Genomic DNA, 144,179 nt, shown 5'->3' on the forward strand with positions numbered 1-144,179 from the left:
AAACGCAGTCAAAAGGTCAACCTTTCCTTTCTTTGCTCTCGCCTTAAGGTTCCGCGTTTGTTTTCACCTTCTCAACTCCCCGAACACCCTGCAGGGAGCAAAGGAAAACTCCTGCATCCACCTGGACTTCATTTACTACTTCTGTGTGTGTGAACATGCGTCGGTGCTCTGTGTGCACGTGTGTGTGTGTGTGTGTGTGTGTGTCTCACTGCGAAGAAGCTGCAACTTGTGAACATCATGGAAATAGCTATGATGTATATTTTAAAGGAACATTTTAGCATTTGTCAACCTGGATCTTATTCTCAGATAAATGTGTGTGCCGATCTGTCGTGTTGTTCATCTTTATGAGTTCACATGAAGTGCTTGAGAGGATTTCTCCGAGCTGGTAAACTGCTATATCAAACATAAGGTCGGCTTCAGAAGAAACGGACTCACAAGTTGTGTCATGTGTTATTGTTTGCACGTGAAATGGTTTCTTCTACTGTCTGAGTGACTGAAGAGTTCATTAAGCAGCTCCCTGCTGGTTTGAAGTTCTCCGTAAAGCTTCTGTGGTTGCTGCTGTCTTTATGCTCCTCTCAGGTAATATAAGGTTTTCAAACCTGCGGGCTCTCAGCACAGCGTTACCCGTGAACTCTACAGGAGTTCAGCACACACACACACACACACACACACACACACACACACACACACACACGAGGAGGGCGCGTAAAGGGACCGAAGCAAAATGTTGAAATCTTGTGATTTTCAGCTTTTTCTCTCTCTCACTAACCATAAAGTAAATCCAGAGCTACAAATGCTAAGTTGTGGACACCGCCGCGCTCTTGGGTGCAGGAGATGAGATGCACATTGAAACCATGTGTTTCCACTCCACACTGTGACCCTGGGGGGGAAGTCTCCCCAAAACAAGCCCTGAGCGCCTGCCACAGAGTCGCCGCCCCGCTCGACGCTCTCGCTCCGAACCAGATTTACTCCGTCCCGCGCCGAGCCGCTGCCACATCCCATTCATCATCAGACCTCGATGGACCGAATGTGGGAATCTATTATCACACCCGAACTCTTTGCGGCTTCACTCTGTTCTTTCTTTGGCCTTCATAGCGTACCCACAGCGTATGCCTCCGGGGTCCCCCCCCCCCAAGCACCCCGGTCTAGAACCCCCCCCCCCCCCAGTAGGTCCAATGTAAGGGGTTGGGATCTAAATAGCAGAAGTTTTGTTGCCGAGCCGCACTTGATTTTTCAAGGCTTTGAATGGACGTGCTTGTGCTACGGTTACTCGACCTCTCCGTGCCCAAGACTGAACAATCGCTGCTGTGTTTGTGCAAACTCTGACGCTTCCTTTACTGTCGTTAAGAGTTCTGCCATTAGGCATAAATGCAGCACATGTATTATAAATCTAACATGCTGCTGTGTCTTTGCCTCCGCCGCGCGTACGCACACACACACACACACACACACACACACACACACACACACACACACACACACAGCGTTTGTGGCTCTCGGTGAACTCTTCACCCCAGCTGCCAGCAGAAGGCTGTCATGCTAAATTATACTTGCGTTGTTTTGCGTTCCCCCTCTCTTCCATTGACAGACAGGCGGTGAGATCAGCGAGATACAGATTAACTCGCTGTTTATGTCTTGAGAGTTTCCCCTCCACACTCGGGCAATTAGATTACAGCCGGTCTGAAACACCAGAGGAAGAGAGGAACACTTAAACTTCTTCCTTTTGGCTCAAATGGCGGTCGGAAACAAAAACAAAGTATGGCACAGCCGTCGTCACCACGAGGAGTTTGGTTTGATAGAAAGGGTTATATCTCTTCTCCACAGCCGTTGCCTGTGAATCTCTTTTTTTACAATTTAGTTTTGTTTTAGACTGCAGAAGTGTTAAAGTTGTGTAGTAGTAGCAGTATTATGCTACGGTAAAGCCTGAGCTGCAGCTTTAAACAGATATATCACTGAGAACACCTGTATTGAGTGATGGGCAGACGTGGAACGTAGCTAAATACATTTACCTACGTACACATTGGAAAGTATTTTCAATTAATCTGACTTTATACTATATTTCACTGAAGTAAATGTACTTTTTCTACTCTGAATGTAAGAGTGTACTTCCTCCCGCTGGTGTTCAGTTCGACACACAGCTGTCTGTGTAGTTAAAGCATGTTTTTGGAGGGTTACCACGCTGGCAACCGTCCAACACAGTTTTTAAAAATCCCCCAAATCACAAGACAGGATTTTTTTATTATTTTTTTTTTTTTTAACTTTCGTCTGTGTCGAAACAAATTTGCCTTTTCAAATGTATCCGTATCAGAGTGTTGAAAGACAAAGGTCTCACATCTGCTTGGTTTGCACTGAAGCAGCACCTGCTGGCTGACTGTGAGGTCTCTTGGATCTCGTCCCACCTTTGACCAAATCAAAGCTCCGTAGTAAACTGCCGTAACTGCTCCTTTTGTCAAAGCGTCCTGCGCACCAGTGAGTGATTTACGGCCAACGCACAGCTGTTATAAACTGTCATTCATTGCGATCTGCTCGAAGAGCGTCAGCTGATTAAAGCAGAGCTGCACAATAGATTCGGATCAATGCTCCCTTTGATTTTGATGCCAAGAAAGCCCGGTAATAAAGAGAGGCCAACTGAATGATGAAAACTTAATTATTCAGGAATTCTTTAATTTGACATTGTTCATTCCTTTGAACATGTGCTCACTTGCTGGTGTCAAAGAGTAAGTTATGAGTTTTGCTGCGAGGCTTTGATTTCCCACTTGACACCAAAATACCTTGGAAGGAAACTCGGGGCGGTTTCAAACCTGCGTGCTTTCGGTTCGCTTGAAATCTGGTTTGTTTTTCCATGACGGTACGTTTGAACCGCTGTGACCACATTGATTGTGCACGGGTCAGTCTTAAACAGTGGAACCGAGACCCTTTTCGAAGAAGCGGTCCCGGTGCGTTCGCAAACAAGTTCTGGAGCGGGTCGTTTGTGGAATGTGTTCAGACTTTGACCTGAACCAACGTCGAGGCTTAATACAATGTAATAACACAAATGTAATGATTTCAATTGAATCAAATTTGCCCTTAACCTGATCAAAAATGTAATAAAACCCAATAATGTAATAACTTGACCAATAATAAAGTATCAAAGGGAAATGAACCCCAAACACACGAAGGCAAAACAGTCCATGTTGTATTTATTGCTCAACAACCAATCAGCATGGGTATGAGGGGGGGGGCATTGGCCAGTGTTGAGGTTTTTACTTCAATGCATCTTTGTCTCATAATACTCGCCATCCGTTGTAAATTTCAAATTCTACATGAGGCCGAGCGTTTATGTTTCCAAACATAAAATCCGTGTCAAATGTCAACATGACACGAACAGTATTAAAAATATTACAGTTTCACAATTTACGTTTCTGAGAAAAAGAGCATACTTTTTTACATCCATCAAAATGAATACATCATCAGTTCTGAAAAGAAAATGAGCCACTTGAAAGTTATTACATCATCGGCAAAAATGTTATTTCAATATAAGTTAGCACATTTTATTTGTATAGTCATCACTTTCATTACGTTCTCAGGACGTTATTACATTATTGGGGGCTACAGGGCTCTGCAAGTATGAGCGAAATGACTCAATGAAGCAAAAGAGCAGCCAATGTGCACGCATGATTAGCTGTAAGGTAAGCTAACTAGAAACGCTTCTCCACAGTTTAAAATGCTTCCGGCAGCAGCTGACGGAGAGGGGAACTGAAAAAACATGGGCAACAATTCATAAAGATGTTGAAAAGCCGTGTTGTGTTTTCTGGTTGACTGTGTTGTGAAAACAACGGTGGAATAGCTTTTCAAACATTTCAAATGTGGCCTCCTTGGCAGCAGCAGTAGCCGGTCACATGAGACACGACCAGCTCCAGGATTGTCACGAACAATCGCCTCTCTCCTTTCAACTTGTCTGTCGTCACCGGTGCTGTCTGGCTCACACTCACCCCGGACGAGGGGGTCACTGGATACTGTGTCAGAGTCTGTAAGCTCCACCTGACAGGGTGTCGCTCCGAGCTACACGGCTAACGTTACGGCATCGCTGAGGAGCCAGACGAGGAGGCGGAGGAGGGAAGAAGATATGATGTTTGACATTAAAGATGACATCTCGCTTGTTTTCGTTCTCCTTTCATCATTCTTTCACATCTCTCGGCATCAAAAAGGCCGCTGGGGTATCTGTCGTTGAGGGCTGGTGCTGGTCCAGAGTCAGATGTTTTAAAGAAAAAGAGGTCAAGACAATCGCGATGGAAAGAGACAAGCGTGCGGCGTTGAACATAGCGAAAGTACGACACTCGGGAGAGCGACAGGAAGCCAGAAAGAACAGGAGTGGAAGAGCCTTTTGTGCTTTGAAAGCTTCTTTCATCGCAAGCCTCTCTCTCATCAAAGCTCTTCAAATCCATTTCTCCTCGTCTCTCCCTGCGATTCCCGTCTTGGAGTTTTCGGTTGACAACCTATTGAAGAGGGGGAAACAAGGAGGAGCATCTTTCTCCTCAGACGCCCGTGATGTGAAAGGCTTTAAGCTATCCGGCGTTTTCTTTATAAGAGATTCCGGCGGCGTTAATGAATTCAGAGTCGTCTTATCGGCTGGAATATAAAGACGGATGAGGCAGACGGGGGACACCGTCGGCGTCTGTCTCGGGGAACTGAACCGTGATTGTTTGGGCTGATTTGAGCCAGATGATCCTCATTGTCACACCCTAAACTGAAGCCTCACATGAACATGCCCCGAGGCTGACGGGAGCAGTTTAGAGACTGTGGCCTGTCTCAACTTAGAGGGGAGGCTTCACATGATGAGCCGAGGCCTCTCTCACACCAGAATATCTATTTCCTCCTTGTAGTGTTAAAAAAACACTGCAAGGTCTTTCTCTCTTGTTGGTTTAAACATCAACGCGTAGACTGGATGTCGATGTCGCAGCTGGTTCAAAGCAGACTGAAATATCAACTGTTGGATGACTGTGTGCAGACATTCAGGGTGTTTTCAAACCTCTAGTCCCAATCAGTGGACGGGTTATTAACGTTAAGCCTTTTCCTCTTTGGTTCAGTGTCTTGGGTCTTGGGTCTGTTTTGGTCGGTCGTTGCATTCAAAATTAGCTTAAAGAGGAAACTGCATCTCTGGAAGTCAAAATGCTTAAAGGAAAGAACTTCTTCCTCTCAGCCGTTTGAGGAATCGCTTTACTTCGATGGAGTTCCTCCATCGACGCCTCCAGGACTTCTGACTCTGATCTCTGAGCACCGACCCTCCTGATGCACTTTTCTTCCGAACAGAACAGTTTTCCCCTCCTGTGATATTAGCCGTCTGTCTTTCTCTCCCTCTCTCTCTTTGTTTTCTGCTGGCCGTGCACAAACATGTCTGCTGCCTGCCAGCAGGTTTGAGGCCTACCGGTATATTTAATCACCACAAGGCTTAACTCCCTCCGTCGGTGACGGCTCATTTGACGTGGCGGCCCTGGGCTTCTCTCTTCTCCCGATCCGGAGCCAAACACAATAACTCCTGTCTTTCGTTACCCTGCTGTATGTTGTAATTTCCCTATTTTTCAGTGTCAGGGCCGGGTCCTTTTTGAAGAGTTTTTATTGAATTTCCTGCTGGACCCTGCTGCCGGGGCCATTTCTCCTCTCTGTCACCAGGCTTTCTCCGTGAAACTCCTTCTTCCTGTTTTTCTTCTTTTCTAATCAAAGACAGTCAAATAGAAAATCATGATCATTTTATCACATACAGTGTTTCATCGTCCAGTGCTCAGCATTCAGAGAACCCTCTGCTAAGTTACCGTTAAAGGTTCTTTAAATCAAAATTCAAAGCAACAGAAATGCAGCATTGGAAGCAAACGCTCTTTACATTTCCTCTTGTTCTGTCATTGGTTTTCTCTTTTTTTTCGTCTATTTAAAGACATTAGAATAGAATGTTGGAGCATCATTTCATCATGCACTAAGTCACCCCCGTGAATGTAATGAACTAAAGCCCAGTGCGCTGGAAATCCCCCGCACATTTACTATTAAAGGTTGCCTTAAATTATATATTCATAACATTTAATCCTCTCCTTTTTTGATGGCCAATTCAAAGGCAACATCTCTGGAATTAAAATCTGTCTTGTTCTTTCATTGTTCTTCTCTTTTTCATCTATTTAAAGACATTAAAACAGATTATTAGAGCATCATTTCATCACACGCTGAAGACCAGCGCCCAGAAAATCCCCTGCATATATTTATTATATATTCGTATTAATATCTAACCCTCCTCAGCTACATGTGTTCACAATTCTTAAGCGTTATAAATCTTCCTGCCGAGCTGTCGTGAGTGTCTTGAAAGCATTAAAATGCCTGTTGTTTGACCGAATGGAAAGAGAGTTTCAAACAATGCTTCACTCTTCCTGTCTCCGAGTTCACAGGAGTTAATGCGTTTGGCAGTAGCAGATGCCGTCCTCCCTTCTGAGTTGTGTGAGAGAATGTCACCCAAGTCTAATCAAGTTGTGGCGGTTACAGCAAATGTCAAACCTTCACTTTAGATGTTCGCCGCTTTCCTCTGACGGTTCGTGCACTTTCTTGCTTTTTTTTATTGTGTTGGAGTCGAGATAAGATCTCGATGAGTATTGTATTGGAGCTCTTTGATAACGGTCAGTAGTGGAGGAAGTATTCAGATCCTTTACTGAAGTAAAAGTACTAATATCACAGTGTGAAAATACTCCACTTCCAGGAAAAGTACTGCATTTAAAACTTTAGGTAAGTAAAAGTAAAAGTTCACATTCGTCTGTAAAATGTTTCCTCCCATGTTTTACTATCGCATCTGATATTTCTGCATTAATGTGTATTTTGCACATTAATGCACTTGTTTTAACTCCTTTTATGTCCTGTTATTAGTTTAATCTGCATCAATGCATCGTATTCTATCAGATCATCATGTGTTTGTAGCGTCTCTGTCCTGTGAGAACCACGTATCTGATTTCAGCTTTGTGACGATGCATTTTCCAGCTGATCCAAGAGGCTTTTTAAAGAGTTCACTTAGCTGAAGGAGGAGGAGGATTTCATCAACACATAAAGGAACACGTCATCCTTCAGTTCATCACAAACATTCAACATCAACACGTCTGGAGATACGAGGTTTTCACTTGACAGGAAGGCGATGAGAAGTAACTAAAAAGTACAATATTTACCTCTCAGATGTAGCGGAGTAGAAGTATAAAGTATCATAAAATGGAAATACTCAAGTACAAGTATCTTAGATCTGTTCTTAACTACAGTACTTAAGTAAATGTACTTTGTTACATTCTGCCAATAATAATGTGACTATGGATCATATGGTTAAAATCTGTGTGTGTGTGTAGAGAAAGGCCTTTGGTTGGTCTGTTTCTGTGTGTGTGTGGGTGTGTGTGCACGTCAGCTCTTGTGACCTCTTAATATCGCATCACATGTCTGATCTTATTCTTGTCTGCGATCTGAACTCCTGTCATGTGCTCTTTTTGCCAATCTGTCACACTTAATCTGTGCGGAAAGACAAATTTAAAGAGGAGAGCCTCCAGTGCCCCGGGAACGCTTGGGGTTGGGAGGGAGAGAGAGAGAGAGAGAGAGAGAGAGAGAGAGAGAGAGCGCAGAAACAAAAGAAGAAGAAGGAGAAGAAAATCACAACGGCGTAGCATTTCAGGGGCATGAATGGCATCAATGATTCGCTGAGGGGGATAAATGGGGTGAGAGAAAGATGAGAGAACAGTGTGTCTGTTGTTCTTTAATCTGGAGTAAATCATCTGTCTCTCTCGCTGTCAGGTGTTGAGCTCTGCTCTCATCACACTATGCTTCAAGGGTTTGCCCGGTACAGTGCTGTCCTAATGATTTAGTCGGGTCTCTGCCTTCATCTCATCTTCCTTTTCAGCAGAGGAGGAAGAAGAAGTACTCAAAGTAGTAACCCCGCAGTGTGGAAAGTCTCTGGTGCAATTTAAAGTCCTGCATTTAAAAGTAAAAGTACAAAGTATTAGCATCCATGTTTAATCCCAAAAATTAAAAATGGCTCTTTAAAGTACATTACATTATTTTGACTTATATAAATAAAGTTGAAAGTAGCAGCAAATGAAAATACTTAAGTAGAGTACAAGTAGAGGATTCAGATATTTTACCTAAAGGTGCCAAACTCCAAATTCAGAGCATATCTTCAGTTGAGGGATTGCTTTTCACGCGTCTCTCAACATGGCGACAGCTTGCGGCTAACGGCGCTAACAGCTAGCAACAGCGCTGACAGAGCTAACGGTGTTTACCTGAGGGGAAACCAGAGGGTGGGCGCTACGACGGCGTAACGGCGCCGTAACCGCCATTTAAAAGCAGTGCAGAGCGGCGGCTGCAAGCTAGCCAGCGGGGCACTAACATGCACTAACATGCACTAAAAGCATGCGTCAACATAACATGCTCCGTTCAGGTCGACATTACTCCACTGTCTCTTCACATAGATGATAGTTTTCTGCTAATGTTCGGAATGTTAAATACAGCGCCTTTAAAAATAACTATATATAAATAGCTTCTCGCTGATGGTCTTGTTTACTTGTACGTTATGTAGAAGCATCAGTATTAAATTGAGACTGTTACGGGTAGCTTGTTAATTCCATCAAGGGATCAATAAAGTTACGGTAAAAACTGTATTGATCTTTTGATGGATTTAACAAGTAAACAAGTAAAGTTAAATGATCAAATAAAGGTAATGGAGTAAAGAAGTACAATCGATAGCGGAGTAAAGGTAGAAAGTAGCAGAAAATGGGAGATAAATATTGGGTAAAGTACTTCAGATTTGTATTTCAGTACAACTTTCCATCACCGGTATTCAGTGTTTGGCTGATTTCATGAGATCTGTAGCTAAAGATTTCTCAGTTACACGCTTGTTATAACTGAAGTTGATGATCGCGGTTGTTTTCAGCCCTGATATGTGAAGTCTAATCATCCTCAACATTTCCTGTGGAGAAACAAATTCATGATGACGCTCATTTCAATTTTAGTCCTAAAACCTCTTCGCTGGTTTTGATTTGTGTCCTTGGAAGATCATGAGTCAAACGTGTTCAGACTTAAGTCGTATCAGGCAACCGGTTCCCTTAATGCAAAACATGAGCTCTCTTTGTGTTCCCATCTGCTCGGGGTGCAGCCGAGCTCCTCTCTGGGTGAAAAGTTAACATCCAAAGTGCCAAAAATACACGTGATTACCTTGAGTCTACTACCACGCATTACTGGAACATATGCACATGCAGGCGTTTTCATTGTTAGCAGAATATTACGTGTGAGCTGGAATCTCAAGTTATGAGCTCAGAAACATTTTCTTTGCTCAGTCAAATTAAATCTGCATGTAAATCCAGATGAGTGTGATTAATGACTACAAACAGTTGTGAAAAAGAACACATGGCCGTATTCCCTGGGTGTGATATTGCTGCATTCAGTGTGTTGCCAAAATGAGCAGCTGACGGCTGTTAAAAGATTTGATTTTTAATTAAAGGAATCGATGATTTGACATTTTGGGAATTAAGTTTATTCGCTTTGTTGCAGAGGAGAAGATCGTTGCCACTCTGGTGTCTGTACGGTAAATGTGAAGCTACGGTCTGGAGCCGCTTAGCTTAGCTTAGCATAAAGACTGGACCAACGGGACACAACTAGCCTGGCTCTGAAAATAACAAAGTCAACCTACAAGCATCATCACATGGATTAATGTTCTGTGAGGTTGCGCTGCATTGCTGTGCTACAGGTTCGCTGTGGTTTTGTTCGATAAGTATATGCGTACAAAGCTGATCGGTCGCCTGTCCATTATTCCGGTGACAGGACGCTGAATGCAGAGCTTAGCTTCGGTTAACTCAAGTAGGAAAAAACACACCTTTTAACCTTTTTTTACACAAATTGAATGCGACAAATAAACAACAAGAAATGCAAAATACTCGCCCGTCATACCGGCAGCGATGCAAATGTTTTGCCGGCTGCAACAGGTTTGAATAGATTTGTGCAGGCAGAGGCGACGAGCGGGATCCCATTGAACCAAAGCAGCATCTGGCGTCTGTTTGAGGTGAAATGTTGTACAGCCTGAGCTTTTGTAAAATATTTCATTGAATTTTCTTTCAGCAGAATACTTTAAGTGAATTTCCCTCTGGTCAACCTTTACGCTGTGTATATGTCTTTTATTTTGAAAGGTGAGAACTGAAGGAGTGGATCTGGTCTGCGCTGCCTTTGTCGAGGTTAAAAGGAGGTTCGGACGACGTAACCTCAGTGCTGTTTTACACTATATTTTGAATATGTGTGTTACCCACAACGTCATTGGTTGGTGCCTTTATTCAAGGGTGTGAAAGCTCAGAAAAGTCAACAGTCTTTTTTTTTTTTGCAGCATCATTTTCACGCTCGGTGTGCTAATGACTTTAGAGCTTTGCCATTTAGGGGGAGTTTGGTGTCTTCCGTGTCAAAAGGAGTCAGTTGAGGCGGTTTCTGATCAGCATGCCTTCTGGGCGCCTTTGGAGCTTTTCTGGACACGCCCAACTTGTAGGAGGACACTGTGGTTGACCCGGGACTAGAAGAGATTGTACATGTCACCTGGCCTGATGACACCTCGAGATCCCCCCCACAATTGGATTCTAATCATTGATGCATTCGTGTTCATCACTTTACAGTTGCAGCTGGTGAACATGCGGTTTAAACTGCTTTAAATCTGTAGTCCATAATAATGCATGAGTTGATTCTATTTAGTTGTATTGTCTGCAGTGGAACTAGCGTCTGAAGAATCAAACAAATACAGTGGAGTAAAAGTATAAAGAAGCATAACATGGAAGTACTCAAGTAAAGTGCTTGAAAGTAGTACTAAAGTACCTTACATGAGTAAAAGTTACTTTCCACTGCTGCTAAGCAGGTGTGCAGTGAAATGTGTGGCTAGTTTTGGGCTGTGTGTGTTCGCCTCTCCTGTGTGGGCGTTGATACGTCGGCCTCCTGCCGCTGAAGAACACTTCACAGAACTCCATCAAAGAGAAAACGGGAGAACAGAAGAGCAGAGAGGAAGAACCGAGTGTGTCGGGGGGGGGGGGGGGGGGTGAGGCATCAAAGGCCGGTTCTTCCCACTGTTTTCACATGCTGCAACATCCCAGTGGTAACAGCTGACAAGCCCCTCCATAAACAGCCTGCTCAGGTCCTGCCAGCAGGATGCAGCCATTGAAAAGCAGTTTGCTGCCTGGACAGCAGGGCAGCATGACAGAGGGAACAGATATTTCCCTTAGGAGTTGGTGGATCTAAACTATCTAACAAACACAGAGACGTTTCTGTCATCGCCTCTTCTTTAATGTGCCCCATTGCAAGCAGCAGAAAGACCTGAGAGCTTTGGTGGGTAAATATTTGCCGCCAGGCCTGCCGGTGATCTCCAGCGAGACACACAATGTTTTCATGTCAAAAAAAATCAAAGTACAAAGAGTGCGGAGGGACGTCTTTTCCAGATGTCTCTTCGGATGAGTGTAAACAGCACGAAGGTCTGCGCTTCATTTCACCGCTGTGAGTGAACGGTGTGACTTGCACTCTTCTTCCTCTCGCCACATCAAAGGTGTTATTCAAAAATGTGCTTTCCAGTTTTAAGCAACACCTCCACTCGGTGTGCGTCAACAGGTTCCTGCTCTCAGGTTTATTTTCATTACTCTTCCCTTGTGTATCCTTCCTTTGTCGGGGCTTGCTCCGTGTCTTTGTTTTGCCTCGGGATGAGTGGTTGCGCAAGACGAAGAGGACAGTTGTGGAGGTACATTTACTCCAGCACTGGAGACAATTTCAGGTACTTGGGTATTTCCAGGGTCCCTAAAAAGGATCCAAAATGGAGTCTTTACCACCAGTCCGGCTCCGCTTACGCTACTCTCTCTCTCTCTGTGTGTGTGTGTGTGTGTGTGTAATGTATGTTTGTGTGTGTGTATTTGTGTCCCTGTCTCACTTCAAAGATCAAAACAGTGAACATGACAGACTGAGTTGCATTCCTCTCAGGTGATGACGCCGATAATCCACAGGCAGTCTGGATGCAGCCGAGCACAGGTGATAAGGTCGGAGTGACACACACACACACACACACACACACACACACACACACACACACACACACACACACACACACACACACACACACACACATTATTGTATGTGGGTCCAGCTACAGCTCTAATCCTCCCTGCCGGAACATGATGGACAGAGGGAGGAGGAGGGGGGGGGGGGGTGTTAAGTGGCAGGGTGACATCAAAATGACAGTTCTTAGGAAACACACACACAGCAGTGGCAAAACAATAATCACACAATCCCGTCAACGCTTCACACCCTTTACTCGCATTTCAGAGAACACTGACTCGCAGAAAAAAATGAAAATATCGCAACATACCAGCAACTCAAAGCCGTTTCGTCTACTAAATGAATACAATATTTGTTGTAAGTTATACCTGAGAGCCTATTTTTATGCCGGAAACAGAATTAAAAAGATGAAAGCTGATGAAGATGAATTTAATATAACACGGTAAATGGAAAATATTTGATGCAAAGTCAAGATTACGAGAGAAAAAGTCAAGCTTAAGTCAAAATGATGAGATAATAAATCAGAATCAAGAGATGGTAAGTCAACACAATGACTCACTGAACTACAAATTATGAGATTGTGAAAAAACATTCAGAAACATTTTTTTTGACTGTCTCATATATTTGATTGAGTCAATATCTTGACGAAGTGCGATTGTTTTGACACAGTGTGTCTTCCATTGTATGTAAATAAGAAGTGGACGTCGTCATCGTGTCGTCCATTCATTTGTGGACTACGGTTATGAAGTCTCGAGTTCGGCGATTTCGCAGTCGCCATCTTGGAATACGGCCGTTGCCATGTTGTTTTTTCTGCAACCAATGAGCAGAAGTTACCATATTTGGACTGCCAATCACAGTGAGCCCGCCCTAAAGCATCCCCTGCTTTATGGTCTGTGTGACTCTAAATGGACCATAATGTACTAAATGAACATCATGCTGTATTGAAGAAGACTTGAAACTAGAGATTGAGACATAAACTCATGTTTACAATGTTTACTGAGGGAATAAATCAAGAGAGAAGTAGAGTCATTTTCTATAGACTTCTATACAACCAGAGGAGTCGCCCCCTGGTGGACACTAGAGAGAATGTAAGTTTTAAGACATTTCCACGTTGACTTCACTCAGCAGAACTGGAGGTTGCCGCCTGTTTAATCTCTTTTACTTCATGTTAAAGTTTTCACCTTTTATGTTCCCTTCCTGGCAGTAGAAACAACTCCCATATACACTTTAAAATTCAAACTACGTATTTTGAGGATTGCTGTCGTCCTCACTCGACTGCGAGTCATTTCCTGGAAACCGGTAGCCAACTGGGAATGATAAAACCTTCCAATGATTCCAGTGAAGCACCAGTGCTGCGAGTCACAGCTCCCTAATACCTTGTGTACTCTCCACATGGGCTCTCGGTGCCGGAGGAAACGGCCCTCGTTTGTCACTCTGTTGGAAACATGGCTGCCGCTCTGATGCCGGTGTCGATGGGGATGCATATAAAAAAGAGGCTTGATCCCTGGATGGAGCTTTTACAAAAAACTCTCCTTTTTCCCCTCAATTATGCACAAGGAACAAAAGTGGAAGTGGCATCTTCATGTTGACTGCTTAATGTTTCAGTTTCAGCAATAAGATTATTGTCAGGACAGGAAAAAAAATGAGGGAATGAACAATTTGAATTGTCAAAAAGGAAACACACACACACACCCACACACACCGTCACTTGTTGTATCTCGCCTCCCCCCTCCTCCCATCATCGCCCCTCTTCCTGCCAAATCATTTCCACCAAATCCATTTTGATACGACATCACAGCGCCCCGCGAAGTGAAGATAATCCTTGACATGTTTATCATTCACCCCCCTTTTATTTAGTCTGCGCGCTCTCTGCTTGCCTGTCTTGTTTGCTGATAAAATCTGCCAGCTGATGCGAGCCTTGGCGGATCACACATCAAAAAGGGTCCGTTTTTTCAGCCCCGGAGGGTGACGAAGTGTCAAAATAATATCCCTCTGTGTGTGCTCTGGGGGGCAGCCTAATTTTAAAACTTCATTTGATGAATGCTGGCATTTACATGTTGTTCTAGGCTGACTGTGTCTGAATTCCCCTCCTCTTTTGCTTGGTTACATGACAACAAAATGTATAGAAATAAATAATTGACAGATAAAAGGATAGGATAGGTCAATTAAACAACATAAAAGTGTAAATTACTACATTAATTACGAATAGGTTAATTAACACCAAAAGACAACAGTGGAATCTGGCCAGCTTGAAGATTTGCTTTCTTAAAAGATAAATAAAACAGGTTTTGATTAATTAGAAGTTCTGTGTTTGATTTCTTTTTTTAATCATTTGTTCTTCGTTTGCCTATTTATGTGACATGTTGGTCCTCGCCACAGTAAAACATGATCAAACATTGCAAATAGTGGATGTTATTGGATCTTTGAGTGTCGATAAAAGTCAAAAGTTTGACTTACTATCTCATCATTTTGACTCGACCATGTGTATTTTATATTTTTAGCATGCATCAACTGTTTTCTTTTCCATCGGGCTTCAATAAGTACCACATGAGCGATATAACGTTTGTACTCATCGAGCGTTCCTGCTGTTCCTCCATGTTGTTCGTTTAATATTGTTGAGCACATGTCAGTGCGTGACAAACTGTTTGACTTGCCACTACTGTGATCCTTTGAAAGAGGCGAGATTTACACAACAATAATTCTCTTTGGCTCAAGCTTCAATGAAAATCTATGCGAGCGTCCAGAAAGACTGTAACAGGCTCTGACAAGGCTTACAGAGAGAGAGGCGACATAAAGAAGAAAAAAGCCAAAGATATGAGGCCAGAAATCCACTCAGAGCCTCAGTTATGACATTCTGACTTGATGATAAATCTCATCTGTCCATGTTGATACAGAAAAAGCCCTTTTATCTCAGAAAATGTTCTAGTTGTTGCCCGTTGGGCCACTGTTTTTCAGCATTCAGCACTTTCCTGTAACAAGGCTGAAATCTTTCCCAACTGGTTCATGTGGAATGAACAACCCCGGCCAGGCCGTGGTTTTGATTTTAACAGCAGCGAGCACAAACACTATAAATTTACAGTCACAAGAGAGTTTTTTAACAGGCATTCGACTCTGCAGAGGCAGTAACTCTCTCGGTCTTACTTTCTCTCTCTGAAATGCCTCCCACTGTTTGCTGAGGCAGCTGGCAGTGCTCAGTACTCGGCCTGACAAGGTGCTTTGAAATACCAATCACTGGGTTTATACAGCAGGGAGGGCTTGTAAACGTGTCGAGTGGGGAAATATACAATGCCATACTTCTGGTGAAGAAGGAGAGTTATGGTCTCAACAGTGTGTATACCTTACAGGTGATATAATATATGCTCAGTCGTGTTCTGAAACCCATTCATCACGGATGACGGCAGAGGAAAGTGCTTTTAGTTCCGTTATCCTCGCGACAATCTGCGGTAACCTCTCGCCAACATCACCCACATGTATTCACAAACGGGGGAAACTGAGGCTGGATGTGGCCGCGCTGTGAGTCATTTACAACGCGATTTTGGCAGGAAATGAGGAGAAAAACTTGCACTTTTGCCCACAAAATAACACTTTATGGTGTAAAGTGTTTACCACATGTGTCGGGCTTCTCCTTTCTACTCGACGACCTTCGTTTTTGTCCCTGCTCGGAGGGTTTTTTCAGCTGTAGCTAGTTAGCTAATTCACGTGGTTACATTCATGATATAACGCTGAAAGGGTGAGACTAAAGCTACATGTCCGAGGCAAGAGAAGAGAAAACGTCCCACAAAATAACACCTTATGGTGTAAAGTGTTTACCACATGTGTCGGGCTTCTCGTTTCTAGTCGACGACGTTCGTTTCTTTTCCTGCTGAAACGTTGCCAAGAGGTTTTTTCAGCTGTAGCTAGTTATTCACATGGCCACAAACAAAATATTTATTTCTCTCCGCGTGCTCCCAGATGACTGGTGTGAACGTCACAAAGTCCTGTTGTTGGTTTGTTCTCTTTCACGGCCACAAGCAAACTGCACCAGAGTACGCTTGGACGCGGTCTCCGTACGGTTGTTTGTTCTGCACCAGAGTACGCTTGGACGCGGTCTCCGTACGGTTGTTTGTTCTGCACCAGAGTACGCTTGGACGCGGTCTCCGTACGGTTGTTTGTTCTGCACCAGGGTTCGATTGACAGCTTTCACACCAGCTCAAACGAACCGAACTAAAACGAGCAGACGGACCTGCGTTTGCTGTCTGAACCCAACAGGATGAATCTGGACTTCATGGCTGCACCTAACTAAGAGGGAAGGAGTCTCTGTCTGCATGAATGCATGTATGCGTTTCCTGTGAGTTCCTCAACAACCGTTCATCCGATCAACTTCACACTTGGCGGGCGTATTGCTGAGGAGACATGGAAGTGCAGTGTCAAGTGTGAAGTTGTTTGGATGAGCGGTTCTCAAGAAAGCTGCAAGCAAGGCCAACCAATCGGTTGCTACTAGTAGCCTAAGCTAGTTAGCCGGGCATGCTAACATTTGCAGCATAACATTGCAGACGTGTGATGTCAAGAAGAATGGAAGGAACGGGAAAACCTTACGTTACTCAGATCCGGGAGCGTTCTTGTTTTTTCGAGATGTTTACTCATGTTTGTAGTCTTGTGGTTAAAATAGTCTAAATTAGCTTTTGGGTTACATGTTTGGAATCCAACAAAAAGTGGTGTATTGCTGCTTAAACTCTATTATATTACTGTTAATATGAGGTATATTTATGTGATTTACCCACAGAATAACACATTAAAGTGTAATCTTTTTACCAGATGTTCCTCTGAGCAGAAGTTATCGATGCCTCTGAGTCAACGGCCCATACGGGATTTGAGTTGCAGAGAACAAGTGGGAGTGAAACAGCAGGGGGTGAACAGTGGAAAAGGAGTAATCCATGCTTCAAAGATATCAGGAGTAAATCTGTATTTATGATTCTGTGGAAAGTCACGACATTATCTCACCCTCTAAAGTTCGCCGTACATTTGGAGCCGGAGGGGAAACTCTGTACTTCAGCAGAAAGTCTTGAGGTCAGCACAGAAGATATTTCACGGCGTGTCAGATCGCTCTGCACATGGTGAATAATGTTCAACATGACACCGTAATGCTTGTTCAGGTGAAAAACGGTTCCCTGCGCAACTTTCTGGGGCAGCGGTAATAATATTCTGTCCGAGGGTGGGGGCGGCGTGTGTGAAATATGGTGCTACTTCACATTCATGTATTCATCCCGGAGCGATAAATTAGACCCCAGACATTTCAATCTAACTTCCTAAATAGAGCACTTTGTCATCGCAAACCAAAGGAGAGGCCTGTTGGGTGATCAACAGAGTAATTCATGACTTTTTCAGCATTAGAAACAGGGTGCCACGCATGATCTTCAGAATTAGCCGTGAAACATACTGTAAATAAGACTAAGCGCTGCTTTCGTTTCAAACAATTCCTCATCCCCCTTCCAACTCCGTGAACGTTGCAGCTGAGCGGTTACTGCGTCCTTTATCTTGATCTCTGCAGTCAAATATCATGCATGAAATAAATGAGGCTGGTGCAGCTGGGCGAGGATCATTTGTTTGAAGTGACATGGCGGATGGGCGTTGAGTTACTAACACAATAATGGCCTTTTAATTGAGCTCTTCCACCCTTTGTTAAATCAAAGCCTGACAAGTGGTTTGACAACAGCCCTTTCTTCTTCCCCTTCTGTGACTGACAGGGCACAATATGGCCGCCCTCATACCTCTCACAGCTCAACTGTCACGACGGCACACACACGGCATTGAAACCGGACACCTTTTACCTACGGGACATATTGCATGTCTGACAGATATTAAAGGCGGTTGCACAGAGTTACTTCATGGCAGTTTCATTTCATTCGGCGCAACATGCGCGCGCTCGGTTTGATTTATTTGCAAAGACAGAAATACAAACAAAGAAAGCAATCTCATTTACCACCTTCCAGTGTTGCCATAGTCTGTTAAACCGCAAGTCAAGTGTTATGACAGACTTTGTCTGCTGTGCTGGCATGTCTTGAGGGAGAGCAGAGGAGGCGCGTGACGTGCGCTGAGCGATGACAGATGTGGGGCGAACGCTGAAATGCATCTTCTCCTTCTGTAAATGGTGTTTTATTTTTAGGGGTTTGGAAACGGTTGCCGCTGACCGGTGATTACGCAGCTGTAGGCACGCAGGAACACAGCCTATGTTTGGTGTAGCTCTCATTTGGGGTTTCTTAAATGGTGCGTGGATTCGTTCCTGACATTTATGGATGAGGGTTGTGCTGAGGGTTAAGTAAATAAAGCCATCAAAGTAGGGAGCATGCGAGGAGAGAGAGAGCTGCTTCCCCTCCGTGGCTCTGTTTAAATAACACACAGGGTTTTCTATCAGAGGAACTTATTGAACAGGGGGAATCAATGCGTGACACACTTCCTGCTCCAGCGCTCTGTTGCAGCTAACCGCTTCTCCTTTGATTTTATAGACAGGCTCAGGATTAATGGGGATCCAGAGAGCAATTGACTTCAGTGTCGCCCTCTTTCTCTTCATCAACACGGGGAAATGTGCAGGAAATACAAAATGGCTCTAAGAGTAAAACTAAAGCTAAACTGCACTATTGCATCAATAACCATTTCATCAAAATAAGTCAATGCCATGTGTCTCAATGAGCATAAACGATTCATAATATGGAAACCATATCGCCTTGCTTTTGACATTCACCCCAGCTCAATCCCTAATTGTACTCATTATTGAGCAACTTCCAGAATTTGGACAGGCCTCTTAGCTTATTCGGAATGCCTCTTTAATTTGTAATTTGATTGGTTTTATGTTCTCAATAAGGATGCGTTGCAGTGCGGTGTGATACTTTCACACCGTGTGAGTAAGATGGACGTTGGCTTTAGATAAATCCGTGGCACAGGCCCTGACAAATGTGATAAGCCTGGCCTCCGCTTTGCATCTGTCGAAGTGTTTCAAACAGAGGGGGGATCGATGGTAAATGATTGCCGAGCTACTGTGTGGAGTGAAGGCTGCAGGCAGCGATGGAAAGGTTTGTTTAGCGCCTCCAGGGCTGTGCAGTCACAATCAATTTCCCTGCAGCAGTCAAGCAAAGGTCCACCAGATCTCTCAAATGCCCTCAAAAGTAAAAGTGCTTTTTTTGCAAGACCAGATATCAAATATCTTTAAGGGAAGCGTTGTAGTAATGTACGTTGAAAACAGTGTTTGGGGAATTTTATTAAAATGTTTGGCAAACTTTCCATCTTAGCATGACACACATGCAATTTACAAAGATAAACAGCACTTTTAACCCACAAAAAAACACTGCACTGACATGTTTTATAGCTGTAGCTATAGCTGCCTCGATGACCTCCACAACGTCTCTGGCTGTCTTGTTTTGAAATGTGTACCCAGGTGAAGCCTAATTTAGTACGTTATGGTCCATTTAGAGTCTTTAGGGCGGGGCTACCTTGTGATTGACAGGTCGCTACCACAGCGTTGTCCGGTCTGAAAGTTCTCTGCGTTTTTTCGTCTTACAACTTGAAACCTTTCGCGGTGTGTTTTCAGTTCATTAAAGCTAATTCTAACATTTTGGTTGTAGAACCACTAAATTAACTAAAGAACTAAATGAACCCACTTGATGGCGACACCGATGATACATGACACAGTGGATGCACCAGTCCAGCAGGTTTTTCTTTTTTCCTAATGTAACCTGAAAACCCACAAAATAATGTTACGCAGTGCTAGTTATGCTCTTTAACATACACGTTTGCTCTTGGATTTTGGAAAGGTTTAATTAAAATAGAAGACATCCACAGTCATTCGTCTTTAAATATAAAATATAGCTCCCAGTATTAACATGTATTTAAATAGAAAACTGCTTTAAAAAAGAAGAAGATATTTCGCCTTTTAAGGCGGTTAAAACAAGAAGCCTTTTCTTTCACACGGTTGCCAGCAGGCAGCTCTGAGTTTTTGGAATAAGATCCAATACAAAAAGCCAAATCTAGAAGGGTGTGAAAAACTATCTTTGATGTCAGATGAAATTTCTTTGAACAGCACAGTACAATCTGATTGCAGGCTGGCATCCTCTGGCAGCCGGATCTCTCCGGATCGTTCCACCCACAGGACATGCAAAACGCATCTGTGCTGCTGAGAAAGTGTGTGTTTGTATGTGTGTGTGTGCTGAGAAGAAAAATTAACCTTTTAATGATTTAAAAAGTGTGAGGGAAAGTTGATTAGACAGGTGGACAGACTTAATCATTGGGCATATTCTAGGCAAGCTGATGAGTGCATTATGTTGCTTTTTGCATTACTGATCAACAGACTCAGCTTTCATATATTCAGTTTCATGCTGTACTGTATGTGAGCAAGTATGTGAAGTATATTTTCATCTTCTTATGCAGTTTGCTTGTATTTTGTGTGGAATGGATTAAACAGAGGGTTTAATCACTAGTTAGCTTCTGAGATAGCACGTCTGGCTAACTAGCTTACTTTCTACAATGCTAACCCAGCATTACTGCCAAATCTCAACGAGCATATCATCCTAATTATATAGTTCCATAACAGGTTGGATTAGAAACATTCAGGACCTGAACATCCACTGTGCTGGAGATAAGATTTCAGCCGCTGTAATCAAAAGGCGTCAGCCAGCAATGGGAAGTAGCTTCAGTTTACTTTTGTGTGAATTCAAAGACCGATTAATTCAGCAAATACTATAAACTTTGCCAAACAGCTGTTGTTGTGAACTGCATATAGCTCTGCAGGCTGAGCGGGAGAAGAAGGTTTAACTGTCAATAGACTTAAATTAGAAGAGAGTGTTTCAGAAGCAGCTTTCAGTCTCATTCTTGGATAACAGACCAAAAGCTACAGAAAGGACACATCTGGTGTTTGGAGCTCTATAAACGTCTGACTATCCATCTGCCTTTTATCACAGTACAAACACCATTGACGTTGTAGTTGGAGTCTTTAAGACTGGCTTCAGTCCATTTGGTTTCATTGTTTTTCGTTGCGTTGCCGCTTTGATTATGTTTTGAAGATAAGGGAACAAGAGGAAACCTGTCTCCGGTAATGACCGACTTCAAGGCAAGTCACGAGAAGTTAAAGAGAAGAGCCGCTTTGTTTGTTGTGGCCTCTCTCTCAGTGTTTGACCTTCTCTTTTCTCTCTCTCTTCCCCCACGGTCTCCTTTTCCCTTACTAATATTTCTCAATCTGAAGAGATCTGCACCTGCACATTGTGTTCCTTTGGATAAGGGGTTTGTGTTCCTTTGGATAAGGGGTTTCCATCCCCAAAAAACGTGTCTGCAGTCAGCTACTGCAGGTTGAAAGATATATGGGTGCTGCCACTAAACCTGCATTGATGATCGGAAATCAAGAATGATGCTGTTATTCTTCACACACAATACCAGTTTACCGGACCGTGCCGAGATCATTTCAGTCATATTGTTTATTATACTTCGTCTGCGACCTCTTTGTGACGTTAGAATACAGACGGATGCATACAGGCGCTACTTTCTCCTGAGTCAGCTCTTGATGCGTTTGAACATTTTAAATAAATACTAATTATTTCAGACCGGCAGTTTTTATGTAATGAAAGCAAACATGCTTGGATTTTGCAAATTCTACAGGGGAAGCGCTGCTAAATCCTGCGGTTCATGGATTTATTAAATGATGAAACACACTGATGTAGATCCCTGCCTGTATTCTAACACCTACTGCACTGTGCCAGCACTTAGTGAGGAGGAAGCCGCTGCTCCTGCTGTGTCTGTTCCCCCCTAAAGCCACACCGGTGCTCTCTCCTCTGCAGCGCTGCAGACTGTGGCCTTGTTTGCTGATGAGATGGTGCTCCCACTCTCTGCTTCTTATCACAAATTGGACATTGATGGATTGCTGAGAGTGGCTGTTTCTGCTGTTTAGGGCTCGAGGTCAAGGCGACAGTTGCTTTAGTTCTTTTTTGTTTTTTTTAAACGGTGACCTAATGCTGATGTCACATTGTTAACAAGTCTTGTAAGAGAATTTTTTCAAAATAATCGACATTCTAACCCTTTTACAGTATTCATTTATTTCCCTTTTCCCTATATTTACATGTGAACCATTCCTTTTGAAGATTAAGGAGGACCCTGCAGGATATGTACAAATATCCATCAACTAATTCACATTATGCAGCCTCTTGGCCACAGGTTATGAGGGATTACGAATGATTTCGCACTCAATTGAGGCGGCAAAAGGATTGAGAGATTCAAAGACTCTCATACCGAGACTATTTTGGGCTGCATGCTAATAGCTCTTGTCAGCCGTAATTTTTAAGTACTTTAACCAATTCGTTGTATAATTAGGTTAACAAAATTAGCTCATTGCAAAGTCAGTCAGCAGGCGGTAATGCAGTAAAGTTATTAACATTCCAGATTTATAGAACCATTAACATTGAGGAGATCCGTCTTTATCGCTTTTTTCTAAATGGCATTAATTCAGAAAAGAAAAGAAAATAGACTCTGGTGACATTTTATTTGTGCTTTATTGATTTTTAAAGGGAAATGTAATGCTCAGAGCAAAAGCGAGAAGAGAAAGAAGAAGAGCTTTTGAAGCGGATTTATGGACTTGTAGTTTAGATGTCACACTGAATCTATAAATGTATGTATCAGCACTTTGTGTTCTGATTTGACTGCGTTAAGCCCCAAGGAAACGCTCGAAAAACTACATTTATTTTAACCTGAATTGCTGTGAAAAACAAGCATCTCAACTGGTAAATCCCCTTTTGGTGTCTGCCCTGTACTCATCTGCTTGTCAACAGCTGAGTGAAGGATGACTCATGTGACCGTATACGACTTATTTCCACTGCTCGCTGACTTTGTTCTCAGCACCGTGACACTCACAAAAGTGCATTTTTAGCTTTAATAAGGGGGTCTACGCACCGCATGCGTCCCAGTACGCTCATGGTATCCCTCTCTGTTGAAGATGTCAGCGGTGAAGTTCCTGCTCGGGCCTTTAGATCTATGTTTCACGAGCTGGAAATTATACCGTTTGACATTTTGAGCAAAGTTAAGTTTTCCATTTGGACTAACCTTTGAGTTTAAACGGTCACGTGTCAAAGACGTTAAAACGGCACCCTGAGATTGAACCGTATGATCCAACGCTCATGATTGTGCACTGAAACCTCATGTGAGATCATATCGCTTCTCTTAGTCATGGTCGACAACATCTTATCGCCACAAATTTTATGCTTTTTTTTTATTTGTGCGTCTCCTGATCGGCCACAGTACAACTCTTACAAATAATTCTATCCAGAACACGGGGCCCCATAACTGTCCAGTTTATAAATGCACAAAAGATGGATGTGATTATTTTGTTCTTTGCGTAAAATTGAATTAAACGGGGAACATTTTGTTCGGCCGGTTGGTCGCTGTATAAAGATAAACACTCGTGGACTTGCTGGACCTCGGTTCATCTAGTTCAGAGAGCAGAATGACAGATGATTAATGAAGGAAATAAAAACCCAAATTCCACACAAATATAATTAAAGTATCACGTTGTTCTCCTAATAACCGGAGAGTTCATGACACTGTATCAGCACACAACCCATTTGTTGCATATTTAATGCTATAACTTGTTTAAATCTTTGACAAGGTTTTTTTTGTGAGTAAAGAACAGTTATGTGACAATAAACTTTTATATTTATCAGAATGCAAGCGTACATATTGTAAAGGCAGCGGTGGAATGTAACTAAGTACATTCATTCAAGTACTGCACTTAAGCACAATTTGGAGGTACTTGTACTTTACTTGAGTAATTTCCTTTTCTGCAATACGTTGTACTCCACAACATTTTGGAGGCAAATGTACTTTTTACTGCATTGATACATTGAGTTACTTTGCAGATGTAGACGAATAAAAAATATAAGTCAACTAATAAGTTATAAGATATTCTATTTTTCACAGTATTTAAAGTAATTTAAAAGAGCCCCACCTTCACCCGCTGCAACATTAAGGTGACAAGCATCACTAATGCATCACTAATGCAATAATATGTATGATTCTGAAATGGGACTTTCTGCATAATATTTACATTTTGATGCTTTTATTAAGCTATATATATATATACAGTAGTATTTCTACCTGTACTTAAGTACAAGCTCTGAGTACTTCCTCCACTAGAGTCAAACGTATTGTCACTTTGAGGACGCCGTCGCTCCGCCCTCACGCGCGTCCTCCCCGCCCACCTCGTGAGTGATGCGGCCGCCCAGCGGACACTTTGAAGTCCTGCCTGTTGTGATCAGTGAGCTGCTGAAGTCCGGACCGAAAGCACGCAGTGGGACGTTTCCTCTCCAACACTTGGACTACATAAAGTAAACTTTGGTCTTTTTTTAATGCACTAACAGGACGGACACTGTCTCCATTTTGCGCATTATTCACACAGAGGACTTCTTTTTGTCTTTAAAATTGGAGTACAGGAGCCGTGTCGGTGATGCTTGAGCTGAGAGGATTCTCCGTCCTTCGGGACATTTAAGGACGTCCAGCTGTGTGTGCGTTTTTTGTTTTTTTATTTGTCGGTGACTGCATGGATTACATTTATCACCCGTAGACACTATTCTGGACTAAAAGTATCCTGACGCACATCCACCTGAAGCGCAGCGCCCTCTCTCCAATGAAATATCTCCCTTCAGGACCAGTAAGTAAGCGGATCGAGCTCAGTGAGACCAGCGACAGTACAAAGCCTCGTCCCGGTGCTGTGGTGTCTCTGTTGACCCCTCTGGACCCACTTCGGCAGGCAAAGCGGCTCCCCATCCGAGTTCTCAAGATGTTGTCTGCGCACACCGGACACTTGCTGCACCCGGAATATTTACAGCCTTTGACGCCCGCGCCAGTGAGCATCGAGGTATTTCCTGTCTTTAGAAACAAACATGTTTATCATTTACAAAGGAATGTGTCGAGAGAGATATTTGCACTGCAGTGTTTTGTGGTTTCACAGCAGTGTGGTGAAAATGAATCGCAGTGTCATCCGCGACAGCGAAGACAAATCCTGATTTATATTCTAGAAGAGAATAAAATCCAACAAACAAACGCTTCTCAGTGCTGCCTTAGTGTTGTTGTTATCATACTGGTCTTTATTCATATCAACACTCTAAAGTAATGACAACTTGTGTTTTAATTAGAGCGATTAGTCGATTAATCAAACAGTCACTTCCTTCGTTGTGTCGGGGATGTACTGATGCATCTTTCTCACGTGACATTTAATTTATTATTTTTTAGGTTTTACTTCATTGGTCAGACAAAGTAAACAAGTAGGGCTGCGATTATCGATTATTTTCATGATTGATTAATTGTTAAGTCTATAAAACAACAACGTCACACAACTGACCAGAGCCCAAGGTGATGTCTTTTAATGTTTTCTTTTGTTGACCCAAAAATCCCCAAATGCCACAGATACTCAGTTTATGATATTTGACAAAGAAAAGCAGCAAACCGTCTAATTTAAGAAGATTAAAGCGGAGAACTTTTGGCTTTTTTCTTTCGAGATCTAAAAGCAGAAAGTTGATTACATTCTTTTGGTTTCTGGGAAATCATATTGGGCATTTTTCACTATTGCCTATTATCTTATGGTGATCAGGATTAATTGAGAAAATAATAGTCAGATTAATTGCTAATTACTTGTAAATACATAAAATGAATAAAACCAAACAGTTAAAAGGTCTACAAAGGACTAACGGACGTTTGATTAATTAGTTAACAGACCTTGCTTATTTTTAATTAATTTTTTGCCTTAAAACCTTTACAAAAAATGTTCCCGAGCTAATCAGAATCTTTATTTTATTGTAGCTGGATGCCAAGAAGAGTCCACTGGCCCTGCTGGCACAGACCTGCTCTCAGATCGGTAAACCAGACCCTCCGTCCTCCAAGCTGAGCTCCTCCTGCAGCCAGGGGGAGAAGGAGTCCAGCAGTCGGTCGAAGCACGGGGAACACCGCCCCTCCCCGGACGACAAGTGCAGCTTCAAGCCCTACAACAAAGGTGGTGGAGACTGTCGCAGAGACGGAGTTACCAGCAGCAGCAGCAGCAGCAGCAGCGATAAAGTCGGGTTCAGGGTACCCAGCAATAATGTCACCACTAATGGAAATTCAACCAATGGCCAGCAGTCCTATCCAGCCCACGCTGCCTCACCCAGCTCCAGAGCCAGCAGCAGCACCCCACCAGGACACACGCAGCAGCAGCAGCAGCAGCAGCAGCAGCACAAACTGAGCCAGTCTCCTGGTGGACAGCCACGCTCTCACACTCCTGGTGGAGAAGCTGCACACGAGCAGGGCAGTCCCACCAGCACCACCAGCAGCAGCAGCAATAACCCCAAAAAGGACGCAGACGTAAACAAGGCCGGCTCGGACAGTCCGCACGACGCGAACTCCAGCCACGCTCGAGCCGTCACGAACTGCAGCAACGGCAGCTCTGACGGGGGTTCCAACCACGAGGGGGGCAAAGCGGAGTCCACGCAGCCCAACCTCGGCCACGGACGCATCACGCCCATTTCTCCCTACAAAACGAGCCAGCTCTTCCCCCTGCCCTCTAACATGGGCTACCACGGATCTGTCGTGGGGGCGTACGCCGGCTACCCGTCTCAGTTCGTTCCCGGGATGGATCCGACAAAGTCGGGCCTCGGCATGGGAGGAAAGCACCCGAGCTCCAGCCCGCTCACAGGGGCCTCGCCTCCGTCCTTCATGCAGAGTCTGTGCAGGGACCCCTACTGTCTCAGCTTTCCCAGCATGTCCCATCTCGGCGGAAGCAACTGCAACTCCTGCATCCACGACCCTTCCCCCACCCTCAAATCAAACTTCCCGCTGGTGTACCCCTCCCACCCGCTGCACTCGCTCCACCAAAGCTCCATGTCGTCCAGCGTGTCCTCCTCCCTGTCGCACCCCCTCTACACGTACGGCTTCATGCTCCCCAACGACCCCCAGCCTCACGCCTGCAACTGGGTCTCGGCGGGGGGGCCGTGCGACAAGCGGTTCGCCACGTCCGACGAGCTCCTGGCTCACCTGCGCACGCACACAGCGATGCCCATGGGCATGGACAGTAAGATGCTTGCCGTTTCCTCCTCTGGACCCGCCTCCTGCCACCTCCACCTCCCCCACCAGAGCAGCCCAGGCTCCATGCACAGCTCCCTCTCTCTCAGGGCGCCGCCCGGCATGGGTTTAGCTCGCTATCACCCCTACAACAAGGTCCATATGCCCCCTGGACCCTCCTCCATCTCCCTGCACTCTCTGCCCACCACAGGCCCGTACTACCCTCATTACGCTCTCTACAGTCAAAGACTTGGATCTGCATCCGCTCTGGGCTACCAGTGATGCACACCACCCACTTAATATGTTCAAAGGAGACGTTCCACACTTTGTGAAATGCGCTTATTTGCTTTTCTGGCAAAGAGTCAGATGAGAAGATTGATAACACTCTCGTATCTTTCTCTTGAATATGAAACCACAGCCCAGTTAGCTTAGCTTAGCACAAAGACTGAATACGGGGGAAACTGCTAGCCTGGCTCTGTGCAGATGTGAAAAAATCCACCAACCAGCACCTTTAAATCTTGTTTGTTTGACACATGAAAGAAAACGAAGTGTAAAAACATAATTTTGCAGTTTTATGGGGGACCAGTCAACACGATGGGACTCCACCCAAGAAATAGTCCAGCACATAACCTTTTAGAAAACAGCAAATTTAACAGCGTACACTTCAGTATTTGTAAGTATTGAACAAACAAGATTCAACGTGTTGATAAGTGAGCTTCAGAGGCGCTGCTGCACAGAGCCAGGCTAGCTGTTTGCCTTTGTGCTAAGCTAAGCTAACCAGCTGCTGCCTGTAGCTTCACATTCAATTGACTGACAGAAGAGTGGTTTCATTGTTCTCCTTTAACTTTGCAACCAGAAAGCCGCGACGCGAATTTTCCCAAATGGCAAAACTATTACTTCAAGCTTTGAACGTAATTGCGGCAAGTTGCTTCTTCCTCTGACTGGATTCAAGTGGAACTCGGACGTGGAGGGTGCAAATCTTTCTTCACACGTTATATTTTGAGATTTGGGCGTTTCTAATCAGGCTCCACTCCTAAAGATCAGAGGACACGTGTCTGCACATTGCTGGGATACTTCTGCAGCAGCAGTGACCGCCCTCGGGCGACTTCTGCCGCCCCAGCCGGCTCCGCAAATTGATGGTTGGACGCCGCGTAATAGCTCTTTGGATGTTCAGGGTTCTCGCTGCAAATGATGATGATTTAGTGCGGATGAATGTGGTGTGGCAGGGGTGGCAATAAGCTGCAGCCGTGGGCTGATGCGAGTCTGGCCACAGTCGCTTTCTCCCCGCAAAGAGATGCATGTAAGCCCGACACAGCATACACGCTTTCACTGTTCAGTCAGCCCAAATGGTTTGCGATGATTTGTTTTGGTTCCTTATGTTTTGTTTATTCCTACTGAGAAGTTGTATTTATTTTTTACTGGGAGATCTGGCTTTGTTGTTTACCACATCAATCTATTCTCATTTTTACAATCCTCTGAGCAGACATGTTGGAAGCCCAGATGACAGATGTCGAAAAAACTTCTTAAGAACTTCTTCGTGAATGAATGTTGAACTCACATCTCTCTCTCTCTCCCCCCTCTCTCTATCTCTCTCTCTCTCTCCCCCCTCTCTCTATCTCTCTATCTCTCGCTCTCTCCCCCTCAGCTTTTCTTTTTTTTAATTATTTCCACAGCAAATCAATGAAAATGAGATGTGATATTTTTTATGTAAAACCTGGAACACCCTGTGGTGCTATCCAGTGAAAGTGGAGGTCATATTTTGTTAAATAAATCACACTGAAGATGTAAATTCTCTTGTCTTCATTTCCTTTGGTCCTGGTCTAACATCAGTCCTCTTATAAATTTCATACAGCAAACTATTAAATCACATATTTGAAGTGTAATAGCTTTTATTTACTCTGTATCTCTAATAACAATCAGGTTTTGGTGATTATCTCAGGTTCTTTGATGTCAGCGTGTTGACCCGCTTCACTTTAGTTTGCCTTTTGGAAATAATCCACACTTAAAACACAATCTGATGCATTTACAGAGACGTTTCTAGATTAAAATAACCCAAAACGAACTCTATGATACACACAAGAAATATGGCCCAAAGCTCCAGGGTTTGAACTTCTCTCTCTAGTAGTGGTGGAGGAAGTATTCAGATCCTTTACTGGAGTAAAAGTACTAATACCACACTGTGAAAATACTCCACTACTAGTAAAAGTCCTGCATTCAAAACCTTACTCAAGTAAAAGTATGCGCTGTATCAGCAGACTGTACTGTAGTTATTAAAGTAAGAGTACTCATTGTGAAACAACAGGTTCTTTGTGTTTTAGGATCATATCTGATGTTTCTGGATTAATATTCCTGCTGGTACAATATGTACCTCTAAGATGTAGTACAGTAAAAAGTACAATATGTACCTCTAAGATGTAGTACAGTAAAAAGTACAATATGTACCTCTAAGATGTAGTACAGTAAAAAGTACAATATGTACCTCTAAGATGTAGTACAGTAAAAAGTACAATATGTACCTCTAAGATGTAGTGGAGTAGTAGCATAGAATGGAATACTCAAGTAAAAGTACCTCATTTGTACTGCAGGTGCACTACTTGAGTTACATTCCACTTCTTCTCTCTCAGCTCACTTCTTTTGTTCTTGACACAACTATTTCCAAATATTTAAACTGTTTACCATAGATACATACATAGATACATAGATACATATCTATACATACATACATACATACATAGATACATAACTATACATAGATACATACATAGATACATATCTATACATACATACATACATAGATACATATCTATACATACATACATACATAGATACATATCTATACATAGATACATACATAGATACATATCTATACATACATACATACATACATAGATACATATCTATACATACATACATACATACATAGATACATATCTATACATACATACATACATACATAGATACATATCTATACATACATACATACATAGATACATATCTATACATACATACATACATACATAGATACATATCTATACATAGATACATATCTATACATACATACATACATACATAGATACATATCTATACATACATACATACATAGATACATATCTATACATACATACATACATAGATACATAACTATACATAGATACATACATAGATACATATCTATACATACATACATACATAGATACATATCTATACATACATACATACATAGATACATATCTATACATAGATACATACATAGATACATATCTATACATAGATACATACATAGATACATATCTATACATAGATAGATACATAGACAGATAGATACATACATAGATACATAACTATACATATATAGATAGATATATACATAGATAGTTCTTGTTCCTCCTTTTCATCCCGTCTTGTGTGTCTCCTCTGAACAACTAATGAAAGCAAGATGTCAACTTTATTTTTCAGCCCGGCTTTGAGTGGATTTGTACCCGTGGCTATTTTTACAGTGAGAGCATCACATGATTGATGACTGAGGTGTGCTTTACCTCCGTGTCGACAGAGCAGCACATGAGCGGACCACAGGGACGCAGCTCACATTCCTCTGTCCTGCAGTAAATGCAGTGTCACCTTAAAGCAACAGCATCCTTATTCAATACTCGGTCTTAACAATGTGTTTTACAAAAGAAAAGAAAAGGTGGACGTACAAGTCAAACCTATCAGACAGGATATAACGTATACACGCTGTAGGATCCTGATAAGCATCAGAGCCAAGATGACGTCCTGGCTGTCGCTCCAGTTGCTGCATGATTGGCAGCGGTAATATGCCATTTCCTAGCAACATGACACTGGGACTCCCTGGGCGAAGTATGGATGACCCACGCTGGTCGCTCACAGCTCTGACAAGGGACCCACGGGGGTCAGAACAGGCTGTAACAAGAGAAAGCGCTCCTGTTTCAGCCGTCTGAGACACTGTTGTGGGGTGTCCGAGGTCGGCAGGAGGGCATGAGAATCCTCCTGTAGGTCCTAACTGGAGGGTTTAGGTTCACCAGTATGAACCTGGAACAGACGCACTTAAGTTTATTAAATCTAAGATACAAGTTGGCTGCTCACACGAACAATGTAGGTCAGTCGATGCCGTTCTTGGACTTGATAAATGGGAGAAATGGTGTTATTAATTTGCTGGATTTAAGTTTTTTCTGCACTAAAGGTATAGTGGGAAGTATAGTGTTGGATTGGGATGCCACCTATTGGTGACCAACGAAACCTGGTTGCCATCAAGAGGAAACATCACAATGATGTGTCTCGTCGCTTAAGAGAGGAGCTGCACATGAAGGTGAGCCTTTTGGATGAATCTCACTCATTCATGTATATTAATGTGAATTAATGCGTTTTGTCCCCGATGAATAAACCAGTAAAGTAAATAAAAGGGACATTAAATGAAACGGTTGTATTTCTTCTTTTTGCTCTTTGAGTGTGTCTAGAAGAGCAGGGGAGGGTCGTTTAAGATTGTATCATCCCGTCATCATTTATATTTTATGTAATTATTTCCTTAAAGACAGCTTTCATTCGTATTGTTGGTCTCACAGGTGTGTTTTACCAACAAAATATTCATGCACTTTTTGTTAATGATGGTGCCACACATCTTTCTAACTCAATGCTGTTGTACTCTTTTGAGATATTGTGGCGATGGTGGTGCAATCTTTATCCATCGCCAGCTGCATTACTCGAGGAAAGACAATGTCCCGGAGCCTTCAGCTGGAACTCACAGTGCAGGAAAAGAAACAAGCAAATTAAATTGATTGATTCAAATCATCTCTATCTTAATAGATAATAAAATTAATTTAATTAATTAATAGTTGCTTGCTTTCCTCCAGAGCTTTCAACTGAATCTCACACTCCAGAAAAAGCTAGTACGTAGATTATTAAGGTCAAGACAACCTACTTCTCTTGTGCTCCACTTCCACATTCCAGTGATTGTATATCACGCTTTAACAAATAAATCAACGCAAAAACTCTGGAAAGCTAATGCACCATCTCATTTCTGGTTCCCATCCGCTGACATGACGTCACCCGGACTCGCAGCTGCCTTCATAATTATAAAAGCCTGTCAGGCTGTGAGACACTGAAGCCCTGTTTCATCATTCACAGCAGCTAAATCACGGAGTCCTGAGGCACAAGGCATCTGTTGAAAGCTGATTCCTTATCAGCCTTCCAGCATGATTTTTTTGGGGGAACATCTGGAGTTTCTGAAGGACTTTCTGGCACAAAACGAGCTGGAAAAAAAGCTCACAAAGAAGGCAAATTTTCTCTGGAAGGTGTTGACACGTTCACTGTGCACCAGGTGATCGCGTTGCAGCATAAACTGTATTTTTGAAAGAAATGCTGTAAAAGATGTCTTTGATTGCTTTTCATCAGAAAACGGCATATTTTAAAAACAATTTACAGGAAACATTTTTCATTATTAACGTAAATCGGGCATGTAAACGAAATGAACACGACCCGTGTTGCTACGCCTGTCAATCAAAGCACACATGCAGTTTACATTGATAAGGAGAAACAGCGTTATTGATCTGGTATTGCAGTGCAGAGCTTGTTTTTCCTGGTATTTTAAGTGAGGTAACCGTTTCTCCTTCATTTTGACATGTCCTTAATTGGCTACTTAATGTTAGCTTACCTATAGCAGTATGTTTCCATGTCCCAGGACTAACTAGTGGGTTTGGCAAATGAAGAGATCTCAGGTTATAAGTTTGGCTTTGGTTGCCCGTGCAAATCCGTGAAAGAGCACGAACGTAACGTATAACCCCACAAAATGTATTCAAGGAAATGTTTCGTGATGCGACTGTACGTAGTAAGCTAGTTAGCGGGATATGCTAACGGTTGCAGCTTCTGTTTTACGTTGTGTCCATTCTCAGTTAGTTAATTATTATTATTATTATTATCATTATTATTAAATGACACACAGTAAACAGTGCGATTCAGTGTCACACAAACACTATATTACTGTGTTGTAGCACTTTATCTCTCCAGCTTTCCTTTGTAAATTTTCTTTTCAAGCTTTTAACAATTTTTGAGTGATTCAAAACACACACACACACACACTCTCTCACACACACACACACACACACACATACACACGCACACAAACATCAGTCAGGTTTTCTTGACTTTCAGGGACATTACATTGACTTATGTTCATTTCCTGGAAGCTCACCCTAACAGCTACCAGCCGATCCCTTATTTTAAACCCTTATATGTAATGATTTACGTTATGGGCACGTGCAATTTATTTTCCCATTTTGTCTCCCCCCCAAAAAAAAGCGAGTCCCCACAATGTTGCTTTGTAATCAGATTTATGTCCCCATAGGACTCGTAAAACAAGCCCACACACACACACACACACACACACACACACACACACACACACACACACACACATCCTGTCTGTTCTACGTTAGTGGCAGAGATCAGGTCTGCTGGTTAGACTAAACAACAGCATTTGAGTGGATTTTCTGTCCCTCATTAATCATCCTGACAGCCTGAAAAACAACATTTCCTCCTTAATGACTGTATTTGAGTAATCATGTCTGCTTATTTCCATGCAGGCATCTCTTTCTCATTCTGGTTTTGAGAAGTTTTTTTTTTTTTACTTTTTCCTTTTCTTTCCGTTGCCGTCCATCTGTGTGTGTGTGTGTGTGTGTGTGTGCGTGTGTGTGGGTGTGTGTGTGTGTGTGTGTGTGTGTGTGTGTTTTGGAGTCTTTCTCTTCTGACCTCCCAAGTCTGTGGCGTTGGGTGGCGTCTGCTCCGGGTCACGCCGGCCAATTACATTCATGAAGAGGGTGAAAACCCAAAAGGAATGAGGGAATGTGACCGTGAGGATCCAGATGCAGCAGGAAGAGGATGGTGTCACCAACACCCCCCCCCCCCCCCCCCACCCCACCCCACCACCACACCACCACCCCCTCCTCTGCATGTGGCTAACCCAGCAGCACCCGCTGGGCTCCAGGCCTCCGCTGGTCGCTGCCAAAGCACGTTTTTCCGTTAAGCACCGGGTCTGTGATGCATGAGAGCTGACAACTGAGTTCGGAGCCCTTCAGAGCGCAGCCAGATCAAAACCAGCTGGGGCCATGCACATTAGCAAAGAAGCCATAATTGCGTTTGCCCTCTTGTACACCACTAAACTCCCTCTGTCGACATCTTTTTTTAAACGGCAGGCATGAGGAACGAGAGGCGGCGGAAGAAGTACTCTGATCTATTACTTAAGTAAAAGTAGCGATGTAACAGTGTAGAAATACTCTGTTTCAAGTAAAAGCCCTGCATTAGAAAAGGTACTTTAGTAAAAGTACAAAAGTATGAATACAAGAACACTTAAACAGTGGTGGAAGAAGTACTCTGATCTTTTACTTAAGTAAAAGTAGCGACATAACTGCAGAAATACATTGTTACAAGTAAAAGTCGGTCATTCAAAGAGTTACTTTAGTAAAAGTACAAAAGTATTAATCAAAGTATACTGAAACAGTGGTGGAAGAAGTACTTTTACTTTACTAAAAGTAGCAATGTAACAGTGTAGTAATACTCCTGTTAAGACAGAAATATAGTTATAAAGACCGGACGCACGTGACGAGTGTAAATTGACACGAAAACGTACGAAAACGCACGAAAAATGAAGAGTAACTTTTTGTATATCATACGAACCGCTGTATGAGGACACGTTGACCGGGTTGCTTAATCTGAAATAAAACAGAATCAATTATTATAATATTTAATATTGTCGATCTGAATCTAACTTACACAACTGTCAAATAAATGTAATGTTCGTAAAAAAAAAGAACAATATCTCTCAAAGTAGCATAAATTAAGTAAAGTACAAGTACATATTGTGAGCAGCTCCGTCTAAATGTGGCTTATTGTGGTTATGGCTTTATGGTGTTCTGTTTTTTTTTTTTTTTTTTTAGAAACATCAGTGTAGCGTTGACATCTGTGTCCTCTTTATTTTTGGACCACTTAAAAAAAAAAGAAGAAATCCTTCATAGTCGTGTGATGGATGAAGTGATAAAGCTGGAGAGAAGACAAAATGAAAGCAGAGGAGTTTATTTCTGGGCGGCAGACGTCTGCTCTCCGTAACTCACAGACAACTCAGACAAAGCATCAGCGCAGATGTTTGCAATTTGTGACTTAATGATTTTAATGTAAAGAAACAATTTCACTGTCTGAGATTCCTCCCTTTCTGTGCACGGGGTTTAGGCTGATTGAGAGGTTAAAGGCTGGTCATGTGATGAAGGAGCAGCTCCACAGTCTGTCATCATTAATCACTGGAGCTGTCACGCTGCACCCAGGACTCACTCAGCCCAACCGACCCGGCCCTCACCTCGAACTACAATACCCAGAGTCTTTTTCATATATAAAGTTAAAAAAGAGCTGTGGCAACCAAGAGATTAGGGAAGAGTTGTGAGGGATGAACTGTGGAAACGTGGGTGAGAACAGTGAATAATAACCTCCCCCCCCCCCCTTTGAGCAGGACTTTGGCTCCCAGTTCCTTTACTGGTTGTGCTCGGTCTCTCTGAGGTGTGTCGCTAATATAACTGAAGGAAAACAGCTGGATGATGAGTCAGGTTTAGATATTAGCCGCACGAATGAGTGACGACTAAAGATACTGTATGAAAAGTATCTACCAGCAGAGGTTAGCTGCTTTGAGCTAAATGCTAACAACATGCAGATGTTTAGCCAGAATAATATTGACCGTGTTAGGTTAGCGTGTTAGCATGCTAACATTTGCTAGTTAAACACAAAGTACAGCTTAGGTTGATGTGAATGTTGTTAGTTTTGCAGGTATTTGTTCGGAAACCAAAGTATTGGACGAATTTAAATGTTCTTTTTTAATCTTTAATCTCGTAAATCCTGAGTTCTTTCTCAGAACATCCCCCTCTTCCCCGGCTCCATAATTTATTTTCTTCCTTTATACCTACAGCGGCCTCAATACGCCATCGTACTGCTGAGGGTGGCACGAATGTCTGAAGCGAATTTCACGGCAATCCATCCAATAAATTGTTGAGACGTTTCACTTTGGAAAACAAATGTCAACCTCATGGTGGAGCTGGAGGAAATGTCAGGGGATCACCAAAAGTCGTGAGGATTAATCTTCTGGGGAACGTGAACGTCTGCACCAGATTCCACGGCAATCCATCCCATCGGCCTTTTGAGATATTATCTGGACCAAAGTGTTGGAGCCATCGTGTTGTAGCGAGGCTAAAAATAAAAAGTTGCGTTCACTGACTCAAGCGAAAAGTTTAAAAAAAACCTGCACGGCAAGCGCTGCGGTTGGTCAAGAGGAGGTGGTGTCTGACAGAAATGAGTGACAGAAACGGAGAGGGAGCTGGACAGATGAGAGCCACAGGCGCTGGGAGTGTGTGTGTGTGTGTGTGTGTGTGTGTGTGTGTGTGTGTGTGTGTGTGTGTGGGGAGAGGGGGGGGGGGTTCAGCGAGGGTCAACACATCGCCTGTGCATTGACTGTGGCCCAGCAGCTGTATGCATAGGGGAGCCTTGGCCTCCTGCTCTGCATGTCAGGGGCCGTGATTAATGACCTGCTGGCCTTGCTCTTTACCCCCCTCCTCTTCCTCCCCCTCCTCTTCCTCCTCCTCCTCCTCCTCCTCCCCCTCCTCCTCCTCCTCCTCCTCCCTACAGAAGCTACTGCTCATTTAGCTAATGGACACAGCCATGCAGGGGTTACATATGAGTGCACATACATGTGGAATAAAAGCAATTTCCTTCTGACAAAACACCACTTTTTTCCGTCTTTCCTTCTTTCTTTCCAGGCTCTATATGTAATTTCAGTTGCGGTGATTTTTGTGAGATTACAGTGTGCCTGTGCGGTGTCTTGACAGGCTGAGAGGGTGCCCGTGCCTGTGTACTGGTTCCCAGCTTGTCAGGCGGCTGTCGAGGAGTGATTTATGACCACTGGACTCCAACCTGTCTTCACTGCCAGTTCAGTATTGTTACAACTGACAGCTAATGAGGCCAGACATGCTTTCAAGCAGAGCACTTAACAGGACTTCAATCTTCCCCCGTCACGACTACCAATTTTTCTTCTTCTTTTCTGTGTGTGCACTCTCCCTCCGCACAGCAGCAGCAGCCTGCTTTCTCTGTGACGAGATGTTTTGTCGGAAGAAGGAAAAGGCAGCAGAAAGAGTCCCATCTTTCACATTTAATCTGACAATCACAACCCTTTTATATCTTTTTTTAAAACAGCCTTCAGAGGAATAGCTTTGGAAATATTTGCTTTTCTTGCAGAGTTGAGGAGAGCGATACAACAACTGAATGTGAAGCTATACAGTCACGAGAGGGTTAGCTTAGCTTAGCATGAAGCCTGCCACCAGTATTTCAAATGGATGCTACTTTTTGTTTTTTAATCCATTACATTTATTAGAATATATTCCACTTTTTACTCCACTACATTCATTTGACACCGATAGTGTTTTTACAGATTAAAATGTTTGGCAGCATCTTTATTATCACGGTATGTCATTCGCTAATAGTTTCCTCGAAATGTTCTAATAAAGAACTGTGTAATTTGGTACTAAATATCGGGAAATTAGTAATTTCTTTGAAATAAAAGCTGAATTCAAACCCAAGTAATTATATTTTTTTATTATGTTTACTGACAAAACAACACATTTTTTCGTAAACAATGAGCACCAAATTACATATATCTTTCCAGGAAATAGTTTAGAAATAACATGGAAAATGTGGGACCTGTAAAATAAATAAATAACAGCATTACCGTCTTACAAAATATGAACCATTGTTACAGATTATAATGCCTGATTGTACATTAAGAAGTTAATGCTTTAAAAATAATGATAATCCCATAATTTATTGTACAATATATAAATCTGTCTGTACTTTTGATATGTTGTACTTTTCTACTTTTACTCAAATAACATTTTGAATGCATAACTTTTAAATTGTGGTATTGCTACTTTGTTTGCTGCCGAGCCAATTTTAAGTTTCAAAGTTTATTGTTCTTTAACAGGGTAGAACAGGCTAGTTGTTTCCCCCTGTTTCCAGTCTTTATGCTAAGCTAAGCTTAGCATAACCTTTTTAAGGTTCTGGGAATGGCAGAACGTCTGTTTCCCTTTATGGTGCATTGAAACTTTTATTTTGACGTTCACTGCGATCAGCTGGACATTAATATTTTATTGAAACAGTGACGACTGTTTTGGCTGTAATTATAATCTGTGAATTGCAGTAATTATGATTTCTTTTAATTGTTTATGTCACTTTACATCAACTCCGGTCACATGTCTTTGTAGATGTGAGCCGGGAAACAAACTCTCCATGTCTCTCAGCACAAGCAGCCAGTTTATAACCGAGTCTTCTGACCCCGTGTGTTCCTTGTCAGCCATGATTAATGTGCAGACTGACTAGCTGCTAGGGAACTAGCTGCTAGGGAACTAGCTGCTAGGGAACTAGCTGCTAGGGAACTAGCTGCTAGGGAACTAGCTGCTAGGGAACTAGCTGCTAGGGAACTAGCTGCTAGGGAACTAGCTGCTAGGGAACTAGCTGCTAGGGAACTAGCTGCTAGGGAACTAGCTGCTAGGTAACTGGCTGCTAGCTTGCATTGCCGGCTGTGCCATTGTTTCCTGGATACTCAATGAAGTATTTTCCTCCCCAAAAAACTGATGTTTTCATTAAATGCTGCAACAGCGACACCTGGAGGTTTCACGACATCTGAATAACAATATGGGTTACATGTTTTAGACATTTGGTCTATTTTACAATCAAACATTATTTTGGCTGTATAATCATTTGGCTTTATGCTCAACATCTGCTGTAGATGTTGCACAAAAAACAATTTGTGCAATAAAGAAATGAACCCTTTTAACGAGCCCCGATGGGCCCAAACCAGATACCAGATAATATTCAACTATACATTTTATTTTATGTTCTTATTCTGGGGTTTTTAAAGAGAAAAACTTCATCGGAAAAGTCGCTATGGCTGTTAGATAAATATAGGAGTAAAAACAAACAATATTTCCCTCTCAGATGTAGAAAGAAGGATGGAAATGGAGTAAAGTACCTCAAGACTGTACTCAAGTACAGTGGTGAAAGAAGTACTCAAGATTCTTTCCTTCAGTAAAAATAGCAATACCACTGTGTAAAAATATTTCTCAGTAAAAGTCCTGCATTCAAATTTTTGTAAAAAACGATTAGCATCAAAATATACTAAAAGTACTCATTATGCAGAATATATAATTTTAGAATAATATATATCAGTTATAATTATTGATGCATTAATGTGTTCATCACTTCGATGTTGCTGAAGGTTTGTGTCATTTTAATTACTTTATAGACTGCTGGGTAGTTTCATCGATAATAATATATCATTATTTATATTTTGTAATCTGAAAATGTAATATTTCCCTCTTCGATGAAGTGGAGTAAAAGTATAAAGTAGAGTAAAATAATTAAAGTACAATACCTCTAAATAGTACCTCAGTGCAGTCCTTCAGTAGATGACCCACATTTACATTTTGATGCTTTCCACGGGGTCACGTGAGTGTAACACTGAAGCGTACCTGAAAGTACAGCTCACCTGGTGTCTGCTGCCCCCTGCTGGTAGCCTCCCTCACATACACTCTGATATAACTTCAACGTTTGAAAAGCAGTTGCAGGACAATAAGAGAGTTTGGAACCAGCGACTCCGAAGTTTGTGGGACTTTGTTTTTACGCAAAAGCACAAACTTGAGACGAGTTGTATTTATCTGTTTTATTACAAGGGAATAATGTGTCTCTGCCATGTTTATAACACGATCCAAACTTCTTCTTCCCTCTTGTTTCCCGACGTTGTTCCTCTCGGTTTCCTCCCCCCTCTCCCATTTCCCCGGCTCCTCCTCTGCCCGGGCTTCTCGCTCCGCCGAGTCGAGCCTCCCAAAAAATAACTTTCCGTGCCAAGGCTTCCTGAAGCTTCTGTGTTGGATCCGATGGAAGTGGGAGACGCGTCGGACATGAAATATAACACATCATGGTGCTGATGACCGAGCAGGCGGACAGACCTCTGACCCCGCTCTCCGCACCGGACCAACTTTTCCGCAGGGACTCCCGAGGGACTCGGTAAGTCTGGATAAGATGGAGAGGAAAGGGCCCGGGGTGGCTCCCAGGCCTCGTGCATTCTGGGTTTATGTGCACTCACATCCTGCTTTTCTTTTCCAATTATTAAAGGGCTCGCTTTTTTTAACAGATGCACGCGACGCGTACGTGGCACGGAATAAGAGCAGATATGGTTAATTTGCATGGAAGATAATAAAACCGTTTCATGTTATGACTGATAGCCGATGGGTCTGCTTTGGCTGTTTTAACGCAATGCTTGCAGACATCCCGCATACTTAGTTTGACAGTGTTGTGCAGAGGAGTGGTGCACATTATAAAGCGGGAACGGTGTGGTGCGTGGTGCGCGCAGGTCTGAGGTGGACCATGGAGGGGGGAGGAGACACATGAGGCGCGGAGGGTCACCTGCAGACCTCCAGCTGTGTCTGGACTCCGAGGCAGACCGCTCAGAGAGCAAGATGAAGCCAGCCGGCATGGGGTGAGGAAGACTATCTGTTTACTTTCTGAAAGCAACATTCTTCAGCTTCAGCTTCTATAATGCTGGATTTTTGCCGTTTTTATCACTTTAAATCGAATATTTTAGAGTTTTGGACTGTTTGATGGACAAAATAAGATATCTAAAGATGTCACTTTGGTCTTGAGCGTTAATTGAGAAAATAATTGGTCGTTTTTTTTTGTTTTTTTATGTATTTAATCTTTTATTTAAACGGGTTGTCGTATGCATGTGAACAAGAATAACAACGTTACACATTAGTTTCCCATTAAAAAAAAAGCAGATACAAGTGGAATTGCACATTTAGCTTACAGGCTTATAAATTCAATCGGGCATGAAAGAAATGAATAGTTGTGGCCTGCAAAACAACTAAATCTAAATATGTTGATGTAGTAAAACAACTGGACTTAATGTAGATTCCTTAATTTTCACTCAATAAAAACCGTCTCGTCTTTGGATTCTTATCAACTGTGTCGTTTCAGACATAAAAACGTGGCCGTTATGGTGATAAATGCTAATTAATAAGCATCTTCACAGATGGATTAAAGGCTAAAATGATAGTTGAGCAACACCCTGGGGAAATTTAAAGAATAAAAGATACATTTTCTTTCAAATGAAATGTTATCGGAGCTTAAACTGGACTGATTTCACTAACTGGTATATGAAGGATTATACTGTGTATACCTCCGGACCAAAGTGCTGTTTACACATTTGACTGTTGCTGTGTAAGCAGCGCTGATGCAACGCCGCTGACACCGTGCGAAGCCAAATGAAGGACGTTTATATTTTCTTTAACGCACCTTGTATTTGTCAGATTGAAACCTGCGGAGCAGCTCTCTCCAACGCTGACTCCGAGCGACTGTGAAACAAAGTTTGAGAGGAAGAAAGTCCAGTACACTCACGTACGGACACGTCTCATCTAATCCAACACCTTTTACGCCGTTTCTTTGGTGCAGTTTGTTTGTTGACAAAGCATGTTTGTTTTCAGTTGTCGAAGACAAACGCCCAGTTTCACAAGTTATTCAAGGAGGTCAGAAAAGATGAGCTCCTCCAGCAAAGTAAGTTTTTCGATTCTCTTCTCGCATGAAGAAGCAAAGGAATGACACTAATATCTGTCGGTGTGTCAACAGGCTACACTTGTGCCCTGCTGAGAGACATCTTATATCAGGGGAAAATGTACGTGTCCGATAACTGGATCTGTTTCCACTCCAAAGTCTTTGGCAGAGATACTCAGGTATGACAAGGTCACTGTGATAAAGTTCACGTTTTGTGGGTGCACTACCTGCTAAATCACGGCGGCGCTTTTATTTTTCAGATTTCAATCCCGGCGGTGTCGGTGACGTTCATCAAAAAAACAAAAACTGCGTTATTAGTGCCAAACGCCCTCGTGATTGAAACAATGAGTGATCAGGTAAGAAGATGGTTGACACAAATGTACGTAAACATAAAAAAGTGATTCTAATTGAAGAAACCGTGTTTTTCCAGCATGTGTTTGTTTCCTTCCTCGCTCGAAACTCCACCTACAAACTCCTGAATTCCATCTGCGGTCATCTGGAGGTAAGTACCGTCTCATGTGTCCCCGAAGAATTCAATGGTTTCTCTTTTGGGATTTTTCATTATTATTATTTATTATTATTGTGGCGTAAACAAGATGAGAGAAACGATCGGTCAGATGGTTGATTAATCATTGGGTTAATTAACACAAGCCCAAATATTAAACATTGAATATTTGAGTATCTTGGACTGTCGGCTGCCCAACAATGCAGTTTGAAGACGTCACCTTGGTCTCCAGGAAATGTTTATGGGCTCTTTTGCACTATTTTATGATATTTTACAGTCTAAAAACAATGACACACTGACATTTCAGGAATATTTTGACAGTTTTGGAAATATAATAACACATTTATTTATAGAGTGCTTTACAAGACACTCAAAGACACTTTACAAACATTAAAATCATCACAAAAAGCTATACACACAACATTGGTCAGACATTCAAAGCAGTTCAGAAAAGGAGGGTTTTGTTTTTGTGATTTGAACGTGAAAGGTCGCTGCGGTCTCGGATGTGTTTGGGGAGAGAGTTCCAGAGGGAGGGGGCAGCTATGGAGAAGGCTCTGTCGCAACATGTCCGGTGCTTGGTCCTGAGTGGAAGCGAGAGGAGGTTGGCATCAGAGGAACGGAGCCGGCGGGATGGAGTGCGATGGTGGAGCAGGGCGGTGAGGTAAGGGGGGGGGGGGCTGATTATGGAGGGTTTTATGAGTGAGAAGGACTTTGTATTGGATCCGTTGTGGGACGGGGAGCCAGTGGAGATTTTGGAGAACAGGGGTGATGTGATCACGGGAGTGGGTGAGCAGGTGAGCAGAAGAGTTCTGGATCTACTGGAGTTCATCAGCAGCTAAAGAGATATTTCCCTCAGGAGGTGGTGGAGACCAAAAACGGAGCTAAAAGAGAGCGAACGCCAGACCAACATTCAGCAGTAGTAGTTTTTATAGCTTGTTCTGCTGATGTAAAATGGCAGAACAGCTGTATTACTGCTTTCTTCTTCCATACTAATGTGTGTCCTCTGTCCTTCCAGGTGGATAAGACTTGTAGCAGCAACGTTATTTCCTCCTGTGAGAACAGCTTCAGGGTGAAATGCCCAACGTCGCTTCCTTTGGTGAGTCAGGAGGAAAGATCTACAGACAAACCTTGTTCTCATGTTCTACAATACCTTCTCTGTATGTGGTGCCCATTGTATGTTGTTGTTTTTCTGTATGTGCCCTGCAGGACTTATCCGCAGACTTCTCCGACCTCGATGGAGTTGTGCAACAAAGACGTCAGGAGATGATGGAGAGCAGCAGCTCCGGCTCTCAAACTCCAGATTACGAGAAGATAACCGGTTTGTGTGCTCCATCCTCATCCTCATGTGCACTTTTACCCTTTAAAAAGCTACCGTGCACTTACTTTAATCTGCTGTACTCACTTTGGTTGTGTTGTGGTTTTACCTCTCCTCACATGTGCTTCGGGTGTCAGGTGTCACTGTGCCTCAGATGGTCTTTAGTTTGCAAATAGCTGGAGGGAAGCCAAGTGGAATTTGAGCCATGGAGGCTTTTATTTGTTACAGCAAAGGCAGTTGGCATGAAAACCGTGATGATCCAATGATATCCAATGATGAATAACATCTTACGCTCTTGTTATCAGCGTCCACGTGAACATGAAGCACTTGTTCTGTGTCTGTACAGACGTTCGTTGAGTCTATTAATACTATTTGCTTAGGCAGCCGGAGTCACGGGTTCTCGTCTGTGTATTTGAACAGACTTCGCCGGCCTCCCGGACACGTTTCTAAGTGCGGTGAAGAGCGCAGAGGTTTCAGTCCACGCAGACGTTCATCTTCAGACTCCGAGCCAAAAACACGGAGCTGCCCTGAGCAACGGTAGCTTGATACCAGTTACCTTTGTGTTAAAAGAAGCTTTGTGAACCCGTTTGGGTTTCGGGGATTCCCAGAAGAACTACAGATTAGAAATATCAGTTATTAACCAAGTAATCCATGTGTATGTAAAGGAATAGTTTAGCAAATACTCTTATTTTATTTCCTGCTGAGTGTTGGATGAGAAGATTGACACCACTCTCATGTCTGTACAGTAAAAACTAAGCTGCAGCTGGTTAGCTTAGCATGAAGACTGGAAACAGGAGGAAACGGCGAGCCTGAATCTGTCCAAAGGTACATCGGGTGTCATTACACCGTCACAAAGATAACGTGTTCATTCGTGAGATTTAGACAGAGCCAGGCTAGCTGTTTCCCCTCGTTTACAGTCTGCTAAGCTACGCTAACTGTCTCTTGGCGTTTCATTATTTACCGTGCAGACATGAGATCAATCTTTTCCTCTCATGCATTCAGTATATTTCCTAGAAAGGTCAAAATATTCCTTTATGTGGCACCTCATTTATTTATTTATTTACAAATTGATATTTCTTTTTGCTTTTCCTCGTAGGGTCCACGAAGCTCAAAGACAAATCCCCACAGCCCGTCTCCTTACAAGCCATCCTCCTCATCTATTTGTTCCTGTGAGTAACCTTTCATCACGGCGAATACCAGACTCTGGTGGTTATTTGGGCGTGTCGGCAGTTGTCTGAGCGTGCTTTGGCGTGTCTCCTCACAGAGTCGGCCTTCTCGTCTTGTCCTCCTGCTACATGGCCTTCAAGATCGTGGCTCTTGAGCACCGGTTGAACTCCTTGGTGTCCATCGGGCAACACATTCGTAATGAGTAAGAGCCGGACTCTCGTGTTACCGACGTCATATTGGTGCCGGGGTCACCAAACGATGAACAAATGCACTCGTGCTGTTTATGTTTCTTTTCTCATGTTCGTTTGGTTAACGATGTTAAAGTGCAGATGTTGGTTGTTGCAGAAACGCGCTGAGCCACCGGCCTCGGGAAGAAGTGAACGCTGAGATGTATGGAGAGCTGTCTTCCAACTTGTTCAAGCTAGAAAAGGTTTGTCCAGTTTTCATGCTCGTGCACAGCAAATATGGTCACTGAAGAGTCTCTGATGTTGTTGGATGGATGAGACTTGCATTGTAGTGCACTAGTTGTGTGAGCGAGTTTGTAAATGTTTTGATAAAGTTTGCTTTAGTCAAGGCAACATTTGATGAGTAATTAATAAACAAAGTGTCATTGTGTGGGTGAAGTATTTATTTGAATGTTTCATGTATCAAAAGATCTTGTCTCCAACATGGAGACGGTTAGCTTAGCATAATGACTGGAAACAAGGGGAAACGGCTAGCCTGGCTCTGTTCAAAGATACAAGAAGAGAGGAGAGAATGAAGGCAGGAGCTGTTGATCCGTGAGCTTGTCATCAAGACGCTGCAGAGCCTGCATCCGTTTCAAAAGAGTTTTGTTCACATTGTTGGAGACGCGCCAGCAACCACAAACATGAGTGACATCAGAAATAAAAAAAGATTTTATTGTTAAAAACATCTTGCATCTACGTGGTGTGGGTCGCTGCTTTGTACGTACAGCTTTGAACCATATGACTGACGGGGTGTAACATAACCCCGGGTTGCATTTAAGGGTTGAACAGACGAGATATAACATGTTCATTTGCGAGCTTTAGAGGTGCAAGTATGCAGTCACCGCCCGGCTAGCTGTTTCCCCCTGTTCCCAGTCTTTGTGCTAAGCTAAGCTAACCATGTGCTGGCTGCAGCTTCATATTTAATACACGGATATGGGAGTGGTATTGAACTCTCGGCAAGAAAGCACATGAGTTTCCCAAAACGTTGAACCTTCCTTTGAAAACCTCTCTGGCGGTATCTGCAGCAGTTCACTGTTAACATGATGAATATTTGATCATTTTTATCCGAGCATGTTTTCAGATGTCCTCCTTGTTTCTAAATCCTAGATTCAAAGAAGCCTCCGGAAGCTACTTGAAGAGACTTGAAAGAAGACGTGTGTCCGTCTGGACAGAAGCGTTTCTTTTTTTATTGGAGATGTCGGTTTATCACTGAAGATCAGCGGAGATCACGTTTGGTAATCGATTTGTTGCCGGACAGCTGATACAGAAAGCGTTCCTAAAACACATTGAACTTCAACTTAAATTGTGCAATAACAGCTTCTTTCCTCGTTCCACTCAGGACTATTTTATTACTTTTTTCCAAACACACCGTTGTGCAGGAGGGTGAACTGAGGCAGCGTGTTGGTGAAGAGAACGTTTAGGCATCTATGCAGTATTTATCTGGGAGCTTTTATTTTGTATTAACACTGGGATTATTTTGGTCCAAAGGTCATATTTCAATGTTTTCCAAACATTTCTTAAAAGGTCAAATACATTATATTTATGTCTTGTGTAAAAATAACTCTGATATGGATGCTAGGAGAATATCTTTTAATGACATTTAAAGGCAACTTCTTGTTACAGTGTGTTGTATGAGAAGCTGCTTGTGTGAGTAGACGTTTGCTCGGTGCAGCGTTTGATAGTTTGTTTTAATTGTAAATGTTTTTTAATCATGTAAATTATAGTTTTATTTAGGCGCTTCTCAGCTGGTCATAGTTTGTCCTGTACTTTTCCACAGAAACTTGTATCTGAAGAGCTGTCAATCATTTCAGGAGCAACAGAAGAGAAAGCGCTTGTGCTTCAGACGGTGGTGGTTTGTTTGCATTCAGACCACAGACTGTTCCTTTCAACTGTTGTTTGTATCGCAGTCTTGAAATAAATGTCTCGGATACAGTTTCTGTTGGCCTGAGTTTGTATTTGTTCTGAGAGCAGAGAGTTTGTCAGCAGGTCTGAACACGAAGATCCTAAACAAATGAATGCAAACAAGTCTAAAGTAATCTAATCACAAGTACTGATGCCAGATGGCAGTGCTGGAAGAAGTACTCAGTGTACTCAGTAAAAGCAGCAATACGGCAACAATAAAAAAGAGCCCTGCGTCTAAAGTATCACTGCAGAAAATAGATAAAGAATATGTCTTTCATTAAACAGTTGCAAAAAGCAGGAAGATGCATTGATAAAGAAAGTGTTATCTGGATGTTTATTTCACAACAAAGCGAACCCGCCCACTCGTGGGCTTTTGAACCAATGGCACGCGCGCCTCCACATCTCGTCTGCCTATCAACCCGCGTTCGGCCCACCGCATGACGTAAGCGGCAGCCTGAAAGTGCAATGGCGATATTGGACAATAACAGCCATCGCTTTCGGGGGAGCGCGTCTATATTATGTGGCTGACGTTGAAGAAAACACCTCCAGTCGGCTGCAAAACCACATGCGATATCTGCACGCTGCGCGAGCGACTACCTGCGACCGGGAAAGGTGATTCCACAGCCTCTGCACGCGATGACAGTTTAGACTAAAACAACTAAAAACAGACGCTGGTAAGTGCAAACTCTCGTGATTGCAACATCTGAAGCAAAGCTTCTTTTTCTTCCAGTTGGTAAATGGTGTCTCTCAGGCTGCAAGCTTCAGATTTGAAAGGGGCGTGGTGGCGCGCGCTGGGTACCACTTCTGACTAAAAGGATGCTGATAGCTTAGCAACAGCGACAAGGAAAGCGGAAAGGAAGCGGAGGAGAGACAATGGATGTGCGATTTGTGAGCCCCGTTCCTGGGTAGGCTGAGCAGAGTACTTGTTGTGAACACAAAGAGGCAGCAGCGTCAGTTTATGGGGCCAAGTGAACCACAAGAAGGAGCCAGGGATGCATACTCGAAATGTAAACAAAGGGTGTGGGCCTTCCAGCTGGCCTGTGATGGGAGGGGGGGGGGGGGGGGGGGGGGATCATGTTTCACACATGTTTTTAAAGGCTGTCAGTGCTAACAACAGGAAATGCATGTTCTCCCTAACTGTTGCACAAAGATGAAGTCCCTCATGTCTTTCCCCCCTCTTTTACCTCCAGGTGTGACGTGTGAACAGACACCATGGCCACGCAGGAGCCGTCCCCTCCCTCGTCCATGGAGAGCAACAAACCCGGCTTCCCCAAGAAGATCCTGGGCAACCAGCTGGAGGACAAGCACCTGTGCAACTGCTGCCACAACATCCTCCGACGGCCGTTTCAGGCGCAGTGTGGACATCGCTTCTGCTCCTACTGCTTCAACAGGACTGTGAGGTGAGGAGGTAAAACTGTGTGTAACGTGTGTGCGTGTGTGTGTGTGTGTGTGTGTTCTGCGGTGCCGGAGGAAGTAAAAGTTGCAATACTGCTGTGCTGCAAGTAAAAAGTCACGCGTTACCAAATTTACTTTTGTAAAAAGTGCAGAAAAAAAACTTTGAAATGACCAAAAGTGAAAGTGCTCATTATGAACTATTTCAGAATGATATTTATGATATTATTGTGTTTTTGGGCGGTATCTGCATTGGTGGAGGAAGTAAAAGTAGTAAAACTACATTTTCTGCTAAAAAAAGTCAAGCATTTACAAATAAATGTGAGTCACAATACAGAAGAATACGGTAAAATGAACTAAAGGAAAAGTACTCGTTCTGCAGAATGACCCAGTATATATGATATGTGTTCATCAATTTAATGTTGCAGCTTCCTCAAACTTGTACTTAAGGAAAGTACTGAAGTACATTTACTCTCCACCACTGTGTATGTGCTGGTTGCATATTTTGGATTTGCAGTACATCAGAGTATATTCTTGTTTTATTGCAGTAATGGACCTCAGAAATGCAGCGCCTGCATTAAAGAGGATATTTTTGAGGATCCTACATCGATTTTGAAACAAGGATGTGTGAGTAAAAATACATTTTTATCCAGTTCAGAATTTAAGTAAATGTCTTCAGATGATTTATGCACAGTATTTGTACCACGACAGCTCCAATAGTATTACATTTTAAAAGTAGTGACCAACAGTCCAAGAATACATGCATGTGAATAATACTTATAACTTTATCGAAATAGTATCATTCAGAAAGAAAGTAAAACAAGGAATAAAATAGTCAGACAACATGCATTAATGTATTTACAATGTACTGTATGTCTGTATAATAGTACACTAACCAGTAGTAACGCATGTCTTCAGGGTCTTTAAGACTTTATCGTTCTGTTTCACTTTGATGTCTTTAAATAGAATAAAAGATGAAGACGTGCTGTGAAAAGATGATCCATTTCTTGTAGCCACAGAGTAACAGTAGAAGTACAACACTGTAAAAATACTCCACAGCGAGTAAAGTCCTTTCATCAAAATACCACATAAGTCCTGAAGTATTCTCAAAAGTAAAAGTACACACTGGTGGCCTCTGAGTATAGTTCTTGATATTTGAGGCAACCTCATCACAATAAATGTGCGTCTATTTATCTTTTAACTTTCTGAGCAAACAGTTTCAGGTACAAAGGAGCCAAATTACAGGAATGATGAATTGAAAATGTTCATTTATTGTCCGATCGTTGTAATAATGGACGAGAATGAAACCGGCTCACCGACCTGTTTTGTAGCCTTGAAGTCTTGTTGCTGCCTCGTGCTTTACTTGTGAGCAGCAGACGTGCAGGACAAATGTTTTTAATCTTTGCGCTCCTAAAAACACACGTCAACTTCCATGTTTTGATTCAAAACACTCACCTGAACATGAATACTCTATAAAAAGGAACAGGGCCGCTGGAGGAACTGTTTTAGTTTTCTCTTGTTTTTTCAGGCTTTTCCTGACAACGCAGTGCGACGGGAAGTGGAAAACCTTTCAGCTGTTTGTATCAATGAAAGTTGCAGTTGGAAGGGCAGCATTAAAGACTACGAGGTGACCTTTGATCTTTGATCATTTCTTTGATGTTTCGATTTTTCCCCAATGTCTGTGAAGTAATTGTCATTCATATATACTTATATATACATATTATACTTCATACTCTTTCGTTTTAAAATTGTTCATGTTATTTCTTTCATGTTGTTTATAGTTCTTTGTCTCTTTCAGTACTTCTACTGCTTCTATTTATATTTCCTCTCACCGTTTGTTGTAACGCACCAAGACACCACAGAAAAGTCCTTAAAAGTGAAAACCTACTTGGCAATAAACCGGATTCTGTTTCTATAAAACAGCGACGGCGCTACAGAAGGTTCCGTACTGTTCCGCTCTACTTCTTTATTGATTCATTTTTAATTGTATTCTTTTTTTACAGCTGAACCACGAGGGGAAGTGTGAGTTCATGATCATCCCCTGCCCCTCCTGTAAAGAACGAATTCGCTTCAATGAACAGGAGCGCCACAACGAGCGAGAGTGCCCAGAGAGGACGCTCAACTGCAAGTACTGCAAGGAGCCGTTTCACTTCAAAAACATCAAGGTGAGCGACGGTTTATCCGAAGTCAGCGGAGACGCTCGGCTCGTCACTGCTGCTCTTCGTGCGTCACGAAAAGCAACGCCGTAGTTATTTTATTTTTATTTCAGGCCCATGATGAGATCTGTCCCAAGTACCCGATGATCTGTGAAGGCTGTGCCAAGAAGAAAATCCCCAGAGAAAAGGTGAATCTGTAAAACAACGCGGAAACATTTGGCTGCAGAAGGATCGGATCACGATTTAGTATTTCTGGAATATGTTCTCATCCAGACGGTTAGACGAGTCTTCAAGGAATCTTTGAATATCTCCGAAACAGCTATAAATGTTGTGAATTGAACTTCCGGGCTCCTTTGCTAAGTTTGCAAATAACACTCGATGGCTTTCTTTATTGTGTATTTTTCAGTATGTGGACCACATTAAGTTCTGCAGCAAATTCAGAACTCCGTGTCGATTTCATGTCGTGGGATGTGACATGTCTGTAAGTAGCCCGATTGTCATCTCGATGATATTTTATTCTTTAAGTTAAGAGACGCTTCCAAAGAATCTATCCGGCGGATCAGACTGCATGCATGTGTTGGTCCTGTTTTATTTACTTCCTGTCGTTTCCTTTTTCTGTAGGTGGAAAAGGAAAAGATTCATGACCACGAGCGCGCCTTCGCCTACGAGCACCTCAATCTGTTGCTGCACTACATTATGGGCATGAAAGTGAGCATGGAGGGCCTGCAGCCCCAGGGACTGGAAGTAGCCGGACACAAACTGGTGGAACTGCAACAGTCCCTCAGGGAGCTCGAGGCCAGAGTCTCCCAGCTTAGCACCACCTCCTCTGGGCCTCCCGTGCAGGGAGCCGCCGCCGCCTCCTCATCCTCCAGCTCCGGTCCCCCTGGTCCGACCGCTTCAGCTCCCCTCCCTCCACCGCCCACTCTGGCTCCCACTCTGGCTCCCACTCTGTCCGTGTCCACCTCCTTCACGCCTCTGCCCAGCGCGGTGGGCGCGGCGCTGGAGCTCCAGCTCCACAGCGAGAAGACCAAAGTGGTGGAGCTGGGTCGCAGGTGCACGGAGCTCGAGGTCAAATCCGGCACGTTTGAGAATGTGGTGTGTGTCCTGAACAGAGAGGTGGAGAGGTTCGCCACCACCATGGAGGCCAGCAACCGCCAGCACAAACTGGACCAGGACAAGATCGAGGCTCTGAGCAACAAGGTCAGGCTGGAGCCTGAAATCACGTCTCCTGGGAGCCATAGCTCAGAGAAACCTGAACACGCGGACGTGATACACATATTTTTAGATCACGTGTGACGCACACTTGAGGATGTGTCATTATGTCTGATGTCCGTCACGAATAAACGTCCATAAATCCGCTTAGAACCATCGAAAAAAAGACAGAAGTTGCCTGAGAAACAGTACTTTGTAAACAGGAAGTGCTGACGGTTAATCCGGCATACTTTTCATGATGCCAGGTTGTCAAAATGTAAACAAAAATGGGCTAAAAACACAGGATTCAAGTTGTAGCCCACAGCATTACTCACTGAATCCATACTGACGTTAGGCCTCCTGTTTACATCCACCAAAGCATTGTGGGAACTGTAGTTCCATAACGTAGAGCATGATAGGAGCAACACAAAGTATCATAATCGAAGCGACAAAATCCTTTAACATTCACTTTTTTTTGTGAGGCTTTATCGATATTTGTGTCCGTGCTCGTTGTCCAGGTGCGGCAGCTGGAGCGGACGGTGGCGCTGAAGGACCTGACGGTGGCTGAGATGGAGGGCCGGCTGAGGGAAATGTCTGCCACAACCTTTGACGGCGTCTTTGTCTGGAGGATCTCCGATTTTGCCAAAAAGAAACAGGATGCCATCGCAGGTCGAGCCCCTGCCATGTTCTCACCAGGTAACATCCGGCAATGTTTGTTTCCACCGGCAATGATTATGACGCGCCAGCTAACAGCGAGTACGAGCAGATCCACTCGGATGTTACACATATACTCAAAACATGAGGCCGTACAAAGGGGCCCTGCCCCATTAGACTGCATATATTGTGTGTTTATTTTTGTGCTTTATTGTCTGCAAATGACTACAGCTGAATCCCCCCCCCCCCTCTTCCATCCAGCCTTCTACACCAGTAAGTACGGCTACAAGATGTGTCTGCGGATCTACCTGAACGGAGACGGGACGGGGCGCGGCAGCCACTTGTCCCTGTTCTTTGTGGTGATGAGGGGACTGAGTGACGCTCTGCTCAAATGGCCTTTCAACCAGAAGGTAACACATCTGCAGGTCTAAAGGGGCGTTTATTTACCAAGAGTTTGACGAACAAAGATGCTGAAAATTGTGTGTTTGTGTCTCATGCAGTTTGTATGTTGAGGCGGTAAATTAAAGATGCATTATTAAGTTACTGAACAGCTCTCTGCAGTTGCATTTTTCTTTCATGCAGCGGGAAAGTCGCTCTGGCGTCGGCCTTAATAAAAATCTTAACGAGTAGACGAGCGCCGATCGAATAACGTCTCTCGTGGGTCTCTCTTCTTCCAGGTGACTCTGATGCTGCTGGACCAGAGCAACAGGGAGCACATCATCGACGCCTTTCGACCCGACGTCACTTCCTCCTCCTTCCAGCGGCCGGTGAGCGAGATGAACATCGCCAGCGGCTGTCCGCTCTTCTGCCCGCTCTCCAAGCTCGACGCCAAGAACTCGTACATCCGCGACGACACCATCTTCATCAAGGCCATCGTGGACCTCACCGGCCTCTAGACCACCCCCCCCATACCTCCGGTTTGGCAACCTCTCACTGTCCCCCCCTTGCAGTGTGGCTGCAGTCTGCTCCGTCCGGACGGCGCTGACATCGTCATATCCAGGTGGTCTCTATGCGAGGACCACCATCCATTGCCGTACATTTCGGGGTGCGAAAAGCCTTTTTTTGGGGGTAAAATGTCACTTCAGTTGTGCACATAACATTTTCAGTTTTCAAAAAAAAAGGACACAGGAGCACCGGTGCAGCGAGGTCAGCGCAGTGTTGAGTAGGAGCAGAGATGATGAAGAAGAGTGCAGAAAGAGTGAGTAAGCATCTTACTTTGAGCCCCTACAGTCGAAGGCATGCGCGCTAGAACAGGGTTGTAGATTACAGGCAGCTGATCGTTCTGATGACTTCTCATATTAGAGCATGGCTTGACTGCAGCTTTTTTTCTTTCTTGCAGATTGTGGATATTGTGAGCTTCTCAATTCCAGTGTCGAGTGAATTTGCATAGACAAACGTGGAGTTATGTTATGAATAAGATTACAGGCATTTATTTTGCCTTTTTTTTTATTTGAATTTAATTTCTTTGGCATGCCGCTGGCGTTTTAAGTATAAAACGACTCCTTATTTCTCTCACTGAGCTTTACGAAAAAGCTTCCTCGTTTGTTGTTGAACTCGTTAGTGAATTAGCCATCCGTGATGGTGGACATTGCCTGCACGTCTTTGGAGCCAGGCTACTTTAACATGTAAAGTGAGTGTTATTTGTTCCTATTCGGGGTTCTGTTGGTGGTTCTGATTGGTGGTTTGGTACATCTGTGGAAGATACAGTGGCGTTACCAAGGAGTCAGGGCAGCTTGCCGGTCAAGCCTGAGGCATTAAACTCTGACATCACATCAAACACAGCTGGAGTTCCCCCCCCCCCCCCCCCCCAGGATAAGCTCACTAGCTCACATCTCATCACATAGTACTGTGCCCCCACCACAGACTCAAGGTCAACACAGGTTTCCGCGAAATGAAGGAATTGTCCGTTCCTTGTTTTCTGTCCATACAAGTATACAAAGTGTGTGTTTCTGCTGCTCTTAAGATAGAATCTATAATATATATATATGTCGGTGCAAATATACATGAGGTAAATGTGTGCGGAGGCTGAGAAGCGACGTGGGAAACGAGAGATTGTAACACTTTCGTCGTCGGGTGAACGGGGCGCCGTTATTGACGTCACTTATTGCAGATGTTCAGCGCAGCCTCCCCAGATAGCTCTGTAGTGTTCTTAAAATGTGCTCTCGCTGCACACTGATCCACATTATAACGTGTAATTCTTCTATGTGTCCACCAGAGGTTGCTGTTCTGCTCACTTAGCATGCATGCTGAGGTTGTTGAGGTTTCACGCTGGCCTGTTTGAAAACCAGCCTCGACCTGTATTGGAACCTCTCTGTGCATGGGAGGCTTCAATCCATCATTCACGATGGAGTCTTTGCATCGGGTTTACCCCCGTGGGCCGGCGCGCCTGTGAAAGCGTTTATTTGTGATTTGTTTGGACGGAAACAATAATCATAGAATAGTTATTATGTTATATCGGCCGCTGCGTGTGTTCAACAGCAGCAGCCGCCTATATTCATAGCAATTTATAAATACGTATCTTTCATATCATAATGTTGAAATAATCTATATATCAATGTTAATATACATGAGATGTTATAATAAACATAGTATTCCTGAATACCTTATTAATTCTATATCTATATACCAGCTTTTTGTTTGTCAAGATGGTTTGAACAGGCCAGGACCCCCCCCCCCCCCCCCCCCCTGTGCAGTCAGGATTTATGATTCCTTCTAGAGTGCAATATATACGATTATGTCTGTGATATTTTGATGACACTTTGGCTTTAAGGGTTTACAGAAGTCGTACTCGACTCATTTGTTCACATCGCTCATTGCGACGCCGAAGAACTGCAACCGCTTTTTAAGAAACGCCGCTTTTTCCTCGTCATCGAGCGTGGTTTTTATTCATGAAGTGAGGCTTTAGAGACGTTTTTTTAATGCTGAGGACTTCGTGCTGTAAGTGAGGTTTCTATTCTTAACTTTAAAAGAAAAAAAACAACGTTTCAGTGAAGACTGAGCATGTAATGAGGAGGATGAACATGACATTTTTTAAGTGGTCCTGTATCGTGCCAAAATCAAATATTACCTCCGTATACTAACGATGTTGTATTTGCAAGTTATATTTTATGTTCTATGCTAAAATATGGTGCCAAATATGTTTATATTTAAATTTGTGCTGCGTGTGTGTGTGTGTGTGTGTGTGTGTGCATGGGTCACCCCTTCTCTGAGAATATGAATACTGCCCCATGAGTACAGAAACCCTCCCCAGGTTTTGTTTTTGAATGTAAGATGTAGATTTATTTTTTTCTAAACGCAAAACAGCAGTTCTGTAAATGTGATGCAGTCGACTTGAACCGACTTTATTTGTGCACTTTGTATCGGTTGTTTGTCCAAAACAGGGTATTTCGTTGAGTGATTTATGTCCCTTGAAATAAATATATATATATATACGTTGATAATATTGATGTGATTAAAAAAGGACATGCAGTATGTAATAAAGGTTGCTGGTTTCAGCTTGTGGAGTATTTTTAATTCATTTCTCCGTAGAAAGCTCGACTCACAAGTAAAAGTACAATAATATAAAAATACTCCAGCATTCAAAATCCTATTTAGGAGGGAAAAAAGTATTATCAGCTAAAAGTACTTGAAGTATCGAAAGTAATGGAAAAAAATAGCCCCTGTGGCTGATTTATTATTATATGTGACATCATTAGATCGTTAATACAGTATTTTACTTATTTTAACTACTTCATGTACATTTAGGTATTTTAGTGGGGTCGGGACCCTCCTGAGATAAATTTGAGGGATCGGAAAGAAAGTTCTGTCACACAAATGTGTATTCATTTGCTGTTTTGGTGAAATATTGGATACTTTTATCTCTAAATAAAGCACAACTACCTCAAAGTTGTACATAGTTACTCCCCATCTTTGCCCACTAGAGGGCGCTAAATAAACGGCCTTGTTGCTCTGAATGCAGTCACACAGTACACTAAAAATAAAAAAAGGGAACATTGTACTTTCTTGTGCAGAGTCATTTAAATGAATCTGCATTTTCAGACAATTACTGGAAGTGGACTTCTTCACACAAAGAACAAAGTGAGCAGTTTGGCCCTCAGAACAACGCTGTGCTGTGTTCACAGCCGAGTGGATTTAAAAATAAAGATTAATTTGTGTCCTTTCACTTCCTAAATGCTCAAAAACAGGACAAGTTGTATCAAACATGAACAGAACTTTTGGATTGAAAGAGAACTTTAAGTACTTCTGTAATGAGTCTCGGTGAGTCAGACTCTGCAGAGGAGTCAGGAGGAAGTGAGCTTCAGAGGATGTGGTGGCACGAGGAGAAGGGGACAGTGATTCACTATAAAGGTTTCCTATGACCTCTTTATTTGACAATGGAAGAAAATGAACATATGTGAATGTACACGTGTATTTATGACCACTGTATGTATCACGTGGGACAATAAAGACTATTTATCAGTCTATTTTTATTATTAATGCAACATTATCAATAATCCAATAATATAATAATAAACATTCACATTCTGCATAATAAGTACATTCCACCTGTAATGAAGAATTTTATTTTACTTGAGTAAAATACCTCAGCTTTACTAAATAAAAAAAATAAAGATAAAAAACAAGATAAGGATAGAAATAAAAATAATTATGTTATTCACTCATACTTTTATAAAACTCCTGTGCGGTGCTAGTCTCACTCACACATGACTCCACCTGCCGGCTCATAAATCGAGCGCACCCTTCTCAATCGCGCGGCTAATTCAACCCCCGAGCCTCGCCTGTTGCTGGACGTTATGCTCACCGGAGGAGCCGTGTAGCTTCCGCTACTTTCAATACACGATTTCACAAAACAGCTCAGCTTGATGCCAACACTTCAGACATCTTTGAAGGACCGTTTTGAAGACGGAAAAACCGCGTTTGTGCACCTGGCGGCTCGGATCGCTGGGATGGAGTCAACTGCTTCACTTCAACAAGCTAAGTACATTTTTTTGGCGTCCATTTTTTCCTACGTCACGATCTCCTTAGTTACGAGGTCTGTCCGCCATGTTGGAGTACATACAGATCCTACACGGCGGCGAAAATACCATACTTTGAATCACTGGATAGTGCATCAAAGGTTCGCTACCTGGCCAAATCGAAGGTTATTGGTAACTTGGATCCCTATACGATGAGTGCAGATGGTTTCAGTGCCGATCCTACTTATCTTCCATCGGTAAACTACGCCAACATCTACACGTATCTCGTGAACACCCCCAGTCCTTACACAAAAGACGAGTTGGAGTGCTACAAATGGCTCGACGCTTATAATCAGTTGGTCAGTGGATGGGTCCGAGACGTCAAAGCAACGGTCGTCGACAATTCTCATCTCGTCATTGGAAGGGTAAATATATACAGATCTGGTCCGATATTTAGCAATATTCAATGTTTACTCAGTGCAAACAGACACGTGTGTTTGTTTACATTGTACATGCATGTCATTGTGTGCGTGTGTGTAGGAATTAACTTTAAACTAACCCCTAACTTCATCCATCGGTGTGTGTGTGTATATATATATATATATTATTTTGTAAACAAGCAAGTTTTCCGTTCAGTTTCTCACCAAAACTGCGCTGCATATTCATCCCCCATAAAACATTCACAAACTTAGTATTTTAAATCCAGGATTGTCTAACATCCATGTTTACTCGCCAACAGTCTTCTTCTTCCTGCCTTTACTGGTGCATTGCTGCGTTTGCATCACCTGTGGTTCAGTGGAATGGTGTGAAAACATTGTCAGGAGCCATGTTCTTACCTGTGTCCCCTAGACCATGTGATTGTCATACAAGCATAAAGTTATGCAGTATTTATTGCTGCAACTTAGTTTTCTTTTTGTGTTTTACATGTACATCAATCTGACAGTGGTGTGTCACCAAAGTGGCAAAAACATTATAAATGTTGCTGTTTTGCATATAATCCGCACTGTAAACAGTGTCATTCTGCTTTTGACAGAAGCCATTTCACTGAATGGTGCACATTATGCTTTACATATGTTTTACATGTATTATAGATGTCCACCAGTAAAATAAGCAACTCAGTCATTTTACTGTGAGTTTAAACTCCTTGGTCACTTTGTTAGGTACTACATAATCTAATACAATCCACTACAACAGCTCAGATATGAATGTTTAGTTTTTGTAAAAAAACGTTCACAGAGGTGTTTATTCAACTATGTGTTTATTATTGACGTTGAAGTTTGCAGTGCTGTACATTCATCTATGCATGAAGCCATTCATTCACACATCGACACACTTACGGAGTCAAACACATCTTCATATCCTTTAATCCAGACCTTATTTCACTTTAAATGAGAAGAACAGTTATTTATGTATTTCTATGTATTATTTATAATCCATCCAGTTGAATTAGAAAACAGAGTAATAATTTGTTAAAATATATTTGATGTGTACTTTATTTGATTTGACAGTTGTTGACTACACAGAGACGTTGTTACTACTATTAGGCTTCTTGAATATATTGACATATATATGGCAGCATAAAGTTATGCAGTATTTATTGCTGTTAGTTTTCTTTTTGTGTTTTACATGTACATCAATCTGACAGTGGTGTTTCACCAAAGTGGCAAAAACATGATAAATGTTGCTGTTTTGCATATAATCCACACTAGGGGGCAGCAGAAAAGGGGATTTCTACAATAATGATTGATATAAAAAATATTGATTGGTGCAGCTTTAAAAGGCCTATATTTTCAATTATTATCAGTGCAAAAGCAAACAACCAAATGTTTCATTTTTTAATACGATTCTTCAATCATTATTAATAGAAACTTCAATTGTATTCGTCCAAATTGCAGCTGCACATATTCCGCCATTGTGTTTTAAACGTAACTACTGCAGATAAACACTGTTTACTGATCTCAAACTAGATCATAAGACCTATACTTCATGGAAGTATCTATTTATTTTAGTACTCTGTAGTCGTATAACCTCTAATCATGCTAGGTTGGTGTTAAAGCATTAAAAATATCATTAATAAGTCTTTATTGATCATTTTAAGGTTAAATTGATACTGGGTTAGGGTTACTTTCTTGCAATGCATCATATTTTATACATTGTTCATGAGTTTCTATAAGAAAATATGAGCATATAAATGTAGAAAAGTACAATGTTTCATCTGAAATGTGGTTGAAGTAAAAAGTGTCATGAAAAGGAAATACTTAAGTTAAGTACAGTTTCTTAAGTTTGTACTTAATTAAACTACTTTAATAAAGGTTTCTAATCTCCGTCCCAAAAACAACAGTTGTACATTTTTCGCATGAGTTTTGACACAGAACAGCCGAGACAGACGTCACCGCGATCAGTTTTGGACCGAAAGCAACAAAACAAGAATGACAAAGCGGTTTTACGTACATAAGCCAGATGTTTGAGAATGACGGAGGCGTGAACACATCACCACTTTTGGATCGCTCTCTTTTAGTCAGACATCAAGCTCAGACTAAACAACCAGAGTCCTCAATGTGTTGTTTGGTTTCGTGGAAACATCTCTAACCCATGTGGGGTTATAGATGACAGTCTGCACAGAGGTTTTTACTGTGTGAAACTTTATTTCGTATGTGTTTATTGTGCATCCATTATCTATGTAGAGGGTAAAGGTTGAGCTGTTACATGTGAATTTGGCTTGTTCATGATTTGAAGTGGCATTGTTGGATTTATGACTGTTTAGGGGCTGCAACAAACAATTATTCAAATTTTTTCACAATAAAATTGTCCAAAAGATATTCAGTTCACAACTATATCACTGGGCTGAAGCTACCATTTCTTCTTAATATATATATATATATATATATATATATATATATATATATATATATATCTCAAAATCTATAAACTACCCAGCAGCATGTAAAGTAATGGAACTCAGCTCCACCTTGCTGCAACATTAAAGTGATGCTTACACAAAATGTATCACTATTTATAATAGAATAATACTCTGAAATGAGCCATTCTGCATAATGAGTACTTTTACTTTTAATACTTCAGTAGATTTTAATGCTGATTGTTTATGTTTTGAATGCAGGACTTTTACTTGCAGCAGAGTATTTTTACACCGTAGTATTTCTACTTTTAAAGTAAAATATCTGAGATGACTTGTTTGAGGAGTGGGCTGCTAATGATACAATCACAGAACAGCAAGAGCACTTCAATAAGCCACTAGTCTGATAAAAGTTCATGCGTGTATATTATACATTGTTGTATCGTGTTCGAGCGTATTACCGTGTCCCACATTGACTAAATACTGGTTAGCATTGGAATCAGGTCACTCCCTGAGGTCTTGTCAATACGTATTTAAAAAGACAGGATACAGCACGCTTCTCTTGCTCTCTGCACAGAATGAACCAGTGTGTGAGGTGACAATATAGGAGAGTAATGTCTTATGTTATGTCAGTGGCTCCAGCGTTTGAGATTGAGCGTTTGCACGACCAGCTGATTCATCCTCCACCTGGACAGCAGTGAGCTCATTCACGTAATCCTCTCTCGCTGTGACATATAACGAATACAACCAGCGTACTGTTTTATTTTACATCGTTCTGGTGCCACTCTATTTGAAATTAAAACTGTTAGACACTGTAATGTTGGTAATTAAAGTAAATATGAGTGGTGGAGATAGAAATGGCAAATAAATGCTGTTGGTCGTTATCGTTTGAAGCGTGTCAGTGTCGTTTAATTAACCCTTCGCTAAGCCCCGCCTCCAGCTGCTACTCTGTCAAACTGTCCGCGCTCTACTAGAGCCCATACTGTCACTAACTGCACTCCCCAAAAAAATATACATAATTTTTAGAAGAAAAAAAAAGACGTGTTTGAAGGATATATCCGTGATGTCAAACTGCAGTGAAAACAGGTTAAAAGATCACCGTGTGGACCACTGACCGGCTCAGATTGTTATTATAAGCGTCCGACAACATTATGAAAAGGACCCTACAGAAATGAACCACTTGGTTAAAAAGTAAAATCCTTTTTTGTTTCACCTGAAACAGCAGCTATATCGCTCAAATACATCAAACACACATTTTATCATAAAACTGAGTTCATCCAAAGTTGACAGATGAATCTTGGATCGAGTATTCTTCAACAACTTCCTGAAAAAGTCTGAGATCTTCCAGGCTCTCCCGGGTCCTTGTTCTTCTTGGAAAGACTCCTGGAGAAAAGAGGAGACTGTTTATAGTTTGAGCTTTTATATCTATTACACAATGAATGAGATTGGCTCAGTCAGGACATGCAGAAAGAGAGATATATTGGTAGCCCGATAAATATCTACAGCGGGCTGGAAAAGCTTCTGTCCAGATTTTAACGGTACAAATTTGTACATAAACTGGATCACATTTATTTTTTTTGTAACCTCTTTGTTTTTAAAACAAACTTTAAAAACAGCTGGGACGACATCGGTCTCCTGCTGGAACATATCGAGTAACTTGCACACTGTTTTGCCTGCAGTGCATTTCTAAGGATGCCTAAATAAATTAGCTGTGGCCTTAATATTAACAAATGATTGACCAATGCTGTGAAGATCAGTTATTTGCAGAACTATTGGGTTGTGAGAAATCCTGTTGGCTCACTGATGTTTATCCTTCTCCTGCATTATTTGGGTCAATTTAGTTCTTTAATTTACACTGGATTTACTTTATGGAAAAGCTTTTTGCATATATTAGACCAAAATCTCTATTTGAGCTTTTATAACTGCAGACTTGATGACTTTATCAGAAAAAGAGTATTTATGAATGGTTTACCACCGTTTAGAACAACATGTTCATAGAACTTGTTATGAATTGAGAGGATAAATATCAGTCAAAGGAATTCATCACAACCTGGCAACCCAAAAGTTCTAATTAATAGGGGTGTAACGTTAAATCAATCTGGATCTTATTCTTAATAGTGATTCAATAATCCATGAAAGGTAAAAACAAAGATGCATATCATCTTTAGGCGTATATGGTCTCATATTGATCGCAGACGCCTGAATTGAATTTTTTTTAAATGACATCGTGGCAGACTTTGTGATATCAGCAAATATAATGTTGTCCAAAGAGTTGATCTAAAGGATCGAGAATCGGTCTAATAAATGGCTTAGAACTGATCTATAAAACATGAATATAAGTTAATCATCAGAATTGTCTCACGTTTGATTGAGACTGTTGCGTCGTCCTGTATTGATGATGTAATCTCACGACGACCTGATTCATCAGGTTTTTGCTGACACCTCTGGCTTTGTCTGCTCTAGTTTATTGCCTCTGAAAGTAAGAGTCTGGTGTTGCATCTGAAGTTATGAATTACAGTAGTTCATGTCGGTGCCAAAGTACACATCTGCAACAATACCAATGAACTGTGCATGTGGGATTAGAAGTCTTTCAGGATAAACTATGCTCCTGCTGGCGTTCAGCCATGCATCACAAACCGCTCGGCATCATCTGGTGCCATTGTTGATCTCATCCCAAACATGCAGAAGTATTGTTGTTGGACTAAAAGTTTACTTACTAGCCAAAGATGCGGAGTAAGAGAACTCCTGTCAGCATGTTTAAAAACACAACTGTGCTGATGCTCAGTCAAAGGTTTCCCTGGAAACCAAATATTTAAAGAAAATGGAAACAGCAGCAGTTTTTTTTTTTTTTTTGATTGAGTCAAGTTCACGAAGCGGTTTTGATGAGAAATTGCGGTTTGGATTACTTAAAAACAAGTCTGTATAACAGAATGTAATGGCGTCAAACACTTTTGCGTAACTTGTGCGTTCGGTCTCCAGTAGTTGCAGGTATGACATCACTCACGTGGCAACTTTTAATGTTTTCGGACTCTGAACACTGGAAAGGCAGCATGCATATTGATCTATAGTGTTATGTAACTTCAGCAATATTAAGAGAAAAATAATGCATATGGCTTATTGTAGTGTGAAATGTAATTACAAAAAAGGTTTTAGGTCAAATCCATCTGCAACTCCCAAAAACACGTTCACTGCTGTCGTAATGAAACCGATCAGCAGTTATTTGTCTTTGCTTGTAGGAATGAGCCGGTTCATCTTTTCTGTTCCCTGAAGTCTAAACGGCCGGTTATCTGCAGGTACTGAATACGGATCTGATATCGTGGCTCTTTGTCTGGATTGGGAAGATTGCGTCTTGATTATTGTAATTCATGTTCACTGTTGACCCGTAAAGATTTCTGCAGGGGAGCTGATGTGGAAATTGATAAATTAAGTTTCTAATGCCGTCTAAAAATAGGAAAGATATGTAATATCTTTAAGTCGATAAAATAGGGCCGTCCTCAACTGATAAGTCAATTTAATCAACAGATCTGTAAAACTTACTTTCTCCACAAAGACACCTCCTAAAGCACGACTTTAAATGTTGTGTTTACCAGCTACATGCTCATAAGTTTCTTAAAAATAATTCATTCAGCCTGATAAAAGCATTAAAAAACGACAAAGACCAAAATGACCAATTCGTTGACTGATCAATGAAGAGGGACCATGATAAAATGTGACCATATACTGAAGATGTAGGTCACAGTTTCAAGTCTTTCCTTTGAGGAGTTGGAGCGTCGATAAACGACTGCAGTTAGTGGTGATTAACTGTGACAATGACTCAGCTGGCCTCCACAGTATTATTAGCTGCAGTGATAGAGAAAGCATTGTTCAGTATGGTGGGCATCATACAGTGACCAATGCCTTGTGGGAAAAAGTTGAAAATCTTTCCATGTTTGGGACATGAAGTCAACTGATGATACTCCGAGGTAACATTTTACATCCTCAGAGGAAAACTAGTGAGAAATGATTTATTCATCACCTCCCTGTCTCCTGAGGTGGAATAACATCCAACACTTACAGCGGCAGAAGAGGGGAATTCTTCTGTGGGTCCTGGACGTTGCACAACTGTTACGCTCTGGCAAACAGGCAGAGGATTCCCCACAAAGCTACTTCTGGTTTGAAATATAAATCGGTGGAGCCAAAGGTTAATTTTCCAAGAATTCCTTCGGGGCAGCATCCTAAAGAAACGCATCAAAGGCACCGAGAGGGCGTCCATGCCAGCTTTACCTCTCCCCCGCTGACAGCACGAACACAGCATAGCTTGGACACTTTTAACGCAGGACGTGAGTCACTCGATGCCTTCTCTTCAGGAGTGTCGTTGTAAGTTAAACCACAGGTTGGCTCTTTTTTCTTTGGTTTTTCTTGTTTTTACTAAAACCGTCTTTTAAACTGACCTTTAACTTTAGCCTTCATTAAGTCGCCTTTTCCTGCAGAATTCTATGATAAATTAGAATTAAAATTCCATTAAAGGTCCGTGCTAAGCCGATCAGAGCAGACTGGGCTTTTTCGGGAGCGGGGCTTCAAGAGACAGGCGCTGAACAACAGACTGAATATAAGAAGTGGACGTAGTCGTCGTTATGAAGCCATGAGTTCGGCGACTTCTCCGTCGCCATCTTGGAATACGGCCGTGAACTACGGTTTTGAAGTCTTCAATTTGGCGTTTTGGTGGTTGCCATCTTGGATTTCTGCCGCCGCCATCTTTGCTTTTTGGAACCAGTGAACCAGTGAAGTACTCCTTTTTTTTCTTTTTTTTTTCTTACATTTATTATGTGAGACATTTCAGATTAAATGAAACATTAAATCAAATAAATTTTTAAATGAACTTGTTCATTGGCGAGCTCTGATGAAAAGTGGGTCTTAAACCTTTTCATGACAAAGTGCAAAAAGAAACAAATATGAATAAAGGAACCATTATTATACAGGACAGCCAATAAAAGTAGACATGTTTGGTCGTAAAACTTCCATCCGAGTGCAGGACGGCAGCGTTCAGCCTGCTTCGCCCAGACAAGCGTGCCGGCTCTAATCCCTCTGTGTCTGGAAGCACTGACCTCTTTTGTTCAGTGGATGGCTGATTACCGGTATTGATTTTGGCTCCTTTTTATTTTTTCAGACTTCCTGCAGGGAGGCAGATGACCCATGCGCATATCAGCTAATGTTGGCGACACCAACAAACATTACTCATTTATTCCGCTAAAGATAAATCCATTGTTTACTTCATGATTTTTGTTTATTAATAACAGTCAGTACTCCACCGGTGGTGTTTTGGAGGATTCTTCTAGAGGACTTTGTTTCATCTGCTCCAGTTGAATCACTGGACAAACGTCTTTTAATGTAAGTGTTAAGAAATTACAAATATTTGACAAAATCTGCTTTATTGATCCACAATCCTTGGTGTTATTCAGCAGACATATTAACGTCATTGTTCTGAGTGAATAGATGTGGTCGCTGCTGCGTCAAAAGAATTGTGTGCAAAGTATTTACAAATTAGTAAATGTATATGTGTGTATGTATGTATGTATGTATGTATGTATGTAAATCAGGTACATTTACTCAAGTACTGTACTTTGATGTAATGTTGAGGTACTTTACTTGAGCATTTCCATTTTATGCTACTTCATCCTTCTGCATCTGAGAGGGAAATATTATATATTGTATATTTATGCCACTGTATTTATTTGACAGCTTTAACTAGTGCACACTCGGATTATTATTACGAAATATAAATCAACAAATACATTCATATGTATTATTATTATGGGTTACGCTACCCTGTAGTATATTAAAATTAGACCCACCTTTACCAGCTGCAACATGAGTGATGCTTGCACGTTGATGCATAATAATTGTAATCCTGTGATATATTATTCTAAAATACGTTATTTTGATTCTAATACTTATGTAATTTAACTTAAGGTTTTAAAGGTAGGACTTTTACTTGTAACAGATTATTTCAGTAAAAGGTATGAATACTGGACATCTCAGATTTTTCGGCTGTCTACTGTATTTGTTGACTGTATTTTAGTGTATTAATTCGGAATGTTCTAAAATAACAGGGTTCAGCTGTAATGTAACTGTCTATTATTTAGGAGTTGTTGAAAACAGCAGTTGGCTGATGTGTCGGCACATCTGGTTCAGACCGACGGCCTCCTTCGCTGAGCGTCTCCCCTCATCGATCTCACTGTTTTAGATGTTTGTGTCAGCAGTCACGTTCTCCTGGAGATGGAAGGCAGTTTGAGACAAACACAAACTGATGCTCAATGCAACTTAGAAAGTATGTCTGAGTGCAAACTGCCGGGGTCACATCTCCATGACCTCACAGGGCAAACCAGTTTGTCACGGCGACACTTGTGCAGGATTAAAAAATAACTTGTAGTATTCAATTTCTCTCAGCATGGGACGAAGTGTTGCATGAGTCCAAACTTCTTCAATAACTTGTAACTCGTGGGCCTTTTTAAAGAACAGTAATTATCGGGGCCCCAACTAACTATAGTTTTAATTTCGGATTAATCTGCTGATTATTTTCTGATTGTTTGGTCAATAAAGTGTCAGAAAATTGTCCAGCCATGTTTGCCAGAGTCCAAAGTCACATCTTTGTGTCTTTATTTGTCTGACCAACTCTTCAAAACACGTGATGTTCAATGTGCAAAGACAAGAAAAAGCAAGAAAATCATCATATTTCCGAGGATGAAAATGACGATCAAAATATGTGCAGAATGCAGACGTTCATGTTCACTAGAGGATTAATCCCTCTTACTTTGGCGGTCCTTTGACACTTCCTCTAGCGCCTCCATCGGGGTCGAAAGTGATTTGTCAAATACTTTGGTTTAAGATCAAATACCTGCAAAAATAGTGACATTCAGCTTCTGCTGTATTTCGTTGTTATGTTATGCCAAAAAAGATGGTTAACGGTTTAAATCTTATACCAGCTAAACATCAGCATGTTAGCATGCCGACGTTAGCTGGAATAGCGCTGCTGGAGACTCTTGTTTATTAATTGATTCAGTGTTTAGTCAGTTAAATGTCACTTTGTTTAGAGCTCAAGATGACATCATGTTGTGTTTTGTCGAACAGTCTAAAACACTAAGATATTCATTTTACATTGACAGCAGCAGCAAAACCTCATTTAACTTCATGTAATTTAATAGTCACTGCTTGTAATCAGTCTCTAATTGTGCAAAAATACCAATAAAGTCTCCATCACCTCTTAAATCACTCAATCATCCATAAAGCAGCTGCAGCCTCGGCGACTGCTCGCTGATTGTCTGTTAAATAAGATGCATTCAGTGCAGAATCTCCCCAAAGCTCAATTTGTAAGCAGGATGTCCGTGTGAGGACAATCGCATGAGTAACGTCGATGGAAACGTTCCTCCTCCCACGATCGCCCACATCTGAAGGCAGCGGTGTGGTTGTCATGGGGGCAGCAGATTGTTTTGGTTGGTTTGGGTCGGCGAGGCCGAGGAGCTGCTCCTCTCCGCTCCGTCTTTAGAGATGTCTCTGCTCGAAGAAATCCCTTCACAGACTTCAGTCTTCAATCACATTGAACAGCTGTTGAACCATTCAGAGCATCTTCCTCTATTGAAATGAAGTACCGGTACTAGGTATTAATGTGTGTAATGTCTGTTAGATTTCAGCGATTTTACCTTTTTAAATGTCATATTAAATACTGTTCATGTTCATTCTTGGGCTGCCACTATGATAATATTTCCATTATCGATTCGTCTGTCTTTTGTCCCCCAATTTATACGCTCTACAAATATAAAACATCATGAAAAAATGCCAATAATAACTTTGCAGAGCCCAATGTGACATCTTTAAATGTCTTGTTTTGTATCAAACAGTCCAAAGCCCAAATATTCAGTTTACAGTGATGTAAGAAGAAGAAAAGCAGGAAATTCTGCCATTCGAGAAGCTGAAACCTGAGAATTTTCAGCATTGTTTCACCATTTTCCCTTGAAAAATCGATTAATACATTTTTTTCTGTTGATTGACTTTAGGTTCATGTAACCATAAATTAGTAACTGTCACCTGCTATGTTTGCTCCTCTAGTTCAGCAGTAAAGGTTTAATTCATCCATATTACAAAACACACATTTCATCCTTATTTCTTACGGACTGTCTCTTCTGTAGAAGTGAAAACTCTTCACAGTGAGGTCTCTGGATCATCACAGCGAGTGGGACATTTTCATTGATTTTCAGTTTTTCAAATTTATTTTCAATGCTTTCAGCACAACCAAAGAAATTCCTTCCCTCATACTGGCTTGGAGGCATAAATCTCAGAGACGAATTGCTCAAAAGCGCCACACATACAACTGATTGTATTTGCGTGGCTTTATAACATATGGGGTTCATTCAAAATATGTCTTTGTGTCATTTGGGGGGAATTGACCCGTTAAATAAACCAGAGAAACTGAATCCGCAATGGAAACGAATGAACATTGATGAATAGCTGACTTGACAAGCGTGACGTGCTCACTAGAGAACTAGAAAATGAACATCAGCACACGTTGGGCTTCTGGGTTTTTCTTTTCCCACTTTTGAAGTGGATTAAGATTTGTTTGATCAGGTTTTAAGTCCTTGTGGAGGAGATCTGTACGATCTCCTCCACAAGGACGTAAAGCCAGTAAACTTCTGACTTCATATTTGGACGAACTTGACTCGCGAGCAGCAGGAAGACACGGTGGTTTGGTGTTTGCCACAGTCTGTGTTCAGTCTGTGGCATGTGCTTTTCCCTCCTTGCAATGAGGCTCGATTTGGCCCTGAGAAATGTTTACATTGGAACATCAACGTTGTTGGTACTTTTTATGGAATTGTTCTCATCTTTTCAAGGCTATCTTGATACAGAATCATCTGCCCTCTTGTTTGTCGGCACTATCCACTGGTAAAATACTCTTTATTAGCATTCATTGAACCTTTGATTGCCTTTTTTACAGGCGGCAACCTCCGGTTGTGCCAAGTGAAGCCAATGAGGAAGTGTTTTAAAGCTGCATTCTCTCTAGTGTCCACCAGGGGGCGACTCCTCTGGTTGTATAGAAGTCTATAGAAAATGACTCTACTTCTCTCTTGATTTATTACCTCAGTAAACATTGTAAACATGAGTTTATGTCTCAATCTCTAGTTTCAAGTCTTCTTCAATACAGCATGATGTTCATTTAGTACATTATGGTCCATTTAGAGTCACACAGACCATAAAGCAGGGGATGCTTTAGGGGCGGGGCTTACGGTGATTGACAGGTGCTGTTCGTTGGTTGCGGAAAAACAACAACATACGGCCATTTCCCAAGATGGCGACGACGAAAAAACAATGGGTGACGTCACGATGACTACGTCCACTTCTTATTGTATGTAATAAGTGGACGTAGTCATCGTGACGTCATTCATGATTTTTTGTGATTTTGTCTCCTACTCTAGAAAAGGGTCTCTTCACTGCCGGTATGGATGGGAGGAATGATCGCAGCCACAAATCACTCCGTTTACTTTATTATCATAATATCAAACTAACAGTTTGATATTAGCTGTTTTTTAAAGTTTTGATTACATTCCATTTCCAGTAATGACTCCGATTAATGGACACTTGGCACGGTGATGTTTGACTTAACGTGGACATGTTTATCCAGTAGTTAGACTTGAACCAACGTTCCCAGCATGCCTGATGAGCGTGACATCACCTCTCCTCTTCTGTTGTTTGGATCACAAAGCAGCTGCTGAGCTCTCTACATTTCTTTCTGTTTGAGAATGTCAACAAAAACCCATCTTCATCTTAACTCTGATTGCTCCGCATAATGGTTGGTGATGGTCTCCTGGAAAAGATTAGAGGTGTCAGTTTGAAGTGAAACCGCTCTTCAAGAGAGAGAACCCTCCTGCAAATAGAAAAATCAACAATCTTTACGCTGTTTGAAACAAGAACATGTCAGTATTTTGTTTAGTTTCCAGATGTAGACTTACTTAGAAGGGTTGAATTATTGTTCATGAATTCTGTGTTCTTGTGAACTTGTTCTTTCTACAAATGCCGATGACTGAGCAGTACTGACGTGATGAACCTTTGGATGGGGTTCTCATGGAAACACCCTCCGCTGATGTGATTGGCACCTAGTTTTTCTTTTCCTCTCCGTTTCTAAATTCGTCCGCTACGCTCTTGTAAATCTCGTGACCTAATGTGGTAAATATTTGGTTGTGCCTTGTGTGCGTTCGTTAATGTTTCCTACCACATTTTATACAAATGCAATCATCAACAAAACATGTTCGTGGCTTTTCACGCATTGACGGTGCTGAAGTTTCCTCCTGTGGTAGCTTTGGCTCATTCGGACTGCTGCCTTTACTTTGATACCTTTTTATTCTGCTACTCATCTCAAGTGTTACAGTTACAATGACTTTCCCTGGAACTTAAGGTTCCTGGTACTTGTTTCCCAGGTACTAAAGTAGATGAAAGTACAGAAGTCAGACGTGCTTTGGTTCAGCTTTAGATTAAAAAATGATATAAAAGAGATTAAATGTGAGGCTGAGTTTGTCTCTAGTGACTTTAGTGTGTGTGTGTGTGTGTGTGTGTGTGTGTGTGTGTGTGTGTGTGTGTGTGTGTGTGTGTGTGTGTGTGTGTGTGTGTGTGTGTGTGTGTGTGTGTGTGTGTGTGTGTGTGTGTGTGTGTGTGTGTGTGTGTGTGAGGGACGTGGTGCAGGCGATGTGTGACGTTGATGGCTTTCCTGCAGATGCACAGCGACTATAAAATGTCATCCCCCATGAACAATGTAATGTTTGCCACGTTGTACAAATGCTCTGTTTCCATTGCTCAAAGTAAATGAATCTCCTCTAACGGAACATCTCATTTACGTGTCGCCGGCCTTCTTTTATCCGACATGAAAGGATCTCTTAAACAGATGATCAGTTGCAGACACCCCTGTCCTTCCTGTCATCTGCAGAGGGAACATGGTGCGCTGTGCTGCCTCAATGGGGCCTGACGTCTAGTTTGAAATGCACCGTATTTATCGTCATGACGTATTTATATGTAAACTTCATGCCCTCTGTGCAGCGGAGCCACTGTTGACAGGTATTGATGGCCAGCCGGCTCGTCTGCAGAGGAAGTCATTTACTGCTCGTCTGTTCCCAGTTGAATGTGATGCAGTTGGTGGACGTTAGCGCTGCCGTATTTCACTCATTTACTGTGGAAATTAGCCTTAAATTAGGAACGGGTTTCACGTCAACTTTTTTACAATCATTTAACATTTCCTCATAGACTGACCAGATATTTTTATTAGACCGTTTCTCGATGAGAACGATCGCTTCATGCTCCCACACATTTTCCATATGTCCTCGTCCAAGTTGAGACCGCAGAGTTCCTGCAGCTGTGTGCATGAAAGCGCTGTGTAGCTGCTTAACTGAGGCCAGACTGAGTAGCCTCTGTGAAGACGGCCATCTCCCACAGTGGGGGTGAAATGTCAGCTGGATGGAATGAGAGAAGGCCTGGAAACCAGGTAAAGCTCAGCAGGCGGTGCCACTGCAGTAATGCTCGAACTTATCCGGCACTGGTTTCAGCCGGAGCTTTTTAAAGGCACAAAATGACGTGTTTGGAGCCACAATATGAAACTACCGTCACAGCAGAATCAGCTGTGCATGAAGAAAACTGAAGAGAAGGTTATCCTTGTTTATAAGCTACAAAAGATGGTGTACATCATCTTATAGGCCGGCAAATACTGGATTTTTTAAAGATATTTCTATCGATTTTGGGCAGTTTAAAAAATGTGATATACTATCGGCTGATTTTTTTGATTTTGTGACTAAGATACCGATCACATGTTACCCTTTATAGACTATGTAATCCAGACTCTGTTTGTAAATGAATTCAACAGATTTATCTGGTTAAACTGCAGCAAATATGGATTGAAGCAGAAACCACTGAGAGAAAGATTGAAAACGGTTACACAACTTTACTTCTAATTTCCTAGTGAAATAAGTCTGTGTCTCTTCAGTACAAGTACTATTGACATTAAATGATCTTAAACTCACAGACACACACAGTCTGTAGCAAAGGTAGCCATTGCTTTGCTTTGATGGGTCACGATTCAAAAATGTAGCAAAACACTTTTTAACTGCATTCGTTGCTCAAACAGACTGTTATTCAAAAGTTAGAAGCTGAACTGTTCCATAGAAATATCCCGAACACAACGTTCAACAAACGTGCACGTTTCCACCGGCTTCTTGAGTTGGCAAGCTGCAGCATCGTTGTGACGATATATTGTGCACACAGAATTCTCTGCTTTATCATTTATTTGAAGTAAAGATTGTGAAGTTATTTATCATCAAGTAGTCGGCAAATACAGCCAAAGGTGAGTTTATGTTAAACTTCTTCTTTAATCTACTCCTGAGTTTCCTCTCTTTATTTCAGGACTCTCTTTTTAAGTTTAATAACCTCCGAACGTCTTCGCTTTACACACCGGGTCCACAGAGGCATGCAGCCCCGACAAAAGACTCCTAACGCAGTCGATGCACGTCGTTCATGTTTCTTTGTCTGTTTTAATTGACGATGATAATTTCTCCTCCAAACTCAATAAAACCATTAACTCAACAAATTGGATCGTCGACGCCAGACGCGCGTTCCTTTTGTAAAGCCGGGGCTGTGTTTTGAACCTGTTCAAGTGTTGGGAGTTCTCTGAACACTTTTAATATGAATTAAGATAATATATTCATTTATTGGGAGGTCATTGTCGGACGATTGGTCCACCACTTTGTTCAAGACTGAAATATCTCGACCTGTTGGATCTATTGCTGTGAAACGTTGAAACGTTCATAGTCTCCAGAGGATGCACTGCCTTTGATGATCCACTGACTTTTTCCTTTAGCGCCACGAGGTGGACGTCTGTTTTTAAGATCATTTCTCAAAAAGTATTTGATGCATTGTCATCAAACTTAGTACACACATTTCCTGTTTTGTGTCGGCCGTAAAAACCTCGGCGAGCGCTTAACATTTCATTTTGTGTATATTCTCTGCAAAAGTGTGTTTTATTAGTGTTCAGTAGAAATGGAGCCAACTGGCCTTATATAATGCATTCATGATATGAATTGTGTGCGTCATGCTTTGTGTCATGCTTCTCATCGCTGTGACATTAACTGCGGTGACGAATGACTGATCACTGATCGCATGGCCCTGTGGTTGATTAAGCTCCAACTCAACCCGGCCAAACACAGCTGTTAACAAAGGGTCAGTCTGTACGGCTCGTTCACCCAGTGTCAATACAATCCCTCAACTGATGCCTGCACGTGCAGATCCTCTTAATCTAAAGCACACAAGCTCATGAGAGCTACCGTGCCGAGACAACAAAGGGGTCTCCGTGCACAGTTTGCTCGTCTGTGGTTCTGGTGGCATCCTCCGGAGCGACCTGAGAGGGATTTGCGAAGCACTTCAGAGCCATATTAGTTCATGTTTGTGTGAGCTGTGACGTCTCTGGTCTGCTCAGCGTCTGCACATGGCCCGGCGCTCACTCCGAGTCGGACTGGTGAGGTTGTAACGCCACATATGAGGATGCTCGGTGTCTTTATTTCAGCCTCCAGCATCGGAGGAGCAGCTGTAATCATGCAACAATCTGTTTGTAGGCAGATACAGATTCTCGCAACTGTCACGACTTTACAAGAGTCATTAAAACGAATGAGGTCGTCTAAGAAGGAGCTGAGCTGTGCTGCTGTGTTTATGAGTTACTGACAGTTTGTTGATCATAAATCTGGTGACCCAGCGCTGGAAAAACCCTCTCAATGTAGAAGACTAGAGCAACAGATACGGTACAACATGATTCTGTGCATCCAGGATAAAGCACTCAAGTATTCACTGCCCTTGGCAGTTTTACAACATTGAATACATATATTTATATTAAGTATAATTAATGTGGCTTTTTGATACTGATTATTTAAAAAAGTGAAAACGGATCTACAAACTGTCAATAAAAGACGAAACTCACCTTATTAGAATGAACCTGAATCAGCTCCGCTGCATCCAGTTGGTTTTAGACGTCCCGTAGGTTGTTAAATGAAAATCAACGGAGTGCAGTTCTTAATTGATTGCATTATAAATACATCTGTAGCTGCAAGATCCAAATTTAGTTTGCTTAACATTGCGACAAAACCTCCACCGTGAAGACGAAGGAACACTTCGAACCACTAAAGGAAGCTGAAGTTCATGAAAGAGTAAATCTAAACCATGCAGACTGGACGTTCCTGGTGACCGTCACTGACGAGAGCTGCATGTGCAACCGCTGCACAAAAACTAACTATTTAAAGAGTAATCAATCAAACAACACATTTCAACTTTGTTTCCCTGTTCTTTCTTAGTTTTGTACTCTTTCACTAAAGAAAGATCAAACTGTTCATTTACCTCCTACGTTAACGCCTCTATCTAAAAACAGTAATTATAGAGCTTCATAATTCAACATTCTGTAACTAACAATGTAAATATTTCCCTGTAATCCATGTCCACATGAAACATGACTCTTTCATTGGCTCTTTCCACGTTGTTGCATATAAACAGCATTTTGTACGTATCAACATGCATGTTTTTGGTCGCATGTTTTGCCCATAAATGAAAAAAAAGTCAGTTTCTTGTAATTTATATTCATGTTGGAAAAAACCCCAAAACATTCACTGACCTCATGGGTCATTTTAAGTGAACGGTTGAGCCCAAACTACCCATGACCCACTCGCTCTATGGTTACAACCCCGTCCAACGGGCAGACCGGAGACTCTTTGCTTTTCTTTGTGTCACTTTCAGCCTGTTGAGGTTATAGAGGACTGCACCGAGTGCACGTCAGCCCCTGTATGGACGGGGTATGATCCGGTTTCGTCTTTAGTGACAGAAGAATATTTTAGTGCACTTAAAGAGAGAAAAAAGTAATCTTTGAGTTTCTTGAAAAAGGAAATTGAGTGTCTCAAAAACTGAATGCCAATTCTTTGTTTTCATTATTGATAAATCTGCTGATTATTTCTCCATTAAGCAATTAATTGGTCATTAAAAACTCAAAACTACCATCTTCATATCACTCGTTGGGTCCGAATCAAAAGATCAGAACCCCAGTCAACCCTTTGTTTACAGCTGCAGTAGCTTTAGTTTGTACGTGAACACTGTTCTGTGCTGGTGCTTGAGCCTCATGGGTTGTATTTCAGTGCAGTACATGTGAAGCACGGTAGGCCTTGCATTTAAAAGACCAGATCCCCGGGCTCTTCTGAAGCTGAGGAGAATATTAGATTGAACGAATGTTACAGGTTTCATGCGTTCATCCTCCTGCCTCTGTGAGTGGAGCCTCTTCATCGCACACTTGAACTCAGACATGCTCATATTCATGTCCTGTGCTGACGAACAGACACTTGCTGTTTTTGCATCTCGTGGCGTCGTTGACCCGACCGTCCCGCAATGAACGTCCTGCTCATCATCTGTCAAATGTATGAGAAATGAACCGTGTCTGTTTCAGAAGCAACTGTCCGAGAGAGAGAGAGAACATTTCCTCCAGGAAATAAGAAAATTGGCTTCGCTCGTAAACGTCCACTTCTGCACTTTTTTATCAATGCGTCACCAACTGGACAATCACTGGAGCTCTTCAATCAGGGGACGTGCCACACATGTATTTGATTAAGAGTGCTTTCATGCATAGCAGTAATAAAATGTGGTTGGATATCCATCACTGTGACAGAGCTGGTGGAAGAGTCACATGTGAGGGATTTGTGCAAAGTATGGAAATCAGAAGCAGTTGTTTGTAGGGATTTCCTCAAATATAATATGTTTGAGGAAAGAGAACACTGATTGTTCTTTATTTGCGCGGGGAGACGATCGTAAATCATTACTGCAAACTCATTGACGGGAAACTGTCTGTCTGCTGTCTACATTCGGACTTAACGTTCCTCTCATTGCCGGCTTCCCCCTCTAATTTTCCTGCGCAACCACGAACGCTGCTCGCTCCGTCATGACTCCCAGTAACACTGGCATCTCATTTAAAGGCAGCAGAGAGGGAGGGGGAAATGATGGCTATTTAAGGGTTGGAGTCTAAGCAATTGGGGGTCTGACCTAAACTACTGCTCACACTTTAAAAGACATTTACTCACACTCTCTCACTCTCTCCCCCCCTCCCTCTCTCTCTCCCTCTCTCTCTCTCTCTCTCTCTGTCAGTAAAAGAGCTGAACTCCAGTCTGAGCTGTGAAGGAGCGATAAGGGAGCTGGCTGAGGGAGGACTGACTGACAGAGCTGCTACCTTGCTGGAGAGGCTGCAGTTGTCACAACAGAGCAAAGCATCACTTTTTATTTGGCCTCAATGAACGCGTGAAGACTCGGAGGAGCGCCGCATCCAACCTGCAAGTGCTTGTGACAGGTAGGAAGATATATTTATCGACATTTCCTTGGAATTCATGTCTATTTTCTTGACCTGTGCATTGTTCTTGAATTATTGTTTCCATATTAGAAGTGTATACAATAGCGGTTACATACCTTTCTTCAGCAGTCTAGCGCAGGTTACTACGATACCAGAAGGCGTTATTGGAAGTATATTCTCAGAGTATACTGCAACCTCTTCCTCAGTCTCTCTCTCACACACACACACACACACACACACACACACACACAGAGCAGCCAATGCAGGATCAGAGATGACTGACTGCTGAGGGAGTAGAACAAGTGGAAGCTTTGATCAGCAGCCAGCACGCTTCAAGCCAAAAAGATTCTCTCCGATTTTTGTCAGGTTGTAGATCAATACTCCTAAAAGTAAAAATAAAGTGTGTGTGTGTGTGTGTGTGTGTGTGTGTGTGTGTGTGTGTGTGTGTGTGTGTGTGTGTGTGTGTGTGTGTGTGTGTGTGTGTGTGTGTGTGTGTGTGTGTGTGTGTGTGTGTGTGTGTGTGTGTGTGTGTGTCTGCTTCCTCTGGTTGCAGCTTTGCAGCCTGATGATTCATCACATTACCTTCTGCAATGCGATTCTGTTTTCATCGTGTGTCGTTTTTCCATCATGGAGATTAAATTCAAGGGAAAAGTGGATGGCAGCGTCTGCCAGTGTGGGCAAGGAGAACAAAAAACCCGACTTCATCCATGCCATCCATTAGCTCCGCTTAATTGAAATCAAAGTCTGGCTTTCGGTGGTTTTAGCTTCTGAATGTTTTCAGCGGAGGAAGATTGTAATCATTTAGTTCCTTTTTAGTTTCGTCCCCATGACTCGTATCTGCGTCATGTCTCGTCTTCAGTGTGGGGACGTCTTCCTGCCTCTCTGCTATGTGCTGCTGGCCGTCCTGGGATGTGTCCGTGCAGCAGAGGGAGGAAGCGTCTCCGTGAAACAAAACCACAGTCTGAGGGACAGCTGGTTTAATAGCCCGAGCCCCCCCCCCCCCCCCCCCCCTGTGCACTCAAAGAGCCAGGGGTCGATCATAACTCAACATCACACTTCTTAAATGTGTTGGACTTCAGGGTCAGTTGAGCGACGGCGCTTGTGTGGGCTGAGGATGTTGTGACGGGCTTACTCGTCCAATAATCCACGTCGCTCGTTGTCCTCATCACATTTGTGAAGCTGAAGCCAGCAGATTTGGGGGCTTTTTTGCTTGAAAAATTACTGAAACAACGATCAAACGATCAAAATGGTTTAATTTTCATGCTCCAAAGAAGGAAAGAGAAGTCTCTTTTTACAAATCGTTAAGCTCTTTCTCCTTGATTGAGGAGAGACCCGATGCTTGCAAATTGAAAGTGAAGTCTGTTCCGGCTCACATGGGAACACCTAAAGCTCCGGTTTATTATTCTTAAAGGAACACTTCATCTGTCCAGCAGTGGGGGAAATGTGCAATATGCTGGTGAGGTGTTACGGTTTCTGCTATTGTCGTATCTGCTACAGTAACGAGTCCCAATTAGCTTTTCTTGAGCTGTGCCAGAAGGATCAGACAAATAAAAAAAAAAAAGCTAAAATATCACAGATGAACAAACCAGCAGATGCACCAGATTAATGTTCGCTGCGCTGAGTCCTGACACGCCGCCGTCGGCCACAAATGTTTTCCGTAAGTGCGTCCAGACTGCAGACGCGATGCACTCGTGCTGCTCCCGTTGATGTGAAACGAAGACGACCTCGTCTGTGTCTCGTCACCAGAAGCTCTTCAGCCGGCTGATTTGCACAAAGATGATCAGAGACGACGCACGCGTGTCACACTTTCACTTCTTGCCTGGAAACCAAACAAGAACCACTGTGCGCCTTCTTTCTTTTTTTGACTACGCAAAACAGATGTCGGCAGTCCGGGGCCAACATTCCCAGTTTCTCTTTTCCACACGGAAAAGTTCCCTTCTGTCTGCCAGCACGAGGGAAGAGTACTAAAGCTACAGCACCTCTGGATTATAGCTTAGTGAACAGGTTATGTTCATTTCAATTTATCTCTCCAAATTGTCTTCCCATGTCCCGTAGTCTCATCAGGTGTCCTCGGTCAACCCCTCGTCTCCTTTAAAAGACGTTAACTTGGCTTTTTACTGGAAGCATTATGTCTACAGTATGAAACTCTGTGTATGAATCCTATTTGATGTCTTTAGAAAATGCATAGAATAGCTAGACGGAGGCACTTTTGAGCATCTTCAGCTGAAACGTGTGCCGATGATGTTTTTATAAGATTCATTCTTTACCTCCGAGGCCTGCAAACGATCCCTCTTTGTGTCTTGTGAAGTTTTCTAGAAGGAGATCAGAAACATATCGACAGACTCGGCTTTTCTGATTTACAACCTGCCACAACCTGCCTTTTATCCCACCACTCGCCAGATGTGCGAGGGTTTGTAAAACTCGAGCTCAGGTTTCCATCTGTGTCTTAGGTGGTGGGGGTGCAAAAACAAAAAATGCTGGTGAGGAGAAAGAAAAGGTCAGAGGTCAGGGTGAGAAAGGAGAGGAGAGAGGATTGATGAGAGGGGTTAAGAGGTACTGTGGTGACAGTAAGTATTTGTTTGATTTAGGGAATAAATCATGCAGCCTGTCGTCCAAATATAATCAAGTAAAAAAAAAAAAAAACACGAAAAAAGGAAGAAATAGAAAGTTAAGGACAACGGTGAACTCTGAAACCACAAAATGTCCTGTCAGCTTGTTGCTGTTGGCCAACAGCCCGACATTATATGGTCTGTTGATTCCTGCTTCTTAATCTGTTTTACTGCTTTTCCCCAAATATAAATCTTTAGCAGGAAATATTCATCACTACCTGTGAAGAGCTCCTGCATATTTTGGAAAGAAAGATGAATACACACGGGTTCATTCTGCCCATCAACCCTGAACCTTGTGACTGTAGTTTGTTTATTTAGATTCTGATGAAGTAGAAGATATTCAGAGTTTTGGTTTGAGTTTTGCAGCATTCATGTCAAATGGGATGGATGGTAGAGATTCCCATGTTGTCCGTTTCAACTTGACGTCATAACAATGGAGCTATGGAGTCTTTGGTTTTAACAGCTTTTTTTTCTATACAGCGAACTCCTGCACCCACGGTGGCTTGCGGTATTGTGTTGTCAGTTAGAAATGTCGCACAAACTGTAAATAATAATCAGACTGACTCACAGAAACAAAAGAAGTCTTGGGTGGGCCACAGAAGAAGCCTGGAGTCAGTTTGAATAGTGTGAAGGGCTCCTGGTTCCTCTGACTGTTTGTTCCAATGAACACATTTGAATGCATTTGTTGCAGCGTTGCAGTGGGAATTAGAAAAGTGCAGTAATATCAATATAAAAAAAGCATCATAACTTCATATCGTTGATTGTTTAGCAACTGCAGGTAAATACTTCTGAGACACTTCACGCTTAAGACTTAATGAATTCTGCCATTACCAAACCATTGGGTTTATAACTGGACCCATTTGTCTTAAACAGTGTTTTTTGGCTTGTGACCCATAAAAAGAAAGCATCTCTGTTTCAAAACTATCCGACGATTGGCTCTCTTATTGGCTTCTTCCATCAGCTGCGGAATCAGCCAGGATGGAAACATCAGGTAGCAAGTGAAGTTCCCGAGTGTAAAAATCCTTAATATGTTTTGACTAATCGTTGCAGCTTTACATTTGTGTGATGGAATACCTTCATTCTGTCTTACAGAACCCTCACCTTAACTTGGCCTTCATTCAGAGGTTCAAACGGATATTTATTTCACTAATCCCACATCTAACATGGGCACACGAGGCGTCCTGAGCTGCCTCCTCCTCACCGCTTTGCTCAGTTTATCAAACGCTGGTCTCGTTAAGCAAATCCTCCGGCATCGACGACGGACTCCGGAGCCCTCTCAAGAACGGAACATCACGCTGCCGAGTGCGGACCATCCCGTGGTGTTCAACCACGTCTACAACATCAATGTTCCCGCCAGTTCCCTGTGCTCGGTGGACCTGGACGCTCCGGGGAGCACGCAGCTCCGTCCCAAAGATGCAGCCGTGTCCTCGGGCGAGCACATCGCCGAGCACACGCTCGATGGGGAGAACCAGATCGTCTTCACCCACCGCATCAACGTACCTCGGCAGGCCTGTGGTTGTGCCGAAGACCTGCCCGGCCTGAAAGTCCTCATGAGCCGACTGGAGATGCTTGAAGGAGAAGTTTCAGCACTTAGAGATCAGTGCAGCGGCGACGGGCCCTGCTGCGGTGCACAGGTCACGGGTAGGTGTGGTTTGTCTGTCGTGCTTTGTCTGGTATGTAGCTTACAGCAAGTACGGTAAAATAATCCTTTGTTTCCCTCAAACTGCATTGGAAAGTGCTACGTTAAGAATACCACACGGCACATCTGTTCCATTCATCTGTTGGGGAATCCAGTGTGGGGGTGAAATACTCTCCAGTTTGAAAGGGCCTTTATTTGGCTCAAATGCCATGAGATACAGTTGCTGCATATCAATGAAAGTGAAAAGGTCTTCTCTTCTAATAGCTGATGAGATAAGCTTTGGACTGTTTCTGAGTGATGCGCTCGTAAAGGAAGGGATTAACATTTGGGAGATGCGATATTCGCTTTCCTGCTGAGAGTTAAAGGAGATCGATGCCGTCGATATATAAAGCCAGCTGCTGATTAGCTTAGCATAACGCCTGGAACAAAAAACAACCAAGAAATAGTCCTGCAGGTAACCCTCCATAAAATACACGATGTTTAAGATTTAAAGCCACAATGGGAAAACCAAACACTGGCTTTACTTTTTTCATCACTTAAATGCAAACGTAGTTCTCCGAAACCCTTGAAAAGGGAAAGGTGAGCAGGTGAGTGGTGTCGATCTTCTCCTCTAACTCTCAAGAAAGCAAATAAGCTATCGCGTCAATGCCAGAAACTCAAGTTGATTGCATATTCAACAAAACTTTGTAATTGAATTGGTAACAATTGCATTGGTCTTTACTTTCTTATCAAAGGTGAGGTGGGAACTAAACCTTACTGCCACGGTCATGGAAACTACAGCGCTGAAACCTGTGGTTGCATATGTGAGCCGGGCTGGAAGGGACCCAACTGCACCAAACCCGATTGTCCCGGTAACTGCCAGAACCGGGGCCACTGCGTTGACGGAAAGTGTGAGTGCTTCAAGGGCTTCGCCGGAGCAGACTGCTGGACCGAGGTCTGCCCTGCGGACTGCGGAGCACACGGCCAGTGTGTTGGAGGTGTTTGCATCTGCTCGGATGGTTTCCTCGGCGAAGACTGTTCGCAAACCAAGTGCCTCAACAACTGTCTTGGCCGCGGTCGCTGCGAAGATGGAGACTGCCTGTGTGACGAACCCTGGACCGGCTCCGACTGCTCTGAAGTCATCTGTCCCAAAGACTGCTACGACCGCGGACGCTGCGAGAACGGCACCTGCTACTGCGACGAGGGGTACGCCGGGCAGGACTGCGGACAACGCACCTGCACCAACAGCTGCCACGGTAACGGTTACTGCGCGGACGGCCAGTGCGTCTGCGCCGCCGGCTTCAGTGGAGACGACTGCTCTCGGCTCACCTGCCTCAACGACTGCAACGACAGGGGCACGTGCTTCAACGGGATGTGTATCTGCGACATCGGCTATCAAGGCGCAGACTGCAGCCAGTTGGCGTGTCTGAACAACTGTAACAACAGAGGCCAGTGCGTGAACGGACAGTGCGCCTGCGATGCCGGCTTCCAGGGAGAAGATTGCGCTGAGCTTTCCTGCCCAAACGACTGCCTGCACAGGGGGCGCTGTGTTGACGGCCAGTGCGTGTGCGAGGAGGGATTTGCCGGAGAGGACTGCAGCATCAGGACCTGCCCCTCGAACTGCTACGGCCACGGCGAGTGCATTGAGGGACGGTGTGTGTGCCATACGGGCTTCGCCGGCGAGGACTGCGGTGAGCTGAGCTGCCCCAGCAACTGCCAGAACCGCGGCCGATGCGTCGACGGGCAGTGCGTTTGCGATGAGGGCTTCTCCGGAGAGGACTGCAGTCGGAAGGCGTGTCCCAACGACTGCCTGGCCCGGGGCTACTGCGTGGACGGCCAGTGCGTCTGTCGGGAAGGCTACTCGGGACACGACTGCTCTGGCCACGTCTGCCCTGGCAACTGCAACAACATGGGGCGCTGCGTCGACGGAAGGTGCACGTGCGAGAGCGGATACGAAGGAGAAAGCTGCGCAGAGCTGAGCTGCCTCAACAGCTGCCAGGACAAAGGCCGCTGTGTGAACGGTCAGTGCGTCTGCGATGAAGGATACATCGGACAAGACTGCTCAGAAGGTAAGAAGCTCTGTTTTTGTGTGTTTCTGCGCTGAATTAAACAATCTGGCAGTTCACAAATTCTGAAACTTTCCATGTGTTAACTAGTTGTACCGTAAAATCAAATCCAGAGTGATGTAATGTCCTCTTATTCTCAAAATCCACTCCTCTTGAGAGAATCTATTTCAGTGAATATAAAAGGTTTGTCGGGTCGTGTATTGCCCTTGTCAGCACTTTGTTCCCAATTGTTTTGGCAGTTCTTTACACCACAGCCAGATGTGGCTCTGGAGTTTGCATAAGCTCTGTGTGGTGATTGAGGTAACGAGGAAACACTCCTTTGCTTCCCCCCCCCCCCTCCAGTGTCTCCTGCAAAGGACCTGACTGTTGGCGAGGTCACCGCTGACACGGTGGACCTGTCCTGGGACAACGAGATGCTGGTGACGGAGTACCTCGTGACGTACGTGCCCACCAGCCCTGGTGGTCTTCAACTGCAGTTCGCTGTGACAGGAGACAAAACGGCGGCCACCGTCAGAGAGCTCGAACCCGGCATCGAGTACCTGATCAATGTCTACGCTGTTCTGAGCAACAAGAAGAGCGTCCCTATCGGCGCGAGGGTGGCCACGGGTACGTCGGTCGTCCACATGCTGGTTTAATGTGAATAAATATAGAAGAATAAGTTGATGTGTTCTCAGCTGACAATGATTATTTCTGTTTCCGACTCTCCAGAGCTTCCAAAGCCAGAGGGTCTAATATTCAAATCAGTGAGAGAGACCTCAGTGGAGGTGATGTGGGACCAGCTGGACATCCACTTTGATGGCTGGGAGATCTATTTCCGTAACACGGTCAGTCTGCCCGTCTCTTTTGAAGGCTCGCCCGGGTTTTTTATTAAGCGACTGGGGAAAAAGTGAGAGGTGATAAATCTGTACCAGCTTATTGGAGGTCTCAGCGAAACGTGGATTTATTTCAGTGCTAACCATTTCAAATTGCTTTGACATGTGGAATGAAAACCCGTCAGTGAGGGCGAGTTCTGGACGTCACTGCGGGTAAATCCGAGGCAGCAATGCTTTGGAAAGATATTCCTGTGCCAGCTGATAAGTCGGAGGCCTTTTTAAATTATGCTGCAGAGTTTTCATCCATTTTTTTAAACATGCATGTCCTTTCCTGACCTCCGAGTTCATATTGATGACGAGCCGTGTGATGTAGTTTACTTCACGGCGGTCCTCTGTCCTCTTACACATTTCCTGTGACAGCTGCTGCGTCATGCAGACATAAACGCTGAGAGTTTTACGAGAATATTGATACCACTCTCATGTCTGTACACTAAATATGAAGCAGCAGCCAGTTAGCTTAGCTTAGCATGAAGACTTGAAACGGGTGGAAACAGCTAGCCTGGCTCTGTATGAATGAAAGCATAACAAGACACAGCTTTAGAGGTAAAGGTGGGATAATTCCTTTATATCTTTGAACAGAGCTCGGCCAGCTGTTTCCACTTGTTTCCAGTCTTTATGCTAAGCTAAGCTAACAAGAAAGAAAGTAAGCCTAAAAATGTTGAACTGTGTTTCTCTATCAAACGCCAGAAATCTAAATACGGACCAGCTGGATGTGTTCTGGTCTCTTGTGTGCACGTCCTCAACGGGATATTTTACATTCGTCTTTTCTGTCCTTGCAGAAAGAAGAAAATGGAAAAGTGGTGAGCAAACTTCCACCTTCTCAAAACCAGTTTCTCCAGTCGGGCCTTGGACCGGGACAGGAGTACGAAGTCTCCGTTAGCATCGTCAACAACAACACCAGAGGTCCCCCAACATCCAAAAAAGTCACGACCAGTGAGTCTCACGGTTGTAAACAAACATTTTCTCACCACTTTGGATGAAATAGACTGAAGCGGTGAAATGATCCAGCTTATGTCTAAGAAAAGTTGAGATGCTACGATTATGTCATTTTCCTGCTCTGCCAGGCAGCGATTAGCAGTTTCGGAGGACACAAAAAAAACCTTCACTTCAGTTGAGCAGTGAGTTAAAAAAAAAAAATACATTAATGTCAAAGTGAAATTCCATAATGAAAAGAAGAGCGATAACCGGAAATCCCCGCTGGCTCTCCATAGTTCCATCCAACGGAGAAGAGTAATGACCCAGACACGATGAGTCTCACCCGAGCATGACCACATCATAGGTTTTTGTTTTTTTCACTTTCACTAAATCTTGCTCTCGGCTTGCTGAAGCTTCTATTGCAGCGCTACTCCATACATTACGCCGTTGGCACGCCTCCAGTTGCTAATGCAATCGATATGGCACGCCAGGCCGAACTAGTTTCATTGCTCATGGAAAATACGTCATCGCTGATGTCATTTATTTGTGTAGGTTGAAACTAAACGTGGTTTCCAGGGATGAATGATGACGTAAAGTTAAACCTTTCTTACCCCTTTGTACCCTTTGTTCCCTTTGAAAGGGAACCACATTATATTTCATTGTAGCCTTTTTCCTTGTTGATCCAAGTTATTGCTTTGTATTATGAGAGAGCCAAGTTCAGCTTTATAGGAGCTGTTTTTATGCATAAAGGGTAAAAAAAGCATAGCAGGAGTGTTGATGTTTGTTCTCACACCAATGCTGACTGAGACTTTGTCTTGATTTGATTTGTGAATGTCGCTATTGGAAGATAAATCATTCCTCCACAGGCAGAATAACAATATTCTTTTATAGTTGAGAACAACTTTGCAGACTTTTCTCTGCTGAAGAAAGTCATTTCTGCCTCCCACCCGTAGAGATCGACGGCCCCCGGCAGGTGGAGGTGAAGGACGTGACGGACTCCTCTGCTCTGGTCAGCTGGTCTCAGCCGGCGTCTCCCACGGACAGACTCGCCATGTTTTACGGGCCCAGCTCCGACCCCTCGGATGAAACCAGAGTGGAGATTTCCCCCCCGGACAAGCAGCACAGCATCGACGGTCTGAGGCCAGACACCGAGTACAAGGTGTCGCTCGTCTCCAGCAGCGGAGGGTTCACCAGTGACCCGGCCATCGCCACATTCACTACAGGTAGCTGGTGACGGCTTACTGATATTTTCAATTAATCTGCCGCTGAAAATAGTCCCCAACAAATGCCCATTTCCTCCTTTTTGAGTGGCATTTGATTTAAAAAACTACGTGACCAGCTGTTTTAGTAAACTACTGATCTTTTTCAACAAAATGACTAGAGATTTACCACTTCGGTAGGAACCAAAGGGATTTTTGGTCTTTTTGGGACTTGTTGACAATATAAAAAAATATATGAAGCACCAGCCTTGTGCTTTAACTCCATGTAAACACGATGAAAACCAGTGAACCCGTGCTGTATTGCAGAACATACTAGTATGGATACATTTCACAGTATTCATATATATTTTGGGATACTTTGGTGTATCTCAAATTGTTCTTATTCGATTCTTTTGCTTTATCTGTTGTTCTCTCGGTCCACACTTGTCTTATTTTTGGCTTGCCTGTCATCTGTGAAGCCCTTTTGAACTGCACTCATTGGTATGAAAGGTGCTCCACAACTAAAGTTTGATTGATTGACATGCACACATCTGTTTGCGTACTCCTCCGTTAGCCCTGGACGCCCCCGTGGACCTGCTGGCTGTGTCCCAGACGGACGACAGCATCGCTCTGGAGTGGACCAACAGTCAAGCGGATGTTGGCAGCTATCTGGTGAAATACAGTCCCATCTCCGGAGCGACTCACGGTGAGGAGCTGTTCCCACGAGGACCAGGGGACACCACGAAAGCTACCATCACTGGTGAGGCTCAAACATGTATTAAGTGCAAGAACACATGACGTGCGTCAGTCATACCACGTGGTACTTTCCCTCTATCCCGCTGTGCTGCAGGGCTAAACCCGGGGACAGAGTATGGGATCGGTGTGACTGCGGTGAAGAGCGAGAGAGAGAGCCTCCCTGCTACTACAAATGCCGCAACTGGTGAGAGACGCTGTCCAAACAGCCGTCCCTCACACCCCTTCATAAACACACAGGCGGACATGTTTGTTGATACAAATTGGGTGACAACATAAAAGTGACTGTGGGGGTGGAAGTGATTTATGATTTGTGTTGAGCATGCAACAGAAGTGAGCCAATTTTACACACTTAATGTTGATCCCTTCTTTGTCAGATATCGATCCTCCCAGAGATTTGGAAGAAGTCGAGTCCACAGCGACTTCCCTCACTTTGAGGTGGCGGAAACCTCGGGCCAAGGTTGGCGCCTACCGGCTGGTGTACGCCTCCCGGGATGGACAGGTCGGGGAGGTGGAGGTCCCGCCCACAGCGACTAGCTACGTCTTGTCCGACCTGACCCCCGGAGTGAGCTACACCCTCACTCTGGCTGCGGAGAGGGGCTTCAAGAGCAGCACGCCTGTCACTTTATCTGCATCCACAGGTGGGTAGGGAACTATTTCACCACAAAATAATCTCGGAAATTACAACACGTGTCTCGCAAAGGAGGATAAAAACGGATTTATTGTGCAAAATATGCTGTCAGAATTTCGTCAGAGCTTTAGATGAATGAAAACGACCCTTTTCTGTTCAATTGTTTGGATTTTAGTGTTTTTTAAGTCCACCAGTGTTCCAGTGTTGGTGTATTATAAATGGATGAACACCACCGATTTGAAGACTTTGCTTCCAACGAACACCAAGAAAATGAGATGCACTTACACCTGAATGATGCTTTCTTGATTTGTGCCTTTTTGTTTTTTCTTGTAGCCTCTTTCACATTTTATTTAACTGACTCAGACGACCGTGAGCTCACGACCGCCGCAGGCTCGGAGGACGATGTCATTAGCTTCGTGTTTTTAGACCCCTCCGAGTCCCTGTTCTCAGTCGGGACGGAGCCTGAGGACGAGCTCGGGGAGCTGACAGTCTCGGGCATCACGCCTGATGGATTTGACCTCACGTGGAAACTAAAGGCTCACGGCGTCTGTGATAGTTTGACAGTAGAATATAAAGACGCTCGGCGATTATGGGATGCGAGAGAGGCCCGACTTCCTGGAGATGCCACTGGCTCTAGAATCCAGGGCCTGAATGCATCGACAGAGTATCAAATAAAACTTTATGGAATTACCAGTAGCCAAAGATCTGCGCTACTTGAAGCTGTTGCAGTCACAGGTATAAGCTCGTCTTTTAGTTTACAGGGACACTTTGTCCCGTTTTCGTTTTGCATAGAGGACGAATAGTTGCTTAGCGGTATGATTTGCATGCTGGTGTTTTACTCATTGAGATCATAGCTTCCATCATGCATGACAGAATGAAGGCAAACCTAACAGACGAAACTCATTTGACCTCATCCCGCAGCAGAATGTTGCTTCCTAAAATTCAAATACAAGAAGAAATCTACAGTTCAGACGCCGTCCGTCCCGATTTCCTCCTGCACTTGGGCTTTTCAATGCAACCATTTTGCTCCCTGAAAGCTCATTCCATCTGCATCATTCATCGTCTCCATTTTAGAATGAATCATCCTCCAGCTAAAGTACAACGCGTGTCACTCGCATGACAAATAAAAAGTGACTCGGAACTTCTTTAGAACAGCAGCAATGAAAATGGCTGTGCATGGCTTCACCGTCTATTGGAAGAGGACTGTGTACTTCCACTCTGGTGGACTACTCAAGAGGCTTCAAACATTAATGGCGCTGCATCTAGCGCCATTAATGCCCGAGCTGTTGCTTGATGATAAAGTCTGCGGTCCTGGAAATAACTGGGATGATAAGAGATGAGAGAAGGTTGTCCAGGACACTTATATTAGTTGAACTTTACAATATGTTCTTATTTTAATCCAGTTTCTTCTCACAGGTTTGTTTTTCAGTCATCAACAGATCTGGTGACAAATTCATTCATTAACCTGCTTTTATTCACATTAGCACCCAAGCCTACCTCTCCAGATGTTTAAGTCATATTATTTTGAGAAAAAAGTTTTGACATTTTTCTGTTTTTCAGAACAGTTCGTCTTTAATCCTGAATTCTGAGATTAATTTGTCTCTCACTGTGGCCCAACTTCTCAGTCGCACTTATTGTGAGACGAATATTGTGAAAAGTTATGCGAGAGTCATTTTTACAGTCCATCTTTCCATTCAGTTGACCCCCCCCCCCACTCTGATCTGTCTATCTACCAGAGGAGCTGAAGCCCATGGTGGTGAACCTCACCACCTCTGACATTACATGGGACGGCTTCACTGCGTCCTGGAGCCCCACCGGGGGGGAATTTGACAGCTTTGTCATTGAGGTAACGAACCTGGAGAATTTCAAAGAGAGCCAGAACCTCAGTCTGTCCGCGGACGCGTTCAGCCTGGGCATCTCCGGGCTGAATCCCAACACCAGCTACCTGGTTGGGCTGTTTGGGATGTATCAGGGCTCCTTCCTCGAACCCGTGTACACTGAAGCCACCACAGGTACCTGCAACTCGCGGCGTTGCAGCGTTTTGTTTTTCTTTGGCCTCTTAACTCTTTAACTTTCTTTCCCTTTTTGATTCATAACCTTCCATTTCAGTCGGTGTCTGTGAAGCACACACAGACACTGAAAACCTCTGCTGTCCCCACTCACAGTGGAGCGTCCACGCTGCAATAACCTCATTTCTGTTCTGTCGTCGCTGTCCAACTTCACCGACGTGCCGTGAGCCGTTCTTTACCCTCCGGCCACTGTTTCTGTCCAGCTGAGAGAGGGCGGGGTGATGAGGACTCGTGCCGCATCACTGAACAAAGCAAACGCCCCTCAAATGTTCACCATTACCCCCGAACCGCTCCCTCCATCCCAGTTACCGAAGTGCATGAAGCCCCTCCCCCTCTACCGGCCCCTGCATCGTGGTTGAGGTTTGACGCTGATGTGCTGCAATGATTGCAAAAGCAAAAAACCAATAACTTTCACCTACTTTCACGACAGCGTGACCATTTCATCCCATCAACACTCATTCAGAGAATAATTGATTAACCCTGAGTGATCATTGGCTCGTGGATGCGCTCACACGTTTTGATTGTTTTGCGTGACGGTTGAGCTCCGTTAGCTCGTCTGAGATCAGTTTGTCGATTCTGATTCGCAGTAAATGTCCTCATTTCCTTTTTAACTGCTAGGTGGCAAATGATTAAACCTTCTTGTCGTTATCAAGGTAAACAGCTGATAATGTGATGTGAGGTTTACGGTGACGCCACCTTGTTTTACATCTGGACGATTCCTCATTTATCTGCTGCATGTTTTGCAAGCAACTGACTGTCATCGCATGTAGAAAATATGTTTTTGTAAGTTTCTTTGGAGCTGTCCTCTGCTTTGAATCACTCTGGTGCAACAGAATTGATCTCAGATCAACTGCATGATCAGATCTCCCTCAACATGCATGAAAGAGATATTTTATACGATTATATTTCTTCCTTTGCCGCATTTTCACATTAATATAAACACCTGCAGGCCGGTATTCTTCAGCTTCTTTCACCTTTTATCTCCTTTTTTATTTAAAGAGGCATCATTTGTTGAAAAAAGCCAAGCTGCCAAGTTCAACTTTTTGCAAAAACATATGCATGTATTTAATCTTTTAAGCTACTCAGACTATCAGGAATTGCAAGTGGGTGGTGGTGAATGTCCTGTAACACATCTTAATGTGATAAATCGAACCAATGAGCTACCAGTAGTTTATCGCCTCTTTTAGAATGTGTTCTGCAAATTGCCTTTTAATGAAACTCTAACGATGATTTCTCTCTCTAGTGAATCAACCAGTTGTTGGCAAACTATATATCTCAAACTTAACGTCAGAGAGCTTTTCAATCTCCTGGAACGGCACTGAAGGAGAATTTGATGGTTTTATCCTGGAGATAATTGATTCCGATTGGCTGACGGAGCAAAAGGAATATAACGTATCCCGCGGTGTAAAGTCCCACGACGTAACGGGGCTCAGGCCCAGCACTGACTATGTAGCCTACGTCTACGGGACGTACAAGGGATCCCGAACCAGTGCTGTCAGTGTTGTTGCATCAACAGGTATTTTGATTCTGTGTATTACAAAGAATAGGATCACCTATTATCAGATGTGTTATCTGCACTGTAGAGCCGGCTCGGGCCTGTATACATAGAGACAAATACAAGCTTTCTATGTCCATAAATCAACACATTTTACATGTTTCTCTCCCCCCCCCCCCCCCCTCCCCTCCCCTTGTAGCTGAAGAGCCTGATTTGTCCAGGCTAGTTGTCTCTAACGTTACCTCAGACAGATTCTCTCTGTCGTGGCGGACAGGAGAGAAGGCGTTTGATATCTTTATCGTAGAAGTCAGAGAGTCTGCTTCGCCCTCGCAGGCGATGGGGCGCGCTCTGCCAGGAGACGCGCGCTCCGCGGTCATGGCCGGCCTCAAAGCGCGCACGAGCTACAACATAAAGCTGTACGCCAGCGCCGGGGGCCAGAGCACGCAGCCCCTGTTTGATGTAGCTACAACAGGTATCGCATTACATGCATTTTTTAAATCTTTTTGGCACTGCAACCACATTGTGATTCAACCAGCACAGCGTAACTGAAAGGCCGTGTTCTTGTTTCTGTTCAGAGGATGTCCCACAGTTGGGGCCCATAGCTGCTTCATCTGTGACCCCACATATCCTCAGCTTGTCCTGGAGCGCTGTGTCGGGCCACTTTGATGGCTTTGTTGTCCGGGTCAGTGACCCCGAGCAGCAGTCTGATACGCTGGAGTTCAGGCTGCCCGGCGAAGCCCGTAACTGTACCGTCTCTAACCTGATGGACGCCACAGGCTTTGACATTGAACTGTACGGTATCTCTCATGGGCGCCACACTCCCTCTGTGTTAGCCCACGCCGTCACAGGTACTACGTATTTTACTCATGTCTCAAACTCGCGTCTCTTGTAGTTGTCTGTAAAAAAATGGTTTTGCATCAAAACCTTGAAAGGACTAAAGTAGCTTTTGGGGAAATGTGTCTCCTGCTATCAGCTTAACACACCAGAATACCTCTTCATGCATTTCAAGCTTTAGACCTGCAGATAATGAATGTCGTTATAAGTTGCTATAAGAGCAAATTTGCCATGCATCATGAGCACATATTTTAATCTGGTAGCCTTTGCATGAGATCATTTGATTTATAAACCCCACATATAATGAATAGTGATGATTCGGGCTAACATCTAAAGCCGAAATTGTGGTAAGATGCAGTTCCACTAACCAGTAGATGCCCGCGTTGACTTCAAAAGTCACTTTTCTACAAGATGTTTCTGTCTTCAAATCTGGAGATTCGTAACATCCTCGTTCTTGCTTTGGTTTTATGAAAGAGAGGTTGCATCCATTTTCTTCAGTCTTAAGTTTACAAAACTTTACAAACACAATTTGCCCTTTTATGTGTTTTGGCCTTTACATGTCGGGGATATTCAGATCAGATGTTCCCGTCGGTTTGCCTCCTGATGACCCTCACAGGAGGAACAGATTTTATGACATGCTTTTGCAATCTTTGCACACATTATCCTCCTGACGGAATCTTGTTCCTCCTCCCACACGAAAAAAAAAAAATCAAACCCACTCCTCTTCAGCTCCTTTGCCTAAAGTGGAAAACTTGGCCATTTCCAACATAACCCCCCACGGCTTCCGTGTGTGGTGGGAGGTGAAGCCGCAGCAGCAGCAGCCGGAGGAATTAGCCCCCTCTAGTGGCGGCTTCAGCCGTTTCCACATAGTGGTGACTGACTCTGGCTGGCTGCTGGAGCCTCAGGAGTTCACTGTGCCAGGAAACCAAAGTCACCTGGACATCTGGGGCCTCATCACCGGCATAGGCTATGAGGTCAGGCTGACCGGGGTGTCAGAGTCGGGGCTTCTCTCTCGGCCTCTGACTACAGTGGCTGTGACAGGTACCACTCGCAGTGCACCGCAAGGCCCCTCCTCTTACTAACAAACTGTCCACTACTGTAAATACGCGATCGATAAACTGAAGTTTCACCATCACACCCTGGCTGCTCTATGAATAGCTTTGAAATTCATGCTTTTTGTTTGATCGTTTAAAATAAAAGATGTCATCCAACGAAGTTTGCTCACCGCCATGTTTGGATGGTGAGGCTGCAGCTCGGTTGCGTGACCGAACCCGAACTCCGATTCATAACACGACTCTTCTCCACAACCATCTCACTTTTCTTCACTTTTAAGCGTTTTGCTTCGTCACCGGGAGGACGAGGCGCGACGCTCCCGTCTCTTTCTTCTGTACCTCCCAAAATATGAGCAGGCAATTTAGTTTGTGTTCATATTTTAAAACGTGTTTTCCTTCAGATTTCTGATTGGACTTTAAAGTTACTTTCACCAAGCTGCTACCTTTTCTTCTTCTCCATGATGGTTTCATCAATCGGGTTTAAAGAAAAAAAAGGAAATGATCAGACGCTGGAAAACACTGATAAATCAACAAGACGCTCTGAGCATGACATGTCGGTTGATTTAACTTCTAATCTCATTTGTTTCGTTGTCTTTGAATGCACTGAATGCCTGGAAGACGCATGGGGCCCTCGTCTCAACCGGCGTTTGACGAAATCCGTCCCAACAGAGCCCTTAGAGCCTTTTAAGGAATGTGACCCCGGTTGACAGACGTAAATAAACATTCACAAAAAGCATCTTGACTTTTTAATCCGCCCACAACCTTTGCTGCCCGTGTGCCGTGGGCTTTTTAACTGATTTACACTAACGGACGCCGGAGCATGGCGGATGTGGAGGCGGCTGCCGCCTGGAAAAACCTTCTTGCTCGTTTCCTGACTTCTTCCATACTTGAAGTTGATGAATATTGCTGGGAGAACAAAAGCACCAGATCCCACTGCAACGTTGTGTTTTCCTTGTCTAACCAGAGGCTGAGCTGGAGGTGGAGCATCTCTTTGTCTCGGACATCACGGCCGACGGTTTCCGTCTGTCGTGGACGGCTGACGAAGACTTGTTCGACCGATACGTGATCAAAATAAGAGACGGCAAAAGATTAGCTCACCCTCAAGAGCACAGCGTCCGCGGCGTCGACCGAACCAAGGTGTTAACTGGACTCATGAGCGGCACCGAGTATGAAATCGAGCTCTATGGCGTCACACTGGACCAACGCTCCCAACCCATTACTGGGGTCGCTCAGACAGGTACATGTAACAAACAACACGGCAAAGTGTGCAGTTTAAAACTAACAACTAAGCTTTTGGGAGAGATGAGAACTGAAGTCCCACTAATCACCTTCATCCCTCTGGTGCAGGCGTCACTCCATGTCTGACTCTCATGGATCGTCCCAGCGTCTTCTTTCCTTGCGATGTTATTGGACACATGTTCTTCACTTTAACTCACCTGTTTTTTGTCCTGTGCATATCCACCGATACTTGACTAGGCCTGAGCACTCCAAGAGGACTCAGCTTCTCTGAAGTGACGGAGTCCTCGGCTGTGGTGCACTGGTCCGTGCCTCGCTCTCCGGTGGATAACTACCGCATCACCTACGTGCCCTTTGAAGGAGGTAGGAGGTCAAGCCGTCAGGTGACTGCTGCTTTATTTCCACGTTTTAATTCGCTGACACAGTTCAGCTGGAGTTGAATTTGATAAATATGTTTTTGTTTAATCAACAACTATTTGCTGGATTTCAGTGACGTTTTGTGTCGACATTCATGATCCCCAGAGGATGAATCCTGTTGACTTTGTTGATCATCTGAATTTCCCTCTGGCGCCACAATGAGGATGACGTTTTAACTATTGGACAGATTGCCGTGGAATTTAGTAGAAGCATGCGTATCCACCTCCTATTGATTTTAATAATCATTTATTTGAATGCATTTATCAAAACGAGTTTACAAAGTGCTTCAGACAGACGGAGAATTAAACCAAAAAGATATGTAACATTAAACATATGTAGAATAATAAGAACTATAAAATAGTGCGCTGAAAAGCAAAGAATAGTTCATTTGTCCAGTATTTTGGTTGATGATCAAATGTATAATACTTTATTGATCCCCAGCGGGGGAATTTGGAAAATGTGGTTGTTACAGCATCACGAGGACAGAAATAAGTACATGTGCTGTAAATTGAGAAATTAAAATAAGAGATATACTGTGTATATACAACTAAAAATAGAAACGATACAAGAGTTGGTTATGGAGTGCACTTGCAGATAAATCATTAAATCGAATTCTGATTCTTCGATCATTTTTAATGTACAACATGTGTTTTTTAGTGCAGGATCCATATTTGACTCTGTTCTCCTCCACAGGAAGCCCACTGATCATGACCACGGACGGAGACGTGTTTGAGGCTTTGCTGCCCGACATGACCCCCGGAAAAATGTACAGAGTGACTGTGAGTGCTGTGAAGGGTCTTGAGGAAAGTGACCCCAGCACCGACACTGTAAACACAGGTTGGCTTTCTTCATCTTCATCTTCTTCCTCTTCTATTATACAACACGTCTGTGTCAGACTACTACTACTCGGAACCCTGACTTGTTCTAGTAAACTGACTTGTTTGCGTGTCCTCCAGCTTTGGACAGACCTCAGGGTCTGACTGCAGCTAACGTCACCGACAGCTCAGCCCTGTTGGTGTGGCAGCCGTCTGTGGCCACTGTTGATGGCTACGTCATTACTTACACCACTGATACAGGTGTGTTCTATTTCTTTACATCTATCTGCATTAGCCCTTAAAGGTGCACTCCTTAAGATTTCAATCCTGGTCGATTTTGAACGGACTTGAATGGAGAAAGTAAACCCGGAATAAGTTTGTACAGAACACAAGTGAAACACTTTTTCTTTCAGCGTGTGTCAAAGTGTGTGTGATTGACACATTTTGCTTTGCTGATGTGACGTTTGGTTAATTGATTGGTGGGTGTGTCCTGCCTTACAGTGTCCCAGATGGTGGAGCATGTTTCTGGGAACACGGTGGAGTTTGAGATGGGCTCCTTGCTTCCAGGAACCCACTACACAGTTGGAGTACATGCTATGAAGGAAGCTCAGAAGAGCGACTCTGCCGTGACTGAATTCACCACCGGTAGGCTCGGAGAGAGAGAGAAGCCCTGAAACTTGATTCTTGTGTCTTGAGATTAATGATGAATCTACAGTGTGTTGTTGTGTTTTTCAGATGTGGATCCTCCTCGTGATCTGACGGCTGTAAACATTCAAACTGACAGTGGGACTCTCACATGGAAACCTCCGCAGGTTGCTGTGACTGGTTACACGCTCACCTTCTCCACAGCTGATGGTTCAATCAGGGTGCGTACATCCCCGCATGAGTCCAATCGCTGCTTTCTTTCTTGTTTATACCTTAAAAAAACACAGACTGCATAAATTGATGCTTACTGACGACAATTTTCCAAAGGCATGCCATCCTGTTATGGATTTACATAACTTCTTGGCAGTCGTTGTCCGTCAAGGAATCACTTATCAAATAAAAACTTTCTTTTTTGGTGCATTCAAGAAAAGTCAGACATCTGAAACCTGCTTTTGAATGCAAGACACTCAAATAAATCTTTTTTTTTTTTTACGGTGTTCACGTGTATTTTGTGTTCTAAGTTAGATTCCCCCCCCCCCCCGTAGCCCATGAATGCAACACTTTTTGGGCACAAACTGTAAATTTGTTACATAAATATTATCATGGTAAAAAATACAATATTTACCGCTGAGAAGTAGTTTTTCATCCCAAAGTGAAGTGAAAATGAACCGGTCGGTTTAAAAAACAGATGAGCAGTCAGGCCAAACGTGCACATGTTGTGGTTCGACCTCCAGTGTGCTTCTGCTCTTTGTAAATCTCTTGTTGTCTCGTTACGTTTGCGCGTTCGTGGATTCAGGAAGTGGTGCTCAGCCCGACAGCGTCCTCCTACAGCGTGGCTCAGCTGACCGGCTCCACGGAGTACAGCGTGAGACTGCAGGCCATCGCTGGAGCCCAGAGGAGTCGTCACGTGACCACCGTCTTCACTACTAGTAAGGATGAAAACGCATGCAAGAACACACATTTTAGTTTTTTATTTATTTGTGTGTGTGTGCACCTAGAAAAGCAGCGTTAACTTGCCGGTACTTTTTGTTTTTTTCCGTAGCAGTGAAAGCTGGTGATTTTTCCAGATGCTCGATAGAAATATTTGACTTCCTCCAACGTAAATTCCTTTCCTTTAACGTGATACTGCACCTGTGCTTACTTTTCATTCTGTCTGAGCTGCTAGCGATGGAAAAGCCTTTTTGTTTTTCCTTTCTTTACTTTTCTTTCCACTCACACACGATGCCGTGTACGTCTCGATAAAGCAGCTGAGGTCTCTGAGCTGATGTCTTTTTAATATGTGCTTCTAGTTGGACAGCTGTACGGACGCCCTAAGGACTGTGCTCAGATCTTACTGAACGGAGAGACGGCTTCTGGTCTGTACACCGTCTACGTGGGAGGAGAGGAGAGCCAGCCCATCCAGGTTTACTGCGACATGACCACTGATGGCGGAGGATGGATGGTGAGTGGATCAACCTTCTGGAATCCGGAAACCTGTTATAATTATTGCGGAGCTGTCGTTGACGCTCTGTGCTCTTCAGGTTTTCCTCAGACGCCAGAATGGAAACTTGGTATTCTTCAGGAATTGGAGGAACTACACCGCTGGCTTCGGTAACATGAACGATGAGTTCTGGTTGGGTAAGAGCTCTCATTATTCACCTTCGCCTCTCTTTCTCTTTCTTACGTCAGCCCCTCTATCCAACTCACACATATTCAATGATTACAGGTCTCTCCAACCTCCATAAAATCACGAATTCTGGCCATTATGAGCTGCGAGTGGACTTGAGGGACAACGGGCAATCGGCCTACGCTCAGTACGACAAGCTCACGATTGCAGAGCCAAAAACACGCTATAAAGTCCACATAGGGGCGTATAGTGGAACAGCAGGTAGGTGTTACTTTAAGGGATCAGTCTGACCTTTTTGGGGCAAACACTCTTTTGCTTTTTTTTTTTGCTTTTTTTGCCGAATGTTAGATGAGAAAAATGGTACCACTCTGTAAATATTAGCAGCCGGTTAGCTTAGCTTAGCATAAAGACTGGAAACGAGGGGAAACAGCTAGCCTGGTTCTGTCTAAAAGTAAGGAAATCGAGCTTCCAGCTCCTCTAAAGCTCAATGATTAAGACTTTAAAGTGACAATCCTCAACATTTTAGTCCTGGTTGATTTGACGAAACCCAATTTACTCTGCGAGTTCTTTCGTTGCATCTTTATTTACTCTGAAATGTTGGTAGAAATAGGTTTACTTACAATGGATTCATATTCCTTAGCTTCCTAACTGTCAAAGGAGACCATGAATAGAAATATAAGTCTTCTGCTTGAGAAGCTATTCCTGATTGACTTTGGGGATGTAACTTTAGGCATGTTTTCTGGGCGATAGTGTAGTTATTGAGCTTCAGTCGGGAGATTTTGTTCCTTTTAGAGGGAGACAGGATAGCCGTTTATGCTAAGCTCAGCTAATTGTCTCCTGGCTTAAGCTTTATACTAAACGCACTTAAAGAAACGCCGCCATGACACGACTTATTCGTCTTTAATTGAGTAATGAGCTGCGTTTTCTGAGCTTTGCTCTGAAACATTTCCACCAGGCGACTCGATGACGTACCACCAGGGTCGACCCTTCTCCACCTTCGACAACGACAACGACATCGCCGTCACCAACTGCGCCTTGTCGTACAAAGGTGCCTTTTGGTATAAAAACTGCCATCGTGTCAACCTCATGGGAAAATACGGTGACAGCAGTCACAGTAAGGTACGTACATTTGATGTCATCAGGCCTCAGATTATTCCTTTTATCGCTCGGCATAGGGAACGGTATTTCATTCCCACATTTCTGACGTCCTTTTAAATGTTCACGCCTCGTCTTGTTTTGGTGTTAAAAAGACACGTTTGTGATTTGTTGGACGTCCCGTTTAAGGAAAGACGACTCTTGACGTGTTGGATGTCTCACGATCTGCATTGTGTGTTTTTTGCAGGGGATCAACTGGTTCCACTGGAAGGGCCATGAACACTCAATTGAATTTGCAGAGATGAAGATTAGGCCGGCCAACTTCAGAAATTTTGAAGGCAGAAAAAAGCGATCGTAGACTCGCGAACCCCCGTCATCGTCTACGCCCACATCTCCACTACACACACACACACACACACACACACACACACACACACACACACACACACACACACACACACACACACACTCTCTCGAGCCTCGACGGCAGTCATGAACTTCCGTGTTCCCTCATCATCGAATCATTCTGTAAAGTACACACATCAAAAGACAATCACGCTGAATGTACTTCAAACTGTGGAATGAACCTGGTAACGTTTACGCCAAAGAATCGGACCATTTTTTGTGTCGCCGTCCCAAATTTGAGAAAATGAATATAATGACGTGTATTTAATGCACAACCAAGAGACCATTTGGAGACCACTAACACCACTGAATTCATATTTAAATTTTGATAGAAAGATGCTCTGTAACCTTCAATACAAATAAAAACATTAGTTTGATAAAAGTGTGTGTGAACTCTTTAAAAACGAAAGAAGGCAAGTAGACGTTGATATGATTTCCTCCTTGGTGCCACTAGATGGCAGCGTTTACTCCATGCTAAACGGTAAGCTGTACTTTTATGTAGATGTGGTTGTTGTGCTACTTACGATGACATTTTAGAGCTTTCAAAAAATGAATTATTTATAGGCTTGGAAAGAATTTCATTCAGTCCTCTTAAAAAGGCTTTATTTCAAAAAATTCAATTTAATTAGCAAAACAAAAAACGTGTTATTATTTTTCAATAGGTTAATCCATCCATCATCTTTTTGCTGCTTGTCTTGGTCCAGGTTATGTTGTGTTAAAGCTTGGAAATACAGACAAAACAATGTGGCATGAATGTCAATTAATTCATAAATGTGTTCGTTGTTTTTATGATTTGTATGACAGTGAAAATGTGATCTTAATTTGAGTTTGTTCAACTCTCCAGAAACCCTTTTGTTACTTGTTAGATATCAGAAAACTTTCTCCAGTTCAAATAGAAAATAAAATTTCAGTTTATCAATTGTATAGCAGGAGTTACTCTCAAACAAGAAACTTTAAAACTCTTAATATTGACTTTGCTGTCTGGGGACTTTCATGAACATGCATGAAAACAAGCCTTGGTTTGAAACTGTTCTTTGATAAACCTGTTAGACGGACACTCGCTGGCTTTAGTGCAGCTTCGTATTTATGTATCGGATCTATTCCATGTTTCCAAAGTCCAAAAATCTGTGTTATCTTTATTTATTTATTTATTTTTTTGCAACTGCAGCCCTTTGGAGCCTTTTTGTGCAAGCGGCACAAGGTTTTAAAAAATCAATATCTTTGCTCTGCACTTCAAATCCATATTGTTTAGCTTCCAGATTCTGAAGTCCTCTTCTGTAACCGGGGGAGACTTTGGTGTCGGAAGACTTCCCAACTTCTTGGAAATAACACGAGTGCTTTAAGTGAGAGATGATTGAATTATATGTGAACGACCTGCGTGTTCTACTTCCTGCCTGCTGCACGCAGTGCTGGTTCTTTCCAGTCTAACAACATCCTGCGGGCGACCGGCCCCCCCCTCATTGATCGTTGGTGTTGCTCTGCAGCCACCTCGGTGTCCTCTTTTTATAGTACAGCCTGTTTGTTTTGAAGCCCACTTTAATGGGTACATTGTGTCCGATCTTCCCTGCATCCGATCTTCCTCGAGGTCAATCAGACCCGGACTGAATGTTTGGTTCAGTCCATATCGCAGCAGGACGTTTCTGAGTATATCCGTGCTGTTCAGAGAGAAGCCCGACACTCTCAGCTGTCGAGGGTCTCGTGTGTTGGAACATGTAGTCAGAATATGACTGTGAGGAATGAGGAGATCCTAGATGTCGGCTGGCACGGAGCTGGGACTTTTCCGTATGAAGTTCAGGATTTAGAAATAACTCTTGACCTGATGAGCTCAGCTTTCATCCCGAGATGTTTTTAAATGAGGCCTCGGAGGTCATGACTCAAGTGCCCTTGTAATAAATCTCCGAAGAGCAACCGTAAGATCTTACCCCTCGATGTTTAGGAGGAGATTAGATCATGCAATTGTCTGGCACTTGTGTTTGTCAAAATCAGCAGCACCATATTTCCCATGACCCTCGATTACTTCCTGTCGCCAGGAGGACAGATAAGAGCCGATAGCGGCCTCTGTTCAGAGAACATATGTAGTTTTGATGGGCTGTCTTGGTGATCAAGCAGATTCTCCAGAAAGCTAAACAAGGAAATTTTAGATTGCTGTTGTTTTTGGACTTTCTGGTGGCGTGTCTCTGGAGATGGCTAGAGTCTGCTCATTGGCCGTTTGGTCCAGACCGAAACATCTCAACATCTACAGGATGGACTGCGATCACATATTTGTGATTTTGTTTTTGTCACGGTGCCCAGACGATGAATCCTGATCACGTTGGTGGTCCTCGAGATTTTTTTCCTCGAGCACGACCATGACGCTCACATGTGTTTCTTTGAGAGAAATAGCCCGACAACTGCACAACAAATTAGACATTCATGGTCCCCAGATGGTGAATTGTAACACCTTTGGCGGTCAGGTGGAAACTATTTTGTTTAATTTGGTTTATGACAAAATACCTGCAAATGTTAGCATGCTAACACGCTAATCTAAGACGATGGACATTATGCGTGCTAAATATCAGCATGTTAGCGTGCTGATGCTAGCATTTAGCTGCTAGGGTGAATATATATGCTAGGGTATGCTAGGGAAGAAATAGAAGTTGAATAAAGAAACAGGATGACAATAGTTGGAATGCTTAACAGCATTCCAACAACTCGCCGTAGAAACCTGCTGTGCAGCTGCAGGGTAATGTGTACCTTCCAGGTACGGCTGCAGTTCAACAAGGACCTGCCTTAATACATGTGAACCAAAATTAGCCAACAGTTCTCAGAACTGTCATGGTGTTGCTACACATTGTGATACAACTTGTTTGCACAGTGTTATATCATTGTTTGCACAAAGAGCTGCCTCAAATTTACACAGCCAACTCTGCAAGCTGCTAATGCAACTTCACGCAGTCTGCTTTCTATTCAGTTAAATTATACTTTATCATGTTTATCATTCGTGTATGATTGGCTGCTGTCTTTCAACATGCAGAAAAGTGGTTGTGGATGTAAAATATGTTCTGAAAGCAACGCTCGACATTCATGGAGGTCAAAAAGGAGCCAAAATAAGGTGACAGTTGAGCAAAGGTTAGTCTGTTACCTAAAACAAAATCCCTGTTTGCATGAGTCACGCCATGCAGCCTCGCAGAAACACGCTGGGCTGCCGTGAATCATGTTTTCAAGAAAACTTTTTCCCAAGAGTTTGTGCTATATTTGAATTGGCACTGCCCTCAGGTGCAGAGTCCCTGGCACCATGTGAACATGGATCTAAATCATCTGCTCACGGCCTTGTCAGTGCACTCCACACACTGTTTTCCACTCCACCCTCACACACATGCTCCGTGTGCTGAGATTGAAGATAACCGTGGCATAAAGAAACATACTTTAATATTGTATTCAAGCCAAGCCTATTGTATTCAAGCCATAAAAAGTACAATATTGGAAAAGTGGAGTAAAAGTATAAAGTAACATAAAATGAAAATTCAGTAGGAGTTATCCTCTAAGCATCAGGAATGTCATGGCAATCAATCTAATAGTTGAGTCATTTGGGTGTGGAGCCATGCTGCTAACATGTTAAAACAACCCTGTTAGAGCACATAACTCTCAACCTTTTTGGAAAAATGGAAGAAAACCAAAGAATTTCAACTTGTTTGACACCAGACAGGGTGTAAAGAGAGTGTTCATCCATCGATCCAGAAGTTGTTTGTGACGCAATGTCTTTTTTCCACCACTAAATGATGCACAGCTCTTTTTGTGCTCATTAGAGTCGGGCACATTCACACAAGGGATTGTGGGAAATGATATCCCATTATATCGTCATTAATCGTGATCATCTCCTGACATCTGTGGCCTTCAACAATGGGTGCAGCCAGCCGGCGTGTCATCAAAATGAAAGCGTGGAAAATGAGAGAGGGGTCAGTGACCTCCCATATATATGCTTACAACATGCATGTGGGGGCGGGGCCTTTGTGACCCATCAAGATGGCGAGTGATCTCCGCTAATGGATCCCTATTCCATAAAGAGCTCATTTAGTTAATCACTGAGGATTTGATCTGAATTGATAGATTTGATGCTGTTGTCCACTTCAGAAAAGCGGAGCAATTGCATGCAAAGCCTCGAGGCCAGATGTCGGACCGCTGATTAAAAGACAAGAAAGCAGAGTCGACAGCATCATGGTGAATTATTTGAGCTTCAAAGCTATTTTTAACCTCTTTTCTTCTGTGAACAGCAGCTTTCCTTCCTTTTTAGCCCAAATGAAGTCACATGGCTGTGCATGTTCATAAAGCTTTACATTGAGAGCATTAAGGCGAAAATCCATTTCATTAGGTCGCTGCAGATGTACGTCAAGTTGGACCGCAGCCTAAGAGGATTGTAGCTACTTATAGCGTGCATGTTGAACGTCACATATGACGGCTCAAGCTGCTTTGGTGCTGTCCTATATACAGAGATCACAACCCCAATGTCTTTACCGCATCAAGTTGCCATCTGGACTTTCTGGGCTTTTTGGGTCCAAAGCTCCTTACAGTAAATGTTGACAAATTCCATCAGCCCATACATTTGTGAATGTATAGTAAAAGTCTTCTTCCGGCGTAATCCAGACTAAAGAGCTTGTAACGAAAAGACGTGTTGTACGTGGCTTTATTGCATTTTGAAATAGACTAAATAGTCTAAAAATATCTTTACTTTTGCATTTCGTTTTTTTAAATTTAAAAAAACACTTCTTTGCTTTGTTGTCGAGAGTTTGATCATAAGATCTAATGTCTGTACATTAAATATGAAGTTACAGCCAGTTAGCTTAGCTTAGCATAGAGACTGGAAACGGAGGGAAACTGCTAGCCTCGCTCCTTCAAAGGTTCTACAACATTGTCTACAAGGGTTTTGTGCTGGACCATTGGCCGTACCAGTGACCAAAATCACACGTTTTACACTTTGTTTTTGCACGGATTAAACAAACGACACAGTGTGTGTTAAAGAGTAGGATTTAGAGGTGCTGGTAGATGGATTGTATTTGACATTTTGACAGCGAGGCAAGCTGTTTGCCCCCTGGTCTCCAGTCTTTATGCTAAGCTACAAACACGAGCGTTGTATTATATAATTCTCTGTGGAAATGTGACTAGCGTTCCAAAATGTTGCACTGTTCCTTTAAATTTAAAAGGAGGATAATCCTTCATTCTGTGTTTGTATGTTAACTCCAGCTCTTGTGGGGTTTGTGTGCATACAATTGGATTGTTTATATGTTGCGTAAAACATTTCAAATCAGCTCTGAAAATCCTTTTATGATCTCCGTTGTACCTGCTCGTGTCACCCTCATTTCATGATGGATTTAGCTCCGCAGCACCGACTGCGAGATAACATCCCGGCTCAGAACGGGAGCGCAGAGGGCTCGGTGATGGGGATTACGGCTCATTCTTCAGAGCGCTCGGTTTATTTTAGGGTCCGACTGGATAAAGCGGGATTAGCGTCACAATGAATCCCCTGGCATCCAAACCCAGAGGTCAGCTCCTCCGTGGCCTTTGACATTTGAAATGTTTATAAATCCCCATCGGTGTTGCGATCGCTAAACATAGATTTGATCTGCTGTCATTCCAGTGAGGTGTCCGTTTTTGATAAGTGCCGTGCTGTTTCAGAGGGTCCGTCCGCTGTGGCAGCTTTCATCTTGCAGTGCCTTTTAACTGCATTCTCTTGCTTTTCTTTGGCTCCTGGTTAAAGTTAAATAAATATGGAGAATGAAGTCGACGGAACACAGTCAATCAATGGTCGCTAACTAACTCCTTGAGTCATTTGTACATTTTAATATATAATATCGAAGTTATTCCAAATTAAAATGAATAAATAAAGCACTTTCCTGTTGCACAAACCTTGATTAACCGGTCTACTCAAGTTCAAGGGCCTGCAGGCGCCTCTATCACGAGCTAAAATGTATTAAATCAAAATAGACTTTATGCCTTCATATCTGCAAAGCCACAAATTGCTCGTCTTAAAATCTTTGATAAAAAACGGAAGCTTTGAATGAGGCCTGAAAATGTTTAAAATCAAGATCGGCAGAGGCTGACAATGAAAGAACATGTGGCCTGGTGAAATACTGACATGTTAAAGTGATATAGAATATAAAGAGCATGATGAGGATTTAATAAAGTGCAAAAATGACAAAAGAATGATAGTGCAGTGCATCATCATGTGATTTTATAGCAAGTAACCCGAAGCAGACGACGTGCAAAGAAGGAAGAGGAGAAAACCGGAGTCAACACCATCCTCCATGCTCACAGATTTCCTCTTTGAAACTGCACAGACCACAGTTTCTGAACTGTGGCGGCGATGCGACGTTACAACACAATGAGACGTTTCCATCACGTTGACTGAACCGGCCACAAGCGCAAACCGTGAGAGAGGAGTGGCTCAAATCTGCTCACAAGTATCATCATGGAAAATTACCTTTCTCTAGGTTTTCACGTAAGAGTGAAGCTCAAAAACGTGAGACAAAGGTGCAAAGAGCGTTTGGGATATTTGTTAGGAAATAGTACAACATGAAATGAAACCTTGTTTGCTTTTGAGGGCAGCAGAGACTCTGTCGTCCCTGCGGTTTGTGTTGTGACCTCACGGACTCGTTCATAAATGAAGGCCCGCAGTAATGGAATCACGATTTATGGTCTGGCCTTCTCTCAGCACTTTGACTTCCATCCACACACTTCTACTAATCAGAGCTGATGTCATCGCGGGCCGGGCGGACCCTGCCACTTCAATTATTGATAGGCCCGTATAACATTAGCAATTACATTATCGCCCCAAACATGATCTTTGAACATATAGTCTGGGGACAGCGTCATGGGTTTACCTTCCTCTTAGTCTGTAACCTTTCTGGGGTTAAAGCCACAGAAAAATAGCTTTAAAACGTAAGTATTTTCATATAACATCAAATATTATGATTAAATAGGCAACAAAGTTAATAATCTTACGGTATAATAGGAGTTTAGTACTCAAAAACTCATCTATTATTCATGACTGTGATCAGATTTTATTAATATTGACCAATCAACCCACCAACTGCCATCAGATCATGATTTAAATGTGGCGACATGAAAAGAGTGGATTGATTTTGTCATTTTTTGTCGTCTTTCTTTCTTTCTGCTTTGATTTTTGGAACTACAGTTCCCACAATTATTAGACTATTGGGGACATGAACAGGAAATGACACGGACACAGCCCCGTCTAATTAGATTAGATCGGTACTTTATTAGCCTACACGCGTTACATTTTTGGCACCATTAAAATATGTGGAATTAGCGGTGCCATACGTCATTACTGCAAAACAACAATAGTCCTGAAAATGTCCCAATAGATTACAAGGAGCGTCCATAATATCTTCGGCAAAACATAAGTCAACCCGAATCTAATCATATGTGTATCATGTCTGTGTGTTCATATTTGACTGAGTTATGACTTCAAGAAGATGATTTTTGATGGAAATTGCTGCAATCTGGGTTTTAAAGCACCTTAATGAGCTAAAACTACATTTGAGTAACGACTTAACTTCTTGAGAGAGTCATTTATTGAAGTTATTTCCTAACCTAAAGGTTTTGACCCGTCTGCGCAAGTTCAAGGACCTCTACCGGTTCGAATGATTGGCAGATGTGAAGGCATGTAGTCTTTCTTGATTGCAGACACCACATATTGCACCTGCAAGAGTTGCTGAGTCAGGATAATGGCCTGGTCTATTCATTAACAATCTGAGTATTTACAGTGTGGACACTTCTGCAGCGCGGCCACATGCTGCGATGCACTCAGCAGCATGTGACTATAGGTAATGAAGTTATTTTATTTAATGTGAGACGTGGAGGAGGTTTAAGTTTAGTTTTTTTGGAGGTTTCAGGGTGATCACATGTTGGACATTGGGCCAATCGACAGGAAGCACCATGTCTGAGTCTGCCCTATGTGTACTTATGGAACAGTCCCAGTTTGTTTTCCTGGTATTTGCCTTCAGTCTAAGAAAGCAGGTCTCCACTTAAAGGCCCTGTTCTAGGAAACACGTCTCTTTGTGCATCAGCCCGCGTTCCAGATTTTAGGCGGGTCCATCAAAGTTATCTGGATCACTCGGTAAACCTGCTTCCTGGAACGCGTCAGTTTCCAAAAAAAGACAGGTTTGATTGCATCTAATCTAAAAAGAATCGACAATGGAACTTCTTTTTGTTTCGTGTCTGAATGTCCTGGTATGTGAATCAAACGTCCACATCAGGGCAACGTGCTCGAGAAGGAAAAGCTTGATTGTTCTTTTGAGAATTATCACGACTGTCAAAAGAGACAAAATAGTTTAAACACACCAGAGAGATAAAACATCATGAGGGCGTTTTAAATCTGTAAATGGAGCTTTCTGATAGAAAATGACTAACTGATCATGTCAATACTTTGTAGGGAGACGATCGATGGACTTTGTTCCCCAATCGCATCCCTGAGATCTCTTTCTGAGAGCTGCTCATCAATGCTGCAGATATATCTGTGAAACATTAACAGGGTGCTACTTGTGCTGCCTCTATCAGGGGTTTCAAAGATAAGCCGTCTGAACCTGTTGCCATATCTTCAAACCTCATCCTTTACAGCTCTGTAACTGGTCTGACTACCTTACAGTCTGTGACCTAAAAGGAGGAAGAAGAAGTAAAGTCAAAAGTACGTTTACGATAATGGGAATTCTTCGTACGATGACTTGCTTTGGCTGGCAGACGACTGAAGAAAGAAATAGTGGCAATTCACTGTAATTGCTTCAAGCAGTGCTGTGTCAGTCCCATGTATGATTCACCTTAAATATCTCGACCCATTGGCTCTGTCCGTATTCAAACTCTAAACTATTACAAACCCCATGCTATTAAATATTCCCTGCAGATTATGACCATTAATCACAGTTATTGGAGCTGTAGAATCCCCCCCCCATACTCTTAACACTGAAGTAGCCTGTAATGATAGCACATGAATGAAAGTGCCACTTGCATATTTTGAAATATTTATGGCGGTGGTTATGCTACATGTTATTCATTGGTCCACACTGAGAGTCACCTTTCACCAGAAACGAGTCCAGAGCAGATGCGGTCGACTCGTGGCGTTTTTTTTAACCTTGCACAACTCGTACTGCTTCATTAGCCCGGTGGAAATGCAGAGGATGCACTGCTGTTCGTGTTTATTCTCTTGCAGTGGGTCAAAGTAGAGCTGATGTGTGTGTATTTTACAGGATTTTGTGATTGCATTAAATCGGATTATCTTTCAAGCAGAAACACAGACTTACTTGCTAGATTTGTTCATTGAAACACGAGCGATGTCCTTCACAGAATAATGTTTGCATTAAATCACATGCAGTCCTCAGAATACAGGCACCTCATATCGCACAAGTTTCAGATCAGTACTTTTTGAGCATTGAAATATGCAGTAATTGCTAATTGTGACTGCCATATATTTAAAAAGGGAGGACGTTTTTTAAATTACTTTCAAATTGTTGCAGTTTATTGAGTGTTACATTCACTCAAGTTTGTATTACTGTAGTATTTCCATTTATGCTACTTTATACTTCTACTACATATTGTACTTTGTATTGCACAAAATGTACTTAACACTTTCATTTACTAGTTACATAAAAATGTATGATATGCTTCTGTGTTGTGGTGCAGCACTATACTACCATTGCACCCATTAGTGCCTATAAAGTATCTAAAATTGATGAAGTACTATATTACATGCACTCAGTCATCAGTGATACAAGCGGTAATAATATAATAATCTATATTGATACAACACTTCAGTAGTTTTACTTTTCATACTTTAAGTAGATTTTACTGATAGCACTGTACTTTTGCTTACGTAATGTAAACTATGTAACGATGTAAAGGCAGATCTAGACTTCATTATCAATAATAAATAATATTTATAAAATATATCATTTTCAACAGTTCCAAGAGACACATTTCCCTCTCATTAGCATTTGTGCAAGAGTGAATAAATGACTGACATTCAGTGATGAACGTGTTGTTGTGATAAATGTATTGTCTGATGTATTACCTACATGTTTAGCGATATTTTTCTTTATTTGTCCCAACTAGGTGGCTGCAATACATTCAGAGCAGTTGTGTAAGTATGCGGTTCCCTTACTTAAGTAAAAGTAGCAACACCACGATGTAAAAATACACTATTACATGTTAACGTCCTGCATTTGAGATTTAACTCAAATACTATTCACAATAGTAGTATTTCATAACATTTAGTATTGCCAGATGTAAAATAATCACCATGCGGAGTTATTGCTTTTTTATTGATGGATAAGTCTGTTAGCAACATTTTAAAGTGCTGGAGTTAATGTTAACTGATTTGTATGACTATTGATAGGTTTATAAGTTACTCTTTACAGATTAAACTATTTATTTATACATTTTCTACCACTTTCCCATGAAAGAAATAAAAATTGATAAAATCTGGCGAGAGGGAACGTTGGTAACATTGTGTTGTAGCTTTGTTGCATACCTGGTATGACGGTCACGTTCACTTAGTTTGTTGCTTTAAAAACATCAAAGATATTTCACAACACGAGGTGAAGGCTTCCAGCTGTCATCCAAAGAACTGGTTTTGTTTGACAGTTAGCAGGTTGCTAAAGTTAAGAGGCGGAAGAACAGTTGGTTTTTCAATTGTTGGAAATGCAAAAATAGATTCACATCTATGTTAACATGAAATGCAAAACAAGACGATTACCCCCGCTACACCTTGCATTAAAATGAGTCTCGTTTCCAGATTGTATCTAGATATGATTTAACCTGAATAAGTTTACACCTAAAATATGGGTCTACATGCATGTCGAAAAAAGTCACAGTACAGCGTGTCGAAAAAGAAAAAGAAAAAAGTCATAGTATAGCATGTCGAAAAAGAAAAAGACAAAAAGTCATAGTATAGCATGTCGAAAAAAGTCACAGTCCAGCGTGTCGAAAAAGAAAAAGAAAAAAAGTCATAGTATAGCATGTCGTAAAAAGTCATAAAAAAGTCATAGTACAGTATGTCGCAAAAATAAGTCATAGTATAGCATGTCGAAAAAGAAAAAGACAAAAAGTCATAGTATAGCATGTCGAAAAAAGTCACAGTACAGCGTGTCGAAAAAGAAAAAGAAAAAAAGTCATAGCATAGTATGTCGTAAAAAGTCATAAAAAAGTCATAGTACAGTATGTCACAAAAATAAGTCATAGTATAGTATGTTGAAAAAATTAAAAAAAATCATAGTATAGCATGTCGTAAAAAGTCATAAAAAAGTCATAGTACAGTATGTCACAAAAATAAGTCATAGTATATTGAGTATGTTGAAAAATTTAAAAAAAATCATAGTATAGCATGTCGTAAAAAGTCATAAAAGTCATAGTATAGCATGTCGAAAAAATTCTAAAAAAGTCATAAAGTCGTAGTATAGCATGTCGAAAAAAGTCATAAAAAGTCATAGTATAGTATGTTGTAAAAATAAGTCATAGTATAGTATGTAGAAACAATTTTTAAAAAGTCATAGTATAGCATGTCGAAAAAAAGTCATAGTATAGCATGTCGTAAAAATAAAAAAGTTATAGTATAGCATGTCGAAACAATAAAATCAAAGTCATAGTATAGCATGTCGAAAAAAGTCACAGTATAGCGTGTCGAAAAAGAAAAAGAAAAAAAGTCATAGTATAGCATGTCGTAAAAAGTCATAAAAAAGTCATAGTACAGTATGTTGCAAAAATAAGTCATAGTATAGTATGTTGAAAAAAAAAAAGTCATAGTATAGCATGTCGTAAAAAGTCATAAAAAGTCATAGTATAGCATGTTGTAAAGTCATAAAAAAGTCAAAGTATAGCCTGTCATAAAAATTCTAAAAAAGTCATAGTATAGCATGTCGAAAAAGAAAAAATAAAAGTCACAGTATAGCATGTCGTAAAAAGTCATAAAAGTGGCATTGTGTATATAGCATGTCGTAAAAATAAAAGTCATAAAGTCGTAGTATAGCATGTCGAAAAAAGTCATAAAAAGTCATAGTATAGTATGTCGTAAAAATAAGTCATAGTATAGTATGTCGAAACAATTTTTAAAAAGTCATAGTATAGCGTGTCGAAAAAAAGTCATAGTATAGCATGTCGTAAAAATAAAAAAGTTATAGTATAGCATGTCGTAAAAATAAAAAAGTTATAGTATAGCATGTCGTAAAAATAAAAAAGTCATAGTATAGCATGTCGTAAAAATAAAAAAGTTATAGTATAGCATGTCGTAAAAATAAAAAAGTCATAGTATAGCATGTCGTAAAAATTGTAAAAAAGTCATAGTATAGTATGTCGAAAAAATAAAGTCATAGCATAGTCTGTCGAAACAATTCAAAAAAGTCATAGTATAGTATGTCGTAAAAATAAGTCATAGTATAGTATGTCGAAACAATTTTTAAAAAGTCATAGTATAGCGTGTCGAAAAAAAGTCATAGTATAGCATGTCGTAAAAATAAAAAAGTTATAGTATAGCATGTCGTAAAAATTAAAAAGTTATAGTATAGCATGTCGTAAAAATAAAAAAGTTATAGTATAGCATGTCGAAACAATAAAATCAAAGTCATTGTAAAGCATGTCGTAAAAATTCAAAAAAGTCATAGTATAGCATGTCGTAAAAAGTCATAAAAAAGTCATAGTACAGTATGTTGCAAAAATAAGTCATAGTATAGTATGTTGAAAAAAAAAAAAGTCATAGTATAGCATGTCGACAAAATTCTAAAAAGTCATAAAGTCATAGTGTAGCATGTCGTAAAAATTCAAAAAAGTCATAGTATAGGATGTCGAAAAAAGTCACAGAATAGCATGTCGAAAAAGAAAAAATAGTCACAGTATAGCATGTCGACAAAATTCTAAAAAAGTCATAAAGTCGTAGTATAGCATGTCGAAAAAAGTCATAAAAAGTCATAGTATAGTATGTCGTGAAAATAAGTCATAGTATAGTATGTCGAAACAATTTTTAAAAAGTCATAGTATAGCATGTCGAAAAAAAGTCATAGTATAGCATGTCGTAAAAATAAAAAAGTTATAGTATAGCATGTCGTAAAAATAAAAAAGTTATAGTATAGCATGTCGTAAAAATAAAAAAGTTATAGTATAGCATGTCGAAACAATAAAATCAAAGTCATTGTAAAGCATGTCGTAAAAATTCAAAAAAGTCATAGTATAGCATGTCGTAAAAAGTCATAAAAAAGTCATAGTACAGTATGGTGCAAAAATAAGTCATAGTATGTTGAAAAAAAAAAAAAAATGTCATAGTATAGCATGTCGTAAAAAGTCATAAAAGTCATAGTATAGCATGTCGACAAAATTCTAAAAAAGTCATAAAGTCGTAGTATAGCATGTCGAAAAAATAAGTCATAGTATAGTATGTCATAAAAATTCAAAAAAAGTCACAGTATAGCATGTCGAAAAAATTCAAAAAAAGTCACAGTATAGCATGCCATAAAAATTCTAAAAAAGTCATAGTATAGGATGTCGAAAAAAGTCACAGAATAGCATGTCGAAAAAGAAAAAATAAAAGTCACAGTATAGTATGTCGTAAAAAGTCATAAAAGTCACAGTATAGCATGTAGAAAAGATTCTAAAAAAGTCATAAAGTCGTAGTATAGCATGTCGAAAAAAGTCATAAAAAGTCATAGTATAGTATGTCGTGAAAATAAGTCATAGTATAGTATGTCGAAACAATTTTTAAAAAGTCATAGTATAGCGTGTCGAAAAAAAGTCATAGTATAGCATGTCGTAAAAATAAAAAAGTTATAGTATAGCATGTCGTAAAAATTAAAAAGTTATAGTATAGCATGTCGTAAAAATAAAAAAGTTATAGTATAGCATGTCGAAACAATAAAATCAAAGTCATTGTAAAGCATGTCGTAAAAATTCAAAAAAGTCATAGTATAGCATGTCGTAAAAAGTCATAAAAAAGTCATAGTACAGTATGTTGCAAAAATAAGTCATAGTATAGTATGTTGAAAAAAAAAAAAGTCATAGTATAGCATGTCGACAAAATTCTAAAAAAGTCATAAAGTCATAGTATAGCATGTCGTAAAAATTCAAAAAAGTCATAGTATAGGATGTCGAAAAAAGTCACAGAATAGCATGTCGAAAAAGAAAAAATAAAAGTCACAGTATAGTATGTCGTAAAAAGTCATAAAAGTCACAGTATAGCATGTCGAAAAGATTCTAAAAAAGTCATAAAGTCGTAGTATAGCATGTCGAAAAAAGTCATAAAAAGTCATAGTATAGTATGTCGTGAAAATAAGTCATAGTATAGTATGTCGAAACAATTTTTAAAAAGTCATAGTATAGCATGTCGAAAAAAAGTCATAGTATAGCATGTCGTAAAAATAAAAAAGTTATAGTATAGCATGTCGTAAAAATAAAAAAGTTATAGTATAGCATGTCGTAAAAATAAAAAAGTTATAGTATAGCATGTCGAAACAATAAAATCAAAGTCATTGTAAAGCATGTCGTAAAAATTCAAAAAAGTCATAGTATAGCATGTCGTAAAAAGTCATAAAAAAGTCATAGTACAGTATGGTGCAAAAATAAGTCATAGTATAGTATGTTGAAAAAAAAAAAAAATGTCATAGTATAGCATGTCGTAAAGTCATAAAAGTCATAGTATAGCATGTCGACAAAATTCTAAAAAAGTCATAAAGTCGTAGTATAGCATGTCGAAAAAATAAGTCATAGTATAGTATGTCATAAAAATTCAAAAAAAGTCACAGTATAGCATGTCGAAAAAATTCAAAAAAAGTCACAGTATAGCATGCCATAAAAATTCTAAAAAAGTCATAGTATAGGATGTCGAAAAAAGTCACAGAATAGCATGTCGAAAAAGAAAAAATAAAAGTCACAGTATAGTATGTCGTAAAAAGTCATAAAAGTCACAGTATAGCATGTCGAAAAGATTCTAAAAAAGTCATAAAGTCGTAGTATAGCATGTCGAAAAAAGTCATAAAAAGTCATAGTATAGCATGTTGTAAAGTCATAAAAAAGTCAAAGTATAGCCTGTCAAAAAAATTCTAAAAAAGTCATAGTATAGCATGTCGAAACAAGTCACAGAATAGCATGTCGAAAAAGAAAAAATAAAAGTCAGGCATGTCGTAAAAAGTCATAAAAGTGGCATTGTATATATAGCATGTCATAAAAATTCTAAAAAAGTCATAGTATAGCATGTCGAAAAAAGTCACAGAATAGCATGTCGAAAAAGAAAAAATAAAAGTCACGCATGTCGTAAAAAGTCATAAAAGTGGCATTGTATATATAGCATGTCGTAAAAATAAAAAAGTCATAGTATAGAATGTCGAAAAAAGTCACAGTATAGCATGTCATAAAAATTCGAAAAAAGTCATAGTATAGCATGTCGAAAAAGAAAAAAAATAAGTCTTAGTATAGTATGTCATAAAAAGTCATAGTATAGCATGTCAAAAAAAAAGTCATAGTATAGCATGTCATAAAAATTCGAAAAAAGTCATAGGATAGCATGTCAAAAAATAAAAAAAATAAGTTATAGTATAGTATGTCGTAAAAAGTCATAGTATAGCATGTCGAAAAAAAAGTCATAGTATAGCATGTCGAAAAAAAAGTCATAGTATAGCATGTCATAAAAATTCGAAAAAAGTCATAGGATAGCATGTCAAAAAAGAAAAAAAATAAGTTATAGTATAGTATGTCGTAAAAAGTCATAGTATAGCATGTCGAAAAAAAAGTCATAGTATAGCATGTCGAAAAAAAAGTCATAGTATAGCATGTCGAAAAAAAAGTCATAGTACAGCATGTCGAAAAAAAAGTCATAGTATAGCATGTCGAAAAGAAAGTCATAGTATAGCATGTCGAAAAAAAAGTCATAGTATAGCATGTCGAAAAAAAAGTCATAGTATAGCATGTCGAAAAAAAAGTCATAGTATAGCATGTCATAAAAATTCGAAAAAAGTCATAGTATAGCATGTCAAAAAAGAAAAAAAATAAGTTATAGTATAGTATGTCGTAAAAAGTCATAGTATAGCATGTCGAAAAAAAAGTCATAGTATAGCATGTCGAAAAAAAAGTCATAGTATAGCATGTCGAAAAAAAAGTCATAGTATAGCATGTCATAAAAATTCGAAAAAAGTCATAGTATAGCATGTCATAAAAATTCGAAAAAAGTCATAGTATAGCATGTCAAAAAAGAAAAAAAAATAAGTTATAGTATAGTATGTCGAAAAAAAAGTCATAGTACAGCATGTCGAAAAAAAAGTCATAGTATAGCATGTCGAAAAAAAAGTCATAGTACAGCATGTCGAAAAAAAAGTCATAGTATAGCATGTCGAAAAAAAAGTCATAGTATAGCATGTCGAAAAAAAGTCATAGTATAGCATGTCGAAAAAAAAGTCATAGTATAGCATGTCGAAAAAAAAGTCATAGTATAGCATGTCATAAAAATTCGAAAAACGTCATAGTATAGCATGTCAAAAAAGAAAAAAAATAAGTTATAGTATAGTATGTCGTAAAAAGTCATAGTATAGCATGTCGAAAAAAAAGTCATAGTATAGCATGTCGAAAAAAAAGTCATAGTATAGCACGTCGAAAAAAAAGTCATAGTATAGCATGTCATAAAAATTCGAAAAAAAGTCATAGGATAGCATGTCAAAAAAGAAAAAAAATAAGTTATAGTATAGTATGTCGTAAAAAGTCATAGTATAGCATGTCGTAAAAATTCGAAAAAAGTCATAGTATAGCATGTCAAAAAAGAAAAAAATTAAGTTATAGTATAGTATGTCGTAAAAAGTCATAGTGTAGCATGTCGAAAAAAAAGTCATAGTATAGCATGTCGAAAAAAAAGTCATAGTATAGCATGTCGAAAAAAAAGTCATAGTATAGCATGTCGAAAAAAAAGTCATAGTATAGCATGTCGAAAAAAAAGTCATAGTATAGCATGTCGAAAAAAGTCATAGTATAGCATGTCATAAAAATTCGAAAAAAGTCATAGTATAGCATGTCGTAAAAAAGTCATAGTATAGCATGTCGAAAAAAAAGTCATAGTATAGCATGTCGAAAAAAAGTCATAGTATAGTATGTCGTAAAAAGTCATAGTATAGCATGTCGAAAAAAAAGTCATAGTATAGCATGTCGAAAAAAAAAGTCATCTTATAGCATGTCGTAAAAATTCGAAAAAAGTCATAGGATAGCATGTCAAAAAAGAAAAAAAATAAGTTATAGTATGTCGTAAAAAGTCATAGTATAGCATGTCAAAAAAGAAAAAAATTAAGTTATAGTATAGTATGTCGTAAAAAGTCATAGTATAGCATGTCGAAAAAAAAGTCATAGTATAGCATGTCGTAAAAAGTCATAGTATAGCATGTCGAAAAAAAAGTCATAGTATAGCATGTCGAAAAAAAAGTCATAGTATAGCATGTCGAAAAAAAAGTCATAGTATAGCATGTCGAAAAAAGTCATAGTATAGCATGTCATAAAAATTCGAAAAAAGTCATAGTATAGCATGTCGTAAAAAAGTCATAGTATAGCATGTCGAAAAAAAAGTCATAGTATAGCATGTCGAAAAAAAGTCAAAGTATAGTATGTCGTAAAAAGTCATAGTATAGCATGTCAAAAAAGAAAAAAATTAAGTTATAGTATAGTATGTCGTAAAAAGTCATAGTATAGCATGTCGAAAAAAAGTCATAGTATAGCATGTCGAAAAAAAAGTCATAGTATAGCATGTCGAAAAAAAAGTCATCTTATAGCATGTCGTAAAAATTCGAAAAAAGTCATAGGATAGCATGTCAAAAAAGAAAAAAAATAAGTTATAGTATAGTATGTCGTAAAAAGTCATAGTATAGCATGTCGAAAAAAAAGTCATAGTATAGCATGTCGAAAAAAAAGTCATAGTATAGCATGTCGAAAAAAAGTCATAGTATAGCATGTCGAAAAAAAAGTCATAGTATAGCATGTCGAAAAAAAAGTCATAGTATAGCATGTCGAAAAAAAAGTCATAGTATAGCATGTCGAAAAAAAAGTCATAGTATAGCATGTCGAAAAAAGTCATAGTATAGCATGTCATAAAAATTCGAAAAAGTCATAGTATAGCATGCCGAAAAAAAAGTCATAGTATAGCATGTCGAAAAAAAAGTCATAGTATAGCATGTCGAAAAAAGTCATAGTATAGCATGTCATAAAAATTCGAAAAAAGTCATAGTATAGCATGTCGTAAAAAAGTCATAGTATAGCATGTCGAAAAAAAAGTCATAGTATAGCATGTCGAAAAAAAAGTCATAGTATAGCATGTCGAAAAAAAAGTCATAGTATAGCATGTCGAAAAAAAAGTCATAGTATAGCATGTCGTAAAATAGTCATAGTATAGCATGTCGAAAAAAAAGTCATAGTATAGCATGTCGAAAAAAAAGTCATAGTATAGCATGTCGAAAAAAAGTCATAGTATAGCATGTCGAAAAAAGTCATAGTATAGCATGTCATAAAAATTCTAAAAAAGTCATAGTATAGCATGTCGTAAAAAAGTCATAGTATAGCATGTCGAAAAAAAAGTCATAGTATAGCATGTCGTAAAAAAGTCATAGTATAGCATGTCGAAAAAAGTCATAGTATAGCATGTCATAAAAATTCGAAAAAAGTCATAGTATAGCATGTCGTAAAAAAGTCATAGTATAGCATGTCGAAAAAAAGTCATAGTATAGCATGTCGAAAAAAAAGTCATAGTATAGCATGTCGAAAAAAAAGTCATAGTATAGCATGTCGAAAAAAAAGTCATAGTATAGCATGTCGAAAAAAAAGTCATAGTATAGCATGTCGAAAAAAAAGTCATAGTATAGCATGTCGAAAAAAAAGTCATAGTATAGCATGTCGAAAAAAGTCATAGTATAGCATGTCATAAAAATTCGAAAAAAGTCATAGTATAGCATGTCGTAAAAAAAGTCATAGTATAGCATGTCGAAAAAAAAGTCATAGTATAGCATGTCGAAAAAAAAGTCATAGTATAGCATGTCGAAAAAAAAGTCATAGTATAGCATGTCGAAAAAAGTCATAGTATAGCATGTCATAAAAATTCGAAAAAAGTCATAGTATAGCATGTCGTAAAAAAGTCATAGTATAGCATGTCGAAAAAAAGTCATAGTATAGCATGTCGAAAAAAAAGTCATAGTATAGCATGTCGAAAAAAAAGTCATAGTATAGCATGTCGAAAAAAAAGTCATAGTATAGCATGTCGAAAAAAGTCATAGTATAGCATGTCGAAAAAAATGTCATAGTATAGCATGTCGAAAAAAAAGTCATAGTATAGCATGTCGAAAAAAAAGTCATAGTATAGCATGTCGAAAAAAAAGTCATAGTATAGCATGTCGAAAAAAGTCATAGTATAGCATGTCATAAAAATTCGAAAAAAGTCATAGTATAGCATGTCGTAAAAAAAGTCATAGTATAGCATGTCGAAAAAAAAGTCATAGTATAGCATGTCGAAAAAAAAGTCATAGTATAGCATGTCGAAAAAAAAGTCATAGTATAGCATGTCGAAAAAAGTCATAGTATAGCATGTCATAAAAATTCGAAAAAAGTCATAGTATAGCATGTCGTAAAAAAGTCATAGTATAGCATGTCGAAAAAAAAGTCATAGTATAGCATGTCGAAAAAAAAGTCATAGTATAGCATGTCGAAAAAAAAGTCATAGTATAGCATGTCGAAAAAAAAGTCATAGTATAGCATGTCGAAAAAAAAGTCATAGTATAGCATGTCGAAAAAAAAGTCATAGTATAGCATGTCGAAAAAAAAGTCATAGTATAGCATGTCGTAAAAAAGTCATAGTATAGCATGTCGAAAAAAAAGTCATAGTATAGCATGTCGAAAAAAAAGTCATAGTATAGCATGTCGAAAAAAAAGTCATAGTATAGCATGTCGAAAAAAAAGTCATAGTATAGCATGTCGAAAAAAAAGTCATAGTATAGCATGTCGAAAAAAAAGTCATAGTATAGCATGTCGAAAAAAAAGTCATAGTATAGCATGTCGAAAAAAAAGTCATAGTATAGCATGTCGAAAAAAGTCATAGTATAGCATGTCATAAAAATTCGAAAAAAGTCATAGTATAGCATGTCGAAAAAAAAGTCATAGTATAGCATGTCGAAAAAAAAGTCATCTTATAGCATGTCGTAAAAAGTCATAGGATAGCATGTCAAAAAAGAAAAAAAATAAGTTATAGTATAGTATGTCGTAAAAAGTCATAGTATAGCATGTCGAAAAAAAAGTCATAGTATAGCATGTCGAAAAAAAAGTCATAGTATAGCATGTCGAAAAAAAAGTCATAGTATAGCATGTCGAAAAAAAAGTCATAGTATAGCATGTCGAAAAAAAAGTCATAGTATAGCATGTCGAAAAAGGTCATAGTATAGCATGTCATAAAAATTCGAAAAAAGTCATAGTATAGCATGTCGAAATAAAAGTCATAGTATAGCATGTCGAAAGAAAAGTCATAGTATAGCATGTCGAAAAAAAAGTCATAGTATAGCATGTCGAAATAAAAGTCATAGTATAGCATGTCGAAAAAAAAGTCATAGTATAGCATGTCGAAAAAAAAGTCATAGTATAGCATGTCGAAAAAAGTCATAGTATAGCATGTCATAAAAATTCGAAAAAAGTCATAGTATAGCATGTCGTAAAAAAGTCATAGTATAGCATGTCGAAAGAAAAGTCATAGTATAGCATGTCGAAATAAAAGTCATAGTATAGCATGTCGAAAGAAAAGTCATAGTATAGCATGTCGAAAAAAAAGTCATAGTATAGCATGTCGAAATAAAAGTCATAGTATAGCATGTCGAAAAAAAAGTCATAGTATAGCATGTCGAAAAAAAAGTCATAGTATAGCATGTCGAAAAAAAAGTCATAGTATAGCATGTCGAAAAAAGTCATAGTATAGCATGTCATAAAAATTAGAAAAAAGTCATAGTATAGCATGTCTATGTCTACACAAGCAGCAGTATATTCCAGCAGTACATTTTTTGACTGTGTGCATTAAGCATCATGATGTGAACACAGAGTCCACCTCCTCTCGTCTCTTCATCCGGGATGAACGATGGAACCAAGTCTCTGTGAAGATGTGGGCTCAACAGTCACGACCCCCCGCTGCGTTCATCCATTCTATTTTTGTGCAAGCGGGCATCAGACAGCCAGCAGTAGGCTTCTCCTCCCCGGGGCAGTTTGGTGGCATTTGGTGCAACAGGTCTGGCTGGTTGGGCGGCGATCTTCTCAAAGTCCGCTGCACTTAAGCCAATCATAAGCATTCTGTCATATGCCATTAGTGATAAACATAAGAAATACAACAAATAAAGCAATGGAGCCACCGGCTGCAGCATGTACATGCGCCACTGTTTTATAGCATGTCGAAAAAAGTCATAGTATAGCATGTCGTAAAAAAGTCATAGTATAGCATGTCGAAAAAAAAGTCATAGCATAGCATGTCGAAAAAAAAGTCATAGTATAGCATGTCGAAAAAAAAGTCATAGTATAGCATGTCGTAAAAAAGTCATAGTATAGCATGTCGTAAAAAAGTCATAGTATAGCATGTCGAAAAAAAAGTCATAGTATAGCATGTCGAAAAAAAAGTCATAGTATAGCATGTCGAAAAAAAAGTCATAGTATAGCATGTCGAAAAAAAAGTCATAGTATAGCATGTCGAAAAAAAAGTCATAGTATAGCATGTCGAAAAAAAAGTCATAGTATAGCATGTCGAAAAAAAAGTCATAGTATAGCATGTCGAAAAAAAAGTCATAGTATAGCATGTCGAAAAAAAAGTCATAGTATAGCATGTCGAAAAAAAAGTCATAGTATAGCATGTCGAAAAAAGTCATAGTATAGCATGTCATAAAAATTCGAAAAAAGTCATAGTATAGCATGTCGTAAAAAAGTCATAGTATAGCATGTCGAAAGAAAAGTCATAGTATAGCATGTCGAAATAAAAGTCATAGTATAGCATGTCGAAAAAAAAGTCATAGTATAGCATGTCGAAAAAAAAGTCATAGTATAGCATGTCGAAAAAAAAGTCATAGTATAGCATGTCGAAAAAAGTCATAGTATAGCATGTCATAAAAATTAGAAAAAAGTCATAGTATAGCATGTCTATGTCTACACAAGCAGCAGTATATTCCAGCAGTACATTTTTTGACTGTGTGCATTAAGCATCATGATGTGAACACAGAGTCCACCTCCTCTCGTCTCTTCATCCGGGATGAACGATGGAACCAAGTCTCTGTGAAGATGTGGGCTCAACAGTCATCCCCCCGCTGCGTTCATCCATTCTATTTTTGTGCAAGCGGGCATCAGACAGCCAGCAGTAGGCTTCTCCTCCCCGGGGCAGTTTGGTGGCATTTGGTGCAACAGGTCTGGCTGGTTGGGCGGCGATCTTCTCAAAGTCCGCTGCACTTAAGCCAATCATAAGCATTCTGTCATATGCCATTAGTGATAAACATAAGAAATACAACAAATAAAGCAATGGAGCCACCGGCTGCAGCATGTACATGCGCCACTGTTTTATAGCATGTCGAAAAAAGTCATAGTGTAATATGTTGAAGTCAGAGAGAACAGGAAACATTGTGAACATTTGCATTACTTCAATAAGACTTAAACGAGACCAGTTTCTTAAAAAGTGTTTTATTTCCTTTTTAACAAAGCCCAATACAGATTTGAAGCATAACTTGGGGAACACTGGTAAATCGCAATCTAATCATGTCGGACACCCACAACAAGATGAGCCTCAAAGAAAAGAACAGAAAGAAGACACCTAATCTAACCATACAACCCAGACCTGGGGCAAAGAAGATAATGGTGTTGTCCAAGTACTAGAAAAAAAGGAAAATATTTTTGACAATAAAAGAAACGTTGTTGGGGCGGTAAATCAAGTCTAGTAAAATAAATACACTAAACAAGAAAATGATCAAATGTTTCCACGCTGACACATTTCTTCATATCCAGTGATATCAAATGCATCATTTATTGTCTACATTTGTTGCGAGAGGAAGTTACACAAAGTCCGTTTCCTTTCACCACGAACAGAAGTTGCGCCGAAGATGGAGAGAATTAAGTCAAATTTGAAAAGAACTAATCGATATTACATTGAGGTTAATGTTTGTTTCTTTACAACTAATCTGTTACAAAGATATATTCAACAGTTTAACTCGACAGCTGTGCGGAGCACGGTTACATTTTAGTGTGGGAATAAAAATAGACCTAAATAATGTTTGAAATATATATTATTAGTGGCAGACGCTGTCATTTGAGTGACTGAAGTTTGTCACATCGGTTAGACTTAATAAGAATGAAACATTGGTAGTTCTGGTGGCTTCATTCTAAATATTTCACAGTGATTATTCCACTGGGTTTCACACACACGTACCGGTCACTTGGACTTTTAAGAGCCAGAATAAAGATGTGGGAAAGAAAGTTAAGTTGAGCTGTGGTTACATTTGTCTGTCAAGGATGCGACTGGCACACGTTGTCCTCGTTGAAATATGAAATTAAAGACTATCTGAAATGAGCCGATCCACCCATGTAAACACAGTGATTTTCTGATACAGAAAAATACTAAGTGGACAACGTATATCGATCTTTTTAATAACAATATCCATCAGTTGAAAACACCGGTCTGCTTTGATATATTCTCGTGTGGGAACATATATATTTTATAACAAAATAAATCTATACCTGTTTGCACTGTGACGGTTACACATGGGTTTGTACAATCGCATCATTCTCGGTCCTCCGAGTGCTGTCCGCGTCAACAAAGACCTGCCTGTAGCGCTGTAAGAAATAGTACTTGTGACTGAAGCGGCTCAAATACTAAAGGCTCTGCCTGAGAAGAAGAAGAAAAAAACTCTTTTCCATCTTTATACCAGTTGTTAAAGTAATCTATAATAAAGTGTATGTTGCTATTATTATTTTTTTTTTTTACTGTATCTTGGCATTTTGACACAAAATATCCTTCTTGGATATTTACACAGGAAAAGATACTTCTCAAGCAATAAAACAAGCTTATGTGGTGGGTTGCGACAGAATGAAACACAATTCTGAAGAAATAAATGGAGAAAGAATTGCATAGCAGATCAGAATATGACTAACCGGGAACTGATCCTTTTTGGTATGGTGCACATTTTCACATATGTACATGAAATAGTTTCACCCGCCCCACAGTAAGGATCAAGTCTGCGTCTGCACTATAATGCTCAACAGTATGAAGGCAGGATGCGGAAGTCTCGTCCCGCTCTGCTCTTCTCATAAGTCTTTTTCAACAAAAAAAAAAATTAAAACTTTGTTTAAAAAGTGCCATTTTGCTACATTTATCAGCTGATCCATGGTCTGCTACTGAACAGTTAACACAAGCAAATGTGTTACACAGCCTGCCCCGACATTTTACACATTTTCCTGATTCTATGAGTTTTGGTCACATGGACAATCTCTCTCACACACACACATGTACGCACACAATCAAACACACACAGATGGGAAGAAAACAGCGTTGTGGCCGGTGAGCACAGTTCCGTTAGAAGAGTTTTTCGGTTGCGATTAGACATTCCCGGCCATTAAAGCTTTGAAAATGAAACGAGCACCGTTAAGAAAAAGGCCTCAAATGTCCTCCACTGCGGCAGAGTTCAGCAGTTTCCGCTTGATTCTGTGCTCCAACAAAAAGCAAGAAGGAAATAAATCTACATTCAGACTCGCCTCGGGCTCCTGGTCGGGCAAAGTCACTGAAATGTTTCAGGCTTCATTGCGTCTTTTTCCTCCGATTTTCAAGTCTGAGTTCGGCAAACGGAGCCGTTTTCTTTTGTTATGAATCACGGAGTCCGAGGACGGGTATCTCCAACTCATCACGAGGCCTTTTCTTTGTGTCCATGTGGAAACATCCGGGTCCTCACCGTCTCTGCTGGGTGTACACCGGGTACGCTAGCGTCACATTCAGAGAGTCATTGTGCTGGACCAAAGACGTGTGCTGGTAGTGAAGGACGAGTTCTTTCAGCGAGCCGTACAGGTTGTACGGCTCGGCGAAGCCGAAACCCGAGGGGGTCTTATTGATGACGCAGTGCTTCACCTCACCTTCCACACTGCAAAGAGAGAGAGAGGAGAACGGTCACCATCGGGTCGGTGTCTGCAGGCAATATAAACGTTCTTTCCAACCGCTTGCTTCTTTATAGAAAACCACAAACCACACGCTATTCTAAAACAACATCAAGTCAGGTGCCCACATATAGAATAATGCAGACTCGGCTTGCTGTAATCATGCCTTCAGCTCACACTGGGCCATGAGAGATCACTCTCAATGCTTTGTGCAAAGATACATGCCAAAACATAGCTGAGGCTAGTGTGAGGCGACAGCAGTCTTAGTGAGACAACTAGATATCTTCAGTATAAAACTCCCTCCTTGCATAGGAACCGGAGGAACCAGACTTTTCTTTTGTGATTCTGTCCCGTTAACGGCTGTCTGGCGGATACGTACACAACGCTGCAGGCGTAGCATCCCGCTTTGCTGCTGTCTCGAACCAGGAATGTTCCGTCCCTCTTGCCCTGGAGGAGAGCCTCCGCCTGTAGTCGATTGATGTTGCCCAGTTTCCAGGCCCGCTCGTCGTGATGAGGAAGGTCTTCGTCATCGTCCACCATAGAATATTGACTGGGAAAAAAACAAGGTAACACACAAGATGTAAGTTTCGAGGGAAACGCCTTCTGCCGTCAGTTTATTTGCTTAAAACTTAAACGGATGCTCACTCTTCTGTGTTCTCGTTCTTGATTCCGAGCCACTCGTTGAGTTTCTTCTGTCTGACTCCCTTCTGGGTCAACCACCTGCAGGAGAGGAGAACGTTAGAAACCAGGGCACATCCCAATGTGATGCTCTCCAGAGGGAAGCATCACAGGCTTCAGGAGCAGCCACCGATGGAGCGCTGTACTCACATGAGGTACTGGTCTCTGGTCTTGCGGAGCTGGATGAGGTCTGGCTTGATGCTGTTCATCCTCTTGTCGATCTCTCTGTAGTCTGCCGCCTGTTTCTTCAGGTCTTCCTCCAGTCTGCGCTTGCTGTCTATGATTTCACTAATCCGGGACTTCAACTTCTCGTAGTTGCCCATAATCCTGAAAGCAACAATGACGTTTAATTCCAACACAATTCAACTTTCTATTTTCTGTTGACGGTGCTTTTCTTTCTCGTGAAGTGTGGCGTGTTCTTACCTCTGGATCTCCTTGTCGTTGCCTTCTCTCCTGAACTTCTCGATATACTCCTTGCTGTACCGCTCTTGTGTTTGGCATTGCTCCTCAAATATCTTGATGGTTTCATTGAAAGCCTCGATGGCCGTCCTCTTCATTTGGATTTCCTGGAAGCAGAGGCACAGCGTGAGTGTGTGTCGTACCAACATGGCGGTGAAGCTCTTGATCGTGGCCGGACTCCGGGTGCTACTCACTTGTGACGTTCTGGTGTGTTCCTCGTACAGACGGTCGTACTCTTTGTTCTTCTCCTGGTACTGCTGGTGGTACTCGCACAGCTTCCTCCCTACAGCTTCTATGTTGTCTTCTTTCACCACCTGATCCTAAGCAAACGGAACAAAACGTTGCAGTAACAATTGCTTGAACTTAAGCGTTGCACGAGTTGCTCGCTGAGACTTCTGAGCGGACGTCTTACCTGCTGGTGTTTGGAGACGGGATACAGCAGCTTGACGTCGAGCTTGGGGTTGTACTGAGCCAGAGACTCGTTGCGATAGTGGTTGATGAGCTCAACGACTGAGCTGAAAGTCAGCGGGTCTGAGAAGCCGTACTTCCCATCCCGATGGAATATTTTAATGAGCTTGTTGTTTCCCCCTTTCCTGTAGACGAAACCAAAGAAAAACCTGTGAAACTACATGCCGTGAGCAAACAGATGCTCGATAAGAGGAAGTGATTTCAAGCTCACCTCAGAGTCAGAGTGTAGTCTCCGTGCATCTTTGTGGAGGCGTCTCGCACCAGAAAGGTACCGTCCGCGGTGTCCCTCAGCTTCTCGTTGACCTCCTCCCTTGAGATGTCTCCCCAGTACCATTCGGCGTCTTGCAGCGCCATGTTGTTGTTCATACCGTTGTTAGTCACAGGTGTGGGCTTGGGTGGCTTTGGAGGTAGAGCTGCGAGGGGGAAAAAGAGGAAAGAACACAGAATGTAAATAAAAAGGGACTAAAACGTGCCCATGTTTACATTAAACGGCTTCTCAACGATCGGTTTTCTGGCGCTCGTTGCGACTCGTCAACGAGGCTCTGGAGCTGCAGTGAACACGTTCTTTAAAGCAGCAGAAAACACAACTGGAGATCCACTGCACACAAGCTCTGTGACTCTCTCCCCCCCCCCCCCCCCCCCCCCCATTGATTCAATAGGGACGAAAAATTGCCGCCCTCTCCAGCTGAGAGGCGGTAACAGCGAGGCGGTGGGAGGCGACATGAAGCATCAGTCATGAGAATGAATTTCATTCAGGAAAAGGAGATTTCCGTGTTGGCGGAATATATCGATTTTCATGCAGGAATAAATGAACGCCCACTATGAACACTGATCGTGACAAAGGGGATTAGAATGGATGAAACAATGCAACCGTGAAACCTAATGCAAATACCCAGCTTTAATCCTCGACAACCACATGCTGTTAGATAATTAACATTAACTGTGTGCTTACAATCACACCATCAGCTCTCCTTTCCCTCATGCAGCTTTAAGCAGCACCGAGTCAGATTTACATTGTGTGACGGGACATTTTAACGACTGCTGGTGATCGAAAATCAACGTCTTGAATCTGCAGTGGCCGATCACAAGCCGGTGGTTCCACCGTGACGCTAGCTAAGGTAGCGGGCGATTTTTAACCCACAGATCTGCACTACCTCCGTTCATTCCCTCTGCATCACCACCCTCACCGCTACAATGGACCTCGCAGGACTCACGAGACCGCAGGCAGCGTACTCGGCAGACGGCTCCCATCGCATGAAAATGCAAAGCTTTACAGTCTGTGCACAAATGCAGCGTGCCATCTCAACCACAGCCAGTCGTTTCCGCTGCACCTCTGCCTTCCAATCGCATTTCCTCTCCACATACGTGGACAATCCAGTCTCAACGGTAGCTCTGCAACAGTTCCACAGATGCATTTCTACAGATATACAGCTTGCAAATTTGATTGACTGCAAAATAAAAAGGTTCCTTTACGCCATTAAGTGCAGCCTGCTCAGTAACGTGTTACGTCACTTACCACAGCCAATCACACGGGGGTATGTCAACAACCACTCCTGCATCTTTCATTTCCTCAGAGTGATGAGGTCATTCTGAAAGCCTTTTACCTCCCCGCTTCAATTCTTTACACCGCAGCTTGACGGAAAAAACCCTCATTATTCTCTCTGCAGCACCCAACGGTACGTCCTAGCATGCATCCATCTTAAACAAGTCCGTCACCAACGGAGGCAAAAACAGACCTGCAGCCTGTTTCCATGCTTTTCCTCGGCCATCCTCTCCCTCTGTGTCGAGCACGGCTGCTCTCTCTCTCCCTCTCTCTCCCTCCCTCTCTCTCTCTCTCTCTCTCTCTCCCCTGCAGGTTGCTCAGCCCCTCCTCTCGGCGTGTGTCGTGCGGAGGTTTAGTCCGGCCCACTGCTGGCGCTCAGACAAAGCCAGCTCTGCTGCAGCAGCACGTACGCAGCTAAATTATAATGCTGGGCCGGTTAGCGGCACCCAGAACTCCAAAATACGCCCGTAATCCCACAGCGGGACACTCGGCATGACAGAGATAACGCTCTTGATTTCCTATGAAAATAGACCTGGTAAAAATCTTGGTAAAGTAGAAGGATTCAAGTGGAACACAGTGCTGCTAGGTTCAACCAAGGCCTCTACTTGCTTCATTTAAGAGGTAATAAAACTGAGCCGATTATGTACAAATCAGTGTATTTTAAAAAAAAGGTATGAATGTCAAAGCCTGTGATGTAAACGGCCCTTACTTTAAGAATTGTAAGGAAAATCCAGCATGTGAAAATGACTATCTGTAGGGTTTAAGTACTTGTTTGATTTTAAATAAACTCGCCCTCCTCCGCTGTGGACTCGCACATTCCTGTTGGAATGTTAAGTCCGAACTGAAACTCTTTACTGAAACTCTTAAAATGCATAAAACTTGCCTCCGAGCAAAGCAGCGTTTTATATGCAGTCTGTGAGAACAGAATAAACGGCATCAGCAGCAGCAGCCCGAGGCGAAACCGTTCACCGACGGCTCGGACTGGGGGCTCCGAGGAAACACAAAGCTAGTATTCTGGTTCTGGTCTTTCTGTAAAGCTGTGGCGTTTGTGTCTTATTCTTCAAAACGGGCCGTTTCTGCTGCAACATGAAGGCAGGAGCAGTAGAAACACACCGCTCCGCTTTCATAAGACAACTTTAAAAAGACAATTCAAAAAGATGCAGAACACCAAACTCACGTTGTAAGCTGTGCATGTTTTGTGGAATCAACAGTCTCTTCTTTGTAGCTTCTGTTTTATTCCAAAATTGTAAATTAAATCCAACAGAGTTGCTTTCAAGTCCTCCATTAAAGCTCCATTTCATAACTCTTATGAAAGGCAACAGCTTTATGCGCCTCTTGAAGGAATCCAGGTAATCCGCTCGGCGTGAGGCAGGTGCAACGTGCGACTGGTCGAGTGGACCGAGTGAGTTCCTGCTGCGAGTGAAGGGCTGAGTCTCTCTGTCCTCCTCTCTGAGGCCGCTCGCATGGAGGCAGAGAGTTAATGATTAGCTGTTGCTGCCCTGGTGTCAGTGCTGCCTGTTCTGAAAGCAGCCACTCGTACCAGCAGTGTGTGTGAGTGTCTCTCTCTCTCTCTCTCAGTCTCTTTTTGTTGGTTGGTCGGTCACTCCCTCCCTCCCTCCCTCCCTCTGTTTGTAAAGGAGGAGGCAGGGGGAGTTCAGTCTTATGATTAACTTGCTAAGTTTCAAATATTTGCTGAGCTGGGCACTTTGAGGCAGGGAGGACATGTGGAGATCCAGGCGCAGGGAGGACGGAGGGAGAGAGTGGGGGGGAGGACGGAGGGAGAGTGGGGGGGGGAGGACGGAGGGAGAGTGGGGGGGGAGGACGGAGGGAGAGTGGGGGGGGGAGGACGGAGGGGGGAGAGAGTGGGGGGGGAGGACGGAGGGAGAGTGGGGGGGGAGGACGGAGGGAGAGTGGGGGGGGGAGGACGGAGGGGGGAGAGAGTGGCCCTAGAAACTAGAAGCAGCCCTCATTTAACAAGAAGCGCTCTGTGGAGCAGGCCGACTTTCCAGCCAACCAAATCTAAGTGGGCCTTTTGTCGCTTACTTAAAATAGGCACGCAGTAACTGGGAGGAGGCACACACACACACACACACACACACACATACACGCGGGTCATTCACAGAAACGCATGTATAGAATGTATATGTGTATTTACAACGTAGGTTATTCTTCCTCTCTCGTCTTGTGACCCAGTTATCTGTAAAGACAGGTGACTGAAACCAGCTAGGCACACTTGAACTTTGTCTTATGTTTGACTGGGTCCTGTGTTGATACGTGTGTGTGTGTGTGTGTGTGTGTGTGTGTGTGTGTGTGTGTGTGTGTGTGTGTGTGTGTATAAAGAACTAAAAAAGTGTTTCACTGCCTGGCTGCCCTTCAATCCATCCATCCGAGTGCCAAAGTGCCCCCGCAGGTGCAAATTACTGACAGCTGAGAGTGGCCCATGCACTGCAACATTATAAATAGACCTAACAGGTAATAAAATGTTGAAACAGCCACAGCCAGTCCAGGGCCAGCCAGCGAGCGTGCTTTTAACTAGCACTGTAAAAACACAACTGTGCCACGCAGTGCTCTGCACTCACACAAACCACCAGCCGAGCTTCATCTCCGGCAGACCACCACTGCACCAGCCATGAGACCCGACTTTGTGCGGCTCCGAGTTTGACGTACTACACGGTAATAACATCACACGCGAAAAAAAAAATGTCCTGAAGAAGAAAACCAGAGTGTCTCTGAAGATCAACCTTCTGTTCTCACACCTACACCGCCATTTGTTCAACGGAAACTTACCAGCAACCGCCTCCAGCACGCTCAAAAAAAAAAAAAAAGTTGTACCCTGTATCCAATAAACTCTTATGGAAACTCTTTCATAAGCTCAGTTCAGACCTGAGGGCGTTCAGCTCTTGTTCTGCAGAACATACAACCATGCTCTGCACCAAACGCTACGTAATGCTCGTTCATTCTCAAATAAATAACATTCTATCAGAACAAGCCTTTAACACTTTGTGGATGATGGAAAGGGGAAGAGGTTAAATACCTGGAGCGGCCTGACTTTCACTCCATTCGCTCGTCACCAGAACCTCAATGATCTTGATGTGAGCATCCAAGCTGGGTTCACAACTGCGGGAGGGGTAGAAAAACAAATAAAAGTTACATAAAGTTTGCATTTTACAGCCCAGGTTAAAGTCTCTGCTGCTCCGGTTGCTCTGTGCCGGCTTCAATCTGATGGTAATTCAGGCTTAGCTACTTTAATTGCACAGCACAGCTGGTAAGTAGAAAAGCTCCAACCGATATAAATCGAGTGCAGCTAAAACCCACGAGTGCCTGACAGACTGCAGTGTGTACATGCGTCAGCCTAAATGCCGGTGCACGTTCGAGAGTCTCGGTGTTGCATGACTGAGCCTGCACACTTGTGCGTCTGCTGCCCGTCTCTGACGTGGTCCCTCAGACCCGACACCCACCTGGTGGCCTGCTGTCTGAAGAGCACGGGGCTGAAGATCTCGCCCAGGGCTCTGGCACTGAGCAGGTTCTTGGAGCCGTTTTGGCACACTCTGGAGAAATGCCTGAGCAGACAGTGGAGCGAGAGCCAGTATTGGGGAGGCAGGCTCGGGGTGCTGCCGATGCGACGCAGTAGCTTGGCACATTCCTCAGGATTCCCCACCTCTGTTGAATAAGACGAGAGAGGGTCAGCGACACAGATGTGAAAAGCTGCTCGTGTCAGAGTCGAAGAGGAGCGCGAAGTGAAAGGTGTTTCTTTAAAGAACGAAAAATGGAGAGACGGAAAAAAGCACGTCATGTGCAGTTGGGTTATGAAGCCGCAGAGAGATTGTGTGGTTGACAATGAGCGTAAGGTACACTGGCAGGTGATTGGCTGCTGAGAGATGCTGGAGATAAACTCTCAGGCTTGTTTTAGTTCCTATTAACCACAGATATCCTGTTTCTGGCCATGTGACAGCAAGAGAATGCAGCGCTTCAGAACAGCGTGTGCGGTGGCAGAAGTCTGAGTTTAGGTGCTTGCAAAAAAAAAAGGAAAAAAAAAAGAAGCAAGACAGACAGAAACTAAGTTAAGAGTGAGAAAAAACACGAATTATATATTTTATGGTTTTACACTTAAAAAAAAAAAAAAAGCAAATAAAGTTCAAATATAAAAGATTTCTTTGAGGGCCAAACGGTGCTGATGAGGTCGTGTGGTTTTGTATTCATAGCACTGAATGTTCATCTGCAGAGAGGTTGCATTACGTCAGCACTTCTGCTTCACAGTGAAGAAGCGATCAGTGCGTCTGTGCGCGGGTCGTCTGGTCTCACCTTTGGCAGTGTGGACCATCTGAGTAGATATTGCGGTGGGGATGACGGGCTGGGGGAGATCCTGCAGGTACCTGCGCAGACCATCACACAGGACGGGGAGTTCCACCTGATCCAGGTCCGGCGAGGGAGGGTCTGAAGCACAGAACAAAGAACCTTTGAAAACTCAAACTCTGCAAAACTACATCGTGCGTATTTGAGCCTTCAGAAAGCCTCGTACTTTCCTTTCTCTTTATCATACCGTCTATACACACACACGCTTCTTTTTCTATGAGACTTCCTCTTTCTGGCACCTGTCTCTCCCTCACTCAACGATCGGGAACATGCTGTTCTCACACAGAGCAAACAAAAACCTACTTACCACATTCAAAATACTGTCTGACTTCAAGTCCACCGCCTGCAGTAAATGTTCGATATAAAGTGGGGTTTTCCAGACCTGCAAATAATCACAGAGAACACAAATCATTATCCGTGTTCACTGAGACGACTTCTGTGCAACCGGTCGACAGAATGTGATAATAAAACACACAGTCAGCGTTAACAGCAGCTGCACGCCAAGCAGAGCGTTTCCTTGGCGGGGGCTCACCTTTGCTCTCGATAGCTTCCAGCAGGCTGGCCAGCATGGGTGGACTGGTCTCCGGGAGGGAAAACTGCTCCGTCAAGTCCAGCAGATAGAAGCCTGGAGGTAAGAACAACAGACCGTCAAACAAACTGACGCTTAAAAGGAGTACAAGGTGCTTTAGAAGCAAGTCCTTGTGGCTCAATGCTCGCATGTAATCGATGCCGTCAACCCCTCAAAACCTAAAGATACTCGTTAATTATGAGAGTATTAACAGTGGAGAAGTTTGAACTGTGCATGTTTGTTGATATTATGTAAAAATGATTGCCAGTAAGTACACAAAGGCTGAACAATGAGGTGATGTCTGTTACGCAATGGGCTGATGGGTACGATAAACTGAAATGAGGGTGTTGTCTACTTTCTATGTCTGTCTGATGGAAGTATGATGCTGCAACTTTGCAACTTATTCATTTTCTTGCCCTTCTTTGAGACAATAAAAAATAAAAACATTTGCTCACAAAGAAAATGGCAATAGGGAGATAATAATGTCTAAGAGAGTCTATCGGCTCGTCATTTGCGACACTTCTTTCTGGAGGCGAGTGGCGACGATGACCGGATGCATTTTGTTCAGTTTAGGTAAATTATAAGTCGTATCAGGAAATTCAGGGAACAGAATTAAAGCGGAGAAAACGAAAGGTACCGGTAAATGTGGCGCAAACACAAAGGAACCGGTCTGCTGGTCATCAGAAGTTGAGACGAATGTTTACGTAACCAATTTAATTGAATTCATCTGAACCAGCAAAATGACTTACAAGCTACAGCAGAGGACCGCCTTCAAACATAAAAAGTGAGTATTTACAACAGAGCGATTGAGGAACACGAGGCGCTGAAGTTGGGGTTTGGTGGAAATAAGCAAACACCCTGTGATACGAGGTAAGCCAGGTCTCAGTTTGTACTTCAGAACTTTGCACCCAGGTGTGGACATGAAAGCATGAAGGGCTTGGCAGGGATTTTATTTGGATTTGCAGAGGCGTATTTTGAAAGGGCACTTTACTGAAAGGCTCAACTGTTCCAACACAGACTCACAAACCATGAATGGAACCCTTTCTGGTGACCATATTTTTCTTCCTTTAGCCCTTAAACATTATTACGAATTTTTTGAATCGGGCATCTACTGGTGCCCATTGATGCGTGCGTGCTGCTCATTACCGAGGAACTAGCCTCTTCCACCACAGAGGGTTCAATCAAGCAAATAAAGAACCACTTCATCCAAATCCACATCCTCTTTGGCCAGCGCAGCGCGCAGGCTGGCATGTTGCGTGTGAAGAAAACTGGATTTACCAAAGTCCCTCTAACCACGGCACACACAAAACTCCATGTAGGACAACTGGTCATCTGGAAGACATTATTGGAACCGCAAAGCGGGAGGGGAGGGGGGGGGGGGGGGGTTCTCAGAAGCAGTGAACTCTGAGATGGAACACCAGAGTTTCCCTAAATAGAGATCAAGACACGCAGTGCTGCCATCGCACACCGTGGAAGCGTAACCTCTCTCTCAGACAAGATACCGAACACGGCTGCCATTCTACAGCCAACCTTTTTCTGAGAAACTCAATTTACAACCTGGATCTAAATTTACACCCCCCCCCCCCACACACACACACACACCTAGGTAAATTGATCAAGAGGCTTGTTTTATAAAAGATAACATTTCCAACAAACTCAAGTCTTCATAAGAGGTTTCAAATATGGCAATTTGTAAATACTGAACACATCTAGAAGGATTGAAGAGCACCACATTCAACAGCAGGTTTCCATCCACCATGCATGTCTCTAGATTCGTGCTAATCGCGCCAACAAGACGACCCTTCAAAGTGTTCCAACGTGTTTATCCGTCGCTGGCCTCTGAGCGACACGGGTCGGGCCTGAAGATAGAGTCGACGATGCGATGGAATCGTATGGAGTAGCAGACGAAAAATGGCAGAAATGTTACGAGCTATCGGTGATGACGTCTGAGACGCTTTGGCATGAACACCCCCACTGGCCAGAGCAAATAACCACGGAAACACGTCCAAAAATACACACAAATCATTTGGAAACATTTGCAAAGTTTATTTGAGCAACGACGGCAGTAGCTAGATAGCAGACTTTACCGCATAAACACACTAAAGTATGGTGCGCATACACGAGGGATGCACTTTCTGCAAGTACAATCAATGCCACGAACACACTAAAGTACCGTATTTGTCGTACTGCAGTGTTACTACAGTCACAACACAATGCACTTCTGTTGTCTTGCTTTGTTTAGAACAGCTGATCGTGAGACTTTTCTTCAACTGAAGGTGGTTTTTGTGGCAGTTTGGGAAAGGAGAGCGAGGAGACAGGGGCCCCTTGGACATGTCTCTACACGCCTGCGTTTCTTTGGCAGACCGTCTCATGATATCCCAAAAGGCCTCCGCCAGTCAGTAGTCAGTTAGTCAACCACAAGCTGAGGCAGTCGATGCAGCTGCCACTGGTGCTGCTGTGGTGTGTGTGTGTGTGTGTGGGGGGGGGTTACAATCTCCCGGGCTGCAACGGTATGTCTGAACCGAACAGACTGCAGACTGTGGGCAGGACAGGCGTGGGTCACCACCGACACACTAAACATAGCACACGCTCTGGACACATTTAGAGGGTCTACTCAAGTAACCAGCATTTTCAGGTTACACCATTTCTTCTCGTCTGAAAAAGGTCGCGCTGAGGCACGCCAGCGAGAACTAATGACCCGGGAAACGTACACCACAGCACACCATCGAGCAAGCAGTGCACTACAACACAAAGCCTTTCACGTGTTAGAATAGAAAAGTGGGTTCGTGTGTTCAGTGGAGTGTATGAAGAAGGGCGCCGCTGATGTAAATCTGACTTTCAGGGAATTTTCATGAACACATTTCCAACTGAGGCTTTAACAGGTTTACGCTATAATACCATAAGACAAAGTCTGACACAAGCTGTGAGCTGACGCATGTACAATAAAAAAAGAGCAGGCAATGTCTCCTCCTGCAGGGTGGACGATGCAGTGCATAAGCTGAGCAGCAGCCAATGAGGAGACTGTTGCTACAGCCTGACAATTAACCCTTGAAAGAGCAGAGCGTCGATGAACACCTGCACACGTAACCAGTTTCCTGACGTGCGATTAACTGTCAATTTGATTTATGACAGGCTACATAACAACACGTGCACTAAGCAACGACTACTTGCAGAGAGGACACATGCAATGCCTGGAATAGTGTCTGTAAGCCTGGATGCATTAGTGCATACTGAGAGACCTTACAGTTTTAATTGTTTATGTGGTGCAATGATTTACAACATTTCACAAAAGGTCAATGTCACATCAAACGTGGTTTTATTTACAAGTAGAGGATCCAATATTTCTGTTGTGAGAGGTCTATCATCACAAATAAACATATCAGTGAATCTGATGTGAGGGGTTCAAGATGTGTAAAATAAAAACTTTTTGATGTGAACGATACCTGTAAAATAATCTCTGTAGTCTGCTGAATGAAGGCAGAATCTGGTGTATGTGAGCATTTTCCAACTTGTTGATCGTGCACGTCTAGTGGCGCGTGGCAGAAGTGAGACGGCTGCTGTCGCTGCCCTTCTCCTTGGCACAGCAGTCTGTACAACAGCACACCTCCACAGCTCGAGGCTTACATACAGCCCTCCCCGTCAAATACGTGACATATTTAAAATACCCTTTTTCTGGTCGCCTCGACTTTGTGCTGCTCTCTTATCGCACCGCTTCACAGCCTCTCTGTCTGTGTGTGTGTGTGTGTGTCTCTCTCTCTTAATCCTGCTAGCAGAATGCTCCGACTCTAGTAAAGAAGATTTACCAATTTAGTCTCTGCACACATCACGTAATGAAACGCTCTTTCATGCACACGCGTCAAGGATTCATCCAATGGCGCAGTTTGGAGAGAATTACAATGTTGATGTTATTGCGCCGATCAACAGAAGATGAATATGCAACTATTGTTCGTCAATTTCAGATGTAAAAGTATTCCTTTGATGCAGCTTGTCAAAAGGTGAAGATTTGCCTTTTTTTTTTACGGTTTCATGTGACAGTTAACTAAATATCTTTGAGCTTTGGACTGCTGATCAGACAAAACAAGAAATTGAAAAGATAACCTTTTTCACACGCTTTTGAAGAGGACGAGTGTGTGTTGTCGTATCAGCTCTGGAAAGCTGCCAACGCTAAGCGACAACCACAGAAACTCATGTTCTAAAAGTGGGATCAAAAGGGATTACAAGAACACGACAGACGTTTTATGACCAAATCCTCTGTGAGACACGACCCGATGTCAAAAACATGTTTAAATCCTGCTCCAGTGTGACGGATTTGCCGCTGCTGCTCTCCTCGCCCCCGGCTAATGCTGGCAGCGTAACGAGCTAATGCTAAACAACGAGAATGTTCGACAAACCGTTATAACATACTAATAAATAAACCTAAATTAGCTTCATGCCAGCAGCATGTACGCCGAACACCGACAGCAGCAACCGCTGGGCTCCTATTCAGTGTGCAAACCTTTTATTGTGCACATGCATTGTGCACAGAGTTACTGCAATCAGCATTTAGCACAATACCGATTCACCACAAAGCTACAGATCAGTCTACCGTGCAGTCTGCGCGCAGCCGGCCACCAAAGAAGCGCCAACACATTCCTGCCTTCAGCCTCGCGGAGACAACATCGGCGGCAATAAAAGAAAATCATAAACAGCGTTCGTGCTTCTACTGACTTGGATGGATTAAGCGATACGAGACTGTCCTACCTGGAAAATAAAGTTTGTATGCGTCGTAGTAAGTAGGCGTGTCGCGGTTCTCCAAATCCACGATTCGATTCTCGATTCCAACATTTTTTCCCGCGGCCATTTTTAGACTGCGACATAGCCACACGGTCAACATTTTGTCAGTTTGACGATAATGGAATTTGCTTCTGAAATGTACTACAGTTGTATTCAACAGAGAGCTTTAAATGTGTTTTTTGTTGGTAATGTACTCGAATGATACATGAAGACCCGATAAGCCTCAGACGAGGATGAAGTCTCACGGCACCAAATACTTTCCTTAACAAGACCGAGCATGTGCGGCTGAACCGTGTGAGAGCACGTAGAGCGACGATCAGTTATTCACACCTTCATCTCCAACATGTGGAAGAATGTTGGCGATGAAGACTGGCTGTTAGATAATTATAGACAGAACATTTAACCACGTTGGAGACGTCTAAATATCCGACACGGTCACTGACCTTCACCATGACGATTGAGAAAAGAATCACCTTCCATCTTTGTTACTTTGATAAAACAAACATCCGCTTTAACATAAAGAATTCTGGATTTCTGTCTGCAATCAAATAAGAATATCGGGGCTTCGTTCTACGGGTTTGAATCTCAGAGTTTCTTTCTCTTGGCGGGCCCCAACACATGTACCGGTATATCTTCTCACCGGAGAGGCCCAGAAAAGGAGCAACACTTTAATGTTTAAAAAGAGAAGAGAGAGAAGGCTGAGAGCTGGAACAGTTTCCCAGCCCGGTCCTCTCTCTCTCCACATCTGCTGCACTCATGTAAACCCCTGTGGCTCAGAGAGGAGAGGCCCCTCCATTCTCCACCTCTTTCCCCCCCCGACCACAGTTGACTGTAGGAGCTATCAAAACATTTAAAAAAGGAGGAGGGGAGGTGGAAGAAGAAAAAAAAGGAGTAGGAGGAAGGGAGTGAGTGAGATCCCTTGGTAGTGGGCAATAAATCTCTCTCTCTCTCTCTCTCTCTCTCTCAGAGACTTTTCTTCTCTCGGTGCTATATTCACACTCGCTCCAGGCTCAGCGCTGCCACTCAACCACAACACAGCCATTCGACACATGCCCCCTTCGTACAGCTCCTCGCTCGCCCTGCAAAACCACGGCGAAGAATTTCACAATCGCACCACAAAAGGGCAGAAACTAGAAACCTGGCAGCTACAGCTGCTCTTTAGGTGAGCAGGAAAGCCTTAAGCGCACATCGGTGCACGCCACAGCGTCTTTAAAAAGATCAGTTTTAATTGCAGTTGGTAGTTGTGGCTCGAGCAGTTAAATTGATCCAGAAAAAAAAGGGAATTTTCATACGCAGCCATCTTGAAATTTGCAGAACTTCAACAAACTATGCTAAAAAACAGACTACAAACTACAAACTAACTACAGCAAGGCACTGCTTTCGTTGTTTCCAGATGCCACGTAAACACTTTTAGCAAATGATCTGACTCGCAAAGGAACGGTCTGACTTACGACTTGTTTGCCTTCTCACACAAAGGAAACTAAACATCATCATGAAAATTAAACAACAAAATAAGAGCCTGAGGGTTTTGCTGACCAGCGAAGAAACTGAAACGTGTAAACAAGACATGTTTGAGGATGCGGGGTCGTACTTTATTCCAGTTTTGATGGAGCTGTCCCAACTGTTCCCCAAAGGCTCTCGGAGCACTTTGCCTTAATCACCAGTATGTCGTGATCTAATCATCTTTCTCAACACTGGCGAAGGAAACGCATTCCCTGAAGATGTGCCTTTGTGGAGCACCACAGATGATATCCACTGGTAGCATAGGGCCGGCCCCGATACGCTCTGGTGTACTATAGCCTGGACAAACGCCAGCATTGTCCTCGGGGGACCGAGTTGGTTCACATCCAGTGCAGCTGTACAGCTCGGGGCAGAGGCACTTGTTGTCAGAGACTGCAACTGTTCTGCAAAATCAGCATTTTTCTCACACCGAATCCAAATGTGTGAGTTGTTTGTGTTTCTCATTCAACAACCGTTGCAAGAAGAAAAGTTATTTAACCGTTAGGAAATATAGATTTCACATCCTGTAGTCTTCACCGGCGCCATAGAAGAACAATTAGGATTTTGTAACAATGTGTAAACGTGTTAAGCGATACAGCTTTCATTGAGGAAGTCTTATGTCTGCATCCAAAACACAACATTTACTTTTGGATGTAGTTTACAGACAATGAGTGTCGTATGCCACCACCATGCATGTTTCAAAGTATACTGGAGTGTTTGGAGTGTTCATTTTAAAAGCCAAACTATTAATCCAGAAAATAATTGTCAGGTTGTTCGATATTTTTGGTCGCAGGCCTACTTGTTACAGAGTTCTGCCGAGTGGTGTGAAACTCACCTTGCTCCGAGTCCGAGTCGTTCTCCCCCCTGGAGCCACCTGGAGCTACAGGTAAGGGTCTGAGGGGCCTTGGCTTGGGCGTGGGGGGGGACATCCTCTTCTTTCCAATGAACTCAACGTACGTCCCGGGGAAGTCGCCTTTCTCCTGAGTGGTTTCATTGAAGCCCGGTAGCCAGCCGATCTCATCTGGCCTCTGTTCCAGCCCATCGGTGTACCCGAGAGCCACCAGCGCTCCTTTGCTCACCAACAGTATGTCCCCCACATGCAGGTTGATGTCCTCCTCCCTCTCCTTCTTGTAGTCATACAGCGCTCTGTACTGATATCCTTCAGCGCTCATGTTGATCACTTTGTGCTCTTTCGAAGATTCAATAAGCAAAGTAACTTTTCAGGGTTCTCTGACTACGTTTTGAGTCCAGCTACACATTTGCAAGTTCAAATGCACTTGTATACTTCCAAGAATACCTGCTGCAGCTCTTAGAGAGACCACACCATCTAGCTCGTCTTCATTCTTTCACAGTTCCTGTCTCTTGTGGATGATTTGCGGTTCTCTCGGTGCGTTGCCTCAGTGTGTACCCATCAGAAGATGGCCTGCAGCTCGCAGTCTTGAGAACACTATCCAGACCTGTAAGATGAGAGCAGAGGCCATCAGAAACACATCGCACGGGACAATTACAGCTTAACGCACACTCAATGCTGGGATGCACACCAACACGTACCCAGAATTAAGACGGCGATTGTTCTGCTGAAGAGCCGATGTGGATGTTATGCTGTACGGGCAGAATAAGAATACGCAGCCTACTTAATACTTGGCATGACTCAGTTATTTACTGCATATATATATATATATATATCTTAAGTTTTAAGTTGACCAACGCATACATCTTTTCAACTCTACTATGCCACATTCTTTAGAGAAGGATGCATTTGCAATGTGTTTAATGAAATGTACCGTTAACCCTTTCATTCATTATTAATTAGTTTATGGTCCCATTGCACTACTATGGTGAAAATGTTAACCTGTGTACAAAACGACTATTGATGCAAACTCAATGAGTGATCAGCTCTTTTCTTAACAGCACATTTAAGCGTTTGTGGCACACAGTGCTAACATTAGCATTAGCATTAACAGCCGCAGCTTTCATGGACTACGGTAACTGTTCTATAACTACATGGAAACCTCTTCGGGAAGTCTTGCAAAACGTGTTGCAAGAAACTTTGCGGATTTATAAAGTTATTTTATGCACGTTTTGAATAGAGTCCAACGCAGTGACGCCACTGAACCAATGTGGAGGACGCAGGGAGGAGGACATGGCTGATAACTTACCACAGGAGGAGGAAAAAAGAAACGAAAAGCTAGAAGTTAACTTAAGTTTAAGTACCTTCAAGGGGGAAAAAATGCGGAGACCTAACACGAAGTGCAGAGTCTTACATTAGCACGTTTAACATCCACATTTGCGAGCTTAGTCAGCGAGTTTAGAGTCAGTAAGCCTGACGTTACATACCGAGTGCGTATGGATCCACAGGGCGAATCCAACGAGTCCTCTTTAACGCTTCCACTCCGTTCAACTTCAGAGTTTTGCGGGTACTTTCAAATAAAACAAAACCCTAAACATGTCCTCTACAGGACCGGTGAAAGAAAAAAACATCCACTTGCGTTTGAAACTCGGGTTTAACGTGCAGAACGAACAGTTTTAACCCACTCAGCCTGTCGACATAACGGCACGGTTTCCTCGTCCCGAGAGAAAATGCTCCTCTACTCTGAAAGGCGCCTGTGCGGCCCACAAGGGGGCGAGGCAAAGGCGAGGACGCTCATTGGCCCCGTGGCGCTGTCAATCATTGACGTCACTCGAGCAGACCAATCAGATTCTCACTAGTGGCGTTCACTCCCCCACGCCCGTGTACTCTTGCACGCAACATGAAACACCGAACAAAATTACATAACTCCGCACGTAATGTAAACCGAAGTCCTTCTGGTTGATGTTGGCCGCACAGGGAGGGTTATTTTCACAATGTAAAGATATCACTTTACACTACAGGCAACCCGAGACAAGCAGAGGATATCTGAAGAACAAACACTGTTGTAGAATAGCTCCATGTCTTTGTTTTCTAATTCAACACTTAAAACAATACGTGGTGTGTTAAGTTACGTGAGAAATAACTTGATATCCACAACAGAACACAGCAGGAAGTGAAACTTAAAAAAAGGAGTTTTCTGTAACAGCCAGGAAAGCACAAAACCATGTTTCAGGTTATTTCTTCAGCACATAGTTTTCAGTTTGTTGGTTGCTTTTTATAAATCATTACATGTTCTCAGTGTGGAAGGTCCCAACATCTCACAGAGTCACCATCTGAGGCGCATGACTGTGAATGTGGGTGGCCTAATTATGGTCGGGAAAAGAGGCCTGGCTGCTGGCAGAAATCCCCTATCGAGTGTAAACCCTCCACCGTCTCGTGCTAAAAGAGGCTGTAAGCAGCTTTGCACAAGGGTAGGCCGGTCTGAGTGTCAGTCAGATAGACATCAGTGCCCAACGCCATCCAGAAAAGAGGAAGCGGTCTGGAAAACAGGACAATATGTGTTGTGAAATCAACAGCAACCAGGAACTTCCAACTGTGCTGTGGGGCAACTTACATTTAATGCCCTTTTGATGTCTTTCTTTGAGTCACCATTTGCCTTTTTCCCCCCAAAAGAACTCCACAAGACAAGCTTAATATTACTACAGTAGATCATTTAAATTGATATCTGAACCACCAGGCCATATACCGCCATATTCACTGCCTGGCTGCCCTTCAATCCAGTGGACTGGACTTTGTTCCTATTTTCTAGCTGACACTTCAGGGTGAGACATGAAACAAACGTACATCAAACTTCCCGTGTCAGATGTTGTACAAACAAGCAAGTTGTGTTTGTGAGTTTAAAAAAATATGGTTATTCTTTAATCAGAAAGTGACTGAAAGTCAAAAATCTTTAACAAGTGCAAGTATAAATGTAGCACCTGTGTTTTGGTGAAGTCCTGATCGAAACCGACAGTTTAAAATATGACATTTACATTCATTTCTGAATGATTTCTTAATATTTTCATGAATGTTTGTTCTCATCATTAGTGATTTGTCTTTATGCTGCACGTCCAGTACATATCAAACATGACCCCTTCTGTATGTTCTATTCTTACTCAGAAAGCCTTTGAATATTTCATGCAAAGCTAAGAAGCTTTCCACACAAAGTAAGCCGCTGCCCGTCCCGGTGCTCTTTCACTGCACGGAACACTGCAGAAAGTCTCACGAGATCTTCACGTACGTCTCAGCACAACATTGCAAGTTCTTCAAATTATGATCATTTGTAACATGCTAGCAAAAAGCGTAAAATCTGAATGTGTCAAATTGCTTCAGCTTTGGGGAGTAGAGGGTTGTGTCTGCTCTCAAAGCTCCAGGTACATGCAGAGGAATCATGTTACAGCAGCGGGACCTACTCCTTAAAGAACTCATTCTGTGTGGATTGGGCCTCTTAACCATTCATCTATGCAGTGTTTTAAGGCTTTAAATAACTTTAGTGTGTAGAGCTCTCAGGCTCCCCCCCGTCTCTTTTCACTGATTCTTTTACTTTTGTGAGCAAGCTGAGAATTCTCACATGCGTAGCCTCATAATGCTCACTAACATAAGATGAACTTGTGAAACGCTTCACCCACCCACCGACACTTCCTCCTTCTGCTTTGGTTCCCCATCACCACGGCCACCTTTCCGCTGTGTTGGCACATTTGCCCGTTCATAGTTTCACCATGCTTTTATCTTAACGTGCCCATAATACCAGCAGAGCAATGTGACAGAAATCCTCAAAACAATCTTGGAATTAACATAAAGACAGACTTCTGCATCGCATCTCAACCAAGTGGATGGAAACATGTATAATACATGAACAATTTCATATTTAGCACAGCATATGTTTCATCAGCATGCATTAAATATGTACTATTGACATGTTTCGCTACATGTTTCATGAAATCACCACAACGTTGACATTATTGTATATTCTATAAACATCAAACATATGCCAGAAGAAGAGTCATTTTATAGTTCTAGATATGATACCCTAAAATGATTCCAACTTAGGAAGTGATTGTTTCTATCGCTCTGCGGTTTCCACTCCTCCTGACTCACAAAGAGGAATTCACATTGTCGGGGACTCGATCTTCATCAGTGCAACATTTCTCTCCACTTGATGACTTTCTGCCGCTAATTCCACATCCTGCGATTCAAAGCATCCTCTGCAGATTCTATTACACAGGGCACAGACCGGCTTGTGTGCTTGTGAGCAACAACATTCCTCTGGTAGGACAGAACACTCTCTACTCAACCATCAACTCACACAGCGGCCTTCTTCTCTGCACGAGTCCATAAATCATTCATTTTCAATATTAGCCACAGTCCAAGTGTTCTTCTGGCCTACGAGTCCAGACGTGCTTTTAAAGAACGTACGGACGGATGGTATAGTCGGGGTTTTGACTACAACAGGAGCTGCATGTGCGATTGTGTCTTTGTATTTGTTTTATTGTTAGTTTATTATCAACAGGCACATCTGTATATCCTCATTTTAAGTCTTAAACCTGCAATCAAACAAAATTGACAACCAGCTTTTTGCTGCGTCCGCTAGAAATGCTGAGGAGGAACCAAGACGGTGAGAAAAAGATGTTTAAAGAATGCAAGTTTGCATTGAGTCTCGTTAGAGATCCACATGTTTCTACTGATACTCATGAGCACATTTTGAAGATGAGAATGTGCTGACAACTCTTTCACAACACAGTGAGTCAAATATGGACACAGGATATCAATGCAGAGTTGAGTCTGCATGATTTTCATTGCAAAACTTCCACTTCTTGTATCTTTGAAGCATAAAGCTGGTGGGCCCTTTTCTGCACGTGTGTGTGTGTGTGTGTGTGTGCGTGTGTGTGTGTGTGTGTAGATGTGAGCAGGTTGTATGCGTGGCTACGTGTACTTTTGCTCCCATCACAATATCTGTATGCAGTGAAAGTAATAGAACACTTAGATGTACGGCGACAGTAAGTCAAATACCGTGAGAGAAGGTTGACACACTGCAGTCGCGTGTTATAGTGCAGAGCATACTTTAACGTCGCCAAACTTAAAACGA

General features: G+C 42.2%; 5 protein-coding genes across 10 annotated transcripts; 4 read left to right on the plus strand and 1 right to left on the minus strand.

Annotated features, from left to right (window-relative positions):
- The first annotated feature begins 24,337 nt into the window (after positions 1-24,337).
- LOC306792409 (zinc finger protein 703-like) lies at positions 24,338-28,862 on the plus strand. The gene is made up of 2 exons (XM_079289509.1): positions 24,338-24,907; positions 25,849-28,862. Exons 1-2 carry the CDS (start codon positions 24,677-24,679, stop codon positions 27,361-27,363), a joined length of 1,746 nt encoding a protein of 581 aa, XP_079145635.1. The 5' UTR covers positions 24,338-24,676; the 3' UTR covers positions 27,364-28,862.
- An 11,142-nt stretch (positions 28,863-40,004) lies between these two features.
- On the plus strand, positions 40,005-46,870 carry LOC306792050 (GRAM domain-containing protein 2B-like). Of its 3 annotated transcripts, XM_079289039.1 has the most exons (15): positions 40,005-40,179; positions 40,526-40,651; positions 41,481-41,568; positions 41,655-41,724; positions 41,797-41,900; positions 41,982-42,077; positions 42,152-42,223; positions 42,714-42,887; positions 43,242-43,322; positions 43,433-43,544; positions 43,962-44,078; positions 44,638-44,710; positions 44,806-44,910; positions 45,054-45,138; positions 46,043-46,870. In XM_079289039.1, exons 1-15 carry the CDS (start codon positions 40,091-40,093, stop codon positions 46,079-46,081), a joined length of 1,431 nt encoding a protein of 476 aa, XP_079145165.1. In that variant the 5' UTR covers positions 40,005-40,090; the 3' UTR covers positions 46,082-46,870. The 3 variants fall into 3 exon arrangements, with proteins under 3 accessions (XP_079145165.1, XP_079145166.1, XP_079145167.1); XM_079289040.1 differs by lacking the exon at positions 43,962-44,078; XM_079289041.1 differs by lacking the exon at positions 40,526-40,651.
- A 502-nt stretch (positions 46,871-47,372) lies between these two features.
- On the plus strand, positions 47,373-53,126 carry LOC306792011 (TNF receptor-associated factor 2-like; the record flags this gene model as incomplete). Its single annotated transcript, XM_079288988.1, has 11 exons — positions 47,373-47,511; positions 48,028-48,237; positions 48,778-48,856; positions 49,758-49,856; positions 50,233-50,394; positions 50,499-50,573; positions 50,792-50,866; positions 51,007-51,585; positions 52,095-52,272; positions 52,492-52,640; positions 52,908-53,126. The coding sequence occupies exons 2-11, from the start codon at positions 48,050-48,052 to the stop codon at positions 53,124-53,126; spliced, it is 1,803 nt and encodes a 600-aa protein (XP_079145114.1). The 5' UTR covers positions 47,373-47,511; positions 48,028-48,049.
- Positions 53,127-57,510: 4,384 nt separating this feature from the next.
- Positions 57,511-99,119, plus strand: LOC306792817 (tenascin-like). Of its 2 annotated transcripts, XM_079290151.1 has the most exons (29): positions 57,511-57,610; positions 76,207-76,405; positions 80,107-80,655; positions 81,388-82,701; positions 83,041-83,304; positions 83,407-83,522; positions 84,350-84,503; positions 85,439-85,708; positions 86,259-86,444; positions 86,535-86,624; positions 86,815-87,078; positions 87,402-87,803; positions 88,805-89,080; positions 90,381-90,653; positions 90,832-91,104; positions 91,208-91,480; positions 92,196-92,507; positions 93,483-93,755; positions 93,995-94,117; positions 94,865-95,008; positions 95,128-95,247; positions 95,488-95,631; positions 95,722-95,852; positions 96,428-96,560; positions 96,921-97,072; positions 97,152-97,248; positions 97,337-97,498; positions 98,193-98,356; positions 98,580-99,119. In XM_079290151.1, exons 3-29 carry the CDS (start codon positions 80,178-80,180, stop codon positions 98,688-98,690), a joined length of 6,699 nt encoding a protein of 2,232 aa, XP_079146277.1. In that variant the 5' UTR covers positions 57,511-57,610; positions 76,207-76,405; positions 80,107-80,177; the 3' UTR covers positions 98,691-99,119. The 2 variants fall into 2 exon arrangements, with proteins under 2 accessions (XP_079146277.1, XP_079146278.1); XM_079290152.1 differs by lacking the exons at positions 90,381-90,653; positions 90,832-91,104; positions 91,208-91,480; positions 92,196-92,507.
- Positions 99,120-121,386: 22,267 nt separating this feature from the next.
- On the minus strand, positions 121,387-140,761 carry pik3r1 (phosphoinositide-3-kinase, regulatory subunit 1 (alpha)). 3 transcript variants are annotated; one of them, XM_079288885.1, is made up of 15 exons: positions 140,542-140,761; positions 139,040-139,661; positions 131,896-131,988; positions 131,671-131,745; positions 131,313-131,444; positions 130,469-130,670; positions 130,045-130,127; positions 125,679-125,880; positions 125,412-125,592; positions 125,194-125,319; positions 124,964-125,106; positions 124,691-124,867; positions 124,508-124,582; positions 124,242-124,412; positions 121,387-123,849 (listed from the first exon to the last, which is right to left on the minus strand). In XM_079288885.1, the coding sequence occupies exons 2-15, from the start codon at positions 139,374-139,376 to the stop codon at positions 123,660-123,662; spliced, it is 2,187 nt and encodes a 728-aa protein (XP_079145011.1). In that variant the 5' UTR covers positions 139,377-139,661; positions 140,542-140,761; the 3' UTR covers positions 121,387-123,659. The 3 variants fall into 3 exon arrangements, with proteins under 3 accessions (XP_079145011.1, XP_079145010.1, XP_079145009.1); XM_079288884.1 differs by adding an exon at positions 139,756-139,806 and having other exon boundaries at positions 124,964-125,319; XM_079288883.1 differs by having other exon boundaries at positions 124,964-125,319.
- Positions 140,762-144,179: the final 3,418 nt, after the last annotated feature.

The sequence above is a fragment of the Melanostigma gelatinosum genome (genome assembly GCF_949748355.1).
Source record: "Melanostigma gelatinosum genome assembly, chromosome: 18".
Classification (NCBI taxonomy): Eukaryota; Metazoa; Chordata; class Actinopteri; order Perciformes; family Zoarcidae; genus Melanostigma; species Melanostigma gelatinosum.

Coding starts and splice junctions, on each gene's coding strand:
- LOC306792409 (XM_079289509.1), top strand. CDS start 24,677: ATGAAATATCTCCCTTCAGGACCAGTAAGTAAGCGGATCGAGCTCAGT. Junction 24,908..25,848: donor CCGCGCCAGTGAGCATCGAG/GTATTTCCTGTC, acceptor ATTTTATTGTAG/CTGGATGCCAAGAAGAGTCC.
- LOC306792050 (XM_079289039.1), top strand. CDS start 40,091: ATGGTGCTGATGACCGAGCAGGCGGACAGACCTCTGACCCCGCTCTCC. Junction 41,901..41,981: donor TCTTTGGCAGAGATACTCAG/GTATGACAAGGT, acceptor TTTATTTTTCAG/ATTTCAATCCCGGCGGTGTC. Junction 44,711..44,805: donor CTCCTCATCTATTTGTTCCT/GTGAGTAACCTT, acceptor GTCTCCTCACAG/AGTCGGCCTTCTCGTCTTGT.
- LOC306792817 (XM_079290151.1), top strand. CDS start 80,178: ATGGGCACACGAGGCGTCCTGAGCTGCCTCCTCCTCACCGCTTTGCTC. Junction 86,625..86,814: donor TACTACAAATGCCGCAACTG/GTGAGAGACGCT, acceptor CTTCTTTGTCAG/ATATCGATCCTCCCAGAGAT. Junction 90,654..90,831: donor CAGTGTTGTTGCATCAACAG/GTATTTTGATTC, acceptor CTCCCCTTGTAG/CTGAAGAGCCTGATTTGTCC.
- pik3r1 (XM_079288883.1), bottom strand. CDS start 139,376: ATGAGCGCTGAAGGATATCAGTACAGAGCGCTGTATGACTACAAGAAG. Junction 125,320..125,411: donor CCGTCTCCAAACACCAGCAG/GTAAGACGTCCG, acceptor CCGTTTGCTTAG/GATCAGGTGGTGAAAGAAGA. Junction 123,850..124,241: donor TGCTACGCCTGCAGCGTTGT/GTACGTATCCGC, acceptor CTCTCTTTGCAG/TGTGGAAGGTGAGGTGAAGC.